This window comes from Mesoplodon bidens, assembly GCF_964165515.1.
Source record: "Mesoplodon bidens genome assembly, chromosome: X".
Taxonomy (NCBI): domain Eukaryota; kingdom Metazoa; phylum Chordata; class Mammalia; order Artiodactyla; family Ziphiidae; genus Mesoplodon; species Mesoplodon bidens.
In genome coordinates this window covers 24016696-24159166 of record NC_138163.1, presented here as the reverse complement: position 1 = coordinate 24159166, position 142471 = coordinate 24016696, and the positions used below count along the sequence as shown (strand labels likewise).

Sequence of the window (142471 nt, the reverse complement as noted above, 5' to 3'; positions counted from 1 at the left end):
CGCAGGCCCGCCCCACACTGCGCGCCCCTCCCTCCCCTCTGCCTGAGTGAGCCAGAGCCCACGAGTCAGTGGCTCCTTTAAACCCGTCCTGTCTGAGCGAAGAACGGACGCCCTCCGGCGACCTACGCGCGGAGGCGGGGCCAGGTCCAAGGCTGAGACCCGGGAGCTGTGAGAGCAGAGACAGGGAAATCTCTCTGTGCAGCCTCGGAGGCAGCGGATTAAAGCTCCACGGTCCATTTGATGTGCCCTGCGTCTGTGGAGTGCATGAATGGACAGCGAATCATCCCAAATTGAGGAAGTGAACTTTGAGGACAAGATTTAAGACTTTCCCCCCTTTTCCTCTTTTTACAATGAATTATCCCAAATTAAGGAGGTGGACATAGAGAGCAAGATTTCAGACTTCTCGCCCTTTTCCTCTTTTTACAACGAATTGTCCCAAATTCAGGAGGTGGACTTGGAGAGCAAGATTTTTTATTTTTCCCCCTGCTCTCTTTTTGTGAATGTGTATGTGTAACCTTCTGTGTAAGATTCCCTCTGTATAGCTTTGCCTCCACCATATGTCCCAGGGTTCTATCGGTCCGTTTTTTTTTCAATAATTACTTTTTAATTTTAATAACGCTACTATATTTCATACTTTATTCTATTTTACTTTACCTGCTCTTTCTTTTTTCCTACCTTCCCTTCCTCCCTCCCTCCCTCCGCTCCTCCTTTCCTCCTTTCTTTTTCTTTCCTCCCTCCCTCCCTCCCACACTTCTTTCCACTTTCTTTTTCTTTCCTTCCTCCCTCCCTCCCTCCCTTCTTCCATTCACTCTTCCTTTTGCTTTCATTCCTCCCTCCCTCCCTCCTTTCTTTCCTTCTTTCTTTCCATCCTTCCTCCCTCCCTCCCTCCTTTCTTTCTTTCTTCCGTCCTTCCTTTCTTCCCTTCTTCCTTTCTGTCCCTCTCTCTTTCTTTCTTCTACTAATTCTTTCTTTCTACTTTTTCTCCCTGTTATTCTGAGCCGGGTGGATGAAAGGCTCTTGGGGCTGCAGCCAGGAGTCAGTGCTGTGCCTCTGAAGTGGGAGAGCCAACTTCAGGACACGGGTCCACAAGAGACCTCCCAGCTCCACACAATATCAAGCAGCGAAAATCTCCCAGAGATCTCCATCTCAACACCAGCACCCAGCTTCAGTCAATGACCAGCAAGCTACAGTGCTGGTCACCCTATGCCAAGCAACTAGCAAGGCAGGAACACAACCCCACCCATTAGCAGAGAGGCTACCTAAAAACATAATAAGGCCATAGGCACCCCAAAACACACCACCAGACGTGGACCTGTCCACCAGAAAGACAAGATCGAGCCTCAACCACCAGAACACAGGCATTAGTCCCCCCCACCAGGAAGCCTACACAACCTACTGAAACAACCTTAGCCACTGGGGACAGACACCAAAAACAACGGGAACTACAAATCTGAAGCCTGCAAAAAGGAGACCCCAAACACAGTAACATAAGCAAAATGAGAAGACAGAAAAACACACAGCAGGTGAAGGAGCAAGATAAAAACCTACCAGACCTAACAAATGAAGAGGTAATAGGCAGTCTACCTGAAAAAGAATTCAGAATAATGATAGTAAAGCTGATCCAAGATTCTATTTCCAAGATCCATAATCTTGGAAATAGAATAGACAAAATGCAAGAAACAGTTAACAAGGACCTAGAAGAACTAAAGATGAATCAAGCATCGATTAAAAACACAATAAATGAAATGAAAAATACTCTAGATGGGATCAATAGCAGAATAACTGAGGCAGAAGAACGGATAAGTGAGGTGGAAGATAAAATAGTGGAAATAACAGATGCAGTGCAAAATAAAGAAAAAAGAATGAAAAGAACAGAGGACAGTCTCAGAGACCTCTGGGACAACATTAAACACACCAACATTCGAATTATAGGGGTTCCAGAAGAAGAAGAGAAAAAGAAAGGGACTGAGAAAATATTTGAAGAGATTATAGTTGAAAACTTCCCTAATATGGGAAAGGAAATAGTTAATCAAGTCCAGGAGGCACAGAGAGTCCCATACAGAATAAATCCAAGGAGAAATATGCCAAGACACATATTAATCCAATTGTCAAAAATTAAACACAAAGAAATCATATTAAAAGCAGCAAGGGAAAAACAACAAATAACACACAAGGGAATCCCCATCAGGTTAACAGCTGATCTCTCAGCAGAAACTCTACAAGCCAGAAGGGAGTGGCAGGACATAATTAAAGTGATGAAGGAGAGAAACCTGCAACCAAGATGACTCTACCCAGCAAGGATCTCATTCAGATTTGATGGAGAAATTGAAACCTTTACAGACAAGCAAAAGCTGAGAGAGTTCAGCACCACCAAACCAGCTTTACAACAAATGCTAAAGGAACTTCTCTAGGCAAGAAACACAACAGAAGGAATATACCTACAATAACGAACCCAAAGCAATTAAGGAAATGGGAATAGGAACATACATATCAATAATTACCTTAAATGTAAATGGACTAAATGCTCCCACCAAAAGACACAGAGTGGCTGAATGGATACAAAAGCAAGACCCATATATATGCTGTCTACAAGAGACCCACTTCAGACCTAGAGACACATACAGATTGAAAGTAAGGGGATGGAAAAAGATATTCCATGCAAATGGAAATCAAAAGAAAGCTGGAGTAGCAATTCTCATATCAGACAAAATAGACTAAAATAAAGACTATTAGAAGAGACAAAGAAGGACACTACATAACGATAAAGGGATCGATCCAAGAAGAAGATATAACAATTGTAAATATTTATGCACCCAACATAGGAGCACCTCAATACATAAGGCAAATACTAACAGCCATAAAAGGGGAAATCGACAGTAACACATTCATAGTAGGGGACTTTAACACCCCACCTTCACCAATGGACAGATCACCCAAAATGAAAATAAATAAGGAAACACAAGCTTTAAATGAAACATTAAACAAGATGGACTTAATTGATATCTATAGGACATTCCATCCAAAAACAACAGAATACACACTTTTCTCAAGTGCTCATGGAACATTCTCCAGGATAGATCATATCTTGGGTCACAAATCAAGCCTTGGTAAATTTAAGAAAATTGAAATTGTATCAAGTATCTTTTCCGACCACAACGTAATGAGACTAGATACCAATTACAGGAAAAGATCTGTAAAAAATACAAACACATGGAGGCTAAACAATACACTACTCAATAACGAAGTGATCACTGAAGAAATCAAAGAGGAAATTAAAAAATACCTAGAAACAAATGACAATGGAGACACGACGACCCAAAACCTATGGGATGCAGCAAAAGCAGTTCTAAGAGGGAAGTTTATACAATCCCTCCTTAAAAAACAGGAAACATCTCGAATAAACAACCTAACCTTACACCTAAAGCAATTATAGAAAGAAGAACAAAAACACCCCAAAGTTAGCAGAAGGAAAGAAATTGTAAAAATCAGATCAGAAATAAATGAAAAAGAAATGAAGGGAACGATAGCAAAGATCAATAAAACTAAAAGCTGGTTCTTTGAGAAGAAAACAAAATTGATAAACCATTAGCCAGACTCATCAAGAAAAAAAGGGAGAAGACTCAAATCAATAGAATTAGAAATGAAAAAGGAGAAGTAACAAATGACACTGCAGAAATACAAAAGATCATGAGAGATTACTACAAGCAACTCTATGCCAATAAGATGGACAACCTGGAAGAAATGGACAAATTCTTAGAAATGCACAACCTGCCGAGACTGAATCAGGAAGAAATAGAAAATATGAACAGACCAATCACAAGCACTGAAATTGAAACTGTGATAAAAAATCTTCCAACAAACAAAAGCCCAGGACCAGATGGCTTCACAGGCGAATTCTATCAAACATTTAGAGAAGAGCTAACACCTATCCTTCTCACTCTTCCAAAATATAGCAAGGGAGGAACACTCCCAAACTCATTCTACGAGGCTACCATCAGCTTGATACCAAACCCAGACAAGGATGTCACAAAGAAAGAAAACTACAGGCCAATATCACTGATGAACATAGATGCAAAAATCCTCAACAAAATACTAGCAAACAGAATCCAACAGCACATTAAAAGGATCATACACCATGATCAAGTGGGATTTATTCCAGGAATGCAAGGATTCTTCAATATACGCAAATCAATCAACGTGATACACCATATTAACAAATTGAAGGAGAAAAACCATATGATCATCTCAGTAGATGCAGAGAAAGCTTTCGACAAAATTCAACACCCAGGAGCCCGGAGGAAGATGGAGGAAGAGTAAGACGCGGAGATCACCTTCCTCCCCACAGATACATCAGAAATTCATCTACACGTGGAACAACTCCTACAGAACACCTACTGAACGCTGACAGAAGACCTCAGACCCCCCAAAAGGCAAGAAACTCCCCACATACCTGGGTAGGGCAAAAGAAAAAAAGAATAAACAGAGACAATAGGATAGGGACGGGACCTGCACCAGTGGGAGGGAGCCGTGAAGGAGGGAAGGTTTCTACACACTACAAGCACCTTCGCGGGCGGAGACTGCAGGTGGCGGAGGGGGAAAGCTTCGGAGTAGCGGAGGAGAGCACAGCAACAGGGGTGCGGAGGGCAAAGTGGAGAGATTCTGGCACAGAGGACCGGTGCCCTCAGGCACACCAGCCCGAGAGGCTTCTCTGCTCGGCCGCCGGGGCGGGCGGGGCTGGGAGCTGAGGCTCGGGTATCGGCTTTCAGTCGGAGCGCAGGGAGAGGACTGGGGCTGGCGGCAGGAAGAGAGCCTGAAGGGGTTAGTTCACCACGGCTAGCCCGGAGGGAGTCCGGGGAAAGGGTCTGGAGCTGCCGAAGAGGCAAGAGACTTTTTTCCCTTTTGTTTCCTGGTGGGCGAGGAGAGAGCATTAAGAGGGCTGCTTGGGGAAGCGCCGGAGACAGGCGCGAGCCGCGGGTAAGGCGCGGACCTCGGAGACGAGCGTGGGACGCTGGGGCCGCCGCCGCCGCCGCCGCCGCCGCCGCCGCCGCGGGGCCTGTGTGCGAGCACAGGTCACTGTCCGCCCCGCCTTCCGGGGGGCCTGTGCACCCCGCCACTGCCGGGGTCCCGGGGACGGCTTTCCCGGGAAAGCGCACGGAGCGCCATGGGCTGCTGCAACGTCACGCCGGCCTCTGCCGCCGCAGGCCCGCCCCACACTGCGCGCCCCTCCCTCCCCTCTGCCTGAGTGAGCCAGAGCCCACGAGTCAGTGGCTCCTTTAAACCCGTCCTGTCTGAGCGAAGAACGGACGCCCTCCGGCGACCTACGCGCGGAGGCGGGGCCAGGTCCAAGGCTGAGACCCGGGAGCTGTGAGAGCAGAGACAGGGAAATCTCTCTGTGCAGCCTCGGAGGCAGCGGATTAAAGCTCCACGGTCCATTTGATGTGCCCTGCGTCTGTGGAGTGCATGAATGGACAGCGAATCATCCCAAATTGAGGAAGTGAACTTTGAGGACAAGATTTAAGACTTTCCCCCCTTTTCCTCTTTTTACAATGAATTATCCCAAATTAAGGAGGTGGACTTAGAGAGCAAGATTTCAGACTTCTCGCCCTTTTCCTCTTTTTACAACGAATTGTCCCAAATTCAGGAGGTGGACTTGGAGAGCAAGATTTTTTATTTTTCCCCCTGCTCTCTTTTTGTGAATGTGTATGTGTAACCTTCTGTGTAAGATTCCCTCTGTATAGCTTTGCCTCCACCATATGTCCCAGGGTTCTATCGGTCCGTTTTTTTTTCAATAATTACTTTTTAATTTTAATAACGCTACTATATTTCATACTTTATTCTATTTTACTTTACCTGCTCTTTCTTTTTTCCTACCTTCCCTTCCTCCCTCCTTCCCTCCGCTCCTCCTTTCCTCCTTTCTTTTTCTTTCCTCCCTCCCTCCCTCCCACACTTCTTTCCACTTTCTTTTTCTTTCCTTCCTCCCTCCCTCCCTCCCTTCTTCCATTCACTCTTCCTTTTGCTTTCATTCCTCCCTCCCTCCCTCCTTTCTTTCCTTCTTTCTTTCCATCCTTCCTCCCTCCCTCCCTCCTTTCTTTCTTTCTTCCGTCCTTCCTTTCTTCCCTTCTTCCTTTCTGTCCCTCTCTCTTTCTTTCTTCTACTAATTCTTTCTTTCTACTTTTTCTCCCTGTTATTCTGAGCCGGGTGGATGAAAGGCTCTTGGGGCTGCAGCCAGGAGTCAGTGCTGTGCCTCTGAAGTGGGAGAGCCAACTTCAGGACACGGGTCCACAAGAGACCTCCCAGCTCCACACAATATCAAGCAGCGAAAATCTCCCAGAGATCTCCATCTCAACACCAGCACCCAGCTTCAGTCAATGACCAGCAAGCTACAGTGCTGGTCACCCTATGCCAAGCAACTAGCAAGGCAGGAACACAACCCCACCCATTAGCAGAGAGGCTACCTAAAAACATAATAAGGCCATAGGCACCCCAAAACACACCACCAGACGTGGACCTGTCCACCAGAAAGACAAGATCGAGCCTCAACCACCAGAACACAGGCATTAGTCCCCCCCACCAGGAAGCCTACACAACCTACTGAAACAACCTTAGCCACTGGGGACAGACACCAAAAACAACGGGAACTACAAATCTGAAGCCTGCAAAAAGGAGACCCCAAACACAGTAACATAAGCAAAATGAGAAGACAGAAAAACACACAGCAGGTGAAGGAGCAAGATAAAAACCTACCAGACCTAACAAATGAAGAGGTAATAGGCAGTCTACCTGAAAAAGAATTCAGAATAATGATAGTAAAGCTGATCCAAGATTCTATTTCCAAGATCCATAATCTTGGAAATAGAATAGACAAAATGCAAGAAACAGTTAACAAGGACCTAGAAGAACTAAAGATGAATCAAGCATCGATTAAAAACACAATAAATGAAATGAAAAATACTCTAGATGGGATCAATAGCAGAATAACTGAGGCAGAAGAACGGATAAGTGAGGTGGAAGATAAAATAGTGGAAATAACAGATGCAGTGCAAAATAAAGAAAAAAGAATGAAAAGAACAGAGGACAGTCTCAGAGACCTCTGGGACAACATTAAACACACCAACATTCGAAGTATAGGGGTTCCAGAAGAAGAAGAGAAAAAGAAAGGGACTGAGAAAATATTTGAAGAGATTATAGTTGAAAACTTCCCTAATATGGGAAAGGAAATAGTTAATCAAGTCCAGGAGGCACAGAGAGTCCCATACAGAATAAATCCAAGGAGAAATATGCCAAGACACATATTAATCCAATTGTCAAAAATTAAACACAAAGAAATCATATTAAAAGCAGCAAGGGAAAAACAACAAATAACACACAAGGGAATCCCCATCAGGTTAACAGCTGATCTCTCAGCAGAAACTCTACAAGCCAGAAGGGAGTGGCAGGACATAATTAAAGTGATGAAGGAGAGAAACCTGCAACCAAGATGACTCTACCCAGCAAGGATCTCATTCAGATTTGATGGAGAAATTGAAACCTTTACAGACAAGCAAAAGCTGAGAGAGTTCAGCACCACCAAACCAGCTTTACAACAAATGCTAAAGGAACTTCTCTAGGCAAGAAACACAACAGAAGGAATATACCTACAATAACGAACCCAAAGCAATTAAGGAAATGGGAATAGGAACATACATATCAATAATTACCTTAAATGTAAATGGACTAAATGCTCCCACCAAAAGACACAGAGTGGCTGAATGGATACAAAAGCAAGACCCATATATATGCTGTCTACAAGAGACCCACTTCAGACCTAGAGACACATACAGATTGAAAGTAAGGGGATGGAAAAAGATATTCCATGCAAATGGAAATCAAAAGAAAGCTGGAGTAGCAATTCTCATATCAGACAAAATAGACTAAAATAAAGACTATTAGAAGAGACAAAGAAGGACACTACATAACGATAAAGGGATCGATCCAAGAAGAAGATATAACAATTGTAAATATTTATGCACCCAACATAGGAGCACCTCAATACATAAGGCAAATACTAACAGCCATAAAAGGGGAAATCGACAGTAACACATTCATAGTAGGGGACTTTAACACCCCACCTTCACCAATGGACAGATCACCCAAAATGAAAATAAATAAGGAAACACAAGCTTTAAATGAAACATTAAACAAGATGGACTTAATTGATATCTATAGGACATTCCATCCAAAAACAACAGAATACACATTTTTCTCAAGTGCTCATGGAACATTCTCCAGGATAGATCATATCTTGGGTCACAAATCAAGCCTTGGTAAATTTAAGAAAATTGAAATTGTATCAAGTATCTTTTCCGACCACAACGTAATGAGACTAGATACCAATTACAGGAAAAGATCTGTAAAAAATACAAACACATGGAGGCTAAACAATACACTACTCAATAATGAAGTGATCACTGAAGAAATCAAAGAGGAAATTAAAAAATACCTAGAAACAAATGACAATGGAGACACGACGACCCAAAACCTATGGGAGGCAGCAAAAGCAGTTCTAAGGGGGACGTTTATCGCAATACAATCCCACCTTAAGAAACAGGAAACACCTCGAGTAAACAACCTGACCCTGCACCTAAAGCAATTAGAGAAAGAAGAACAAAAAACCCCCAAAGTTAGCAGAAGGAAAGAAATCATAAAGATCAGATCAGAAATAAATGAAAAAGAAATGAAGGGAACGATAGCAAAGATCAATAAAACTAAAAGCTGGTTCTTTGAGAAGATAAACAAAATTGATAAACCATTAGCCAGACTCATCAAGAAAAGGAGGGAGACGACTCAAATCAATAGAATTAGAAATGAAAAAGGAGAAGTAACAACTGACACTGCAGAAATACAAAAGATCATGAGAGATTACTATAAGCAACTCTATGCCAATAAGATGGACAACCTGGAAGAAATGGACAAATTCTTAGAAATGCACAACCTGCCAAGACTGAATCAGGAAGAAATAGAAAATATGAACAGACCAATCACAAGCACTGAAATTGAAACTGTGATAAAAAATCTACCATCAAACAAAGGCCCAGGACCAGATGGCTTCACAGGCGAATTCTATCAAACATTTAGAGAAGAGCTAACAGCCATCCTTCTCAAACTCTTCCAAACAATATCAGAGGAAGGAACACTCCCAAACTCATTCTACGAGGCCACCATCAGCTTGATACCCAAACCAGACAAGGATGTCACAAAGAAAGAAAACTACAGGCCAATATCACTGATGAACATAGATGCAAAAATCCTCAACAACATACTAGCAAACAGAATCCAACAGCACATTAAAAGGATCATACACCATGATCAAGTGGGATTTATTCCAGCAATGCAAGGATTCTTCAATATACGCAAATCAATCAATGTGATACACCATATAAACAAGTTGAAGGAGAAAACCCATATGATCATCTCAATAGATGCAGAGAAAGCTTTCGACAAAATTCAACACCCATTTATGATAAAAACCCTGCAGAAAGTAGGCATAGAGGGAACTTTCCTCAACATAATAAAGGCCATATATGACAAACCCACAGCCAACATTGTCCTCAATGGTGAAAAACTGAAACCATTTCCACTAAGATCAGGAACAAGACAAGGTTGTCCACTCTCACCACTCTTATTCAACATAGTTTTGGAAGTTTTAGCCACAGCAATCAGAGAAGAAAAGGAAATAAAAGGAATCCAAATTGGAAAAAAGAAGTAAAGCTGTCACTGTTTGCAGATGACATGATACTATACATAGAGAATCCTAAAGATGCTACCAGAAAACTACTAGAGCTAATCAATGAATTTGGTAAAATAGCAGGATACAAAATTAATGTACAGAAATCTCTGGCATTCCTGTACACTAATGATGAAAAATCTGAAAATGAAATCAAGAAAACACTCCCTTTTACCACTGCAACAAAAAGAATAAAATATCTAGGAATAAACCTACCTAAGGAGACAAAAGACCTGTATGCAGAAAATTATAAGACACTGATGAAAGAAATTAAAGATGATACAAAGAGAGAGAGAGATATACCATGCTCCTGGATTGGAAGAATCAATATTGTGAAAATGACTCTACTACCCAAAGCAATCTACAGATTCAATGCAATCCCTATCAAACTACCACTGGCATTTTTCACAGAACTAGAACCAAAAATTTCAAAATTTGTTTGGAAAAACAAAAGACCCTGAATAGCCAAAGCAATCTTGAGAATGAAAAATGGAGCTGGAGGAATCAGGCTCCCTGACTTCAGACTATACTACAAAGCTACAGTAATTAAGACAGTCTGGTACTGGCATAAAAACAGAAAGATAGATCAGTGGATCAGGATAGAAAGCCCAGAGATAAACCCACGCACATATGGCCAACTTATCTTTGATAAAGGAGGCAGGAATGTACAGTGGAGAAAGGCCAGCCTCTTCAATAAGTGGTGCTGGGAAAACTGGACAGGGATATGTAAAAGTTTGAGATTAGATCATTCCCTAACACCATACACAAAAATAAGCTCAAAATGGATTAAAGACTTAAATGTAAGGCCAGAAACTATCAAACTCTTAGAGGAAAACATAGGCAGAACACTCTATGACATAAATCACAGCAAGATCCTTTTGGACCCACCTCCTAGAGAAATGGAAATAAAAACAAAGATAAACAGATGGGACCTAATGAAACTTCAAAGCTTTTGCACAGCCAAGGAAACCATAAACAAGACCAAAAGACAACCCTCAGAATGGGAGAAAATATTTGCAAATGAAGCAACTGACAAAGGATTGATCTCCAAAATATATAAGCAGCTCATGCAGCTCAATAGCGAAAAAACAAAGAACCCAATCCAAAAATGGGCAGAAGACCTAAAGAGACATTTCTCCACAGAAGATATACAGACTGCCAACGAACACATGAAAGAATGCTCAACATCTTTAATCATTAGAGAAATGCAAATCAAAACTACAATGAGATATCATCTCACACCTGTCCGAATAGCCATCATCAAAAAATCTAGAAACAATAAATGCTGGAGAGGGTGTGGAAAAAAGGGAACACTCTTGCACTGTGGGTGGGAATGTGAATTGGTACAGCCACTATGGAGAACAGTATGGAGTTTCCTTAAAAAACGACAAATAAAACTACCATATGACCCAGCAATCCCACTACTGGGCATATACCCTGAGAAAACCATAATTCAAAAAGAGTCATGTACCAGAATGTTCATAGCAGCCCTATTTACAATAGCCCGGAGATGGAAACAATCTAAGTGTCCATCATCAGATGAATGGATAAAGCAGATGTGGCACATATATTCAATGGAATATTACTCAGGAATAAAAAGAAACGAAATTGAGCTATTTGTCATGAGGTGGATAGACCTAGAGTCTGTCATACAGAGTGAAGTAAGTCAGAAAGAGGAAGACAAATACCGTATGCTAACACATATATATGGAATTTAAGAAGATTAAAAAGTGTCATGAAGAACCTAGGGGTAAAACAGGAATAAAGACACAGACCTACTAGAGAATGGACTTGAGGATATGGGGAGGGGGAAGGGAAAGCTGTGACAAAGAGAAAGAGAGGCATGGACATATATACACTAGCAAACGTAAGATAGATAGCTAGTGGGAAGCAGCCGCATAGCACAGGGAGATCAGCTCGGTGCTTTGTGACCGCCTGGAGGGGTGGGATAGGGAGGGTGGGAGTGAGACACAAGAGGGAAGGGATATGGGAGCATATGTATATGTATAACTGATTCATTTTGTTATAAAGCAGAAACTAACACACCATTGTTAAGCAATTATACTCCAATAAAGATGTAAAAAAAATCAAATCAAATCAAATGAAAGCAAGACAGACCTACTAGAGAATGGACTTGAGGACACGGGGAGGGGGAAGGGTAAGCTGGGATGAAGTGAGAGAGTGGCATGGACTTATATATACTACCAAATGTAAAATAGATAGCTAGTGGGAAGCAGCTGCATAGCACAGGGAGGTCAGCTCGGGGCTTTATGGCCACCTAGAGGTATGGGATAAGGAGGGTCGGAGGGAGAGCAAGAGAGAGGAGATATGGGGATACATGTATACATATAGCTGATTCACTTTGTTATACAGCAGCAGCTAACACAGCATTGTAAAGCAATTATACTCCAATAAAGATGTTAAGAAAAACAACAACAGAATATCCAGTTCTCTTGGATTCCTTTTTGTCAAATTTACTTCCCCAGGGGCACTTCTTAGTGTCCTGAACTTGCTAAGAGACTCGAAGCCCATTTTATTTGATTACATCAGTTCTCTCCCAGAGAACTCTGAATGTTACCATTCTGTGGTTCAGTCCACCAATTTTCATCCACAAGCTTCAAGAAATACTACCAGCCAAGATCACAAAAAAGAAATCTAGCTTACCTGAGTCTTCTACTTTTTAAAAAATTCTTAGAAATTGACCCCCTAATATACTGCAGAAACTTATTTGACAGTCTGTGGCCTGCTGAAGTGTTTTTTCAGCAGATGGTTAAAGACTCTCATAACCATATTTTGTGTGTGTGTGTGTGATACGCAGACCTCTCATTGCTGTGGCCTCTCCCGTTGCGGAGCACAGGCTCCGGACGCGCACGCTCAGTGGCCATGGCTCACGGGCCCAGCCACTCTGCGGCATGTGGGATCTTCCCGGACTGGGGCACGAACCCGTGCCCCCTGCATCGGCAGGCGGACTCTCAACCACTGCACCCTCAGGGAAGCCCACCACATATTTTTAAGTAAACTGGGCAAAGACATGATTCAGTTTGATTCCACCCTCACAAAGTTCACCATTTTGTGTTACTGGTCTCTTTAAGATACCTAGGATGAGTTTTTTTTTTCTTTTTTTAGTGGATTAACAATCATAAGGAGTAGTCTAAAACATCTGCAAACTTCATTTATGACTTTTCAATTCTTACCCAAGGGAATTAAGATAAAATTATGAAGTAGCACACCTCTTAGAGTTCATGTGAAAGCATAAGATCAATAGAAAGCCAAGGTTGGGGGGGAGTGTCTTTCCCTTGAATGTTCTGTCTCAGCAATGGCTGGGGGATGGGGGTTAGGGGATGGATTTCCTTGGGTGCTATAACAAATTATCATAGACTGGGTTGTTTTTCAACAACAGAAATTTATTTTGTACAGTCTGAAAGCTGGAAGTTTGAGATCAGGGTGCCAGCATGGACAGGTTCTGGTGAGAGCTCTCTCCCAGGTATGACTTCTCCTTTTATCCTCCATCGTGGAAAGAGAGCCAGTTAGCTCTTTGGCCTCTTCTTATGATGGCACTAATCCCATTCCCATGAGGGTGGAGCCCTCATGACCTATTACCTCCTAAAGACCCCGCCTCCAAATACCATCACACTGATATTAGGGTTTCAGTATATGAATTCTGAGGGGTGGGCACATTCAGTCCACTGCAGGTGCTCTAGTTCAGCTTTGGAGATAGTGACAGCTCCTTATATCTGCTCTTTCTATATTTAGAGCTCTCTTGACTTCTTACTAGACAATCTCTTGATACTCTATTCCCCATATAGTCAATAATTCTTTATATTAAGGGTTCACTGTTCAAATTACTATCTGGCTTCTGTCTCTTGACTCAACACAGTCTGAAACAGAATTGGTGCCGTGCATGGTCCCTAAGGTAGACCCTTAGGATGAGATTTGGGAACTTATTTGATTGTGCCTTTGGGCTTGAGTACAGTGCTCTCTGCTTCTTGCTAATGGGAAACGGGATGAAAGTAATCCATGGCATGAAGTGACATCACAATTTGTAAAACTGTCATGATGGATGATTGCCATAAAGTGCCAACTGAAATAGTGGGGAGCCAGCGTATCAAAATGGTTCCAGCAATGCACAAGAGTTCACTTGCATCATATCCTCACAAATATATGGTGTAGTCTGTCTTTAATTGTAGCCATTCTGGTGGGTGTTTAATGGTATCTCATTATGGCTTTAATGAGTTGATGATTAATGAGTTGGAGCATCTATTTATGTTTAGTAGCCATTTGGATATGTCCTTATGAAGTACCTTTTAAGGAATTTTGCCCATATTTGGATTGTCTTTTTCTTACCAATTTGTAGGAGTTCTGAGTTCAACTCCTTTGCTGGATGTATATACTACGAATATCTTCTATGAGTCTCTGATTTACTTTTTAAAAAAACATCTTTATTGGAGTATAATTGCTTTACATTTTCAGTCTCTTAATAGTGTCTTTTGATGAAAAGAAGTTCTTAATTTAATTAAATCTGACTAATTAATCATTTTTTTTGTATCGTGTTCAAAAACCTATGCCCAGGGCTTCCCTGGTGGCACAGTGGTTGGGAGTCAGCCTGCCAATGAAGGGGACATGGGTTCAAGCCCTGGTCTGGGAAGATCCCTCATGCCGCAGAGAAGCTAGGCCTGTGCACCACAACTACTGAGCCTGCGCTTTAGAGCCTGTGAGCCACAACTACTTAGCCTGCATGCCACAACTTCTGAAGCCTGTGCACCTAGAGCCCGTGCCCCACCACAAGAGGAGCCACTGCAGTAAGAAACCCGCACCTCACAATGAAGAGTAGCTCCTGCTCACCACACCTACAGAAAGCCTGGACACAGCAACGAAGACCCAACCCAGCCATAAATAAATTAATTAATTAAAAAAATAATCTATGCCCAGAGTCATGTACCACAATGTTCATTGCAGCTCTATTTACAATAGCCAGGACACGGAAGCAACCTAAGTGTCCATTGACAGATGAATGCATAAAGAAGATGTGGCACATATATACAGTGGAATATTACTCAGCCATAAAAAGAAACAAAATTGAGTTATTTGTAGTGAGGTGGATGGACCTAGAGTCTGTCACGTTGAGTGAAGTATGTCAGAAAGAGAAAAACAAATACTGTATGCTAACACATATATATGGAATCTAAAAAAAATGGTTCTGAGGAACCTAGGAGCAGGACAGGAATAAAGACCCAGATGTATAGAATGGACTTGAGGACGCAGGGATTGGAGAGGGTAAGCTGGGACGAAGTGAGAAAGTGGCATGGACATATACACACTACCAAATGTAAAATAGATAGCTAGTGGGAAGCAGCCCCATAGCACAGGGAGGTCAGCTCGGTGCTTTGTGACCATCTAGAGGGGTGGGATAGGGAGGGAGGGAGGGAGATGCAAGAGGGAGGAGATATGGCAATATATGTATATGTATAGCTGATTCACTTTGTTATAAAACAGAAACTAACACACCGTTGTAAAGCAATTATACTCCAAGAGAGATGTTTAAAAAAATAAAATAAAATAAAAGCAAGACAAGATTGCCACTGTCACCCTTTCTATACAACACTGCACTACAGGATTCCTGCCTTGTACCTGTGGTGAATGGGGGTGTGCACACAGAGTGAGCTCTCAGACTGTTGAATTACAGACAAGCCCTGAGAATAGTGCTGATGGGAGTCACCAGGCGTGTTCAATACTGACAATTGTCTGGGAATAGAGATTGCTGGGGAGCTCCAATCAGTTTTGCCCCCTCCACTGGCTGATAGGTTGCTGGTGTTCTGAGCTACTCTAGATGTGAAGTCATTGGTGTCAAGGCTACAGCGGAGCTGAGGATGGAGGGGGTGGTATAGCACAGGTTACAACATCCCAAAGCTCACTGGTCCTATCGTGATCTAGCTTAATAGAATAAACACTGTTCTTGAATAAATGCTCTCCAAGTTGTTGCAAGCCTTTGGTTAACTTTCAAAGTTTGGGAAATATTTAACAATATGTGCCCATATCCTCATTGCTTTGATGCAGGAGTAGATTTTCACAGGCCCTTACTCTACCAATCCAGAAGTGACTCTTATATCGATAAGTCATATATATGGTACATCTTAAACTAAGAATAAATTCAATGAATCAGAGTGTAAATTATGTATACTGTTTCTCTTTTTCTTCTGGAAAAAACTAATATGGGCATTTCCTGCATACTATAAAGAACTACTTAAAATCCAGACCTCATATACTGCTTCTCTAGCCAAGTGGTTATAGTGAAATCCAGTGACAACATAGGTGCTTATTCAGAGGGTGTATCAGTTTTTTATTTTGTGTAACAGATTATCCCAAATTTAGTGGCTTAAAAATTACCTCAAATTTAGTGGCTTAAAACAACATGCATTTATTATTTCATATTTCACAATTCTATAGCTCAGAACTCTGGATAGTTTTGACTTGGTTCTATGTTTCAGGTATTAAAAGGCTGAAATCAAGATTTTAGCCAACCTGCATTCCTACACAAACAGATGGAAAGCTATACTGTGTTCTTGCATTGGAAGAATCAATATTGTTAAAATGACCGTACCACTCAAGGCAATCCACAGGTTCAATGCAACCCCTATCAAAATACCAATGGCATTTTCCACCAAACTAGAACAAATAATTTTAAAATGTGCATGGGATACAAAAGACCCAGAATAGCCAAAACAATCTTGAGAAAGAAGAACAGAGCTGGAGGAACCACATTCCCTGACTTCAGAATATACTACAAAGCTAGAGTCATCAAAACAGTATAGTATTGGCACAAAAACAGACATATAGATCAATGGAATAGGATAGAAAGCCCAGAAAAAAACCCACGCACCTTGGGCTTCCCTGGTGGCGCAGTGGTTGAGAGTCCGCCTGCCGATGCAGGGGACATGGGTTCGTGCCCTGGTCTGTGAAGATCCCACATGCCGCGGAGCGGCTGGGCCCATGAGCCATGGCCGCTGAGCATGCGCGTCCGGAGCCTGTGCTCCGCAACGGAAGAGGCCACAACAGTGAGAGGCCTGCGTACCGCAAAAAAAAAAAAAAAAAAAAAAAAAACCCACGCACCTATGGTCAATTAATCTATGACAAAGGAGGCAAGAATATACAATGGAGAAAAAACAGTCTCTTCAATAAGTGGTTCGGGGAAAACTGGACAGCTACATGTAAAAGAATGAAATTAGAACATTCTCTAACACCATATACAAAAATAAACTCAAAATGGATTAAAGACTTAAATATAAGACAAGAAACCATAAAACTCCTGGAGGAAAACATAAGCAGAACACTCTTTGACATAAATTGTAGCAATATTTTTTTGGATCTGTCTCCTAAAGCAAAAGAAATAAGAGCAAAAATAAACAAATGAGACCTAATTAAACTTAAAAGCTTTTGCACAGCAAAGGAAACTGTCAACAAAATGAAAAGACAAGATACGGAGTGGGATAAAATATTTGCAAATTATATGACCGATAAGGGGTTAATATCCAACATATATAAACAGCTCATAAAGCTCAACATCAAAAAACAAACAACTCAATTAAAAAATAGGAGGAAAACCTGAATAGACATTTTTTCCAAAGAGGAAATGAAATGTAGATGTCCAACAGGCACATGAAAAGATGCTCAACATCACTAATCATCAGAGAAATGCAAATCAAAACCACAATGAGATACCTAACCTCACACCTGTCAGAATAACTATCATCAAAAAGAACACAAATAACAAATGTTGGCAAGGATGTGGATAAAAGGGAACCCTTGTACATTGTTCGTGGGAATGTAAATTGGTGCAGCCATTGTGGGAAACAGTATGGAGGTTTCTCAAAAAAATTAAAAATAGAACTACCATATGACCCAGCAATGCCACTCCTGGGCATATGCCCAGAGAAAACCATAATTCAAAAAGACATGCACATCCCAATTTTCATAGCAGCACTGTTTACAATAGTCAGAACATGCAAGCAACCTAAATGTCCATCAATTGAGGAATGGATAAAGAAGATGTTGTACATATATACAATGAAATATTACTCACCAATAAAAAGGAACGAAATTGGGTCATTTGTAGAGATGTGGATGGACCTTGAGTCTGTCATGCAGAGTGAAGTAACTCAGAAAACTGTATATTAGCACATATATGTGGAATCTAGAAAGTGGTAGAGATGATTTGCAAAGGAGAAATAGAGACACAGACATAGAGAACAAACGTATGGATACCAAGGGGAAGGGGGTGGGTGGGAGGAATTAGGAGACTGGGATTGACATATATACACTATTGATACTATGTACAAAATAGATAACTAATGAGAACCTGCTGCTTTAATCTTAAAATTCTTCCAAGCAAGAGAGAGGAGTTAATGTAGCAGGAGGCAGAGCCATGAGTTTGGGGCCACTTGCTCATGCAAAGTACTTGTGGTTTCAGGACCTACTTGAATCCACTCTTGTACATACCTCTTCCATTTGATAGCATGCTGCTTCTGTGCATACCCTCCACTGTGACTTGGTAGGTAAGAAAACACCTGGGTTAGGAGGGGCAGCTCAGCTGGCATGGGAACTTCGTGTCCCATGGTCAAGCATTCAGTCTCTACTAAGGCCCAGGAGTAAGGCAAATGTTTCTCAAATGTACTAGAATGATGTTTGTCTCCAGGAAATTAGTGCAAGTTCAGAGCTGCAGTCCTATAATCCTAGAGAAATTGGAGTATTTCTCTTCCACTAATAAGCTAAGACTGCAGTGAAAATCACAATTACAAAAGCAAAAGAGACAGTCTTCTATTTTTCATATTTGTCCAGTCAGGATATACAATTGAATAAAAGGGTTTAGAAATTGGTTTCTGGTTTTTTTTTTTTTTTTTTTTTTTTTTTTTTTTTGCAGTACGCGGGCCTCTCACTGCTGTGGCCTCTCCCGTTGCGGAGCACAGGCTCCAGAAGCGCAGGCTCAGTGGCCATGGCTCACGGGCCCAGCCGCTCCGGGCATGTGGGATCTTCCCAGAATGGGGCACGAACCCGTGTCCCCTGCATCGGCAGGCAGACTCTCAACCACTGCGCCACCAGGGAAGCCCTGGTTTCTGTTTTAATACCAAAAAAAGAAAGAAAAAGAAAGAAACCATTCTTGTAAAAGGTGTCCGAATAGACTAAAGATTTCTAGTGATATCTGAATAAGATTCAAAACTTAACTTTTCGTTTGGGGGATTTTATTTAAAAGTTCAACCCCTGTCTGCTAAAGCTAATCATTATTGTTAATTGATAGATAGGGGAGAAGAAATCTTAATAAGTTGCATCTATTAATCTTTTGATCTGGAACTTTATACACCTTTTCACTTTCAAAGCTTATTTTTTACTTGATTAAGCCACAGCAAAAGTATAGAAAGCTGCAGCCCCCAGGGATATAAAGAATGCTCCAACAATGTGAAATCACAGATGCTTGGCCAGAAAGACACACATCTGAGGTTTCGTCAAAGAACTGGAAGCCATGGTAGTTATTCTCCTCAACACCAACGTCCTTCCAGAATTCAAAGCTTATTTTTTTGTGTGTATGGAAAACAGTTTTTCTTTTAATTGAAGTATAGTTGTTTTACAATGTTGTGTTAGTTTCAGGTATACAGCAAAGTGATTCAGATAGATAGATAGATAGATAGATAGATAGATATTCTTTTTCAGATTCTTTTCCCTTACGGGTTATTACAAGCTATTGAATATAGTTCCCTGTGCTACACAGTAGGTCCTTGTTGTTTATCTGTTTTATGTATAGTAGTGCATATCTGTTAATCCCAAATTCCCAATTTATCTCCCCCCCCCACTTTCCCTTTTGGTAACCATAAGTTTGTTTACTATGTCTGTGAGTCTATTTCTGTTTTGTAAATAAGTTCATTTGTATCATTTTTTTAGATTCCATGTATAAGTGATATATGATATTTGTCTTTCTCTGTATGACTTACATCACTTAGTATGATAATCTCTAGGTCCACCCATGTTGCCACAAATGGCAGAATTTCATTCTTTTTATGGCTGAGTACTATTCTATTGTATGTATATACCACATTTTTTTGAAGTATAGTTGATTTACAATATTGTATTAGTTTCAGGTGTACAGCAAAGTGATTCAGTTATACATACATCTATATCTATTTTTTTCAGATTCTTTTCCCTTATAGGTTATTACAAAATATTGAGTATAGTTCCCTGTGCTATACAGTAGATCCTTGTTGCTTATCTGTTTTATGTATAGTAGTGTGTATCTGGTAATCCTGAGTACCCAATTTATCTCCCCATCCTTTCCCCTTTGGTAACCATAAGTTTGTTTTCTGTGTCTGTGGGTCTATTTCAGTTTTGTATATAAGTTCATTTGTATCATTTTTTTAGATTCCACATATAAGCGATATCATATGATATTTGTCTTTCTCTGCCTGACTTACTTCTCTTAGTATGACAATCTCTAGGTCCGTCGATGTTGCTGCAAATGGCATTATTTCATTCTTTTTTTATGGCTGACTAATATTCCATCGTATAAATATACCACATCTTCTTTATCCATTCATCTGTTGGTGGACACTTAGGTTGCTTCCATGTCTTGACTACTGTAAATAGTGCTGCTATGAACATTGGGGTGTATGTATATTTCTGAGTTAGAGTTCTCATCTTTTCAGGATATATGCCCAGGAGTGGGATTGCTGGACACATGGTAACTATATTTTCAGTTTTTTAAAGAAGCTCCATAGATGTTGCACCAATTTACATTTGAACAATGTAGGAGGGTTCCCTTTTCTCCACACCCTCTCTAGCATTTATTATTTGTAGACTTTTTGATGATGGCCATTGACTGGTGTGAGTTGATAACTCATCATAGTTTTGATTTGCATTTCTCTAATAATTAGTGATGTTGAGCAGCTTTTCATGTGCTTCTTGGCCATCTGTATGTCTTCTTTGGAGAAATGTCTATTTAGGTCTTCTGCCCATTTTTTGATTGGGTTGGGTTTGGGGGTGGATTTTTTGGCATTGAGCTGTATGAGCTGTTTGTATATTTTGGAAATTGATTCCTGTTGGTCGCATCATTTGCAAATATTCTCTCTCATTCTGTAGGTTGTCTTTTCATTTTGTTTATGGTTTCCTTTGCTGTGCAAAAGCTTATAAGTGTAATTGCAAAGCTTACTTTCAGTACAGCAGAATTTATGTAAAATTGTCATAGCAGTAAAAAGTATTAAAAAGAAATTGTTAGAGTATTAATGTAAGAAGCCATTTCACTTTGACACAGTTATTTGGAAGGGATTGCTTTACTGGTTCTATAATTTTAAAAATATGTTTGTTAAACACCCTGTCAGAAGAGAGTCATTTTCAGTATTACAGATTCCTATACTGTTAAGATTCACCTGTGCTTTGGAATGTTCATGAAACATACTTTCTTTTGGAATATATTTCATTGCTAAGAAAGTTTAAACATTGCTTTCACCTCAATGTAGAAATACCGTTGTTTTGTTCTTCCTTCAATGCTACCAAAATAAAACTCATTTTCCATTTAAAAAATCCCACTACAGCAGTACTTATATTAGTGTTTGATTGAGTAACCAGAAGACTGGAATCTTGAAGGGACACATTTAGAACCCTGCCTACCACACAGGCCAAAAGTGGACAGCTGCAGCACTCCAGTATACTCTTGGACAGCCCGGAAGGATATGGTGAAGGGTAAGCCTCCCAGAGGGAAGAACTTTGAGCAGTGCACCTGGTTGTTCATTCCACCTGGAGGAGAGACGGCCACAAGTATGAGTGCATATCTATGCATAGGTCATGTCAGAATTATTGGCTAAAGGGTCAGGGACTTTGAGGATGCATGATTGAACATTTGCGACAAGGAGGTCCAGGGAAAAAGTATGTGGATACTCCTGTCCAAATGGATACATGATATGAAGTTACTTGTGTCTTACGAGAGTTCTCAGAAAATAAGCTTAGCAGAGCAGAATTTTAATAATCTGATGGATAGGATATTCATTATCTAGACATCAATCAGCCTCTTTCCCCAGCATTCAGGTCACAACCCAATGGGCTCAAGAACCAAGTGTCCAAGTGGCAAGGAGGGAGGTTCTTCTCAGCAACATGGGCTTCCACTCGCCAAGGCTGATGTCACTATAATCACTGCTGAGGGCCCGATCTGCAAGAAGCAGAGACCAACAATGAGCCCTTGATATGGCATCAGTCTCCAGAGTGATGGGCCAGTTACCAGGTGGCAGGTGATTACACTGGACCACTTCCATTAAGGAAGGGGCAGTGCTTTGTCCACACTCAAATAGACACTCTAGATATGGATTTTCCTTCCCACCTGAAGTACTTTGGAGAAACGAATATTTATAGACTTGAAAAATGCCTTATTCACCATCATGGTATTCCAATCAGCATCACTTCTAAAGAAGGAACCCATTTCACAGGAAACGAGTGCAGCAATGGAGCAGTGTTCATGGAAGTCACTGGTCTTATTGTGTTTCCCCTCATCCTGAAGTGAAATGACCTTTGGAAGACTCACATATGTTTTTACCTAGGTGGTAAAAATTTGAGGGGCTGGGGCAACAACCTCTAGGAGATGATAATGCTCTATCTAAGTATTTATATGCATAGATATGTGGTGCTATTTCTCCCATCAAATGGATTCACAGGTCCTGCAATCAAGGTATGTAAATGGGAGTGCCTCTCCTCACTATTAACCCTGGAGATACAATAGAAAAACTTTGTGTCTTGTCCCCACAACAAGAGCTCTAGCTCTTCTGAGGTAGAGATCTGAGTTCCAAAGAAAGAAGTGCTTTCACCATGGGATACAACAATGACTTCATTGAATGGGAAGTTGGAACTTCCAGCTGACCACTTTGGACTCCCCATCCCTCTCAATCAACAGGCAAAGAAGGGCTATACTGTCCTGGCCTGAGTGATTTAACCAGACTATCAAAGGCAAATTGATTACCTACTACTAAAGGGGCTATGGAGGACTATGATACATCTAGAGAACTGCTTGATACTCCCATGTTTTGTGATTAAAGTCAGCAGACAGTGTATGTATATCAAATCATCACAGTGTACACTTTAAATATCTTACAATTTTATTTGTCAATAAAGCTGGGGAGAAAAGTCAATGGATAATTATAATAACCTAACTGAGGCAGAACAACTGATGGCCAAAGCATTCAAGAATGAACGTTGAGTCACTTCCCCAGGGAAAGAACCATGAAGAATTGAGTGCTGGCTGAGGACAATAGTATTGAAAGAAGGTAGTTATAAATACCAGCAATGTGACCTGCTGCACAAACCAGGACTGTAATAGTATTTAGCCTGATGAGTTAATAACATACCACTCCTCAAAGGGAAAACAAATAAATAGGAAAGCAAACTATATTTTCAAAGAAAATTCTTAGGGCCAAAGCCAGATTTTACTGACATAGAATCATAGCAATAAAAAGCTCCACTGCTTTTTCTTTCTGGAAGGCAATTCCCTTGAATGCCATATTCTAGGAAACTTCAGCAATATCCAGCACCATCCTACAGCACAGCAAGCTTTTCTTTGTTTCTCACTGATGGTTGTAATAGGATTATGTCTTGATGTAATTAACTTTGTTGTGAAGATGGTGGGAATTTATTTTTCCAGTACCTTCTCAAGGTCCTGAATCTTCTTTTAAATCTGAAAACAAACAGGTATTTCACTAACCAAAAGATGCCTAAAACACCTCTGTTCTATAAGACATTGTGAGGGATACAAAAAGGAGCTTACAATCTACCTGGGATTATAAAATGAAACCCCATGGAAAGTTTCAGGTTACAAAATCAACTCACATAAAGCACTTGCATTTCTATACACTAACAGTGAACAATCTGAAATGTAAATTAAGAAAATAATTCCATCTATAACAGCATCAAAAAGAATAAAATACTTAGAAATAAACCTAACAAAGAAGGTGAAAGATTTGTACATTGAAAACTACAAAATATCGCTGAAAGAAATTTGAGAAGACACAAATAAATGGAAAGGCATCCCATGTTCATGGATTGGAAGATTTAGTATTGTTAAGATGCCCATACTAACCAAAGCAATCTACAATGTAATCCCTATCAAAATCCCAATGTCATTTTTCACATAAATAGAAAAATTGATCTTAAAATTCCTGTAGAATCTCAAGGGACATTGAATAGACAAAAAAATTTGAAAAAGAATAAAATTGGAAGACTTACACTCCTGATTTCAAAACACATTACAGGGCTTCCCTGGTGGTGCAGTGGTTGAGAGTCCACCTGCCGATGCAGGGGACATGGGTTCATGCCCCAGTCCGGGAAGATCCCACATGCCGTGGAGCGGCTGGGCCCGTGAGCCATGGCCACTGAGCCTGCACGTCCGGAGCCTGTGCTTCACAATGGGAGAGGCCACAACAGTGAGAGGCCTGCGTACCTCAAAAAACAAAAAACATATTACAAAGCTATAGTAATTAAAACAGTGTGTTACTGACGTAAAGACACACAAATAGACCAATGGAATAGAATAGAGATCCTAGAAATAAACCCTCACATATATGGTCAAATGCTCTTCTATATGGGTATCAAGACTACTCAATGGAGGGACCTCCCTGGCAGTCCAGTGGTTAAGACTTCGCCTTCCAATGCAGGGGGTATGGGTTTGATCCCTGGTCAGGGAGCTAAGATCCCACATGTCTCACAGCCAAAAAACCAAAACATAAAACAGAAGCAATATTATAACAAATTCAATAAAGACTTAATAAATGGTCCACATCAAAAAAATCTTTAAAAAGAAAAAGACTACTCAATGGAGAAATGAGTGTCTTCAAAAAAATGGGACTTACCTGGTGGTCCAGTGGTTAAGACTCCATGCTTCCACTGCAGGGGGTGAAGGTTTGACCCCCTGGTCGGGGAACTAAGATCCTGCATGCCGCGCAGCATGGCCAAAAAGTAAAAAAAAAAAAAAAAAAAATGGTGTTGGGAAAACTGCTTATCCACATAAAAAGAATGAAGGGACTTCCCTGGTGCTCCAGTGGCTAAGACTCTGTGCTCCCAATGCAGGGGACCTAGGTTTGATACCTGGTCAGGGAACTAGATCCCACATGCTGCAACTAGGAGTTCACATGCCGCAACTAAAGATCCCACATACTGTAACGAAGATCCCACATGCAGAAATTAAGACCTGGCGCCGCCAAATAAATAAATAAATATTTTTTAAAAAAGAATGAAGTTGGACTCTTATCTTACACCATAAACAAAAATTAACTCAGAGTGGATTAAAGACCTAAATGTAAGACCTAAACTATAAAACTCTTGGAAGAAAACATAGGGGAGAAGCTTCATGACATTGGACTTGGCAATAATTTCTTGGATATGACACTAAAAGCACAGACAACAAAAGCAAAAATTAACAAACGCTGTAATGCAGAAAAGGCTTTTGCAGGGGAATGAGTTCAGAAGTTCAGATTAAACACATGGAATGGATTGAGTTTTAAATGTCTCTTAGACATGCCAGTGGAGATAACATGTACGTATTTGAATTTAAGTCTGGAATTCAGGAGTAAGTTGTAGTCTAGAGGTATAAATTTAGGAATCGTTGAAATACACATCATATTTAAAGCTCTAAGACTATGTGGGATCATCTAGGGAGAGAGTATATTCAAGGAAAGAAGGCCCAGGATCCAGATTTGGGCCCTACAATATTTAGTGGTGGGAATGAAAAGAAACAACTAGAAAAGGAGAATGAAAAGAGTATCGGCAAATGGAAGAAATCAGGGAAATGTGGTTTCTGGAAACCCAAGAAGATTTCCAGGGAGGAGTGAGTGAAAAACTGTATCAAATACTGCTGAGAAGTTAAAAGCAACATGGAGCAGACACTGGGGACTTGACATGACAGTTTCAGTGGAGTAGAAGTTGCAGAAGCCAGACTCCTCTGGATTAGAATATGAACAGGAGGTGACAATGTGCAGACGCATCCTCTTGTTGAGCCCATCCTCTCCTACTGCTTCAGGAACCTGCTCCATCCTCCTAACACTTGCAGCAACTCCAAATTTTTGCACCTATTGGATCCTTTCTCTTCCACTTGCAAACATGTTCATATCTCTCTGTTCCTCAAAGACATAATTACCATTTTCCTTCCTATTTCATTAACAGCAAGGTCATACTCTACCTTCTCTTAGATGAGGAAAGACTACTGGGTTCTTTAGGACTTTTCATTTTGTTTTCAAGTCCTGCAGCAAAGTCATCAGCTTCATCAGTCATCATTCACTGAAAAAAAATCAATCAACATATTCCATTACTGACAAAAATACAACCATCACAAAATTCAAAGTCTTCAAATGTGTATACAACCATGCGTTTGCACCATTGATATGATTTTAATCATGGGGCAAAAATTTGCCATCCCCCAAGAAACACTCTGTTCTCAGAAATGTGACTTAATTTCAATCAATTTTAAGTGAAATAAGGAAGTTAAAATGCAAGGTATTGTCCAAAGCCAAACATGGTACAACCATGATTAATCAGAATGTTTGGGGAAACAGCAGCTCTCATCAACCAAAAGGGAACAAACGCATAATTACCCATTGAAGAAGTACAACTCATTCTGCATCAACCCTTTTAAGAGAAAGTCATTCTTTTGTGTGTGTGTCCTTTTATACTTTAAACTCATCATTAACAAATACTGACTACCACTTTACCCAGTGCTACACATAGATGGTGAAGGGTAGGGTGGTTTGAAGATGTAAGTCCCCTCACTCCCAAACACAAGGAGATTCAAATATGCCCACCTAGGTGCTGGGTCGGTGTGAGGTACTTTTCAATGTTGGGGGATAAGGATCAGAAGTATAGAAGGCCATCCTTAAGCTGTTATCATCCAAGGATAACAAAGACTATGTCCTCCCCATTATTTGAATAGAGTCATGATAAAGAATGTTTGCATTTCCCATAATAGAAGAGTCCAAAGAGGGTGAAGACATTTCATTGAGCACTTACTACCTGCCAGGTACAATTCTAAATGCTTTACATCTATTAACTCACTTAATCCTCTGCAGAACCCTATGAGTTAGGCGTGATTACCATCCTCATTGTTATAAATGAGGAAACCAAGGCACAGAAAGATTAAGGAAAAATCTAATTAATTGAGGATTGGGGTAGATGGAATACAATTATATCTAGTTTTTGTTAGACAAGCATTATTGCATGCTCTGTACCTTAATGTCAATGGTCTCTTCCACGAGTACAGATATCATGTGCCTCTCCCATCCCTGCCAGGACTGAGATAGAGCTCCAAAGAAGAGCCACGCTTCAGGGCTTAGAAAGAACACTCAAGGGTAAGTACCACTCCCAGGACAGTTAGAACACCCAAAGAAATGTCCCCACCGGGGCTGAGATAACAGCTCCCAAGGAAAGCCCTGCTTCTGCATAGCTGAGATAGGGTCCCCAAGGAAACTTCCTCCCCCAGTACTGACATAAACACCCAAGAAAGAGTGCCATAACTTGGCTGAAATAGAGTACCTAATGAAAAGTCCTCTCCAGGGCTTAGAGGGAATGTAAGGGGAAAATACTCCCCTCCAAAAGGGTTGAAATCCAGTTCTTGTTGGAGAGACCCAGCTGTGACTCAATGTGTGGCAGAGAATTTTTGTGGTGCCACAAACCCACCCTCTGGGATTAGAGATGTAGCACCCAAGGAAAAATCCCTTTGGCTAGGGCTGAGATCAAACACCCAAGGGCAAGCCCCTCCTTTAACACTACTGAGATAGAAGGCCCTAGGAAGAGCTCCTCCCTGCCATGGGGCTGAGACAGGGCACTCAAGCACCTCCCACCCATGGCAAAGATAGAGCATCTAGGGAAGAGCCCCTGTCCCAGGGCTAATATAAAGCACCCAAAGTAGAGTTCCTCCCAAAATCTAAGAAACAGCTCCAAACCCAGGGCTGAGATGGAGCAATAAAGGAAGAGACTCCCCACTACATGGCTGATAAGCAAGCAAGGAAAATCCTTTCCCCCAACATAGCTGAGACGGGGAGCACCCACAGGAAAGTCCTCCCCAAGCACTGAGATAATCACCCAAGGAAGAGATCCTCCTCAATGGACTGAAATAGAGCACTCAAGGAAAGCCCCCTCATCAACACAGCTGAGAGACAGTGCCTGAGGGAAAGTTCTCCTGCAGTGAGAGAGACAGTCACCCAAGGAAGAGTCCCCCCACCCCATGGCTGATCTATAGTATCCAAGGAACAGTTCCCCCTCCCAGGGTTGAGGTAGATCGCCCAAGGAATAGTACCACCCCCTAGACTGAGAACACACAAGAAAGAGCCCCCTTGCAGGGTAAAGCACCCAAGGAAAAGTATTACCCCTGCCCAAGGGTTGAAATCCTGACCTTACTGAAGGAAACTAGAAGCAACTCAGAGAATGGCAGTAAAGTTGTGGCACCACACCAGTGGAAATTTCTAGAAATCTGCCTCTGGGGTATCTGAGAATGTTGTATACAGAGATGTCTCACCAGAAGCAGTCTGATGTATATTACTGCCTGAGAGGGTTTCAAGGGAAGCTGCTGGCCATCGAGTGCTGCTGGCCACTATGCCCTGCACCAACCTGGCAGTGGAGAAGCTGTGCGCAGTGCAGGGCCTGGCATTGGAGAAGCCTGGTGCCCAGCAGGAACCCTCTGTGCCAGCAACCCAGGACCCAGAAGCAAAACTTTCCCCTTACAATGTCTCTGGCTCCCTCTACAGACAAACTTCTGTGACAACTGTTATAAGAAGAAGAAAAAACAAAAATTAAAGGAACCCACCATTTCCACAGATCAGAACAAACAGATTAATTTGGAGCTGAGAGGCAAGAAATGGATAACCAGCACACTGTATTAACAAATAAAGGAGGAAAGTCATACAATCATCTTAATCAATGCAGAAAACACAAGCAATAAAATGCAACAACTATTCATGAGGACAAAATTAAAAGCACTTGTTAAGAAGTGAATCTACCAGAAATTTATAGTATACATTATTCCTAGTTGTGAAAAATTAGAAGTATTCCTTGCAAGATCAAGACAGGGATGTCAACCACTTCTATTCAACACTGCACTCCAAGAATCCCTAGCTTGCACCCTAAGACAATAAAAGATAAATAAGTTATTTGGCTAAACTTAAAACTCAAAGTTGTCTACAGAAAAAGAATTTCACAAAGAGAATAGATATAAAATCAACACATAAAAATTAACAGTATTTCTATATAACAGCCACAAGAAATTCAGGAAATGTAAGTTTTTAAGCTATTACTAAAATTAGCAAGATTATATAATAAATAAATATTAAAGATATATATATATATAGGAATATATAGCATATATGAAATATATATATAGAGAGAATGTGTGTGTGTGTGTGTGTGTGTGTGTGGAATGAATATAACTAAACATGTGTAATAACAGCAGACAATTATAAAATTTTATTGAAAGATACCAGAGAAGACTTAAAGCAAGGTCTACACATAGGTAGGAAGACTCAGTGTCCACTTCCTCCACCCCTCAATTTAATGTATAAATCTAACACACTTACAATCAAAATTCCAATAGTTTTTCATGGAACTTGACAAGCTGATTCTAAAATCTATATGGAAAAGTAAATGCCCAAGAATAGCCAAGACAAACACAAAGAAGAACCAATTAGGGGGATCTGCCTTACTATCTCAAGACATTATTATTAACCTTTAGTAATAAAGACAGTGTGATATAGATGCAGAGGTACACGAGCTGAACAATGATATAGAATAGCAGAGTCCAGAAATAGTCTCATGAATATATGGGAATGTGATACATTTCAGAGGTGTCATTGAAGATCGCTGGGGAAAGACTAGACTTTCTTTTTGCAGCATATGGTGCTGAGACAATTGGCAATCTATGTGAAAAATAATACAATTGGGGCTTCCCTGGTGGCGCGGTGGTTGAGAGTCCGCCTGCCGATGCAGGGGAAATGGGTTCGTGCCCCGGTCTGGGAGGATCCCGCATGCCGCGGAGCGGCTGGGCCCATGATCCATGGCCGCTGGGCCTGTGCGTCCGGAGCCTGTGCTCCGCAACGGGAGAGGCCACAACAGTGAGAGGCCCACATACCGGAAAAAAAAAAAAAATAATAATAATACAATTGGATCTCTTCCTCACACCATATACAAAAAAAAATCAGATTGATTAAGTACTTAAATGTGAAAGAAAAATTAAGACTTTAGAAGAAGTTAGAGAAGAATATCTTTAAGACTTCAAAAATAGGAAAATATTTCTTAAAGAGGACACACAAAAAGGCCCACTAAACATAACAGAAAAGGTTGATGCAATAGTATTGGTAATACTCTTGTTCTTAAGTTTGATGTGAGTTTATGCAAGTCCCTTTTGTTAAGTTTCAGCTTACATATATGCTCCATACATTTTTGTATGGACCAAATACTACATTATAAAATGTTTGACTGCAAAAAAAAGGCATATAAATTACGGCAGAGAAAGAAGTCAGTACCCTTAATAACAAAGGAAGAAATAACCCAACTTTTAGCAGAAATCTAGTTTCACTAGTGAACATGTGGTTTAAAGAAAGTATTATAAAGGCAGGGTTAACATTAAAGAAAATCATAAAAACCAAAAATCCTAGCAAGCTGTTATCTTTAATGGATATTTGCTTCACCCCATGAATGCAAAACTGGGTCAACATTTGAAAGTCTATTCTTATAATTCACCATTGTAATAGGTAAAAGAAGAAAAAAACACATGACTATCTCAATAAATACCAAAATTACATTTGACAAAATTCAAGATCCATTCCTGAATTTTTAAAATAATGATAAAAAGGAGTAAGATACAAGGTTAATATACAAAAGTCAATTGCTTTCCTAAATGCCAACAATGACTACTGGAATTTGAAATTTAAGAAAGAATATCATTTACAATAGCACCAAAATAATGAAATACATATAAATCAAACAAAATATGTACAGGATCTCTATGTGGAAAACTACAAGATCTATATAAATGTAGAGATATTCCATGTTCACAAAATGGAAGATTCAATATTATTAAGATGTCAATTCTTTCCAATGTGATCTATAGATTCAAAGCAATCCCAATCAAAATCCCAGCAAATTATTTTGTGGATATCAACAAACTGACTCTAAAGATTATAGAGAAAGATGAAAGATCCTGAATAGCCAACGTAATACTGACAAATAAGGACAAAGATGGAGGGCTAACACTACCCAATTTTAAGACTTAGTGTAAAGCTATAGTAATCAAGACAGTGTGGTATTGGTAAAAGAGTAGACATGTAGATTAACGGAATAGAGTAGACAGCCCAGAAATAGACCCACACATATATAGTTGACCTATTTTTGACAAAGGAGCAAAGGCAATTCAATGGAGAAAGCAGTCTTTTCAACAAATGGTGTTGTAACAATTGGGTGTCCATATAAAAAAAAAAAAGAACCTAGACACATCTTATATCTTTCACAAAAATTAGCTAGAAAGGAATCATAGACCTAAATTTAAAATGAAAAACAATAAAACTTCTGTAAGAAAACATGAGAAAATCTAGATGGCTTTGGGTTTGGAAATGAGCTTTTAAATTTAATACCAAAAGCATGATACATGAAAGAGAAAATTGATAAGTTGGATTGTAGTAAAATAAAAATTTCTCTGTGATAGACATTGTTATGAGAATGAAAAGGCAAACCATGGACTGGGAGAAAATATTTGCGAAACAAGTATCTGTAAAGGACTTGTATTCAAAATATACAAGGAACTCTTAAAATGCAACAGTAAGAAAACAACCGGATTTCAAAATTAAGCAAAAGATCTAAACAGATACTTCACCAAAAGAGAAATACAGATGGCAAATACATATGAAAGATGCTCAACATCCTTTGTCATTAGGGAGCTGTAAATTAAAATGAGATATTACTACACATCTGTTATAATAGTTAAAATTTGAAACCTGACAGTACCAATTGCTGGCGAGGATTCAGAGTAATAGGAAGTCATTCATTGCTGATGGGAACGCAAAATGGTAAGGCCACTTTGGAAGACAGCTTGGCAATTTCTTATAAAGCTAAACATAATCTTACCATATGATCTAGCAATCATGCACCTTGGTATTTACCCAACTAATTTGAAAAAATAGGTCCACACAAAAATCTGCATGTGTTTATTCATAATCATCAAAAACTGGAGATGTCTTTCAATAGGTGATGGATAAACAAACTGTGGAAGATCTATACAAGAAACTATTATTCAGAGATTTAAAAAATGAATTATCAAGCCACAGAGAGACATGGAGGAAACTTGAATGCATATATTGCTAAGTGAAAGAAGCCAGTCTGAAAAGGCTACATACTGTATAATTCCAACTATATGACACTTTGGAAAAGGCAAAACCATGGAGACAATAAAAAGATCAGTGGTGAACAGGGGCTCAGGGGAAGGAGGGGGTTGAACGTGTGAAGCACAAGGGATTTTTAGGGCTGTGAATTTATTCTATATGATAATGCAATTGTGGATACATAACACATGGATTTGTCAAAACCCACTGAACTTTAGATCACAAAAAGTGAAACTTGATGTATATTTTAAAAAAGCATTTAGGTCAGGGGAAGCCCAGGATAGAATGCAGAACGTGACAAAACAATCTAACTATATTACAAATTTTTGAAACAAACGTACTGAAGAGAGTGAGTGGGAAATGTGCTGACCTAAGTAACTTTGGAAATGAGTGGAGTCTATAAAACGAATGGCAAAAAAAACCTTACACAATCACTGTGCTTTGGTTGAAAAAGTTGTTTCCCATGGGAATACGTGTTATCAATTCTGAAAACACTGCACTTGTATACTGGAATTAAACAATTCAAGTAAGTGGGTAGCAGATGGTGGGAACCAGGTCTCTCAACGTTGGAGTGGTTTACAGATAAGCAAGGGGAGGAGGTTAGAATGATACATGTGATGGTGGATCAAACATCAGTAAGAACTTGTGTTTCACTTAATAGAAATACAGATGTTACATATAGGAATATTTATACATATGTGTATAGGCACAGGATAGTACACACCCATATATGCCCTTGCTCTGTTAGCTGGAAGAGCCTTGAAGAGACAAAACCCCAGGAGCAACTGAGCACAACTAGGGCACAGATCTTGGTTTCTAATACCATTCTCCAATAAAAAGAACCAGGTTCCTTGGAGAAAAGGCTGACTCTAGGACTGGGGAAGGAAATATACAAGATGAGCCTGGAACATCTCGTAGTGCCAGAAAGTGAGAAATGCTGGGGGAAAAAATCCACAGTAATGGGAGTGATGTCAAAGGAACACAAGAGTCAAATGAAACGGCTACCAATGTTCAAAACTGGTACAACTGGGCTTCCCTGGTGGTGCAGTGGTTGAGAGTCTGCCTGCCAATGCAGGGGACACAGGTTTGTGCCCCGGTCCGGGAAGATCCCACATTCCACGGAACGGCTGGGCCCATGAGCCACGGCCGCTGAGCCTGCGTGTCTGGAGCCTGTGCTCCACAACGGGAGAGGCCACAGCAGTGAGAGGCCCGCCTACCACAAAAAAAAAAAAACTGGAACAATTTCAGCAACAAAATGAAGTAGTATTACATGATAACCCAGAGTACAAAATAAATTAATATCCATGAGCCACTCATATAAATAAAATATTGAATAAATTAACAAGTGGGGGAGAAGAGACATACCTCCCATGCAGAATTCCAAATAATTGATGTAGATACTCCATCCTCAAGGAGGTGGAGCATAACTCCCTACTCCCTAAGTGTGGGCTGTGCACAGTGACTTCTTTCCAAAGAGGACAGTATGGAAAGGGTAACTCTACAATGGAGAAACCTGACAAACACTGCTTTAGGTGATCAAAAATAACATCAACAGGGAATTCCCTGGCAGTCCATTGGTTAGAACTCCGTGCTTTCACTGCCATGGCCCAGGTTCAATCCCTGGTCGGGGAATTAAGATCCTGCAAGCTGCGTGGCGCAGCCAAAAAAAAAAATCAACAGTTATAATTCATGTTAATAAATGTATGCCCTGGGTATGATAACAATGGCACACATAATCCAAGTCTAATAATGGTAAAAAACACTAGACAAATCCCAGTAGAGGCACATTGTACAAAATACCTGACCAGTATTCCTCAAAACTGTCAAGGTCACCAGAAATAAGGAAAGTCTAAGAAACTGTCACAGTCAAGAGAAGCCTAGGAAGACATCACAGCTAAATGACCCAGCACAGCCAAATGAATAAATAAATAAATAAATAAATAAATAAATATTTTAAAATGAAATTTAAAAATGCAATGTGGTATCCTGGATGGAATCCTGGAACACAAAAAGGACATTTGGTAAAAACTAAGGAAATCCGAATATTAACTCCAGTTAAAAATAATGTAGCAATATCTGTTCAAGGATTGTTACCAAATGTACCACGCTAACATAAGATGTTAACCAGTGGTAAAACTGAGGCGGGCTATGTGGGAATTTTCTGCACCATCTTCCCAATTTTTCTGTAAATCTAAAAGAGTTCTAAAAAATAAGTTTATTTAGAAAATACCATTTTAAAAAGGAGGTAGAAAGACTATTTAAAAGGGACTAGAGAGACTAACTAACCAATGTAATTTGTGAACCTTGGTGGGGGCAGCTATAAAAGTCATTCTGGGGATGCACGGGTAAATTTGAATAGATTAGATGGTTCATCCTTTCCTTAAGTGTGAGAATGGTATTGTGGTTAAATGGGAAAACGTCTTCACTCTCATAGGAGAGGCATGCTGACATATTTAGGAACGTCATGATATGATGAAGTGTGATGATGAAGTCTGTAACTCACTACAAACAATTCAGGAGGGTTTTGAAAGAAGCACATTTGGAGAGAACAAAAGCAAAAGTAACAAAATGTTAGGAATGGTGAATCTAAATGAAAAGTATTTTGGCACTCAAACTATTCTTTCACACTTTCTGTAAGTTTGAAATTTTTCAAAATAAAATTTTAGGAAAAATATCATAAGATTTTAGAATTGGATAAAATGATACTAAAGTTCATCTAGAAATATAAACATGCAAGAATAACTAGGAAAAAAATCCTGAAATAATATTGTGGTATGGACTAGCAATGCCAAATATGAAAATGTGTAACAACTTAAAATAATTAAAAGACTGGTAATTTTTGCAAAAGACTGCAGAGTTCAGAAACAAATCTAAATATATATGGAAACAATGTATGAGGGATGGTTTTTCAAATTAATGTGGAAAAAAGTCAACAAATAGGGTTGGGATAACCAGATAGCTATTTGGAAGAGAAAAATCTTGAATTCTTACCTCACTCCTTCCACCTAAATAAATTCCAAATGAAGCAAAGATTTAAAGGTTAAAAAAAAACTTAAAAGTACTGGAAAAATACATTAAATTTATTCTTAAATGTAAAGAAGGCCTTTCTAAAGCAAGGCACAAATCCCAGAAGCCATAAAGACTGATAAGTTTAACTACATAAATAAATAAAACTCAGGAAAATATTAAACATATGACAATGGACCAATTTTCTTAGCTTACAAAGAGCTCATACAAACTAATAAAAAAACAAATCATCTAATAGAAAACAGAACATAACCACACAGTTCACAGGAAATGAAATATAAGTAACCAATAAACATGAAAATGTGTTCCATGTCCTTCATTAAAATGCATTATAACTTCATTAAGATGCAAAATACCATTTATTCACTTTCAGATGATCAAATTTTAAAAAGCTGAGGGCCCAGTATTAGCAAGAGCCTCATAAATAATTATTCTTATACATTATATGTGGAAGCATAATTGGGCAAAGATTTCTGGAGATCAGTTTGGCAACAACTACTGACCTGAAAATGAAAACTATCCTTTGACCCAGAAATTCTATTGCTAGGAAGTAACCTTGTTAGTTTAATCTCATTATATGTACAAGTAAGTTCATTGCAATATGGTTTAGCAATAGTAAAACATTGCCAACAACCTGAAAGCCCATCAATGTTTGAACATTTATTACACATCATATATTAGAATACCACACAGTCATTAAAAAGAATGAGGTATTTCTGTACATACTGATACAGAAAGATCTTATAAGACACAGGTAGCAAAAAAAGCAAGGTACAGAAGAGTGTATACAGTCTGATTCCATTAATGTAAAAACTTTTTAAGTATATATTTGCTGGCAAATAACGTTTTTCCTGAAAGAATATACAAGACACTTAAAGCTGGTGACCTTTGGAGAGAGGTGTTAGGAGGAGGGAAGGGAGCAGGTTTTAACCTCATGCCTTTCTGTACCATCTGGGGTTTTTGCCACGTGTATATATTTCTTTTTTCCTTTTAAAAGAATATTTGATTAGTAGGTTAGTTTGAGATATTCCTATGTAGATTTGAATACTAGTAGTGCTATCTTTCAAAATACTGCAGATAAACGCCAAGCTTTGCAAACCAGAACTTCCTCTTGGATTTCCATTAAACTCTAGAGTTGTCCCGTGATGCTTTAATCATAATGATTTCCTGTTAAGTATAAATTGCCATTTTGTAATGGCAGTTTGGCTATACAACACATTTGTGCTGGAATGATTAGACATTGCTACTCAAAGACCAATATTCTTATACTCCAAAGGACATTTGATAATTCATAAATATAAATATAAATGAGATTACACATTCTATTTCAACTCTAAAAAAACATAAAATTGCAATAAGACTTTACATGTACAATGAAAAGTAAAGTATCCACTGAATTTAGTAAAACAGCATCACATTGGAAAAAATACAGTCATTAAAATTAGATCTTACATTTTTCTGGGGACAGAGAAACGGAAGAAAATGAGATTAAAAGTAAAACGAACAAACAAACAAACAAAACAAAACAAAAAAAACCACTACCAAAAACAGGGTGAGACAATCATTTATTTATTGGACAGGGCAAGGTCATTTAAAGAGAGGAAACATATCCAAAAGAATGTGTTTAGCTTGGTGTTACAGGCATCGATGCTCACAACAAACAACACTACTCAATACATCATGGAAACAGGCCACATACAACCAGGGGGATGCTGTCATGCCACTCAAAAATAAGCCACAATGCTTAGAAAACAATCATTAGGGAGTTACAGAGCATCACAGTCTCTAATTCACCAATCTGCATTTTCTGCAGCTGGCCCACTAGGCCGTAGCATTTGGCTGGTTCCCTGGTCATTACGTCTTCCTATATTCTAGAGAGCCTTCAACAGTACACACTTCTGAATGTCACTGAAATCACAGTCAACTGCAGGCTTCACTAGCTCGCATGACTACATTTTTGGCTACCTTAGTACTGCCTCATAGTAGTATAAATAGAATTCTGAACTTAATCCATTTAGCACTGTTATGAAGCACCCAAATCACCCAAATCCTTTGGTACCTACTTTTAAAAGACAGCATAAATTCATTGGAGGAAATTAAAGAAAAAATTTGGGAAGCTCACCTGATCAGAGGTATACAAGCTCCTAGCAAAATTAGACACAACTGAAGACTGCTATGTCAATTATTTGCCACGTTATTTGGCATCATACTTAGCAGGACTTTCCTGACTGGGCAATCCATATCAATATCCATTCTAGAGACTAGACAAAAATACTATAAGTAGTAACATATCATGAATGCTTGGTTCTGAGAAAAAACTATTCAGCAGACTGAGAAACCTGTTAGGTATGTGACCCTCCCTCCTTACATCTACTGATTTTTACAAACCACTTCCTTTTACAGCAATCAGTTCTCAAGAGGAGTTCTCACTCTACATAGAACAAAACCGTATTTGGGAAGCCAGTCATGAAAGCCCAGATACTGCAGGAATCCATTCATATTAAATGACCAGAATAGACACATCTACAGAGACAGAAAGTAGATTAGTGGCTGGGAGGCACTGGGGGAAAAAGACAGGTAACTGCTAAAGGACACAGGGTTTCTTTCTGGGCTGATGGCAATGTTCTCAAATTCACTGTGATCATGGTTGCACAACATCATGAATATATTACACCACTGAATTGTACCCTTTAAATGGGTGAATGGTAAGGTATGTGAATTATATCTCAGTAAAGTTATTATTAAAACATATTAGGAAAGGAAGACAGGCCCCCAAAGAGAAGAAAATAAGACGCTCTTGCAAATCAAGTCATACCTGAGGAAACGGTACACAGGCCTGATGTAAGGAGCTTGTTTCTCATACACTGTTCTGATTTAAATACAACCACTTTAACCCCTGACTTCACATTTTAAACTCATTTCTAAATTATTTTAGGTTTTCAACAGATTTCTAACTTTGTTCTCCTTAGAGAGCAGAGTCAGTGTTCCACAGACAGATTGGGTTGGCAAAACAAAATTAAACAATGAATAAAGACCCAATGACAAAATAATCTTGTACTTCAGGCTGTGTTACCAGGCAGAAGAGAAGAGCTGAGGTTCATTACTAATGGAAAAAAATGTCTTCAAGGATAAGGACATCTCATGACTCTTGCCTAAAGCACATTTCCTTTTCAAATCTGCATAGTTATTCCCTTTATACCTACACAATTCAACAAAAGCAATGTTTCCATACCTGTATGATTCAACAAAAGCAATGTTTTCTACGAAGAAATGTAGAAATGTTAAGCTTCCTGAAGATCAAAGAGCTAGCCAAATTCCCCTAAAACTGAAATTACCGTTTCTAAAAAAATTCTTCTCTGTACCCTCATCCTCACCTTCAGCAACATACAATGAAGATGGAAAACAAATCAGAAGCTATGAAACAATTTCTTCAATGACCTTAATTTTTTTAAAGACATGAGTTCCAAATATTTAGAACACATTTGGCCCAATTCCATTGAAGCCTACCTTCAACAAGAAGGTTTCCTATATTTTTACTAATTCATTAGTTTAGTATGCAACAAAATAACAGAGATTTTGAATAAGTTAAACTGGCTAATGACAAATAATCAGTTTTCCTCAATGACTACTATTCTTCTACACAGGCAGGATAATTAATTCATGGATGTTCTTTTTGGTCTATCTTCAACTATTCTTACACTACATAATCAATTTGGGACATTTTTTACCAATAAATGAAGAGAACACAAGTAGCTTTACAGCAAGCTGAGTTTGTTAAGTATACTTGTTATGACAAAGGATTTCTGACACAAAAATTGCTCGCTGCACACAGAACCCCAGAGAAGTGATGAAATAAGACTGATGTTAGGAGGTATATGGGAGCGGGGTAGGGTGAGAAGTAATGGATAAATTAAAAACTGGCAAGTATCTGCTGAAGCAGAGCCACTTTTTAGGGGGCATAAGAAAAACTGATAAGTCACCATTTTAGTCTCTTTAGAGAAGTCCATTTGTTGTTAAGAACTTAAGACCATTTTACTATCATTCATGCTGCAAAATGCAGTAGTCACACTATCTCCAAAAGGATCCTAAAAACTGTAGTGCAAAAGAAAAGAAATCTAAGAAAATAAATAATTACAAAACCATCATTTTTCAAAGAAATGTGTTCAGAACAGTGACTTTTACAAAACAAGTGAATTTTAGATGAAAAAAGAATTCTCTCTATGAAAGATCAAAGACTCATTTCACAGATAACTTATATTGCATTCATGACTTGATTAACAGTGTATAAACAAGGGTCATAGACTTTTTTAATTAGGTCTGAAAGATCAATATAAATACTGACGGGGGGGGAGTGTTTTGTACCCCAAACTCCAATATTCCAGCTCTGTGTCCTGTCCTATTCTGTTATTATAATTTGTAAAAATCTTAACGACGCAGTGATTCAAGTTTTCGTAACTTCAATGATGTGTTAGAGGACAATGCATCTTGGTTTGAAGAATTTGTTGTATCCGAAGGCCGGAACAGTACTCGACCACGATGATTAAATACATAAAATGATGGGTGATTCCTTAATGTGTCAAATGTCCTTAAAAGAAAAAAAGCATCAATTTTAGATAAACCTTTATAAAAGCCTATTTGAAAATAAGCAGGCTTCTAATAAATTATGAATTTGCTATGGGTTATAGTCTTAACTAAGTTTAAATCCATAAAATCAGACTATAATTGGTAAACATACTGTATCTCACTTTCTTCCTGTACAAGGAAAATAAGAAACCCGGAAATGCAACATAAAACCCTGAAATTTTTTAATTCAGGCATTCCTTCCAAGATGCCTATGAAAACACAAATAATTGCTCAACTTTAATCACCTCTATAAATCTAACTCTAGCCCATGCCAAATAGTCCTTAAAAAATAGTACATAGATTATAACTTTGATTATTCTCACCTGGCCCTCACTATTCAAGCCATCTGATCATTGTACAGATCTGCCTTCCAAGAATCAAGTACAACGAAAAATTCCTTTTCGCCCTTCTGTACCTGCTGTTGTCCAAACTCGTATATTTTGCTACCACCTACTAAATTCATGTATTTTGCTACCACCTACTTAATGCCATTCTGTTTTACTTCTTTCTTTCTAGGCCCCTTGCCTGTGATTCTTGGTAGACTCTTTGTAAGAACTGTAGTGGGTAGTGATAGTGGAGTATCCTTTCATCTTTCCAGTGAGATATAGGCAGTCTAAGAAAAGTTCACAAACACCTAAGCGTATGGCTTTTGGTATTGGTTTGTTTTTAAATATTAATTTCCTGGAAGGAAAGAGAACTTTCCTTTTGATAAAAATTCAAATCTCGAAGTCAGCCCACCTAAAAATCCAAGCATACCCCAACATAAAATGGGAAGCCAGAGATATGACTATTTAAAATGTAAATTAAAAAGTAAAAGTAAAAAGGGGATGAATTTCCTCTAACACATAAATGTTTATTGCGAATTCTTCTAAGGAAATACTGTGTTAAAATTTCTAGGATCAAGAAGATGGGTAAAGTCCAGAGACGGAATTGAATAAAGCCAAGGGATGATTTTATGCAAGTCAGAAATACGGAAAAGAAAAGCAAGCAAAGCTCATGAAAATAGCTTAGAAGTAGTATAGGAGAAAAAAAGAAAGCAGAATAACAAATATACTTTAGTCCAAGGATAGAAAAGAGCCTAAGAGCAGAGTTTATGTCACAGGCTAGGTTCAAGTGATAGAGGAAACAGAAAACCTCGTAATCTTCCAAAGATTAAGCTGGGTCAGGAGGATAAGAAGAGGAAAAGGGAAGGAAGGGAAGGGAGGGAAGGGAGGGAAGGGAGGGAGGAAGGAGAGGGGGAAGCAAGGCGGGTGGGGAAGAAAGAAGGAAAAAATTCCTGAGGGAATATCTTCCTATATATCTATTTCCATCCACCTATCTATCCAACCAGCCAACAAGTAAGTTTAAACAACCATAACATAACATCTTATTCTAATGTCAATAATCTGTCATTCAACTTCCATTTTTCCTGTCATATCAAACACTGCCTCAATTTTTTACCTCATTACTCATACAAACTGAATAATCGAAATGTAAAAACAAAACCGACTTTTATGTACCATAAAAAACATAGATTTTAAATCATGTAAATGAAGCAAAACCCCCATGAAATTAAATGCCTATGAAAAGGAAAAGACTTACTTATTTTTTAGTTCTGAAGTGGCATCCATGTCTTTAAACTCCCCTGCAATATGAACTATACCATAACAGGTAACTGCAAAGGCCAGAAGTGTCTGAAGAACTATCTGTGAGTATAAAGATTGAAATTACTAAACAACATACAAATATTATTATAAAAATTTACAATTTTCTCTCCATCTCTTTCTAGCCTCTTAACAGGTATTTCTTCTAGGTCCTATCAAGGAGTCTCACTTTAAATGATTTGGACTCAGACAAAACAGTATCTTCTATAAGTTCTGTGAATCGGCTGCAAAAATACTTCTGGGTTTTGCGCAAATAGCAAAAACAGGTACCAAGCCATTCAGAACTCAGTTATCAACTATTACCAGCTTCTAAGAGCAACTATGAATGTCTTAATGTATTATTGTTAAATATCACAGAGTATAAAAAGAACACCCCTTAGCCACCACCTAGCTTAAGAAATAGAACATTACCAGTACCTTTCAAGGCCCAGGTATCCCCCTCCAATTATATCCTTCACCCTCCCTCCCAGTTAACTATTGTCCCCAATTGTTTATTAATCCGTTCCTTGCTTTTATTTATAATTTTACCAGCTCTGTATGTACCTCTAAAACATACACTGCTTACTTTTTCCCATTTGAGCTTTTTTTGGTGAGATTCCTCCCGGTTGAAATACATAGTTGTAGTCCATTCATTTTCATTGTATTTCATTACACGAAAATCCCACAATTTGTACATTCTACTGTTGATGGCTATGTGGGCTGTTTCCTGCCTGTGACTTTTACAACATCAGGATGGATATCTTTGTGTATGTCTCCTGGCACATGGGAGTGCAACCACTGGCGTAGAGTATACACAAATTCAACTTTATTAGGTAATACGAAACTGCTTTCCAAAGAGGTTCTGCAAGCAAAAACTTGCAATGTTTGATATTAACCAACATGGGATTACAGGCATATTTTATTTTCTTGATTGTGATTTTCCATATTTTTCAAATTTTCCCATTTGTAAACAGAAGAAAGTTATTTTAAACAGATATAAATGAGTGTGTATATGTGTGTGTGCATGTGTGTGTGCACGCATCTACCACAAAACAAAGGTGATGGGAGAATGAGTTAATAGCCACATCTACCATGTCTTTAATATGACAATTAAAGTCAAAATTAGCCACAAGCTATTACTCTTTCTAAACTAAAATCTAATGTCATCTGTTATACTGGTTTACATCCCCACCACCAGTGTACCAAGACCCATTTCATACAATGCAATCATAGGCATCATTAACAAGAATGTGATAAATCTATGAGTTGTCATGAAAATATGTCAAGATAAATTGTTAAGTAATAAAAAGCTAGTTATGAAAGTATACATATATGCACATAACTTTTTTAAAAGAAACACTCTGTGTTTTGATTACATAAAACTATACATACACAAACAAAGATAATGTTGTTTATGCATAGAAGAAAACTAAACTACTGATATACTACAAACTGTTCAGAGTAGAGGTAGAATTGTGAGCAATGGGGTCAGTTTTACTTTTGACACTTACTGGTTGATTCTATTACAAAGAACTTACTACTTTTGTTCTTTAAAATCTAATAAAGATTTAAAAAGGGGGGGAGGGGAAATTCCCTGGCAGTCCAGTGGCTAGGACTCCATGCTTCCACTGCAGGGGGCTCGGGTTCAATCCCTGGTCGGGGAACTAAGATCCCGCCAGCCACACGGCGCAGGCAAAAAAACAAAACAAAAATCCAATAAAGATAAAAAACTGTGAGTGAAGTTCACATATTATTTCAGCTTTAAAAAAAAGCACTTCCTATTTTTCTTTAGTTTTACCACCTATGTATCTGTCCCTAAACAATGTTTTGTTAGTTTTACTTGTTTTTAAACTTTATGTATAAAAGGAATTTTCTTAAAAAAAAATAAAGTCAAATAATCAACTTAAGTCCATCTCAGACTACAGACAGAGCAACTTCTAGAAAGACTACTATAAACTAAATTCTAGGGAATTCCCTGGCTGTCCAGTAGTTAGGACTCCACACTTCAACTGCAGGGGGGCCCGGGTTTCGACCCCTGGTCAGGGAACTGAGATCCTGCAAACTAAGATCCTGCAAGCTGCACGGCGTAGCCAAAAAAATAAACTAAGTTCTAGAAACCAAACAGAAGTCTTTTGTTTCCAAATCTTTGGGTTTTATAATGAGTGACAAAAAGTAGATAACAGATATGCTATTTCACGTCTGGAAAATTAAGAGAATAAAAAACCAAAACATTTTAAAAATATATTTTAAGCTATGTGGCTGATTTTTAAAATATATATACATATATATTTTTTACTGAAGTATAGTTGATTTACAATATTGTGTTAGTTTCAGGTACATGGCAAAGTGATTCGGTTATATATATTTTAATGGAATATAAATGACCAACTTACATCTATTGGCAGTGATTCATCTTCTTTTTCTGTTAATCGCATATAAGAACGATCTATAAACCAGAAGTATACCATTAAAGAAATTGTAGCCCATTTTTCTTAAAATGCAAGCAAATCTATATACCAAAGAAGCAACTGACATGTGCTACAAAAAGTAATGCTAATCCCGGATTCCTCAAAAACCTCTATCTTCTAAGGCAGTCAGTCTGATCTTGAACTATCTTATTCCCATCATGACCTGCTTTGTCACCTTATAAAACAGGATAAGAGTGAAAAGTGAGCAAATATGAGGAAGAAATACCTAAACATAATTTTTCTTTCATTACTACAGGAAAACTAGAATTCTCTGAAATTCTTTCACTAACTGGTCAAAGAAATCACAATTATTTAAAAATTAAGTCTACAGAAAATCTCAACTCTGAAATAGCACCACCATCACATAATATGGACAAAGTAATATTGTTATGGAAATGTTTTTCCTGAGACAATATGCTGGGGGGTGTTGGAATAGGAGAAATTCTTGGACATCAATTGCTGCTTCTGTGATTTAATTATAATTCTGCTACTGCCTTAGCCTCAGGAGGCAGCAAGGTATGAAGGAAAAGGATCAGGATTTGGAAGCTGAAAAGCCTAGATCATAATACCAGCTCTTCAATTTATCGTAATCTCATTCAATGTAAGACACCTTCGTGGATTGTAACATGTATCTCAATTTCAGTGTTAAAATGTAGGAGTGGGAGGTGGAATGTGCCTGAGAATCAAAAAAATACAGTATCTATCTTTTCACTGCCTAAATTTCTGCAACTGTAAATTGGGAATAATATGAGGATCAAATGAGACACAGGATAGGAGCTCTGTCATAACAAAGTTCGTCACGGCAAAGACCAGCATGTCACAGCACCCCAGGGTGCTACCTGCTGCCACAATCTGACAGGACACAATTAGCCTCAAAGGTAAATATTGGTCTCTTTCCAACATGAGGACTATAAAGAGGTCCCACTGCAGTGACAAATGCCACAAGGCATGTCCACCTCACATAAAAACACAAAATCCTAATTCTAGAGGAATCTTGCACAATCCCTACTTAATAACATGCTTAAAACCTCAAATTATTGTGAGTGAGCATGCATTGACTCTTAAAAGAGAATGTTTAGAGACATTTCTGAAGTTTTATCTCACAGGTTTCATCATAAGGACAGGTGTAAAAGAAAAATCAAACCAATACCCAAATAGGTTTTGGCTAACTTCCTACTTGAAGTTACCTGTGGAATTCCCAGCTACCTTTCTTCTTTGCATGAAGCCTAATCTGACTCTAACTCCAGCTTTAGCAGGGCATCTCCTCATCCGTAAAACGAAGGGGTTGGACTTCAGTCATCTATCTCCTTGCTCTAGGACAGTAAGATTTTACAGCTGAAGTCTATTGTAGAAAATGACGCAGTACCACTGTATCCTAATCTCCTCTAGGGCAGCTATTCTAAAATGAATGTACATACAAATCACCTGGGGATCTTATTAAAAAGCAGATTCGGATTCCATAGATCTGGGGTGGGGGGGTCTGAACTTCTGCATTTCTGACCAGCTCCCAGATGATTTCCAAGATGTTGGTCTAAAGACCACATTTGATCAGCCAGACTCTAGGTACCTTTCTTAACCCCTTCCCCCCACCTCCTGAAAAATGACTACTCCCATCTCCCTGTATTTTACATACTTTTAGCATAGCATCTATATCACTTTATGGTGATTGTTGCTTGACTCACTTGTTTCTCCACTTGACTTTGAACTCCCTCAGGACATCACTGCACCTTCTAGCACCTAAGCATAGCGCACTTTCACCCAATTACTCAAGACTGAATTTTACCAAGCAGTGTAGCACACAGGCTCTAGAATCAAACTGCTTGTCTTTGAAGCCCAGCCCCACCATTTATCATCTCTGTAATTTTGCACAGGTTTCCTAGCAGTATGTCTCAATTTCTTCATCTTTCAAAGACGATAATAACAATAATATCTACCTCCCAGGGTTATTGGTAGTATTGAATTACATAATACATGTAAAATGCTTAGTTCAGTGCCTGGCACATGGTAAGCACTTAATAAATGTTAGCTATTATTATTGTTTTCATTCAAGATTGGAGTTTTGGAGAAACTGTCACAGAAACAGGAGCCTGAGGAAACATGACAACTAAATGTAATATGATACCCTGGATTGATTCCTGGAATAGAAAGAAGACACTAATGGGAAAACTGGTGAAATCCAAATAAAAGCTAGACTTTACTTAATAGTAGTATACCAATGTCAGTTTCCTAGTTGTTACATTATAACATAGTAATGTAAGGTGTTACCAATGGAGGAAGCTGAGTGAGGGGTATACAGTAACTCTCCGTACTATCTTCGCAATGTTTCTGTAAATCTAAAATTTCAAAATAAATTAAAAAGATAAATAAAGCTGAATTTCTGCCAGACAAATGTTGTCATAATACCTGTATATAAAAAGTAATTTTAATAATTGGATCATTTTAATTATGTATAATAAATAGAACAAAAGGTTTTATCTTGAAAACAATTGGAGCTTTGAGGAATTCACATTTCATTTTCTACTTTATTCCTGAAGATGGAAAGTAATGTAGCAAATAAAGGAATAAAGTTCAATTCTGAATTTCTTTCCTTCATTCAACAAATTTATTGAGTAACTAGTTGGGAACATTGTGCTGGGCACTGACATTACAGCAATGAACAAAATATACATTGCCCCTGCCCTTATGGGCTCTATAGGTTAGGAAAGAGCTCAGCAAACTTTTCCTGTAAAGGGCCAGATAATAAATATTTTAGCCTTTGCAGGCCTTACTATCTCCACTGTAACTACTCAACTTTGCCCTTAGAAAGCAGCCAGACAATACCTAAACGAATGGGCGTGGCCGTGTGCCAATAAAACTTCACTGATGGACACTGAAACTTGGATTTTATATAATTGTCATGGATCATAAAATTATATTCTTTTGCTTTCTTCACCCAACAAATTAAAAATCTAAAAACATTCTTAGCTCACGGCAAAAACAGGAGGGAGGCTGCATTTGGCCCACATGCCAGACTTTGCTAACTCCTGGTCTCGGAGAGAAGGTAGACCTCAAAACAGATCAGCTGTCTCACTGCACTGCATCCTCTGCTAGACTCCAAGTTTCCTCTTGACAATACAATTGTATATGTGTGATAAAGCACTTTTGTTTTATTTCATTTAAACTTCCCAATCACTCTCTGACATAGAAAGTGCAAGAATTAAAATCCACCTCAATGAAGCCTCAGAGAAGGGACGTGATGTGCTCAAGGTCACAGATATAGCAGTAAACCAAGTTTTTAAGAACCAGCCCCCCAGTGCGGTGCTCTTTGCCCCGCATCACAGTGCCTCCCTGAGGCAAATGGTCACTTAACTTATCAGTCCGCCTGGACAGCCCAGGAGTGCCCAAGACATTGTCCACCTAGTTGTCATGGGACCATGAGCATCCGAGGTCCTCGATCTGACACTTTGCCAGCCCCACGCTGGATCTGACATCACTTGTCCCGGATTCCCGGATACATCCCCTCTCTGCCCACCCTGCAGCCCACCGGTCCCGTACTGAGCCCTCTCCCCAACACCCCCTTCCAACCCTGCTGCAACCCCAGGTGCCCCACTCTTTTCAAACTCAGACTCCAAGCCTTCCACTGGGGAGCCCCGCACTGCTTCCTACAGCCACCCCAAACTCTAAGGTCTCAAATGACCGTCCCCGGGACACGCGGTCCTACACTCCCTCAAGGGTGCACCCACACGCCGCCCCCGGAGTCCTGCACGGAAGCGGTGCCGTCCCTCAGGCACTTACGCTGCGCAGCGGAAAAGGCCGCGTGGGCTAAGGCAAAGAGGCCGATGCCCACCAGCCCCTTCCACAGCGACGGCGCCATGACTCCGAAGGAGTAGCAGCCCAACAAAAGAAGCGAAGGGCGGCGGAAATGTTCCTTCCTCCACCGGCGGGTGTCCGCGCAGCGCAGAGAGATGACGTCAGTGAACCCCTGGGCGCGAAGCGCCTGAGAGGTGGGAAAACCAAAGAGCCGTGAGAAAGCGGAAACGGGGATGCCGGGAAGAAGAGGAAGCGACACGGAAAAAAGTCCGCGAGTACCGAGGGGCCGGGCCTGCGCCGCGCTGCCGCTTTGCGAGGGGCGGAGCTGAGTGGACGGCGTAAAAGAAGAGGCGCAAGCGGATCAATGGGGAAGTGGAGTGGAAGGGCTCCAGCAAATGAGCGCGGGCCGCGGGGCAGGGGGCGGGGCCTGTGGAGAGTTCCGGGCGGGGCAGAGGGACACTGGGCACTGCAGGCGGTGGTTAAAGGCGGTCAGTGCTGGCTCCCTACCCCTGGTCTGGGAATTTTTGTTTGTTTTGCTTTTCCCTAAAGCTGTGCCCTTTGTTTTCTGTGGACCTTTCCTGTACTTCAGACTACTGGGAACCGCAGAAGGAGGCAAGGGTGTGAAAGCGAGGGGGCGGGTGGGGTGTAGAGGAAAACCACCTGGCATTTGGAGCCGCAAACACGTCGCACGCGGGGGACACTCAGTAAAAGTTAGTTCCCTTCTCCTTGCCTTCAAAAGGTCTATGAGAAAGATTCGCGCCCAAAAGGATGTAGCGCGGCGGGAGTGTTTCATCACAAAGAGAACCAGTTTACATTAGGGAGAAATGAAAGTAGAGGAATAGTGATGCTAACAACAAAGGCCCATCCATCTTCTCTCTCTGATCAGAATAAAATATACTCTCCTTTCTCGATTTTTTTCTTTGTCTTCATCCCTTACACTATAGACATTTTACATTGACCTCTTTCCACTCTATTCTCCTTTGGCCAACTCACCTATTCATTCCCACTGCTTTCAGCCATCGTCAATATTAGTGATTCCAAGTCGACATCTCTATCTCAAATGTCTTTCCTGCACTCCAGACCTGCATTTCCAACTCCCTGCTGATCATTTATTTCTATCCTGTGGCCCTTAACACTTACTATGGCCAAAACAGAATTCACCCCTTTTTCCAAACTCCACCAACTCCTCCAGTGCCTCCTGACTGTTTGTCACAATGTTGTAAACTGCATATCACAAGGTAAATGCAAAGTGTGACCACCATCCCATCCTTTGCCCTTAGCCCTGTCAGAATTCTACGTTTTAGCTGCATCAATTTGCTCACTCTTACTGGCTACTAGACGCCTATCCTGTCCACCCTTTTAAATTTGCATTCTTTCCATTCCTGATCCCCCTCACCTGCTCTATTTTTATATCACCTTCTAACATACTCTATAATTTACCTATTTATTATGTTTGTTGTGTTATTATTGTTTACCAGCTCTCTTCCTCCAGGAATGTAAGTTCCAAGAGGACAGAGATTTCTGTCTATACTTAGAACGTTGCCTGTCACATGGTAGGCATTCAATGTTTGCTGAATGAATGAATGAATTATGGGAAAGAAGTGGAGAGGGATGTATCCTCCTTTGAAAGAATCTCTATAGAGAGTCCGTCCATTATTTTTGAAGTGGATTCAAAAATCCCTGTGGACTTGTACACACCCTTAGATTTTGGTAGCACTTTGATTGATGATAAGCATTTTCCGATATACTTGAGCCTCCTCAAAGCTGAAAAAGTTGAGAAAATAAAGAAGGCATCCAAGAGTCATCAGATTTCCTCAACTTTACCTATATAGTTTTTGTCCTGGATCCCATTTTCCAAACCTTTAATTATAGTCATTATTTTTCTCTAGGCCCTCTCCAATTTCTTCACCTCTAAGCCGAGAGTTGACACGGTAATTGATCAATGTCAAGTACAGTATATTGTATTCCTTACAAATGTAGCCCTATTTATAGACCTCACAATCAGGAAGAACCAGGAAATAATCTCACTGCACTTAACAGGAAAGTGCTTCCTTCTCCACCGCTGGGAGGTGGCAAGGTTGAAAACATAGGTGATCAAAAAAAAAATCTTAAAACTTTGTTTTGGCTTTGATAATAGTCAAATTGAAATTAGTTTTTTCAGGTACCCTATTAAATTACTTCTGTTAATTTATCTGAAGCAGAAAATGATTAGGAGGTTTCTTAAAGGAGCTGAGATCTGGTGACTTTCTTTTAAAAAGATGAGGTTATAGAAAAAAGAGAGAGCCAGTAAGGAATCTGGTATTTGTATAAACCACCAATACATTATCCTAGTCTTCAGGGAAGTGACCTATGTCCAGGCCTTGAATTTTGTTTTCTCCATTACACTCTTAAAATGCATTCCCCACTCTCTTCTTTTGAATCTGTTACCTACATACTGAGTGCAAGCTACCTAGTTTTACATTTTCTAGAAATAAATGGTTAACTCATATTCATGAGGTGGGATTTTGTCTCATATATAGATTCCACCCTGAAAGGAAGCCAAGATATTCATAGTCACAATTACTAAGGAATTTACTAAGTCACAGTTACTAAGTACCTTGGGTCCACTCATGCAGTGTTCTCTACGTTAGGGTTAATCCCAAAGATGCAAATTACAGCTAATGGCAGCAGTGTTTTCACGAGCTCTTAGAACAAAAGTCAAACCTCATGAGAAAGAGCATTTAAATTCCTGGGTGACCCAAGAAGTGCCTTTAGTTTTCCCAAAGAAACAGCCGTCGTCCACATGCACAGTGGATAAATGATGTGGATGTTATTAAAGGTGGGGATAACCATCTCTAAAGCGTTTCCTATGGAGATGGAGAGGTTGTTTATGAAGGCTCATCACTGTTTCCCCAGGATAGTTGGTTGCATAGAGAAAGCACTGCAATCCCAGAATTGTCTTCAAGTTAATTAACTTTGTTACATGCCACCCAACTGGAGGAGTAACTTCATACACCACATCCATGTACCCATTTCCCACGCAGATTCTCCCTCTACCTAGCACACTCTGTCCTTTCCTACTTAGTTCAAAAACCCACCTTCCCTAGAAATACATTCCTGACTACTATAGGTATCTATAGGAGCCATATATATATTGTAAATGCTAAACCTTTCTTCAAGCTATTTATTACAACCCCCCTGGATCACAAATTCTAGAGGTTTACTACTATATAAACTAGTGTTTTATATATATATATATATATTATATATATATATATTATATATATATTATATATATATATTATTCTTTACAAAAGTAATGTCTGCTCAGTCTAAGAAATTCAAACAACAAAGCAATGTGTCTTCCTCTTAAAACATTAAGTGGTGTGTTGGTATTTTGAGTTTTGAATCTTAGTAAAAAGACTGGTTACTTGATTCATATATTTAAGATTATTTTGCTGGAAGGTTTATACTACTGTGGTTAAGAGCATATGCTCAAGAATCAGATTGGGTTTATTTTTTTATTTTATTATTTATTTTTTTCTTCCAGTTTTATTGAGATTTAACTGACATACGGCACTGTATAAGTTTAAGGTGTACAGCATAATGATTTGACTTCCATACATCATGAAATGATGACCACAATAAGTTTAGTGAACATCCATCATCTCATATAGACTCAAAATTAAAGAAATAGAAAAAAATTTTTTTCTTATGATTAGAACTCTTAGGATACTCTCAACAGCTTTCATATATAGCACACAGCAGTGTTAATTATATTTATCATGTTGTACATTACATCCCTAGTATGTATTTATCTTTTATAACTGAAAGTTTGTACCTTTTGACTGCCTCCATCCAATTCCCCCTCCCCCTAGCCCCCATCTCTGGTAACCACAAATCTGATCTCTTTTTCTATGACTTTGTTTGTTTGTTTTGAAGTATAAATGACCTACAACACTATGGTAGTTCCTGTTACACAACATAGTGATTTGGCATTTCTATAAATTTCAAAATGATCACCATAAGTCTAGTTATGATGTCACCATTCAAAGATTTTACATAGTTGCTGACTAGATTCCCCACACTGTACATTTCATATACGTGACTCATTTATTTTTGCAACTGGAAGTTTGTACCTCTTAATCTATATATGTGATTATTTTAGGCTTCTGATCTCTTAAGTTCAAACACATTTTAACAACCCTGCATTTTTACTTCCCTCCCCCCATATTTACTGTTTTGATATCATATTTTACATCTTTTGGTTTTCTGTATCCCTTAACTAATTATTGCGAATATAGATAATTTTATAACTTTTGTCTTTCAACCTTCCTAGCTTTGGTTGATTTACTACTTTAATGCGTTTTTGCCTTTACCAATGAGATTTTTCCTTTCATAATTTTCATGTTTCTAGTTGTGGCCTTTTCTTTTCCACCTCAAGAAGTTCCTTTAGCATTTGTTGTAAAGCTGGTTTAGTGGTGCTGAACACTTTTTTTTTTTAAGAGGTTTGAGAGATGACAATTATGTATTTATTTTTTTTGGTTGCCTTGGGTCTTCGTTGCTGCACGTGGGCTTTCTCTAGTTGCGGCGAGCGGGGGCTACTCTTCGTTGTAGTGCACTGGCTTCTTATTGTGATGGCTTCTCTTGTTGCGGAGCACGGGCTCTAGGCGTGAGGGCTTCAGTAGTTGTGGCACGCAGGCTCAGTAGTTGTGGCTCACGGGCTCTAGAGTGCAGGCTCAGTAGTTACGGCGCATGGGCTTAGTTGCTGCTCAGCATGTGGGATCTTCCCAGACCAGGGATTGAATCCGTGTCCCCTGCATTGGCAGGCGGATTCTTAACCACTGTACCACCAGGGAAGTCCGGTGCTGAACTTTTTTAGCTTTTGTTTGTGTGTAAAACTTTTGATCTCTCCATCAAATCTGAATGAAAGCCTTGCTGGGTAGAGTATTCTTGGTTGTAGGTTCTTCCCTTTCATCACTTTAAATATATCATGCCACTCCCTTCTGGCCCGTAGAGTTTCTGCTGAAAAGTGAGATGATAACCTTATGGGAGTTCCTTTGTACGTAACGCTGCTTTTCCCTTGTTGCTTCTAATATTCTCCCTTTATGTACAATTTTTGCCATTTTAATTACAGTATACCTTGGTGTCGTCCTCTTTGGGTTCCTTCTTGGGATTCTCTGTGCTTTCTGGACTTGGGTGTCTGTTTCCTTTCCCAGGTCAGGGGAGTTATCAGCTATCATATCTTCAAATATGTTCTCAGTCCCTTTCGCTCTCTCTTCTCCTTCTGGGACCCCTTTAATGTGAATATTAGTAGCTTGATGTTGTTCCAGATGTCTCTTAAGCTGTTCTCATTGCTTTTTTTAAGATTTTTTTTTTTTTTTTGGCTGTGTTGGGTCTTAGTTGCGGCACGAGGGATCTTCGTTGAGGCATACAGGATCTTTCGCTGAGGTGCGCGGGCTCTTTGTTGCAGCGCACGGGCTTCTCTCTAGTTGTGGTGTGCAGGCTCCAGGGAGTGTGGGCTCTGTAGTTGTGGTGCACAGGGTCCAGAGTGTGTGGGCTCTGTAGTTTGTGGCATGTGGGCTCTTTAGTTGAGGCACGCAAGCTCAGTAGTTGTGGCATGGGGGTTAGTTGCCCCGCAGCATGTGGGATCTTAGTTCCCTGACCAGGGATCAAACCCACGACCCCTGCATTGTAAGGCAGATTCTTTACCACTGGCCCACCAGGGACGTCCCTGTCCTCATTGCTTTTTATTCTTTTTTATTTTATATGCTGAGCTTCAGTGATTTCCACTACTCTGTCTTCCAGCTTGCTGATCTGTTCCTCAGTATCATCTAATTTACTGTTGATTCCTTCTAGTGTATTTTTTTTTCCTTCTAGTGTATTTTTAATGTCAATTATCGTATTCTTCATCTCTGTTTAGGTCTTTATATTTTCTAACTCTGTTAAAAACGTCTAACTTCTCACTCTGTTCATCCAATCTTCTCGCAAATTCTTTGAATATATTTACAATCATTACCTTGAACTCTTTATTGGGTAGATGTCCTATCTCCACTTCACTTAGTTCTTCTGAGGTTTTATCTTGTTCCTTTGTTTGGAACATGTTTCTTTGTCACCTCATTTTACCTAATTTGCTGTATTTATTTTTATGTATCTGGTAGGTTGGTTACATTTCCTGACCTTGCATAAGTGGCCATTTGTAGGAGATATCCTATGCATCCCAGCAGCACACTCCCCTCTGGTCACCAGAGCTATATGCTCTAGGGGTGCCCACTATGTGAGATGTGTGGGTCCATCTATTGTGGTGGGTAGTCTGCTAGGCACGGCTGGCCCCCAGTCTGATTGGTTTCTAGGTCCTGACTTGTGCAGAGGCTGCAGGCTACTGGTGGGTGTGGTCAGGTCACAGGGTTGCTGGCTTGAGAGCCCCAGTGGGTCCCAGGGCTAGTGCTGGCCCACTGGTGGGCTGAACCAGGTTCTGGGGTGGGTGGTTGGAGAGCCGAGGTTCCCAGATCTGCTGTTGGCCTGCTGGTGGGCTGAACCAGGTTCTGGGGTGGGTGATTGGAGAGCCGAGGTTCCCAGATCTGCTGTTGGCCTGCTGGTGGGCTGAACCAGGTTCTGGGGTGGGTGGTTGGAGAGCCGAGGTTCCCAGATCTGCTGTTGGCCTGCTGGTGGGTGGGGCTGGTTCCTGGCAAGGTTGGCTGTGGTTTCCGAGGTGTCCCAAAGCTGGCACTGGCCCACTGATGAGTTGGGCCAAAACCCAGGGTGGCTAGCTGAGCAGTCCAAGGTGTCTCACAGCTTGTGTTGGCCTGTTGCTGGGAAGGGCTAGGGCCCAGAGGATCCCAGGGCTAGTGCCAGCTTGCTGGTTGGGCAGAGCCAATTCCTTGGATATCTGGCTGCAGGGCCTTGGAAGTCCCAAAGCTGGTGTCAGCCCACGCATGGGTGGGGCCAGATCCCAGGCCACTGGCTAAGGGGCCCAAAGTGTCCCAGAGCTGGTGTCGGCCTGCTGGTGTACAGGGCCAGGTCCTGAGGACTGTTTCAGCCCACTGGTGGGTGGGGCCAGGGCCCTGGGGATCCCAGGATTGGTGCCCACCCACTGGTGGGTGATGGTGATCCCAGGGCTACTTCCAGTCCACTGGTGGGTGGAGCCAGGTCCCAGGGTCTCTGGCTGCAGGGCCCTGAGTGTGCCAGGGATGGTGCCAGTGTACTGGTGTGCAAGGCCAGCTCCTGAGCCCTCTGGTGAACAGGGCTGGGTCCCAGGGCAGCTGTGGGCTCAGGGGTTCTTAAGGCAGCAGGCCTGCTGGTGAGTGGGTCTATATCTCCTCTCAGCCAGTTGCTTGGCCTGAGGTGTCCCAGTACTGGTGCCAACAAGCTGGTGAGCAGGGGCAGGGCCAGGTCCCTGCACTAATAAGCTAGAGGGAGAACTCCAAAATGGCACTTGATAGCACCAGTGTCCACGTGGTAGAACAAGCTCCCAAAAATGGCTGTCGCCAGTGTCTATGTCCCCAGGGTGAGCTGCAGTTGCCTCCCGCCTCTCCGGGAAACTCTCCAAAATCAGCAGGCGGGTCTGACCCAGGCACTTTTCACATTACTGCTTCTGCCTTGGGTGCCAGAGTGTGTGAGATTTTGTGTGTGCTGTTTAAGAGTGGAGTCTCCGTTTCGCATAGCCCTCTGGCTCTCCCAAAAGTAAGCCTGCTGGCCTTCAAAGCCAAACATTCTGAGAGCTTCTCTTCCTGGTGCAGGACCCCTGGGCTGGGGAGCCTGATGTGGGGCTCAGACCCATTGCTCCTTGGGGACAACCTCTGCAATTGTAATTATCCTTCTGTTTGTGGGTTGCCCACCCAGGAGTACAGGTCTTGAGTATACTGTGTCTCTGTTCCTCCTACCTGTCTCATGGGGGTTCCTTCTTTATATCTTTAGTTGTAGAAAATCTTTTCTGCTAGTCTTCTGGTCTTTCTCATCAATAGTTGCTCCACAAATAGCTGTAATTTTGGTGTGCCCATGGGAGGAGGTGAGCTCAGGGTCTTCCTACTCTGCCATCTTGGCCACTCCCCCTAGAATCAGATTGGGTTGAAATCCTGGCTTCTCCTTTACTACCTTTGGTAGATTGGACAAGTTACTTAACTTCACTGTGCCTCAGTTTCCTCATCTGTAAAGTGGGAATAATAATAGTACTTACCTGATAAGACTGTTGTCAGAATCGAGTGAGATGATGCCTACAAGTTGTTTGCAATAATCTGACACACAGGGAGCACTCAATAAATGTTAGCCATTGTTATTATTGTTGTTGATGCTCCTGTTGATCCTTCTAGCTATTTTTCCAGACTGAATAGGTTCTTTATCCCTTTAGTCTTTCCTAAAACATCAGTTGTTCCACCCCTTTGATTATTTTAATTGCTATTCTCTGGACTGTTTCCAGATCCACTAATATTTCTCATGGGGTTTCATTAGTACATCTGCACAAAGTATCCTAGGTTACTTGTCTGAGGTTAATACGAGTATTCATTTCAAATAGCCTTGACACTGAAAATGACACCAAAAATCTTAGTTGCTTTTTTTAGCACATTGGACTGGTATGTTCAGGAAATAAACTGAAAACTCCAGCATAATTATGTTGAGTTCTAACTGATATGTGTTACCTTCTATTCTTCCTTCTACTCTTTGAATATAGGCTTTCCCTATACTACTGTCCTAGTACTGGCTCTCTTTCTACTCCCTCTTCTTTGGAGAACACATGACTCCAACGCTTCAGTATTGTGCACATAGCTCCAACTTCTATCACTGGTCCTGACTTCACTCCTGAACTCCAGACCCCAGCTTCTAACCACCCATTTCGATACCTCCATTTGGATATCACACCAGTCCCTTAAATCCAACCTGTCCAGAGCTGAGCTCTACCTTCTGACTCCCATTTTAATGCTATTAGTAGTCTTATGCTTTCCAGTTGTCCAGGTTCAAAACCTTGGAGTCATCTTTCAATCCTTCTTCCTCAAGCGCTCCCCATCCACCCACCAAATCAGCTGCTAAAACAGGTTATCCTACCACCCTCCACGTTGGCTTTCTCACCCAGCCTCCCGTTTCCATCCCTACTGCATCCCCAAAATTAAGGCCTCACTGCTTTTCAGCAAGACTACCTTTCCAACCTCTTAACTGGCCTCCCCCATCGCCCATCACTCTGCATTTCATTTATCCCCCTTTCTGTTGCCAAATTAATACTGGAGAGTTTTGAGCAGGGAAATTAATGAGTTAAAATTTTTTGCGGCATTAAGACCTTCCACAATACGGCCTCAACTTAGCTTTTTCAGCCTTTCCCCCAACATATGAATTAATTAATTCAATGTTTATCACACACCTCCAAATAACCAAGGACTGAAGCAAACGCTGGCCTAAACTTCTGTACACTTTTCAATTATTAAGTCCTTCCTGAGCACTTACTATGTACCCAGTACTGTAAAGTCCTCTTTCTTTTATCCTTGAACTGAATCTAGGTACCTAGGGGAATATAATGTCATCTACAAACATGGAGATTTCCTTGGTACTCAGTGAAATTGAAGAGACACTCACTGATGCTCAGATATGTTGTATTGAGTCCCTGTTTTGGTTAGGCCTTTGGCTAGAGGCTGTCAGTAAAGAAATAAGTAACACCTGGTTCCTGCCCTCAAGATACTCAAGACCTGTGGCATCAGAAACATTTCAATCAAACATAATATTTCAGGAGGGCTAAGAGAGAGACTTGCCTGGGGAGGGGGCGGGGCTCTGGAAGCCCATAAAAGGAGCCCCTAACTCAGCCTGAGGGCATCCTGGAAAGCTTGGTGACCTTTAAACTGAGTTTTGTCACATGAGAAGCTAGTTAGGTGAGGAATGTGTTGAAGGACTCTTCAAGCAGAGGGAGAACATGGCAAGGTACATAGACACATGAGAGCACATGAAGCTTTCAGGAAACGACAAGGAGTTCAGAAAGGCTGAAGCACAATATATTTGGGGGAGAAAGACAGGATATATGGTGAAGAAACAGTCTGGAGTCTGGATGTGTGGAGCTCCATGTGCCAAGCTAAGGAGCTAGAACTGAAGGCCATGGGGTCAGTGGAGGGTTGGAGCAGGGCTGTGATATATGTAATCAGATTTGTGCTTCAGAAAGATCCCTCCGGTAAAAGTGTAGAGTAATGATTGGCAGAGGCCGAGGCAAAGGTCAGCAAACCTTTCCTGTAAAGGACCAGGCAGGAAATACTGGAGGCTTTGCAGGCTATACAGTCTCTCTCTTTCTTTCCCCCCCACCTCATATTTTCTTTTTTTTTTTAACATCTTTATTGGAGTATAATTGCTTTACAACGGTGTGTTAGTTTTTGCTTTATAGTGAATCAGCTATACATATACATATACATATATCCCCATATCTCCTCTCTCTTGCGTCTCCCTCCCACCCTACCTCTCCCACCCCTCTAGGTGGTCACAAAGCACCGAGCTGATCTCCCTGTGCTATGTGGCTGCTTCCCACTAGCTATCTATTTTACATTTGGTAGTGTAGATATGTCCATGCCACTCACTCACTTCATCCCAGCTTACCCTTCCCCCGCCCCGTGTCCTCAAGTCCATTCTCTACATCTGCATCTTTATTCCTGTCCTGACCCTGGGTTCTTCAGAACCATTTTTTTTTAGATTCCATACATATGTGTTAGCATACGGTATTTGCTTTTCTCTTTCTGACTTACTTCACTCTGTATGACAGGCTCTAGGTCCACCCACCTCACTACAAATAACTCAATTTCCTGTCTTTTTATGGCTGAGTAATATTCCACTGTATATATATGTACCACATCTTCTTTATCCATTCATCTGTCGATGGACACTTAGGTTGCTTCCATGTCCTGTATTGTAAATAGAGCTGCAATGAACATTGTGGTCCATGAGTCTTTTTGAATTATGGTTTTCTCAGGGTATATGCCCAGTAGTGGGATTGCTGGGTCGAATGGTAACTCTATTTTTAGTTTTTTAAGGAACCTCCATACTGTTCTCCATAGTGGCTGTATCAACTTACATTCCCACCAACAGTGCAAGAGGGTTCCCCTTTCTCCACACCCTCTCCAGCATTTATTGTTTGCAGATTTCTTGATGATGGCCATTCTGACTGGTGTGAGGTGATACCTCATTGTAGTTTTGATTTGCCTTTCTCTAATGATTAGTGATGTTGAGCATCCTTTCATGTGTTTGTTGGCAATCTGTATATCTTCTTTGGAGAAATGTCTATTTAGGTCTTCTGCCCATTTTTGGATTGGGTTGTTTGTTTTTTGATATTGAGCTGCATGAGCTGCTTGTAAATTTTGGAGATTAATATACAGTCTCTTTTGCAACCACTCACTCTGCCTTGTAGTCCCAAAGCTACCACAGACAATCAGTGAACAAATGGGCACAGCTGTGTCCAGTCAACTTTTACTGGTGGACACTGCGATATGAATTGCCCGGCATTTTCACGTGTCAGAAAACAGTCTTCTTTCGATTTTACTTTTCAACCACTAAAAAATGTCAAAAGCATGCCATACCAAAACAGGCGGCGGTATAGACGACTCTTTTGAGAAGCTCGGTCTGAACGGGAGGAGAGAAATGGGAGGAGAGAAATGGTGCGGTAGAAGAGGGGTGTGTGGACTGGAGGGGCGCGGGCGGGGTGCTGTTTCTTAAAAGAGACCTGAAGGCGGTTTTAGAGAACAGGAAGGGGGTGGAGAAGGAGCCGCTGAAGATGGTGGAGGGAGATGACAGTTGGAGTAGGTCCTAGAAGAGGCAGGAAGGAGGTGGCGGGATGCGGAGCGTAGACTGGGGCTGACGTTTCATAAGGGAGGAGGGAACAGCTCTAGCACTGAGGCTGGAGGGGAGGAGGAACGCGTGGGCACTGATGGTATATTGAAGGGAGACCGCAGGCTGAGGACGGTGAGGACGGTGAGGACTGTTTTCCTGAGGATCTTGATTTTCCCAGTAAAAAAGGAGGCAAGTCTCGAATTCCGTGTGACTTACCTGTTGGAGCATCGAAGGCGGGGCTGAGGTGGGTAGGCGCGGGGCGGTGCGGGGGGGAGGTGAGAGGAAGCTGTGAAGCAGATACCCAAGTGCTTGGTGAAAGTGCGAGAGAGACCAGGAAGTCGTTAGAACACCGGGAAAGGGGAGGGTGTTAGCGCTTCGAGGCAGGGTGGAGCAGTAAGGAGCCTGGAACAACAATCAATGGGGAGTGAGCAGAGTGCCCGCTCCTCCTTCAGGCCACCTGATACAGGGCGTGAGCGTGAGCATGAGCATGAGTGTGTGTGTGTGGGGGGGCAGTGCAGTGGTGAGGAACTAAGCAGCCTCCATTTGAAACAGTGGCAGAGCTTGTGATGTCCTGAGCAAGATTCAGGTACCGGGAAAAGGAGGAGATGGAGAGGGCATCAGTGCAGCAACTGAGAGGGCTGGGCAGTTTGTTCCTAGTGGAGGGTACTCCAGAAAGCACATGACAAGGCTTGGCAGGGGGCAGCAGTAGTGAGAGGAGAAACTGGAGGGCGAGAGGCACACAGGGCACTGTTGGGTTGAGAAAGAAGTACATTCTGAGGGGAGCCAAGGGCTCATGGAGTTGGCCTGCCTGATAAAATTATCAGCCTCTCAAGATTCCTCCTGGAACTCTGTTCTAACGAGGTTGCTGGGGAAAGGGTGAGAGTGGGGATACTAAATCGCTGGGGCCAGTAAACAGAGGTAGAGTCTGGAGCTTGGAGACGTTTGTTAACTCCTGCCAGGCAAGAAATCTGTGACTTTCATTTTGTTTTGGTTTTTTCTTGAGCTCCAAACACTAGGAGAATGAAAAATGGTTTTGTGCCGGGGCAAAACAGTCTTGGGTTGGGTGGTTAGGCCTGAAGAAGTGGGGATACTCCTTCGCTAGGTCTTCTGGGGTGTTAGAGATAGGTCTGGGGAGGGAGGGCAGTGGGGAGACTGGGAAGGATCCTCACTTGGATTTCTTGTCTCTACACAGCCCAGCCCTGTTCACACAAGGCCGTGAGGTTAGGCTGGAGGCAGGGTATAGGGGACCGGCAGCCATGAGGTTGGGAAGGGACAGGCAGACCCAGGACTAAGATGAGAGACTGGGCTCAGTCACTGGCACAGCTCCTGACCCGACAGGGATAGAACTCGGACTTAAGCACCATTCCAGCACTTTTTTTTTTTTTTTTTAGCTCACCATCCTCACAGAACTTAATGAGCTGGTTAATGGGAGTGAATCCACACTGGGACAGCTGGGAGTTGCCTGGTTGTCGTTTGCCTTAGCAAAGAGGTTATATGGCCCTAACGTGGCCAAAACTTTTGAGAATCATGACTTCTAGGCAGAATGATAGGAATTGGATTGATAGCTAGTGTCATCAATGGTATGAAAGAATTGAGAAAGACTATATGTCGGTAGGGGTAAAATGAGCTCATTTAAAAACATTTTTAGTTTTGGAGATTGGTAGGAGCCTCAGCAGGATATGCTCAACATCCAACAGGTAGAGGCCTGAAGGGAGGGTGGCAGGTCAGGACTTGGGATCTGGAGTTCATTCCTGCAGAGGTAGAAATGAAACATTCTAGAGAAAGTCTAGAGGGAACAAAAAGCCCACAAAGACTAATGAGTGATCTGAGGAGAATGGAGAAAATAGAAACCCGCTGTTCTCAAAGAGGTGAGAACTGTGAGAATTCTGGTGTGCAAGGTTGAGAGGCTGAGAACAGGGAAAATACCCTTTGAGGAAGAGAGATGAGATATGGTGTCAAAGGTGGCTTCTGAGCTGGGGAAATCTGCTTTAAGATAGAAGGGAAAAGGAGCAAGAGGGGGAGGAGAAACTGATCACAGCAGAAAAGATTTCTTCCTGGGGAGGGAGGGGAATGTTTGGAGCACGGGTAAATCTGAGCACAAACCGACTGAATCTTTGTGAGATTGAGGAGTTTATCTGCAAGAGATGACTCACACCAGGTAATTTACATGTAAAGAAAACCGAGCACACAGACACACACATAATCCTTGCCTTTGAGTCAATTATTTGTGAACTACTACAGTGCTGTTGTTTTTTTTCCCTACGAGGACAGACCAAGCAGATTCCGATTTAAATTACAGATGGAGATTTAGGCCCTTCCCAAGAGGACAACTTCTTATCCTGTTAAGAGACACTGGGGGACAATATTGAGATGGGTTATGAAAGATCGATTCCCCTGAGAGCTCTAAGAATAGGATCGAACTAGACACAGCGCAATCTGCCACGCTTTGATTACGCTGAGCCCAGGTTTCTTTTCCAGAAGGCAGTGGGCTAGATTCGACGGTCTTTCATTGCCTGGCAGCGGAGCCTGAGCCGGGAGCTGGTGCAGTGGGGGACAGAAGGCCAAAGGCTTGGGGCCCTGCGAGCTGGGAGTGTCGCGTCCCCTTTAAGAGCGGCGGCGGCGGCGGCGGCGCGCGCTCCGGAGGTTTCCCTGGGGCCCCGCCCCTTTCCCGTGAGGCCTCGGGGAGTGGTCCGACAGCGGGCGACTGCGGGTGAGGAGCGGGCTGGGGGGCGGGGGGAGTCATGGCTCGGCGCGGCTGGCTGCGGGCGCCCCTCCGCCGCGGCGTCGGCGGTGGTGGCCCCCGGGCCCGCCGGCTCACGCGGCCGCTCTGGTTGCTCCTCGCAGTGGGAGTCTTTGGCTGGGCCGGGGCTTCGGACGGCGCTGGCGGAGAAGCGAGAGCCATGGACGAGGAGATCGTGTCAGAGAAGCAAGCTGAGGAGAGCCACCGGCAGGACAGCGCCAATCTGCTCATCTTCATCCTGCTGCTCACGCTCACCATTCTCACGATCTGGCTCTTCAAACACCGCCGGGCCCGCTTCCTGCACGAAACCGGCCTGGCTATGATTTATGGCAAGTGCCTCAAGACCGTGTGCGCCCCTGGCGCTCTCCCCCTTCTCTGGTCCCCGGCTGCCTCGCCTCCTCTCCTGGCCCTGCACGGCCTACGTTCGGCTCCCCTTCCAGTTCCTTCCATTTTCCGTCTCGTCTTTCTCCCCCACCTCCGTTTCTCTCCCTCGCCCCCCCTTTTTCTGCTACGCCCCTCGTTTCTCTGCCTTACCCCGTTTCCTCCTCAGCCTCGCCCCCCGTTTTCTCCGCCTCGCGCCCCCCCTTTCCTCTGCCGGTCCACACCTTTTTTTCCTCCGACCCCACCCCCTTTTTCTTCCGCACCCGCCACCCCCTCCGCCTCTGCCTACCGAGCTCGGGACCCGGGACTGAGGATGGGAAGGGAGTGGGTGCGGTGTCTCAGATTGGGCTGAGGACTGGGGGAGGGGAAGCCAGCATAGCTATCCATTTCTCTGGGTGTCAGTTCGTTTAAGGTCCTTTGAAGCTGCAGTAGTATCTCTGCTGCTCAGCATCTGGCGTTCTTTTGGAGCCAGAGTCCACCTGTCCCCATCACCCAGATCTTGCTACGCCCTGTCCTTTGGAGGTTGAGAATGAAAAGCTGACTCCCGTGTACCCCAAGTAAAAACCTGAACAGTAAAGAAGCCGAAGAAGGCTTAGGGCATTTTTGATGACGTCCTGATGTATTGTACTATGCCTGTAATATCTGATATGGATACGTATGGTTGCCTCTTCTAATTCAGGCCGTGCCGCGGTGAGGACAAGAGGTAAAGATCTTCCAGCAGCATGTTGTACTGTAGGATGATCAGGACAGTTCAGCCAAACAGTAATTAGGAGCACCACGCATATGCAGTATTATGGGTGACTTCCTGGTAGCATGAGATTATTGACAGATCGTTGAGTAAATGGCTTCAGTTCTTGTGTCTTAGTGTGCTTTCTTTGCCAGGTTTCTTATTTATCTTTATTTTTTGGTCATGAGGAGAGAAGGGCAAATCAAACCATGGACTCAGAGGCATTTTGGCCTCATGAGAGGAAAAGATGCATATTGCTGACTGTCTTAATCTGAGATGACCACGGAGGCATATATGGCTGGAGAGATGAGGGCAGACAAACAATCCTTTCTGTGCAGTACATGAGTGAAGATTATCTTCATTTGGAACAGGCTTAAACTGATGAGCTTGTTGAGCTTTGTGTCTCAGACTTGCAGATAGGTGGGAGAAGCCTTGGCACAAAAGGACCTTTCTCCACACACGCGCCCCCCCGCCCCTTTCCAGTAAATACAGACTTCTGGAATGTGCAGCTCAAGGGTAGCATAGCAAGGAAGGGTAGTTGTGTCCATCAGGGAAATGCAGGAACTCAGGCTTATTTTTTCATTTGTAAGGTAATAAAATTCTAAGCCTGTGTGCAAAATATCTTTGCTCCCTAGGATTCTTAGTTTTTAGACATATTGGGTGGTTTGCATATTTCATGGGTTTTTTTTTGCATTCTATTTGCAGTGCTCCTTAAGCTAAATTAGCCAGATAAGCTATATATCTCTATATAATTTCTCTGTATACCTGTGTGTGATTTATTTACTATCCTCAACAAACCTTTGCTACTCAGCCTACTATGTTATGCACAGAAAATACAAAGAAGTATATGATCCCCACCTTCAAGGAACTTATCCTTCTTGGGTAGACAGGTCATATAAAGAAAATAAAGGCATCTTAAATTCCATTAAATGCCAAGTGAGTATTACGGTGTTAAAAGAAGGAACTGATCACAGAAACCTCTTTCCTGTAGAGAGATATAGTGTGATGAAGTGGTTAAAGATGTAAGGCTTTAGACCAGAGGTCTGCAGATTTTTTCTGTAAAGGACCAGAGAGTAAATATTGTCAGCTTTGTGGATCACATCAATCTCTGTTGTGAAAATGTGTTGCGTTTTCTTCTTTGTTTTGTTTTTTTCCTTTCTGTAAACGTTTAAAAATTTAAAAGCCATTCTTAGCTCTTGGACCATACAAAAACAGACCATCACTGTGATTTCCAACCCCTGCTTTAGAGTCAGACCTGGGTTCCTGTCTTACTATGCCAATAACTCTGTGTGATCTTAGGCAAGTCCCTTACCTTCTTACGCTGTCGTCTGTAAATTAGGAACAATGATAGTAGCATTATTGTGAGGAAGAAATGTTTTTAGCTTCGTACCTGACCCCTAAGTAAATGCTCATTAAATGAGAGCTGCAATACTATTATTATTATTGCTGTTATAACTGCATTTTCTCAGGTTAGGCTCAGAATAGTTCTTTTAATTATTCAGTCTTGTAAGTTAAGAGGCAGGTATAGTATTTTTTTTATAAAAATCAAATAGGGACTTAGAATTTCCCTGAAAATATTTGCTCCTTGGTAGTTGATAATCATTAACCTCCTCTAACTCTTGGGCTAAAGGAGAAAAGTGGGATTACTGATTGCTTTCCCTGATGTTTCTAAGTTAATGAAAAGTGATGGAGTACCTTAGTGTTGGTATTTTGTGAAGGAAAAGCAAGGGTATCTCTTGTGGAATATAAAGTGAAAGAGTGTTATCTGTGAGTCAAATTGGGTTGATTTGCCACGACTTGGCATTCTTTAGCTTGTCCCATTTTCTCAATATGGGTGATGGGGGCTGTGGATGAACAGCCTCCTGACCAACTCCCAAGTCCAGTTTGAGAAAAGATGGGGCTGGGTCAGAGTATTTTCAGTGCCATGGAAATGGACATTTTCTAATCCTAATTACCATCTGCCATTTACCTATTTTTATGACTCTTGTACCATTATAGCTGTTACGTTAATATATTATTTGAAGACCTTTATGTTTCAGCTTGACTTCCAGATGAAAGGGCTTCTTACTCTGGGAATGTCCAGACCTCCAAGTTTCAGCCCACTGATGATTTAGCTATCTAAATCCCAGAAAAATACTACTTAAAATAAGCTTCTCCTTTATTTTTTTGAGAAGCCAGGGTAAAAAGAGAGAGAGAGATTAAGTTGCCAATGTGGTCAGGTTCTAGATTGTAATATAGCCTAATTGCCCCAGTTACAATGTTGAAGCACCCAAGTGTTCTGTTCATTGGGCAAGCTTGCTTAAGAAGCTTAAAAGTGAGTCTCCGTTAGTAAGTCTGAAAAGTGATCACTCACTGCAGTATGCTTACAGATGGTATAAAAAGCAGAAGACAGGGAAGCAATATTTATTATGCCTTAAACTACAGCATCCAGAGTCCTAGGTTTAACTAATGCGATTTATCAATAAATATATATTAAGTGTCTTTGATGTATGCGATATGATAAGAAATACAGATATGAGTCATCATCCCTGTCCACAAAGCACTTACAATCTAGTGACTGAATAGGTAGTGTTTATTGAGCATTATAATGTGTTAGACACTGCTTAGATGCTCAACAAATATCATCTCATTTAAACCTCATAACGACCCTGTGAGATGGATACTATTATCTTTCCCATTTTACAGATGAGGAAATTGGGGCACAGGGAGGTTAAATGACCTGCCTGAAGTCATATAACTTGTAAGTATTAAGGCAGGATTCAAACACAGTCAATCGGCCTCAGGAGCCCCATTCTCTTAGCCCCTTGAACCATATTGCCTCATGTTGAAGAGGTAAAACTTATGTATAAAGACAAAACAGGTTAGTATTATCATCACTACATATGAGGAAACTGAGGTTCAGTGAGAAGTTATGTACCCTGGGATCACAGACTAGAACTTGATGGAACCAGAATTCATACTTCTATCTGCCTTCCAAACTTGTGCTTTTTCTCCTACACTCTACTGTACTAAATTTAATAAGGTTGGATATGAAGGGAGTTAACACTTAAAGTTACAGGGGTTTTGGAGGTGAGTTGTGAGGGAAGCTTATGAGAGAATGGAGACATGACCACCGGAGAGCAAGTTAGTAGTGATGAGAGAGCAAGGAGGTGATTAGAAAATTATAGAGACTTTGGAAATAGAAAACCCAGATTTCAGTTCTGGTTTTGCCACTTAATGCCAAATAATGTTGGGCAAGTCATTTATCCCCATTTTATAGATGAGAAAATAATGACTGAGAGATTTGTAGTAGTTCAATTAGCTTTTCAGACAGAATCTAACAGCATTCTTCAAGAAGTAGATAAGTGTTACATATGTACATACACACAATATACACACACACATAAATACACACACACACACACACATACATACACTTGTTAATCTATAGAAATCTTATCAATTTTGGCCACACTCAACACCCCAGTGATGTTCCTTCCATATTTTTGACTATTAGAGGCTTCTAGTGTGATAATCTGGAAGAATGTGCTGAAATCCATTAGAAAACCAATTTCCACTGTGAGACTCATACAGTGTTGCGGCCTTGGGTGATACTGAGTTCTGTATCCCTGGGAGGGTCTCTAGCACAAGAGGGTCAGGAATGTGTAGGAGGAATGGGACTTCTCTGTTTTGTGAAAGATATCTCTTTGTGGTTGTACTCTTTGTTGCCTGTTAGTGGTAATTTTAAATTTCATGATATCAGTAGTTTTTGTGCCTCTGTCTATGTAGGAGGCTAGAATTTTCTGCCTTATCCCCTTAACAAAGCACTCCTTTTGTGTACTTTCTGTTTAGTGAGAATTGCTTTAACTCCGTGATTAGGATTTGACCTTTCACAGAACCCAAGTTAACTTGATCTGTCAACTATATTCAAAGAAATTCCAATTTTTCAGCTGTCTGATGCTGTAATAAAAGGATCTTGATTTTTTCCAACCTAAGTAATTATTCTCCTTGCTGGTGTTCTAACTGCCAAGGTGTGTGTTTCAGATTTGTCCAAGTGCTGAGCCCTCCTCAGGGCACCCAGTGACATTTCAGCATTGGGTCAGGGCATGGTAGAACCAGTGGGTACTCTTCCTTACACAGTCAAGCTTGGGGATATGGAAAGAATTTATGCTGATATTTTTACTGTTTGTAGTAGCTTAACTGTGATCTTTACACATAAATGTAATGGGACAACTTAGTACTACTGAACATCTTAATTAGAAGGTCTTGTGAGATAGTAGAGAAAAGAGCTGTTCCTGTATCATATGGGCAGGATGACTATAGAGTGATAGCCTTTTCTCTCCCAGGTTATGTTTATCAAACACGGTTGATATCCAGCCATCACTTTTTAATTTTGTTTTTTTTTTGGAGGTGAGATATTTTCAAAGTGTATCTTTCATTTATTATTTTTAAATTTTAAATAAATTTATACCCCCTTCACCCATTTCTACCACCTCCCATCCCCGTCCCCATGTCTCTGGCAACCGCCAATCTGTTCTCTGTATCTATGGAGCTTTGTTGTTGATTTTTTTTTTTAGATTCCACATATAAGAGAGAGAATATGGTATTTGTGTTTCTTTGTCTAACTAATTTCATGTAGCATAATGCCCTTGAGCTCCATCCATGTTGTTTCAAATGGCAAGATTCCATTCTTTTTCATGGCTAAATAATATTCCATGGTGTATATGTACCACATCTTATCCATTCATCCATCAGCAGACACTTAGGTTGTTTCCATATCCTGGCTATCGTAAATAATGCTGCAATGAACATAAGGGTGCATATATCTTTCTGAGTTAATGTTTTCATTTTCCTTGGGTAAATACCCAAAAGTGGAATTGCTGGATCATATAGTAGCTCTTTTTTTATTTGTTGTGGAACCTCCATACTGTTTTCCATACTGGCTGCACCAGTTTACATTCCCACCAACAGCACATAGGGTTCTATTTTTTCCACATCCTTGCCAACACTTGCCGTTTTTTGTCTTTTTTATAATTGCCATTCTAACAGGTGTGAAGTGATATCTCATTGTGCTTTTGATTTGCATTACCCTGATGATTAGTGATATTGAGCATCTTTTTATGTACCATTGGCCATCTGTGTGTCTTTTTTGGAAAAATGTCTATTTAGATCCTCTGCCCATTTTTTAATCAGATTGTTATTTTGCTTTTGAGTTGTATGAGTTCTTTATATATTTTGGATATTAGCCCCTTATCAGGATGTGACTTGCAAATATTTTATCTTTCATTTATTTTAAACCTGAACCTTTGTTAAAACGTTTTTTAGAGTTGATGTCATTGTACTGTATACCAGTTACTCGTTGCTCCTCACTTAAAAAAAAATACACGTGACTGTAAGTTGACGAGAAGGATCTTTCATCTCTGCTTCCTCCTCCCTTCTCAGCCAACTACTGCTTTCACACTCCCCGTTTCTGCTTTATCACTTCCCACTCTGGTCTGGCTTCTGCTCCCACCTCTTCACTCAAACTGCTCTTAGCAAGGTCACCTATGACCTCCTTGTTACCAAACTCAATGGACACTTAATGCCTGTCTTCCTCGACTTTGCTGCAGCATTTGCTAGTTTTCACCACTTCCTCCTCTGTTCTTCCTACTCCTTGGCTTTTCTTTCTTAGACTCCTTCATCATCTCCTCCTCCTCTACCAACCCCTTAATTTTGGCATAAAACTCCGAGCATGTATCCATAGTCCTCTTCCCGCTTTGTTTGCTCCCTGAGTAATCCCATCTGTGCTTCACTTCAACCATCTTATGACTGCTAAGTGTGTATCTCCAGTCCAGATCCACCCGCTTCCTTGAGGTCCGGATCCCACATACTCAGCTGTGCATGTGTCACAGGTACATCAAACTCAACATGTCCGAAACTGAGCTGCGCATTTCCCCCTGTAAATCTGTTCCCTGTCCCACTGACTGGCCCTCCTGCCCCCCTGATTGCCTAGGCCAGCTTACCCACCTAGTTGCCAAGTCAGTTTAGGTTCCTCTGAGTTTTTCATCTCCCTTGCTCCCAGTCCAGTCAGTCACCACATCCTTCTACAAGATAAAACTTTCTAAAAAAAATCCCCCTCTCTCCCTATCTCTGCTCTCTTAGATTAGGCCCTGCACTCTTAGTGCGTGGATCACCTCAGTGGCCTTCTATCTGGCCTTTCTGAACCTCTGTAGTCTAGACCAGTCTTGGTAAAATAAAAATCTGATGTCAAGCCCTTTGACATCTGTGGTTCTGTGGCTTCCTTTTGCTTTCAGGACAAAGTCTACACTCCCTTCCCCAACATGCGAGGTCTCTTGTGGTTCAGCCCTTGCCAGTCTTTCACACCTCAACTCTTGCCACTTTATATCCCAGCCATAGTGAACTATTTATGATTCCCTAAACGGGCTGTGTTTTCTCACTCTTCCTTGACTGGGTCTGTACTACTATTCCTCCTACCTGGAAAACCATTTTCTCTTACTTTGTTACTTGCTTAGGTGACACCTCTGGAAGGACTTTACTAATGTCCCACTCCCTCAGGCTTGCTTAGGTACATCTTTTCTGTTTTTATAATACCTTGTATATATGTGTATGTGTGTGTGTGTGTATGTGTGTTTATACACACACACACACACACACATACACATATATCGTGTTATAATTGTTTATTCAGTCTGTTTTCGCCAACTGGACTGAGAGCTCCCTGAAGGCGGGACCTTGTTTTCATCTGTGAACCCCGGGGGCCTACTTAGCATAGTAGTCCATTCACATATATTAAAAGAAAGGCTGACTGGTTAGGGTGAAAGAGAAAGGAGACAGGAAGGTAAAATGCCACTAATAGTGGAGTTAAGGAAAGTTCCAGACGTTTGAGTTCAGTTTGCAATTGAGGTATATCTATACACTGGAACATTATTTGACCGTAAAAAGGAATGAAGCACTGATACATGCTGCAATATGGATAAACCCTGAAAACATTACGCTAAGTAAAAGAAGCCAGACATAAAAGGTCACATATTGTAGGATTCTACTTATATGAAATGTCCAGAATAGGCAAATCTATATAGAGAAAAAGTAGATTTGTGGTTGCCAGGGGATGGGAGTCGGGGTAGGGGAAATGGAGAGTGACTGCTAATAGGTCTAGGGTTTCTTTGTGGAGCAATGAAAATGTTTTGGAATTGGATAGTAATGATCAATATCCAACTTTGCAAATATACTAAAAGCCACTGAATTGTACAGTTTAAAAGGTTAAACTTTGTGGTATAGAATTATATCTCAATAAAATCATTATTAAACATTTTGATCAGTATAGGTTTATAGTACCTAGATCATTGTGCATATTTGAATGTCAATATGATGATCTAAGTAAAATTCCAGCAATACATTGACATCATAATGTCAAAGTCAGGACTTCTGTTCCATGTTTTGATTTTGAAACATATTTTAAAATTAAAATCTGACCTTTTAGTATTAGAAGAACTCAATCAATCTAGAAAAATTATTGACTTTCCAATTTGTAAAATTTGTGTTATTTGGCCAGCCATGTGATTTAGGAATAACTTGAGAAATGCATGTGTTTAAGTCTTGTGAATTGATGGATGGAGGTGGTAAACACATTTCTAACATGATTACACAGTTAGGTTGGGACACCTTGGAGCATATTCTGTGTACAGATGACTTGAAGGTATTTCCTCATTTTGTTACCTTCCGAATCACTTATTTATATCTTGATCTAGGGATGCAATGATACACGTTGTTACCCTAGGGAATGTTTTCCCTTCCTGTCCCACTGGCTTATATGAATATCGAACTCTTAGATTTGAGAATTTAGTAATACTTTAAAATGTAACTTCATTTGGTCTAAAAGTGAGTTTAGAATCACAAGGGACTATCATAAGAGATTTTCTGTTATCAATTCAAAGGTATGTGTGGGGTACAAAAGAAGTAGTCTCTGTCTGAAAGAAGAGATTATATTATTCTTTTATTATTTCCAGGTCTTTTGGTGGGCCTTGTGCTTCGATATGGCATTCATGTTCCAAGTGATGTGAATAATGTGACCCTGAGCTGTGAAGTGCAGTCAAGCCCAACTACCTTATTGGTAAATGTTAGTGGAAAATTTTATGAGTATACGCTGAAAGGAGAGATCAGTTCACATGAGCTCAATAACGTTCAAGATAATGAAATGCTTAGAAAGGTAAGTTGTTCGTTAAAGGGAATCTTTGGATTTTCTTTTAAGGTATATAATAGCAGCAAAGTGATTCAGGAGAAAAGTAATGCATATTTAATGATATTTAGAATAATCAGTCTTTTCAAATGGAGTAAAACCTCAATTAACGAATGTAATGCAAGGCTCAGGAAATTGACATGTCTATAGTTTGCTTTTCTGATTGAGGCTAAGTACTACAACCCTTTTGATTTCACTCTGTAATGTTTACAGTTGTAATAAATGGTGACCAGTATTGAGTGAAGCAGAATTTATAAGTGTTTCTTTCAATTTGCTTATGGCCCTTAGAGTTTTATAGTACTTTAGCACATTGAGTTTATTTGATAATACCTAAAATATTCCATTAATATTGTTTTGAATTCTTTCTTGCCTTGACTGTGTTCTGTGCTGAGCACAAGTTAATCTTTCTTTGACTCATAATCTGGCACAACTTCAGGGGCCTCAGCCTGAGTATCAGGTACTGTACCACGGTGTGCGTGAAGCTTGATGTAGGTTGGGTTGCAGTCTTACTGGCTTCCAGACCTTCCTGCAGCTGCTTTCTCCTGTCCTCCCCATAGTTGCCATCCTGAAGCTTCTCAGGGCCTCTTGGCTCATGTCTTTGTTTTCGCCCACCCTTGGCCATTTGCCTGCACTTCTGCCTTCTACATTGGCAGGACGTGGCTTTTATAGCTACTTGGTTGTATTCCTGACCATCTTTAATGCTTTTAAAAATTTCATATGAACTTACAGTTTACTTTGAAGCAAGAGTTTTTTTTTTCCACCTGTGGAAAATTCCAGTTCCTTAAAAGTTCTAGGAAATGAAATTTTAGCATGAGTATGTGTAGCTGCTCTGTGTTCATGTCAAATACTACAGCCTTATGAACAGAAGGGGGCATCTGTATTATTATAGGGAATAGGTATTAAAAGGAATGGGCTGGGGCTTCCCTGGTGGCGCAGTGGTTGAGAGTCCACCTGCTGCCGATGCAGAGGACGCGGGTTCGTGCCCTGGTCTGGGAAGATCCCACATGCCGCAGAGCGGTGGCTGGGCCCGTGAGCCATGGCCACTGAGCCTGCATGTCTGGAGCCTGTGCTCCACAACGGGAGGGGCCACAACAGTGAGAGGCCCGCGTACCGCAAAAAAAAAAAAAAAAAAAAGGAATGGGCTGTCAAGACTAGAAATCTGACTTGCACAGAAACTTTTTACCACAATATTATGTTATATACCTTTAGAGATGTTACCTATGCAAGAAGTCTGTTTCCTCTTGCCAACAACAATGTTGTACCCTCAAATTTTATGTTACCAGTTTTGGGTCTCTTATTTAAAGCAGACATGTTCATACTTTCTCTTATTTAAAAAATTTTTGCTATCATAATATTTTAAGATACTTTGCACAGATAGGACTTAACTGATTGTTCCAACGCTATCATCTCCTTGTCATTTGGTTGAGAAGTGGAATAACAGCTATCCTATATGAAATATTTTTCACTTACCACAGTGGTAATATTCTTGCCTTTTGCCAGTTTAACATTTAATCTTTTTTTCTTTTTGCTCATTTGATAATGTAATAAGAAATCTTCTGAGGGAATTCATCTAAAAGAACTCTTTATTTTAACAGGTTACTTTTGATCCAGAAGTATTTTTCAACATATTACTTCCTCCTATCATATTTTATGCGGGATATAGTCTGAAAAGAGTAAGTGCTTTTGTATTTCATATACTTTGAACAGTCTTAAACTCCATGGGCTTTATCATCTTTGACACCTTCAGAAACAGGCAGTTCCTTCCAGGTTCCCCTCCGTCCTCCCTCCTCTCCTATCCTTTTGACATGCTGAAGTTTATGCCCATACAAAAATTCTTTCTCTTACTTATTTCCTTGAATGAATAATGCATTTAATATGAGCATAGCACACTAGAATAGAAAACCTTTTCTTTTTTAAGTAATTGGTGAGTATTCTAACACAGTGTAACTTTTTTTTTCTGTCAGAGACATTTCTTTCGAAACCTTGGGTCTATCTTAGCGTATGCTTTTCTTGGAACCGCAATTTCTTGTTTCGTAATTGGGTAAGTACTTGAAGCTTAAAACACTTTTAGCCTTCAAATTATCATTTTAAAATAATACATATTTGACTTCTGCAGTATTGTATTCTCGAATGAGTCCAAGAACTTTTGCAGTAAAATGTATTCACACAGATAAGTTGTTTGAATTTTCCTTAAGGCTAAGGCATTACCATATTTAAATCACATGCAGTAAATTTGGGATTAGTCACAAAGTACTACAGTAGACCCATCTTTCTGTTCTTACTGTACTGTAACTTCTTTAACAGTTGATTTTTTTTCTAAAGTAGACATATGTTTATTGAACAGATCAATAATGTATGGCTGTGTAACACTGATGAAAGTAACTGGACAACTTGCGGGAGATTTTTACTTTACAGATTGCCTGCTGTTTGGTGCCATCGTATCAGCAACTGATCCAGGTATGTTTTACATGAGTGTGGAGCTTAAGTACTTAAGTTGTACAGTGGTTTTCCATCAACACACATGTACGTATTTCTTTGAGGTGTAGAATTCAGGATTAGGTACTCCCCATCTTACTATACTTTCCAACTGTGGAGGAAAAAAACAAAATTAATGGCTCCTTTTGGCTTAAGCACACATTTTTTTCTTTTTACTGTATTTCCTATTACTAGTCCACAATTTGATGATGTTTAAATGAGGACCGTAAGGTATTTTCTTCAGAATTTCAGGTTGGTCTCTATCCCTAGTGACTGGGTATAGAAGATGAACTGTATTAGTTAAGATGGGTAATAATTATACATTTCCTTTCAAGCTTCTAGAAAACAGATCCCTAAAAATCTGTTTACATTCAGCTATCTGCATTTAAGAGTAAGAAAAAAAGTTTAAAAATGATTGTTAGAAGGCTGTTGTGCTAGAACAAGTGTGATTTGGGGTCATTGGTGGGCAGTAATATACATTAAAGAATTGTTTTTATAAAATTGGCTTTCAGATTATAAAATAGTTTTGATATTAGCATAACTAGAGAATGAATTTAATTGTATTGAGTTAGATGAGTTAGATTGTAGTTTTTCTAATATAGTATTGGTGAGCTTCACAGCTACATTCAGATTAAGAACTTAGAGAATATATGGGCTGAAGAGCAGAGACTGCATTTTTTGAACTAAGGATGCAAGTTTTCTTTTACTGATGCTAGATTTTAGATCCTTGGTAGAGGTTTGTTCTCTTTTACCCTTTGACCTTGTAAGTTAATAATCTTCTTTAATTATCATCCAGCATAGTCAAAGGTTATCTCTGAATTCCTATGTTAACTCTGATAACACAGGGTGTTATAGAAAATAGGAAAATATGCTCTGTACTCTACAGGAGATGATTTTAGAAGCTCAGAGGACATTTTAGAGAGGTATTTGTATAGTTTGGCATTTTTAGAACTGAAAAGCAAATCGCTTCCTTAAAGATAGTCAGGGCTGCCACCTTACTGTTTGTAGCTGTTCCCATTATCAGTATGAAGGTGGGATGGTTTTTGCAGGAAGCCAGTGGTCTCTGTTTTCCATGTTCTCTTACTAGAAGCAAGGTCCTCGACTTTTCAAAATCTATGAGAAACCTGAGTCAGTTCGACTGGCTACATTAATTAAAACTGGTTTTGTTTTGGTAGGAGTATTGCCTGGATGGCTCAAGCAAAATTGTTCTGCTTATATACAGCTGGATAGTTATATTTCTTCTGAATTATATAGGTATTTGCCCATATAATAATTCTATTATTTTGCAATTGTTCACTTGATAGAAGGATGAGCCATAGGTTCTCTTTTTAAAATTCTACAGCATTGCTCCTGCCCTCCTTTTCTCCTTCTCTTGGTTAGCTTTTTTTTTTTTTAATGTATTTATTTATTTATGGCTGTGTTGGGTCTTCGTTTCTGTGCATGGGCTTTCTCTAGTTGCGGCAAGCGGGAGCCACTCTTCATCGTGGTGCACAAGCCTCTCAGTACCGTGGCCTCTGTTGTTGCAGAGCACAGGCTCCAGACGTGCAGGCTCAGTAATTGTGGCTCACGGGCCCAGTTGCTCCGCAGCATGTGGGATCTTCCCAGACCAGGGCTCGAACCCGTGTCCCCTGCACTGGCAGGCAGATTCTCAACCACTGCGCCACCAGGGAAGCCCTCTTGGTTAGCTTTGATATCAGGATATTCCAGATGAAATGCTTTGCAGTAGAAACTATATCTTTTAAAATACAGGCTTCCTGTTTTTTCGTTGGCATTTGAAGAGGCTCTCCCAACTCTGGTTATAATAATCTTTCATGTCTGCTTGGGTTTATTTAGCAAGCGAGCTGTACGTGACTCAGCAATTAAAGTTATAATGCAACTTCAGTCTCTTCTGATTTTCTAAGAATTCTCATGTAATTGTTTCCTAAGAGAAGGTTTTTTTTTTCTTCTCAAGCTGTAATAGCCTGATGATTGGATTCTTATTAAGTTAAATATAGCAGCTGTAATTCTGGTCATAAATTTTATCCCAACCGAAAACCAAACTTGTGTTTTCATTTCCTACTGTCTTTGCTAAACTGGTGTGCTTGAAATTTGCAAGTCAAATAGAAGTGAGTTGTAAGGCTCCGAGGAAAAAATGAAGTTTGCAGCAGGAAATGCTTTTCATAATAGTTTTCTTCATCAAAGATTAATGATCACCTGGTCTGTAAGAAATTCTGCATGTATTTTTTATGGAAAAGAAATGTACAAGACAAGATTATTAGCATTTGCATGAAGAATGTAGGCCAACTCAGTCCTCCAAGGTTATTTTTAGCTGTTTGTAAGAGAGAGAAGGGAGATATTACACTTACACAGTTATGGAAAAGAAAAATATTGACATAAAATTACTAAATCTTTGATATGGTAAGAGAATGTTTATTAGGATTGAATTCTGAGATGAAGAAATGAATTTATAAATAGCTATTACGATCATCTGTGGAGGGAAAAATGTTATATTTGTAATGTCTTAATATTCCTCTGACTCTTTCTACTTGCTAGTGACTGTTCTTGCCATATTCCACGAGCTTCAAGTTGACGTTGAACTCTATGCACTTCTTTTTGGTGAAAGTGTCCTCAATGATGCTGTTGCCATAGTGCTATCTTCGTAAGTGTTTGTTTTCTTATTATATTCTGTATATTGAATGTTAGGGTTCTAAGAACCAAAAGTCACTTATTGAGTGAAGTGCATTATGAATGGAAACATTTGAAAAACTGAAGCATTTTTTTCCTCTTGAAGAAATATATACTTATAGATAACATGGAAAATGCACGGAAGAAAAGGAAGGGAAAAAATGATATGTACTCCTGACATCTAAAGACAATTACTGTAAACATTCTAGGACATTTTTAAAAATTCTTTTTTTTTTCTATGCATAGTATTTTTACATAGTTGTGATTGTAGTGTATGTATAATTTTGTATTCTGTTTTAACATTATAACATAGACATTTTAGTTTTTCATCAAATTAAATTTTTGGCGTAGATATATATTCACATGGTTCAAAAATCACAACGATATAGAAAGGTATACATTGAAAAGTCACATTCTTACTCCTGTCCTCATCCACCTGTCCCTGTAGCCCCTTATATAGGTAACTATTTTATTAGTTTCTTATGTATCCTAGTATTTCTTTATTCAAATGTAAGCACACATATGAATAAATATTCTTATTTGCCTCTTATTTCTTATTTTAAAAGTAGCCTGCTGTATGTGTTCTATACCTACCTGACTTTCTGTCACATAACTATATTCTGGAGATCTTTCTGTATCAAAACAAGGAATTTTCTCATTCTTTGTTTGCAGGAGCATATTATTCTATGAACTGTACTATAGTTTATTTAATCAGTCTCCTATTGGTGGAATCATAAAGGGTTTTCAATTCTTTGCTATCCCAAATAATGCTGCAGTGATTAACCTTGAACTTAACCTGTTTTATACATGCACTGGTATATTGGTAGGATAAATTCCCAGAAGTGAGATGAGTGGCTTAAAGGGTAAATACATTTGTAATTTTGTTACATTGCTAAATTGCCTGTCAAACGTATTATGCTATTTTGCATTTTAACCACCAAATTGTGGGAGTGCCTGTTTCCTCACAGCTTCACCAACAGAGTATTTGTCAGGCTTTGGTATCTTTGCCAATTTGATGATTGAGAAATACCTCATAGTTTAATTCATATTTCTCTTATTTAACATAATCATTTCAGAAACTTTTTAATTTTTATAAGTGTTAAATAATATACTTGTTAAAGACAATGAAAATGAGCAATATTTTAATCTAATTGTAGAAATTACTATACATGCTACCAGAAGGTGTTTGCAGGTGAAAGAATGGGTCTGAACCTCTGAGGAACTCAGTCCTGCCAACTCACTCCTACTAAGCAAATATCTAACCCTATAGACAGTTGCCTTTACTCCACACCAGAACTTTCTACAAGAGAGAAGTAAAACCCCTTCACCTTTCCTCCTTACTTTTATTTCTCTCCTTAATTTCCACTTCATTAACTATAAAAGAGTAATCAGTCACTGACTCTGGTTTGCACAGCTTGATTGCCCCCATTGTCTAACTTCAAAGTGGAAAATTATCCTTTCTGAGATGTAACACTAATCCCTTAAATGTTGTTTATGAAGATGTGCGAAAGATCAAATCTTCTTTTGTGAATGTAATGTATATAAATTCTACCCCCTCCACCATATTTATTGCCAGATTTTTTTGCAGCTGTCTACAACTAATGTAAATTTAATTTAAGAAATAAAGCTCAAAGCCTAGAACTAATATTGATACTAAATGTATGTACCTTCAAGGATGATAGGTGTAAAGTAAAAGTTTTCTGTTGTTTGAAGGGAGGAAGAAATGGATAGTGTGGTTATAACTTACGTGTTATAAAAAAAATGAAGCTACAAAGATTGTTGAAGTTTTCAGCACATAAGAACATGTAAGATCATCAGTGCTACCAGACGAAGAGAATAGGGTACAGGCAGTTACTTTTAGCATCAATTCGCCATCCTAGATAATTATTCTGCTACTTAATCATCTTTACTAATATGTATTCCTTCCTCATTGCCCTAATGGATAAGAGTCAGAAAAATCTCTTTCCTGGTCCTATCTTAAGCTGATGTGCCCTGTGCCTTAGTTTTTCCATTAATAGAGTAACTTATTTCCTGCAACTTTAAGAACAGTTGAATAGTGTTAAAAGAAGAAAACTCACTGGAAAATTTTGAGCTTGGGGATGTACGTATCAGTGTTGGTGAAGAATAAATGTGTTAGAAAGAGAATGCCCTTTCCGTTACACTTCTCACAAAGGGGAAAGGGCTTCTTGTCCTTCTGTTGCAACCTTTCTCAAACAGGGTCGTGTGAGAGAATTTAAGCCTTGTAGAGAACGATTCAAGTGATTCTTTCCTCGATTTTCCTAAGGATGGTACATAGCTAGTACTATTCTAGATTCACAGGTGGTGAGTTAACTCATTCCATAGTCTGGTGGAACTGTGGTGGAGAAGGACTGTATTTAGAGTATCATACCCGGGGAATCGTTAGCTGTGTGAGTATCTTAATAGAAGTGAGCAAATGAGTTCCTGCCCAAAAGATGAAGGGAAACCAGTGATGTTGCTGGCTATGGGAGGTCACTAGCTGTAGTGCTTGGCGTTATGTTTTTCATCATCTTTCATTTGCCTCTAAAAGTACGTTAGATAGAAATAGTCTACCTTGTGTTGACTTCCGTTTGATGATTTTCTAATGTGTATATTCTATAGAAACAGCCTTTTACAAAGAGGGGGGCCCCTTTCTGAAGGACTTCTGCTTGGCAATTAACAGGTTAAGACATCTGTTCTTGAAATTTATGTTGGAAGTTGTTTTTGTTTGCTTTTTGACCTGTTAGGTTAGCAGTGACTTTTTTTTTGTTAACGTTAATGCTTTTAATCGGGTGAGGGTGGAGAAAAACTGGTTCCCTCATATATTGCTGTATGAGGTAGAGCTGTGTGTACTGATATAGTGTCATACATATCTAGTTAGAGATGAAGTCTAAGTTGCATAGTATACCTCTGAATGGATATACCATGATTACCCTTGAGACCTAAATTCATACTACTTTAAAATATGTTTTTAGGGTCATTTACATTTTATAAAATATAAGTGTGAGTAAACAAACATGGCTGACAAACTGTTTAACTTTACTGATTATCAGAGATATACATATTAAATTAGTGGCCATTTTTACCTATTCAGTTAACAAGAAAAAAAATTGTTAGTGAAAATAGTTACTGCTGGTAATGGTCTAGTACAGTCGTTCTTAACCGGGGACAGTTTTGCAGCCCCCACCCCCCCAACCAGGGGATATTTGGCCATGTCTGGGGACATTTTGGTTATCATGAATGGGAGGAGGTTGCTACTGGCATCTAGTGGGTAGAAGCCAGGGGTGCTGCTAAATATCCTTCAATACACAGGACAGCACCCACCACCCAACAACTGATTATTTGGCCCCAAATATCAATAATGCCAGGATTGAGAAACCCTGGAGTTGTAAAACTATATCACTTGTACATTGTTGTTGACATTGAAATTGGTATTACCTACTCTTTTATATTTTATCTTTTATCATTATGATAATAAAATTAATATTCAAAGTAGTTGATTTAGAAAGTAGAAAATTCCTGAAATTTCAGCTCTCAGAAATAACCACTATTAAGGTTTTCATCCAGATTGTTTCCATTAGGATATTAGCATACATATAAATATATTAACTTTTAAACAAAAAGAGGCATAGCACTATACATACTTTTCTGTAACTTGCTTTTTTCACATAGACATTGTACTGTATTAATACCTCCATTATCCCATTGTATGAATGCACTACAAATTTACCTCTCCAACCCCCTGTTGATTAATATTTGGTGTTTTCTAATATTGTACTATTGTGAATAGCACTGCAGTGAACATATTTATGTGTAAATCTGTGTGAATCCTTGAGAGTATTTCTGTAGGATATTTTTTAGAAGTAGAATTTCTAGGCCAATGGATATGATCACTAAAACATTGAGAGATGTAGTCATATTTCCCTCCTGAAATGTAATACAGATCTATTTGAAAGCCATTGTTCAACATGTAAAAGGAGCCATAAGTATAGTAATACCCTATTTCTAGGAATGTAGCACAGGAAAATCGTCCAAAATTTGTAGAAAGCACAAATAAGTTCTTTCACACTGTTATATATAGTAGCAAAAATAATAGAAGCAAAACTTTTAAATGTCCGACAGAGAGGAAATGGTTAAATAAATTATGCTATGTCCATTTGGATCATTTTTGAAGTCTTAAAAAACCACGGTTAGACTGTAATAATTCTTATGTCATTGTCAGTTGAAGAAGCAGAATTCAAAACCATATGTTCACTATGATTACAACTAAACATGAAATAGCATGCATGTAACAAAAAGAGGGGAAAGAAATACAGAAGGAAAATAATAGATCTGTCAGGGTAGTGGAATGATGGGGTGATTTTCCCCCCTAAATTGTACATTGTATTACTCTCAGGATTTTTTTAAGTATTCATAAAAATGCTACTGCCTCAAGATAAAATGTTGACTGATGTAGAAAAGATGAATTAAGATTTCAATCCAGAGGCCAACATGTGACTGGAAAAGGAAGGAAACAAACCTGTCATCTCTTCTCAGCCCACCATGCTTTTCCTGTGTTCTTATACATTTTAGTGATTAAAGAATAAAATAATGATTAGTGTGAATCTTGAATTTCCATGAACCAATCCAAGGAAAGCAGTCTCAGGAGGCATGGCATCGATATTTTGTTCTTGCCAGCATTTTGAAAACTATCGCCGGGGAGGAAGGTTATTGTAGCAATATCCTTTCTTTTCTCCAGCCAGCTGCTATATTTTCATGCTATAATGTAGTAAAATCTCATTTACAGTGGTGGAGCCCTTTATGTGTAGGTAAGATAGCATGACATTAAAGGCCATTTCCTATTCACTGAAATAATATGAAATCTACCAGTCCCAAAATGATCTGGTCACTTTGAAGATTTAAATGCAAATGTTTAAATTTTTCAATTCAGATTGAGTCTCAGAAATTTCTAGATGCCATGACCAGAAATTCATGTTAGAGTCATACTTCAATAAAGTAGGTAAAATTAGGAAATTTTAGCTTGGTCTTAGATTTTGTTTTGTTTTGTTCTGTTTTTTAGCTTAACCAGGGAGGTATGAAGAGAACTTGGTAAACATGGTATAGCAAGGCCATTTTTTAGCCTTGAACCATAAAAAACATTGCAGTAACCACAGGGAGAATTCATTATATTCTTCGGAATGTGTTTTTTCTGCTTCTTTTCTTTGACATGACTTGCATGATGTCTTTGAGTCTGGATTTATTATAAAAACACTGGCACCTCAATTAACTGAGATGAGAACTGATTTAGTAATGGTAGGCGCTCTTGCCAGAGACCCACTAGCAACAGTGATTTTCTCTGCTGTATTTACTTCCTGGGGCGACTGTTTTATAAGAAGTATTTTTAGACTAGGTTTGAACTGTGAGTTCAAGATGGAGAGTGTCCCTTCTAATTGCTTGTCTTGGCCTCTTACAGAGGACTTTCTTTCAGAAGTTTGAGGTGGAGGATCCAGCTGGGTATGCTAAAAGTACTGTCAAGTGGATTCTAATTCCTTGGCAGGCCTTTCAAGCCCTTTTATCTATAAAAGTCCATTTCAGTGAATGAATAGATAGGAGGCATTGGGCCCATTCTGGTATTCTAAAAGTTGAAAGGGTACTTTAGTCATCTTTTTTTTTTCCCCACAGGAAAAACAAAATGTGACTGGGTTGAGTATTGAATAATATCCTTTATATTCTTATGCCTCTGTTGGAAATACGGGGAATTTTTCATTAGTTTGTTCACATTAGTACATTAGGGCTTTGAGGCACTCAGTACCAGTAAGTCATAAACAGAGTCACAAAAGAATAGTACTGCACAGTATCTTGAGGCTGGAGGAAAAGGCTTGGTCCAACCTTATTTTGGCAATTCAAATCCAAAGTTTTTGGTTTTTACGCCCTCTGATTTCATCTTCAAGCTCTATACTAGGTAATCTTTTAAAATTTATTTTACTCTTTTTTTAGATAATGTTTTAAAAGTAAAAGTTGCCTCTAGAAGTAAGAACCACCTCTCTTTTGTAGCTCAATAGTAGCATACCAGCCAGCCGGAGACAACAGCCACACCTTTGATGTCACAGCCATGTTCAAGTCTATCGGGATTTTCCTTGGAATCTTCAGTGGCTCTTTCGCGATGGGTGCTGCTACTGGAGTGGTGACAGCTTTAATATCCTTTTATTCTATTTATCTTTTCTTGTTAACCTCACAGAGTCATTGAATACTGTGTTCCATGGTCTCCACTAGTTCCATAATTGACATCGTGTTATAATTATGAACCTTATAAACAAGTACTTGGTTTGAAAACATTAGGCAATTATCTTTAACAATAAATAAATAAAAGAATTTCATTGTTTTGTGTAGGACTTCATGCCCTCAAACACTCACTACAGAATTCTAATTGGACACAGTGACCCTTTGGGGGTGAACTTTTTTTTTTTAAGATCCATCCACTTTATTTATTTTTTTTATTTTTTAACATCTTTATTGGAGTATAATTGCTTTACAATGGTGTGTTAGTTTCTGCTTTATATGGGGGTGAACTTTAAGGTTGTAGACTAAATTGATATAAAGGTAGATATATTCCAAAGAGCCTCTGCTTGTTCTGTATGGCTGTTCATCCTGGCAGTCTTTTGCTCTTCGTTTAATAGGACAAATAGGAATGTATGACCTCGATGCCAGTTGAACAAAATAAGGTTCCCAGGTTAGGATATCTGGGAGTTTATCTCAGCTGTCACCGATTTTAACCTTCTGCTCTCGAGTCCTATGCACTGCCACTAATTTGCTGTTAGAAATACTGAGCAAGTCATTCTTGTATTCATTCAAAAACAAACCCTCTTTTTTTCTTACTCATTGTTGTTTTACTTTCATACGTTAAAATATAATAGAAAATGATAGTTTAATAAATGGATCTAAATTTTCTGTTATTGGATTCTTTAAGTGCAAATATCCCTAAAATTCTGGAACTTCAGTTTTCCTCTTTATATCAATGTTCCATTCTTCAAAAAAAAATCTTGATTGCCTGCTACTTGCCACATGCTATGCCCTGTGTATCAAAGATAAACAAGACAGACGTGGCCTCTGCCTTTTGGAGCTTCTTATATAGAAGTGTTGACACTTCACCTCATGGGACCTTAGTGTAGGAAGGTAGAGGGCTGGGACAGCAGGGAAGATGAGTGGGGCTTGATCTCTAAAGAGCTTCCAGCTGTAAAACTTCTAAGGTACTTTCATATAAAACAAGTACTTTTTCTGAGAATATATTCATTTTCTATACTTCAGCTTTGTGGTGGAAGAAACTTGTCTTCGGGCTTTTTACAGACGAACTGAGGCATAAAAGGACAGTAAAAAGAGTTCTGAAGAAGGACCAGGATTTCTTCCCTAGCATAAGTTCCTTGAGGAACTTAATCTTTCTGTTGTAGTACACACTTGTTGAAGTGAATGTAGACTCCAGCCTGAGATTCGCCACAGCTTGACATGGGCCCTTCCACTGGCAAGTAACATATACTTGTTAGACTAGTATGAGTGAGGGACGTGCCTCAGTTTCTTCATCATGGAATTCTCCACATCATAAGGAGGTGTTAGATGATTAAATAAACATGAAATCTCATGGAAATGACATATTTCTTAATAGATGTAAATTGCTATCATTATGGAAGCTGTCTTGCTTTGGGTCACAAATTAATAGAGTTGGCATGTTGCGTATCTGATCTGTCACTCCTGTCATTTACTGTCATATCTATTCTTTACTGTGTGGTTTCTAGCAAGGCATGTGATACCCGTAAAACAATTGGATGGACTAAGCTGTAGGACTTTCTCATGGAAGGGAAGGCTGCTGACTCCTTAGTACAATGCTTGTATTCAGAGTTTCTTTGCTTTGGTACCTCCTTATTCTGTGACTTTTGTGTTAGAGACTGGAGAACGCTTCTTTTGCTTTTATGCTTGCCTTGCTTCGACTACTATTTTTTCTAGTCACACTTCTGTATTATGAGATCTTGTTATCAACCTTGACAGTCTTACGTGACAAAGTTCACCAAATTACGAGAGTTCCAGTTGTTGGAGACAGGCCTGTTCTTCTTGATGTCCTGGAGTACCTTCCTCTTGGCTGAAGCATGGGGTTTCACAGGTAGGTTACTTTTTCCTTTTAATTGTAAACCCTTACAAGGAGGGACTTAGCCAGTGATTTTTTTTCTGGGTGTGGACCAACTCCTCTAGTGTTTGAACACACTTGTTAGGGTTGGGATTTATGCTGTCACTTTAGAATGTAAAAGAGTTTCAATGGAAGCGGTTCCTCTCAACAAAGTAAGTCACAACTGAAAATTTTAACACTAAGCATCTAATTTACTTCTATAAAATAAGAGCCTCCATATAAAAGTTGGGAACTCTCCTTTTATGTGAACTTGGAACTTGTTGTATTTATAGGTGTGGTTGCAGTGTTGTTTTGTGGCATCACACAGGCCCATTATACATACAATAATTTGTCCACGGAGTCTCAGCATATAACTAAACAGGTAAGAGAAACTTTATAGTTTGTGAATAAACTTTTCCTCCTTGCAGCAAAACAAATTTTTTCTTTACTGAAAAATAATCTTTGTTCTGTTCAAAGTGATGTCTGCTCATTTCAACCCCTCTTCTGTTGACTCCAGAGACAGATGGGATTGTCAGATTAAAGGGTGACAGCTTTTAGGGTATACATAGGTCAGCAGAATAGCCAGGGGCTCTTATTATTGTGGCTCCAGTGGTCAGTCAGTTAGCTTCCTTTCCTTGTTTCCCTTGTCTAATGGCTTTTTATCCTTCCAGTTTTATTGAGATATAATTGGCATACAGCACTGTCTAAGTTTAAGGTGTGCAGCATAATGATTTGACTTACATACATCATGAAATGATGATCACATCATCTCATATAGATACAAAATTAAAGAAACAGAAAAAAAATTTTTCTTGTGATGAGAACTCTTAGGATTTACTGTCTTAACTATTTTCATATATAACATAAAGCAGTGTTGATTCTATTTATCATGTTGTACATTACATCCCTAGGACTTATTTATCTTATAACTGAAAGCTTGTACCTTTTGACCACCTTCATCCAATTTCCCCTCTCCCCACAACTTGCCTTTGGTAACCACAAGTCTGATTTCTTTTCTATGAGTTTGTTTGTTTTGAAGTATAATTGACCCACAACACTATGTTAGTTCCTGTTATACAACATAGCAGTTTGATTTTTCTATACATTTCAAAATGATCACCATAAGTCTAATTACCATCTGTTACTGTACAAAGATATTACATAGTTATTGACTATATTCCTCACACTGTACATTTCATCCCCATGATTCATTTATTTTGTAACTTGAAATTTGTACCTCTTAATCTCCATCACCTATTTCTTTCCTTCCCCCACCCCCAACTCCTCTGGCCACCACCTGTTTGTTCTCTGTATCTGTAACTCTTTTTCTGTTTTGTTATATTTCTTCTTTTTTTGGTTTTTAGATTCCACATATAAGTGAAATCATATAGTATTTGTCTTTCTCTGACTTATTATACTTAGCATAATACCCTCTAGGTCCGTCCATGTAGTTGCAAATGGGAAGAATTCATTCCTTTTCATGGTTGAGTGATATTCCATTGGGTACACACACACACACACACACACACACACACACACACACACACACACATCTTCTTTATCCATTCATCTATTGATAGGCAGTTAGGTTGCTTCTGTATCTTGGCTATCATAAATAATGCTGCAGTGAACAGTGGGGTGCATATATTTGCTGAGCTCTTAAGTTCAAATGCATTTTACCCCCACCATGTTTACTATTTCTTTTTTTTCCGATTTTTTTTTTTTTTTTTTTTTTTTGCGGTACGCGGGCCTCTCACTGTTGTGGCCTCTCCCGTTGCGGAGCACAGGCTCCGGATGCGCAGGCTCAGCGGCCACGGCTCACGGGCCCAGCTGCTCCATGGCATGTGGGATCTTCCTGGACCGAGGCACAAACCCGTGTCCCCTGCATCGGCAGGCGGACTCTCAACCACTGCGCCACCAGGGAAGCCCCACGTTTACTATTTTTTTTTTTTTTTTTTCTTTTTGCGGTATGCGGGCCTCTCACTGTTGTGGCCTCTCCCGTTGCGGAGCACAGGCTCCGGACGCGCAGGCCCAGCGGCCATGGCTCACGGGCCCAGCCGCTCCGCGGCATATGGGATCCTCCCAGACCGGGGCACGAACCCGTATCCCCTGCATCGGCAGGCGGACTCTCAACCACTGCGCCACCAGGGAGGCCCTACTATTTTTGACATCATATTTTACATCCTTTTGTTTTATGTATCCCTTAACTACTTATTGCAGATACAGATTATTTTACTACTTTTGTCTTTTAACCTTCCTACTAGCTTTTTTTGTGAGTGTGTGGTACGCGGGCCTCTCACTGCTGTGGCCTCTCCCATTGCGGAGCACAGCCTCCAGACACACAGGCTCAGCGGCCATGGCTCACGGGCCTAGCCGCTCTGCAGCGTGTGGGATCTTCCTGGACCGGGGCATGAACCCCTGTCCCCTCCATTGGCAGGCGGACTCTCAACCACTGCGCCACCAGGGAAGCCCCCTACTAGCTTTATATATGGTTGATTTATTACCTTTATTGTATATTTGCCTTTACCAATGAGATTTCTTCTTTCGTAATTTTTGTGCTTCTAGTTGTGGCCTTTTCATCACAGTGATGTGAACAGGTGGAGGTGGGCAGGCAGCAGGGGAGGGTACAGAGCACCGGACTATAATGTGTAAGCCCCTACTCCCTCAGTGAGGGCTGAGACCCATGTAAAAAGTGAAATCACATGGCAAGGTGCTGTTGTGAGAGTCGTCATGAAGCATTCTGTGCCAGGATAAAAGGATTTGAACTGGATCTTACATCCCGTAAAGAGGGACATGTCTTGGAACTGCCATATTTTTAGGGATTGCAGGGTTACCAGTTAGGGCCCTTTCACAGCATTATGGGTGGGAAGTGATGAAAGTTAGACTAAGGCAGTGGCAGGGACAGCAAAGAACATTGCAAAAGAAAACATTGGCAGGGTTTGCAGGATGAGGATAAGAATGACTGAATATGGGGATTGAAGAAGGGAAGCTGATTGGGGAAGTGAAGGGGTAACATTTCTGGCTTTTTCTGTGGGACCAGAAAAATGCCATCTCTACATTTGCTCCCCTCTGAATCATGAGTCTTGGGGGATATACATGAACGTTCCATATTTGAAGTATCTGTTTCAATATCTTAGTAATACTCATGTTTTCAAATTATGTAACTTTATTTACTGGACTAACCTTTTAAAATTTCGTTTCAGTTGTTTGAGCTTCTCAATTTCTTGGCAGAGAATTTCATCTTCTCCTACATGGGACTGACACTGTTCACATTCCAGAATCATGTCTTTAACCCAACATTTGTAGTAGGAGCATTTGTATCCTTCATTATGTGTTCCATTTTGGAAACTTCTGTTTAAATTGAGATTTGCATGGGTTTTCTGGAGGGGTGATTGATAAGAATACAGTTAAATATATAAAATTTTCCTCTGAGTAAAGCAAATAAGGATTTCAACTTTATATATATTCTATTTCCATTTTTTGTTTATCACACAAATAATACTAACAGATTGAAATGACAGAAAAAAGTCTCCTGCCATTCTGCCAACCCCAAAAGATAAAACTGTTTGTCCTTTATTACTGAAGGGAAGAAAGAGAGATTGGATGGTGGGGAGCAGTTTGCAGTCTGTGCCACAGGGCAGTAGTTGAAAGATGATGAAAGATGGAAGGAGGCTCACCCACCCCTCCCTCCCCCCCATCTCTCTCTCTCTCTCTCTCTCTCTCTCTCTCTCTCTCTCTCTCTCTCTCATTGAGTTTTTAAAACCCAGCTGAAAAGGAGAAGCTGATTACATGAAAGACAGCAATCAATAGTGCCAGCCTCATGAGAAGGCAGGAGGAGATGGAATCCAAAGCTCGTGGGGAGGAACGGGCCTTCAGTGGGAGGGAGCACAGCTCCGCCATTGTTCCAGGAAAGGGTAGGGTATGTAGAGATGAGGGTACATTTGCAAGATGGAGTCCCTGTCTGATTACTTCTATTTTTATCTGTAAAGTAGGAGGTGAGATCATCTGCTGAAAGTGAGATAGGAGCAGGTGGCCTATCAGTTATCTATTATATAATAAATTACCCTAAAATTTAGCAGCTTAAAACAACAAACATGTATTATTTCACGTGGTTTCTGAGAGTCAGGAATCCAGGAGCAGCTTCACTGGCTGGTTCTGGCTCCAGAATCCCTCCTGAGGTTGTAGTCATGCTCTGGGCTGGGGCTTCACTCTCTCGAGACTTGACTGGGGATGGAGGAGCCACCCCAACCTCACTGACACGGCTGTTAACTGGAGGCTTCAGTTCTTCTCCGCATGGACCTCTCCACGGGGCAGCGCACAACATAACTTTCCCCAGAGGGGGTGAGCTGAGAGAGCACCAAGATGGAGGCCAAAGAGCCTTTTATGACCTAATCTTGGAGGCGATGTACCATCACCCCTTCTGCCATTTTCTATTGGTCACACAGACAAAACCTGGTACGGTGTTAGCGGAGGCTACACAAGGATGTGAATACTAGGGAACCCTCTAGGAGGCTGGTTCCCATAGGTGATAGGAGTTTTGAGGAGAAGGTTTGGAAATAGTTATTGCAAGAGTGGGAAAGTGAGTTGACCAAAGGAATGCAGTAGAATCGCTGAGCAGTGTTAGGGACCCATTTGAGTTTGAGGAATAAGTATTAACAGTAGAATCAATCTGCCCCATTGTATGACTTTGTGCAGGAGAATTTAGCTGTAAGCGTGGAGAAAATAGATAGCCGAGTCTGTCTGAGTTTGGTGTTTTGTCAAGTCGGTGCAATGAAAACAGAGGGGTAAGTGAATGCAGGGTATTGGAATGAGTTTTATTAAGATGTGGCTAAAAAAGGAAATGAAGAAAGGAGAGGACTGACTGATGGAAAAGTAGCAGGATCTTTGGACTGGAGGTCCCATTGAGGTGGAAGAATTATCCGGGATAGATGAACATGAAACACTGTGGTCGGAGAGAGGGATGTTTGAATTAGTGATTTTCAAAAGAAGTACTGTTTTAAAAAAAACACCTCAGAATGAAGATTCTGCCAAAAGATATTGGCAGAAATATTTCTTTAATTAAACCTCTAAGTAGGATCTGTGTTACAAAGTGAAGTATTACTGAAATGCCATTCTGCAGTCTTAGTCTTCTGAGAATTAACTTCAGGCAAAAAAAGATAAAGCCTTATTCATAAGAGAAGAACCTTAGCTGGAAGACTCCCATGAGATCAGTAACTTCATATCCTGCTAGTCTATGAGAAATTTTTTGAGCAGTCAAGTGGCTTGATCCACTATACTTATCCAGAAACAAGGCTAGATATTCTCTAGGTTTCTGAGTCTGTTAGGAATTGAAGTTCCTCAATACAGAATCCTACCATGGAAATTGACTCTTACCAGGAGAGAGTTGCTCTCTTGCTTGCTATGTCTGTTAGGATATAGGTTTGGTTTCATGTGGCAATGACCCAAGTTAACCAAGGTTTAAAGAGGATAGAAGTGTGTTTCTTTCTCATGGGAAAGTCTGGACTGATGTGGCAAGCTCTGCTCCACAAAGTCAGCAGGGACCCAAGCAGCCTTACGAGCATCCTTAGGGAGTTGCCCTTGTTCTTAGGGTGCCAGGTGGCTCACCCCCACCAGAATATGCACACATCACTTCCACCTAACACCCATGGGCTACACCTCTCAGCAGAGGAGGCTGGGTGTCTATATACTCAGATGAAAATTGGAGGTGACGGGGAGGAGTATCTACTACTATTGAAGGAAGAAATAATAGATATTGGGGATATAACTAGCGGTCACTGCCACATTGACCCACATGTTTTGTTGTTACTGTTTTTTCTTGTTTATTGTTTTTTTTCAGGGAATCACTACTTTTAATAACCTTTGGATTCTAAACTAGTTTTAGATTTACAGAAAAATTGTGAATACAGAGAGTTCTCATATACCCCACACCCAGTTACCCCTATTGTTCACATCTTAACATTAGCATGGCATGCTTGTCAAAATTAATAAACCAATATTGATACATTATTATTAACTGAAGTTCATACTTTATTCAGATCCCCAGAGTTTTTCTCTAATGTCCTTGTTCTCATCCAAAGTCCCATCCAGGCTGCCACATTTTGTCGAGTCATCATGCCTCTGGAGGTTCCAGTTGACTGTGACAGTTTGTCAGACATTCCTTGTTTTTGATGACCTTTGACAATTTTGAGGGGGTACCGGTCAGGTATTTTTCAGGGTGTCCCACGACTGGAATTTGCCTGATGTTTTCCCCGTGTTTAGACCGGGCTTGTGCGTTCTTTGGGAGGAAGACCACAGAAGTAAAGTGCCATTCTCATCACATCATGGCAAGGGCACATACTTAACAGCATGTTAATAATGTTGGATTTGCACGTCTTTCTTAATTCATGATATTGAGCATTTTCCATGCCCTTTATTGTTTAAAAAAAAAAAGAAAAAGAAAAAATGTGAGTAAAATATGCCTCTTGAAATTGTCTTCTTGAAAGGTTGCCTTCTTTGGAAATTTTTGGTCGATTTTCGATCCCCCAGTTTTTTTTGAGGGGAGGTGTCATTTATGGGTCTGCAATTATTGTGAATAATAAGTGACCATTAGCACTGTGTTTAAAGCTGCTGTTGCAGGAAACGGCCAAAAGGCTGCAGCGTTTCTCCATTCCCAAGTCTGGTTACTAGGACAGCAGAGCCTTCCTGGAAGTCGTGTTCCTAGGTTGTAAGTTAGCCTGGAATGTGCCAGGAAACACCCCCCCACACCTAAGTTTATGCCTCACTACTTCTTGTTCATTTTTTTTAAAATTAATTTATTTATTTATTTATTTTTGGCTGTGTTGGTCTTAATCACTTAGCCTAGATAGTGTTTGTCAGGTTGCTCCATTGTAAAGTTCCTCAATTTCCCCCCTTTCTATGATGTACTGCTTAGAAGGGAGTCACTACAGGGAGCTGCACTTAGGGACTGAGGAGTTCAGTTCCACCGCCTCAAAGGCAGAGTATCTAGAGAATTATTTGAAATTCTTTCCACGGGAGATTTTTCTATTCTCCCCCATTTATTGTTTTAAGCTATCACTTATTTATATCAGTACAGACTCATTGATGTTTATTTTATACTTCAGGTTATAATACAGTACTTCTTTTAAAATTGTGTTGCTTGACCTGTTCCAGCTTTGGCCACTATAAGGTCTTTCAGTGGGCTCCTGTGTCCCTTGTGTTTTTTTGTTTTGTTTTGTTTTTGTTTTTGTTTAAATTTTTGTGAGTGCTTCCTCACTTTCTGGAACTATAAGGTGCTTCAGGCTCATCTTATATATTTTCTGCCCCAGCCCTAGAATCAGCCATTTCTCCAAGGAGCCCTGGTTCATTTTATTGGGGAATGGTATTAGAAACCAAGATCTGGGCTCTAGGTATGCTCAGTGCTACTGGGTGTCCTGGCTTCTAAGCCCTTCCAGCTGACAGAGGAGGAATATATATGTATATATTAGCTCCTGAATATATGTGTATCTATAAATATTTACATAGGTAGCCATCTGTATTTCTATTAAGCCAGATACCAATGTCTCCAACTCTAATCCGTTACCATATGGGTCATTCTAGCTCCTCCCCTGCTGATCTGTAAATCCCCATTCCAATAGTGGGAAACCTGGCTCCAACCTTCTACCATCCATTACTTAACTGTTCCATTCCAGCATGCATAGTAATATCAGGATTGTTATCCAGTGCTCCCATGGGAAGCAACTTTATCAATGAGCATGTAATGCTTATGTGCAGTTCCTTTTGCCTTTAGTCCTACAAACTCCACCCATTTCCAAAGTTACTTAGGTCAGCACTGTTTTCCCCCACCTTCTTTTTTTTCCCCATCTTCTTTTGTTTTTAATCTTAGATTTTCCTTTATATTCCTTTCAGAAAATGAGGTGGAGACTGTATTGTAACCCCTGAAACCAAAATTGTATTTTAAAGCAAGAGTCTCTATAGAGAGCAAACTGCAGAAAAAGACACTAAAATTGGTTTCTAGTTAAAACCATTCGTAATTCCAATTAAGCCTTCCCTTTGAAGCAGGGCGAAAGTGTAAACTCAGAGGAGTACATCAAGGTTAGCAGGAATTTCAGTGGTATGAGGTGGTTGAGCTGCCCCTTTGTTCTGAGGAAGCAAGGGCAAGTTTAGCCAGTATTACTCTTCCCCCTACCAACATTGTCAGTTAAGATGAACTAGACTGTTATATTAGTAATCTTAAGGTTATGCCAAAGAAGCTCTGTTTTTAACCATGTTCCTATTCGTCTAATGAATGTCCTATATCTTAGACCTGCACTGTCCAATTTGGTAGCAATTAACCACTTGTAATTATTTAAATTTAAGTTAATTAAAGTGAAATTAAATGAAAATTTCAGTCACACTAGCCACACTTCAGGCACTCACCATGTGCAGCTATAGTACTATCATGGCAGAAAGTTCCATTGGACGGTGCTGGGTCAGAGAGTGGAATCTAAAGACTGTTACAGGGAGGGGGAAGGGTAAGCTGCGATGAAGTGAGAGAGTGGCATGGACATATAAACACTACGTAACGTCAGATACATAGCTAGTGGGAAGCAGCTGCATAGCACGGGGGGATAAAAGCTTGGTGCTTTGTGACCACCTAGAGGGGTGGGAGGGAGATGCAAGAGGGAGGGAATATGGGAACAGCTGATTCACTTTGTTATAAAGCAGAAACTAACACACCATTGTAAAGCAATTATACTCCTGTAAGGATATTAAAAAATTTTTAATTAAAAAAATAAATAAAGACTGTGTATTAGAAACTGAGCTCCCTAAGATAGTGTTTCACCATCTTGAAGGGTTAGTGTAAAGAATGTTAATAATAAAAAGAATTATCCTTAACCTATTAATAATTTTAGATTGCTATTTTCTTGGGAAGAGCTGCAAATATTTATCCCTTGTCCCTCCTACTTAATTTGGGTAGAAGAAGTAAGATTGGATCAAATTTTCAACACATGATGATGTTTGCTGGTAAGTTATAATTCCCTCTCTCGCTTACTCCAAGAAACAATTCACAGTGCGTACACCAACTTGATTTTAGACGGAAATGATATGCTGGTAATGTGAGACTCCCTTAAATATTAAAGTTGCAACCTCCAGTAGAAAATCCTTTTTAAAAGTGTGCCATTCCCTTCTATGGGGATTTTTTCATGTTCTGGTTCCAAATTCCCAGTTCGGAACTATGTCACATGTAGTGGAGGAGGTAAAGATGATGCATTTTCACACAAAAACCTGTATGTGAACGTTTATGGCAATTTGTAATTGCCAAAACCTGGAAACAGCCCAACTGTCTGTCTTCCAGTGGGTGAGGGAATAAGCAAACTGTGGTACATCCATGCCATGGAATGCTCCTCAGCACTAAAAAGAACAAACTAGTGATACACACAACAACATGCATGGACGTCAGAGGCATCATGCTGAGTGAAAGAAGCCAGGCTCAAATGGTTACATACCATATGTTCCATTTACGCGACATTCTCAAAAAGACAAAAGCCCAGTGATGCGGAGCAGATCAGTGGTTGCTAGGGTTTGGTAGGGTGACGAGAGTTTAGACTAAAATGAGGGTAGCACAAACGAATTTGGGAGAGGGGCGATGAAACCGCTCTGTGTCTCACTTGTAGTAGTGGTCACACACCTCTATACATTTGTCAAATTCATAGAACTGTGCACCCAAAAGAGTGAACTTTAGTGTAAGTAAATTTTAAAACAGATTTCAAAAAATTGTTTAACGATCAATGCCTGTATCATCTACTAATTCTTTTTGTATTTGTTTGTATATACTTTTGTATGTTAAAATATGCTACGTATTTGTTCATGCTCTTCTAAGGTCTCAGAATGTGCCCTATTTCTCTGAATTTATGAAGCTCACATAGTCCTTCTTCCATTCCCTTGTAGGCCTTCGTGGTGCAATGGCATTTGCCTTGGCCATTCGAGATACCGCCACTTACGCCCGCCAAATGATGTTCAGCACCACGCTTCTGATCGTGTTTTTTACTGTGTGGGTGTTTGGTGGTGGCACCACCGCCATGCTGTCATGCTTGCATATAAGGTAAGTAGCGAGGGGCCCTCATTTTAATATTAAAATATAATATGGGTTGTTTTAATCATGAGACAATTTTGAGCTTTGACAGGTCCCTAATATTTCATTTCTTCCTTTTAAAAAGTATATAACATGTAGTACAGACAAAAATGGAAAATATGCAAAAGAAGAATAAAAACTGTTGTTAACACTTCTGAGGGATGTCTTGCCCAGACCTCTTGCTGTGCTTTTACATATTCTTTAAACAAAAAGGGGCAACACTTCAGGTACTCTTGTAAACTGATTTTTAAATGTAATATAGCATAGACATTTATGTTAGTAAATATCACTATTTTAGTGGCTGCATATATTATAACTTATTAACCAAATCCCTACCATTGGATTTTTGTATTGTTTCTAGGATTTTGCTGTTAAGGCTAACAATTGAGGATTTTGCTCTTACTGAGTGTGAACGTTTGTAAATGCATACACCGTTGTGCACTTATCTATTTCCTTAGGATGCATTCCTAAAAAGTGGAATTGCTTGGTCAAGGGATATGCCTCTTTTTTTTTTTGCAGTACACGGGCCTCTCACTGTTGTGGCCTCTCCCATTGCGGAGCACAGGCTCCGGACGCGCAGGCTCAGCGGCCACGGCTCACGGGCCCAGCTGCTCCACGGCATGTGGGATCTTCCTGGACCGGGGCACGAACCCGTGTCCCCTGCATCGGCAGGCGGACTCTCAACCACTGCACCACCAGGGAAGCCCATATGCCTCTATTTAAGGTTTATGATCCGTATTACCAGACCAGATCAAAAATTTTCTTATATTTGCAGTATATGAGGCAGTCCGGTTTATCCCAACCCCAATCACAACTGGATATTGTCATTCTTTCTCATCTTCATGATCAGCATGGTTCCTGACCTGACAATCCAAGGCCAAGGTTGTGACGTCTTAGTCTTGAATGCACACTAGTTAATGTATTCAATTGGAAAGCTCCCTTGTATCTCAAGAGTTCTGCCTTTGTTTCCATGGGTATAGCAGTGTATGTTGCTAAAGCCTTTGTAGATTTTACTTCTGTGTTTGGCTGTAACTTCATAGACCTTAAGAGCTACTGAGCTTCCAGCATGTGTAAGGTTCATTAGAGAAAACAGTATTTCACATCTTACAGAATCTGTTCTCCATTTTTTTTCATTCTATTATGCCTTTCTCTTAACACTCTAAATTGCAACCGGTGCTCAATCAGACTTTGAATGTTGTTACTGCCTTTCTCTCCCTTTACTGTTCAAATCCCTTTCTTACAATGCCTGTGCTATTATTGTAGATAATTGAAAATACACCAAAATAATGTTCTTGTAACCCTGATTATTACTTCAGGGAGGACCTGGCATTTGTTGAGCACCTACTATGTGCTAGGCATTGTGCTAGGTACATTTTACGTATTTGTCTAATGACAATCGCTCCATTTACAAGTGAGGAAATAGAGGCTTAGAAAGTTTCTAAGTTATTCAAGGTCATACATATCATTAAATGGTGGACAGAGGAGCCTCCAGTCTCACTTAATTTCTCTTAGAATGCTGCATCAAGAAATGAGGGTGGTCCATTTTCGAAGGATTAAACTCCTTTTTTTCCTCAAGAGCTTGTAAATGAAGGCTCTTCCTTATTCTACTAAGAACAACAAAATTAAATGTAAGACAATTTAGGAAAAATAACAGTCTTAAGTGGAGTCTCAGTGTTTAAGTAGAATCAGTTCTCTTCCCTAACTGCCTTCCACATAAACCAAACCAAATACCCACGCTTACCACCCCCCAAAAAACCCCCACAAAAACCTACCTATTCACATAAAGTCGAATCTACCTCACCAGCTTTGCAAGCTTTTTGGCTCCATCTTGCCTGTCCTGTAGCATAGTTTGGCATTCAGTTGTATCCATTACCTTACAGTCTTAGGTTAACTCTTGTTACCGTTGTTGTTGTTTGGGGGGATTTTTTTGGGCCTCTTTTCAAACAGAGACCGGAATTTAAGTTTTTCTTACCTCCCCCCAAATTTGTCTAGTACAACTGTGAGGATACTAAAAAGTCCTCCAGATTTAAGATTCACGCAGCATCAGACTTGACTTTGAGTTCTTGCCCCTTCGTTTAGTAATTCTGTGATCTTGAGCAAGTTCTTTAACCTTTCTCAGCCTCAGGTTCCCCATTTGTGATGTGTGTAACAGTACCTCCCTCCCAGGGTTGTTGTAAGGATTCAGTGAGCTAATGTCTGTAAAGCCTTTTATTCATTCATTCGATAAATACTGATTGAGAACCAACTATGTGCCATGGTTCTCTAATTTAGTGGTTCTCAACTGGGGGTGATCCCCCCTGCCAGGGACATTTGGCAGTGCCTGGAGACATTTTTGATTGTCACAATCTAAGAGGGGAGGCCAAGGATGCTGCTGAACGTCCTCCAGTGCACAGAGCAGCCCTCACAACAAAGAATGATCTGGACCAAGATGTTGGTGATATGAAGGTTAAGAGACCCTGGTCTGGAGAGGTGCAGTGATAGTAATAAGATAGAAAAGGTCCCTGGTCTCATAAAGTCTATACTGTGGTGGAAGAAGACAGATAGTAAGCTAGCAAGTAAATAAATGAAGATGACAATTTTAGACGATGTTAAATGCTATGATGGCAAACAAGGTACTATGATAGTAGATGGGGATAGATGTATTTTATAGGTGGAGGTCAAGAAAGGTCTCTCTGAGGTTAGATTTGAGCTCAGTCTACCTGAATGACAAGTTGATGCCAGTTAAATGGTGAGCAGGAGGAAGAGCAGTCCAGGCAGAGGGGAGAGCATGTGCAAAGGCCCTGAGGTAGGCACAAATGTAGCCTATTGAATGAAAAGAAACAAAGCCCACCTAGCTGGACTACAGTGACTGAAAGGTAGGTAGGAAACGAGGTGGGCAAGATCCTTTAGGGGCAGGGGTTGGCAAACGTGTCCTGTAAAGGGCCAGAGAGTAATATTTTAGGCTTTGAAGGCTGTATGGTCTCTGTCTCAGCTACTCAACTCCAGCGTGAAAGTCCCATAGACAATATGTGAATCTGTTGCCGTGGCTGTGTTCCCACAAGACTTTATTCACAAAAGCGGGAGGTGCACCGAATTGGCCTGTGGGCTATAGTTTGTGGACCCCTGCTATTGGGTCTTGTAGGACACGGTAAGGAGTTTGGATTTTAAAATCCAAATTGGCAATCTTGTAGGATTTGAAAGCAAGAAAGTGACATGATCTGTCCTGTTGCGTGGACAACGGCTCCTCAGTGAGTGAGAGCCAGCCAGCTCTTCATAGGTCCTTTCGCATAGTCTGTGACAGTCACCTTTGACTCCTTGTCATTTACCACACATACTTTGCATTTCTCCATCTCTGAACCTTTGCTCACTATTGCCTCTGCCTGGAATTCTCTTTCACTCCCAGGAGATGGCACAGCTCAAATGCCTCCTCCTTTTGCCCTCTGCTTTTCTCTCGGCACCACTCTTCCGTCTGCTTAACATGGAGTACCTCTGTTACAGCACGTGTTTCAGTCAGCCTTGTAATAATGATATTGTTATAAGAGCTACCATTTAGAGATGTTAGTGTTGTATGGGATACTGTTTTAAAATCTTTAGACACATTTTCTTGTTTAATCCTTGCAGCGACTCTGTATGGGGTCTGTCATCCCCATTTTCCAGGTGATCGAACTGCGGTTCATAGGGCCGCATAACTTGACTGAGTTCAAACAGCTAGAAAGGAGATGAGGTCAGATTGGAACCCAGCTCTCTTGGATTGCAAAGCCCTTAGAGATTACGCTCTAGTTGTGTCTGTCTCCCCCACTAGTCTGTGAGCTCCTTGAGGGCAGGGCCGTGTCTAACTCATGTCTATGCCCTGTGCTTAGCACAGTGCCTGGCAGATAATAACTGCTCTGAGAAATTTTATTACCTTGACTTGGCCTCCAGTACTGTTCCATCTGAGAATTACAAATATGCTGTCTTCAGGGGGCTTTCCTGGTGGCGCAGTGGTTAAGAATCTGACTGCCAGGCTTCCCTGGTGGCACAGTGGTTGAGAGTCCACCTGCCGATGCAGGGGACACGGGTTCGTGCCCCGGTCCGGGAAGATCCCACATGCCACGGAGTGGCTGGGCCCGTGAGCCATGGCCGCTGAGCCTGCGCGTCCGGAGCCTGTGCTCCGCAACGGGAGAGGCAACAGGAGAGGCCACACAGTGAGAGGCCCGCGTACCGGAAAAAGAAAAAAAAAAAAAAGAATCTGTCTAACAATGCAAGGGACACAGGTTGGAGCCCTGGCCCGGGAAGATCCCACATGCCGTGGAGCAACTAAGCCTGTGCGCCACAACTACTGAGCCTGAGCTCTAGAGCCTGCAAACCACAACTACTGAGCACACATACGACAACTACTGAAGCCTACACACCTAGAGCCCGTGCTCCACAGCAAGAGAAGCCATGACAATGAGAAGCCCGTGCACCGCAACAAAGAGTAACCCCCGCTCACCCCAGCTAGAGAAAGCCCGCACACAGCAACGAAGACCCAATGCAGCCAATAAATAAATAAATAAATAAAATTTATTTTAAAAAAACAAAAAAAACACAAATGTGCTGTCTTCAAGACCACTAGATGTCACTTGAGATACACAAATGTGATTAGAGTTTAATCTGGCTAAGAAGATATTAAACAGCTTCTGGCCATCTCAACAAGGAAGAAATGAGCGTTTCTTTCAATTCTGAATCTGGTCGTGGCCATCTGTTTTCAAGTCTTTGGCCCTGATTCACTTGCCTTCCAGATAAGGTCGTGCATCATTTTCCTCCCTTCGGTGTTACTGGGCTGCTCCTGCTACAGCTTCTCACACTGCTATTTTTTCTGTATTGTCTGTAGTAGTGACCTTAATCGATAAACATTTGAGCACCTATTGTGTGTCAGGTACTGTGCTAGACTCTGGGGATACGGAGATGAATTGAGACATGGCCTTTACCCTCAAGGAGCTCACAGTCTTTTGGGGGAGACTGACAGCTAAATAACTGTACTGTGCTAAGTATTATAATAAAGGAATCTAGAAAGTGCTGTAAAAGCACAGAGGAAAAATCCTGCCTGAAGGAACCATAGAATGGTTCCTTTGGAAATTGAAAAAGGAGGACAAAAAGAAAAATAAGGGGCAGGACATTTCCGATAGAGGGAACACCATGAGCAGAGGCATGGAGGCTCGGGAGAGGACAGGATTTGGGGAGAGGAGCAGTCGGGTCTGGCTAACAGTGGGTATGTGGGCGAGGATGAGGGGAAAGCTAGGCTGGAGTTGGGGGGGAGGCTAGTTTGTAGAGTCTTGCATGCCACACAAAGGACTTTCAACTTGACCCTCTGGGTTGCAAGCTGCTCTCAGAGTCTTTTGTCCAGGGAACAAGCCAGTGAGTTAGTTGTCTGCTTTAGACGGCTAACTCTAGGGGAGAGCCTGGCAGCTGGGCAACCTTACAGCCAGTTGCTCCAGACCCCATGAGTCGGAATGAGGCCCGAGCTTGAGCAGTTGGAAAGGAGAGAAGACCTGAGAAGCAGTTTAGAGGAAGAATGAGCGGGGTTGGTGAGTGCTTGTGCTGATGGGGTAGAGGAGTCAAAGAGAGCTTCTTCATAATGAAGCTGTTCCCTGGGATACGGAAAGCAGATAAGAAAGAATTCTGAAGAACCAAGGCTAATGTCTATCCATTAGCCTATGGGAAAACCCCTGTAATTGGACCCTCTCTGCAGTCATCATAAGAGGATGTTGCCATGAGAGCCGAGAGGTCCGAAAACATGCAGCTCCCTCCTGGAACTGCAATGGGCCAGCCTTGTTTCTGGAACTACATTGTAGTTCTTATTCAACCACTGGGGCAATGCTGCTTTCCCTGACTCCTGCTTATAGTAGACTTAGAGAAGAAAAAGTTCCTTTTCTGAAACTGGTAAGTGGGATTGGGTTGCAGGAAGAGAATATTAGTAGACCCTGCTTGCCTTAGGGTCCAAGCTGCTGCTAAGGAGAGTGGCGGGAGCCAAAAGTCTACGTCACCAGCCATCGAGAAACACGAAAATATTAAGCATTCCATAGCTTCTGCGTTGAGAAAAGTAGTTGCCTGACAGTGCCCATATGTGAATAGACAATTTTTCTTTTGACTTCAAGATCTCATTTTCCTTTTGTGTTTCTCCTTTAGGGTTGGTGTTGATTCAGACCAAGAACATTTGGTAAATATGCATTTGTGTTGTCTCTGGCATTTCTGTCAAATGTGTAGTCGCTTGGAAAGAAAACAAATCTACTGTAGACTTCATGTCACTATTATTTAGATCCTGTCCTATTTGCATCAGCTTTTAACTGACATCATTCCTGGCTTTTCTCACTGCTCGATAGAGACAAAACTGAATTTTAGGCAGCGTGTGGTTATCAAGGGTGACAGCTCTCCTATCTTTGGGCCAACCTGGGCTTTGGCCACAGACGAGAGCAGTCCCTTAAGTGCTCCTGGGTTTTCAAGTGACTGCTCTGGCACAGGGAGGCTTTTTCCACTTTGGTTTGCGCATGAAGGCTTGTCTCTGATGTAAGCCCCACTCCAGCTGCTCTTCCTGTGTAACTTTCAAATTGGATGACCAGCAGCTGCCCTTGAGAACTGCCCAGAAGTGTTTGACTCTTCAGCCAGTCTTCCCTGCCTGTTCAGGAGAATGTGCTTTCTTACCCCGTGCCTCAGCCTTGCCCATGTTTCCTTGCTTACTTCCATGTGTCACTTTCTCAGTTGTTCCTCTGAACCTGAACCTGGTAGACTGAGTGCAGTGTGACGCAGTGCCTTCCCTAGACTGACCACCCTTTTCTGGTATTTTCCCGCCACTTGTTTGCTTTCTGAGCACCACTGACTATGTGCCTCTGCCCTAGACATGAGATGGGGAATCACAGAAATGAGGTTTTTGAAGATGGAAAGCATCTCTTTAAAAACACAGTTCTTTTTCTTGTCTGAAACAAGCCCTGGTTTATTTGTCTTCAGAGTGTAGTTTAAAAAATTTTTTTATCAGATTCATTTCCTGAATGCTAATTTTGCTAGCTATTGAGTGCTGAGTGTGTACGTGACATAGTAAGTACTTGCCCCTTTTGTGGTCAGAACCTTAAAGTATAATTTCATGGGCTTGAACTATTTGTACAAGACTGGATAAATTCCCATGATGGCGAGCTGCTGGGGTGCTTTCCAAGGGGCAATAGCTCCTCAGTGCCTCCACCCCCACGGCCAAACAAGAAGAGTTACCAAACAGGTCCCTGGACAAATGCTTGATCACCATCTGCATAAGTCTCCACCTGCTATGTCCCCTCTGTCGCCACAGAGGACAAATGGAAATGGACTGGCAGGGAGAGAGCCAGGTAGGTGAGTAGCAGCTGTGACATCCAGGAAAAAAATATCATTTTTACCTTGCCCTCAAAACCGTATGGATGCCTTGGCTCAGTATATTGTTTGCTCAGTATTTTGAGTGTCTGCTGGGAAGCCCAGAGAAAGATTTTAGTAACTACGGAGCGTGTGGGAGTTGGGTGTACAGGTGCTCATGTGGTGAGAGGATCGTGTGAGATTTACAGATTCGTCGCTCTTCAAAAAGCGGAGACATGCAAACCAATGCCTTCTGATGTGAAAGGAAATATGGGTGATTCTCCGCTCTTGTAAACCCATACAGTGTTCTCAAACATTTTTATATTGTCTATGTTTTGATACATGTTGAGAGGAAGATTCATTTATTTCGAAAATCAGGAAGAACAGGAACCAAAACCCAGAATCTAAACTCCATACTCTTCGAAAATCCCGGAAACATAGAACATTCATGCTGGAAAGAGCCTTCGAGTAACATTGTATACATGAAAAAACTCCCCTGGAGAGAGGGAAAGGGAGTTGCCCAACTAGTTCATGTCAGAGCCGAGACGAACCAGGTGGCCTAACAGCGCCACTGCTGACTGACCACATCATATCACACATAAGGACCCAGTTTATGTTTTGGGGGAGCTGTTTTTGAAGAGGCCTGCTTGCTGTGTTACTTTTCCCTCCTACCCAGTCAGGCTTAACATGGAATTTCCCTACTTACTTACATTTTGCTAGTGTTCTAAGAACATAATAACAACTTTGAAAATGCCAGTTAACTTTGGGACCCATGACAACTCCCAAAGATCGGGATGTTGATGGGATGTTTTCTACTTAAGGTGCAGTTCACGTGGGTGTAAGCCTTTCAGATTTAGGGGGTGGATTATCCCACACTGATTTTTTTAAATGCCAGTAGACTCATAAATCAGTAAGCAGCCTGAGTAATAGAAGTGTTCAGAAAAACACTTCAATTTTTTATTCCCAAGCCTCAGTGTACAAGCTATTAAATTTCTCATGTTACCCATGTTGGAGAATATCTCGTATGTGGTAGACTATGTTCCTGATTCTACAAAGAAATGACTCTTAAATAAATGTGTTTTTATCTTTGTGTATGTATTGATTTATTATCTGTTTGCAGGGTATTCCTGAAAGTGAAAGAAGAACTACCAAAGCAGAGAGTGCCTGGCTTTTCCGGATATGGTATAACTTTGATCATAAGTATCCTTAACTGAGAAAAAAAATGGTAGTATGGACATGGACAACTAGAGTTTAATGGAACAACGGTTTTGACCACTCTCTTCCTGAACTGGAATATAAAACCTGCCTTTGGTCTTCCCTTTCCTCTTCAGTGTAGTAGAGAAGGTTACCAGAGGAAACCCACACAGATGAATCCTCTGAAAACCCATGGAACCAGTAAGGACTGGTTACTGCAGAAGCCTGCTGTGTGCAGGGACTCAGGAGCCCTTATGATAGACTTGTTTTGATATATAGGTTTATTTATTGAGAAAACTTTAATATTTATTGTCCTTTAGCTAACCGAGTGAATGCCGCAAAAGGGATTTGTTGGTGCTTGTCAGTGTGCTTGTTACAGTAAAAGAGGAAAGACTGCCTTAGGAAAAAACATGAGAATGAGAAATTCAGTGATGCTAGGTACCGCCGTAGTCAGCGATGTCTTTTTTTCTCTGACCTTTCCACAGACTGGGAGATTCTCCTCTCCATTCAGAATGCCAGTGCTTCATTGTTTACCAGATTTCTTTCTTGTCCTATCGTAACAGTCTTCTTCATAGCTATACTTTGGGTCGGGTTATATATAATAACCTGTTTAAATCATGCCTTTTAAAAAACATTTTATCACTCACTATTTATTAAAATTAATTTCTTATTTGAAAGTTGAACTAGAAAAGGGGACCATGGAGTTCTTTCTGGCTGAGACTTATCAGTAAGGGATTCAAAACCTGGTTTATGTTCCATTGAAGCAAATTTGGGACAACCATGTAAAATGTTTTCCCCTTGCTTTTGACTTTCTGATCAAAACCTTCTGTGTTTAAGAAAAATGCGCTTGACAATTATCATTAGAAGCTACTATTTACTATATTCTGTTTGCTAGGTTTTTACATTCACTTTTTGCGAGTACTCAAAATTAATGTATGGAAACATGAATGCTCGCTTATCTATGGTATTAAGACTCCTATTAGAGGGAGAGAGATCCTGGCTCCTTAAAATTGTTTAATGAGGGCTTCCCTGGTGGCGCAGTGGTTGAGAGTCCGCCTGCTGATGCAGGGGACACGGGTTCATGCCCCGGTCCGGGAAGATCCCACATGCCGCAGAGCGGCTGGGCCCGTGAGCCATGGCCACTGAGCCTGAGCATCCGGAGCCTGTGCTCCGCAACAGGAGAGGCCACAACAGTGAGAGGCCTGCGTACCGCAAAAAAAAAAAAAAAAAAAAAATTGTTTAATGATTATGTCATTACTTTTGGCTCCATTATCAGCATTTTGGGTATAAGCCACTCCCATATCTCTTGGGATTTTTTTCATCCCTCTGATTTAACAAAAATTGTTTAGTTTTTCCTTCATAAATGTTTTGTATATTTTCTGCATAATATACAAAATAATTAAATGATCCTAATGTAGAGAAAGAGTAGAATAATATTTTTTTATATTATAGAAGTGACCACCAAGAATTGTTTGACTCAGTACTACTAGACTAAGACTTGGTAATTTTAATACCTAGTGCCCTAGTAGAATTAATCATTCATCATTCTAGATTTCAGTTCCTTTGTGCAGTCAGTTTGTTCATTTGTTATAATTGAGATATAACTTAAATATATCTTAATATATAACTTAAATATATATTTGTAATATATACAAATCTTAAGGGTACAGCTTAATGAATTTTGACTTATGTATACACCTGTGTGCCTGCCACCCATATAAAGATATGAAGAACATTTCAAGCACCCCAGAAGGCTCCCTGTGTTCCTGCAGTCAGTAATGCCTTCCCTGAAGGGCTACCCTATCCCAGCCAAAAGGGCGGCCACTGTTCTGATTTCTTGCAACATGGATTAGTTTTACCTATTTTTGATCTTCATATAAATGGAATTATATACTATGTATTACTTTATGTTTTGCTTCTTTCAGTCAACATTGTGTAACTTATCTATATTGTTGCCTGTACCAGTAATTCATTCTTTATCATTGCTGTGTAGTGTTCCATAAATAGTATGAATATACTACAGGGTTTTGGTTTTTAGGGGTTTTCTTTTTCTTTTTTTTTTTTTTTTTTTTGGTCAAGGATATCTCAGAAACTATTGTTGATAAACATTTAGGTTGTTTCCTGCTTTTGATGATTATAAATAAAGCTAAACATTTGTTTGTACATCTTTTTTAAAAAATAATCTTTTAATTAATTTATTTATTTATGGCTGTGTTGGGTCTTTGTTGCTGCGGGTGGGCTTTCTCTAGTTGCGGTGAGCGGGGGCTGCTCTTCGTTGTGGTGCGCGGACTTCTCACTGCGGTGGCTTCTCTTGTTGCAGAACATGGGCTCTAGGCACACCGGCTCAGTAGTTGCAGCATGTGGGCTCAGTAGTTGTGGCTTGCAGGCTCTAGAGCATAGACTTAGTAGTTGTGGCGCATGGGCTTAGTTGCTCCGCGGCATGTGGGATATTCCCTGGCCAGGGCTCGAACCCGTGTCCCCTGCACTGGCAGGCAGATTCTTAACCACCACCAGGAAATTCCCTGTTTGTACATCTTTTGATGAACATAGGCACTCATTTCTCTTCCACCTAAGAGTGGAATTTGGAGCAAGTGTATGTTTAGCTTTAATAGATATTGCCAACCCATTTTCCAGAGTGGTTGTAACCAATTTACACTCCCACAAGCAAGTTAAGTTGTTCCACATCTCCTCCAAAACTTGGTATTGGTCAGCATTTGAAATTTTAGCCATTTCAGTGGGTGTGTGGTGATATCTCATGTGGTTTAATTTGCATTCCTCTGATAACCAGTGAGGTTTCCTTTCATATGTTTATTGGCTATTTGGATATCCTCTTTTATGAAGTGTGTCTGTTCGGTTCTTTTGCTCACTATTTATTTGAACTGTCTTATCTTTTTTTATTTACTTGTAGTTCTTTCTACATTCCTGAATTGAGTTCTTTGTTAGTTATATGTATTGTGACTATCTTCTCCCAATCTATAGCTTATCTTTTCATTTTTGTAATCCTGTCTTTTGAGGAACAGAAATTCTTCATTTTAATGAAGCTTATTTCATTAATCTTTTCTTTTATGGTTAGTGCTTTTTGTGTCTTAAGAGATCTTTTATATCCCAAGGTCATGAAGATATTTTCCTATGTTTTCTTCTAAACATATGATTGTCTTAACTATCACATTTAAGTCTTCGATCCATTACAAATTAATTTTTGTGTATAGTGTGAGGTGTGGGTCAAGACCTATTTTTTCCCGTATGAGTATTCAGTTGACCCAGCACCGTTTATTGGAAATGCCATCCTTAACCCACTGTATTGCAGTGGAACTTTTGTTGTAAATCACTTGGCCATATAAGTCAGGGGGTTCTTGTTTCCGGACCGTCTTTTCTGTTTGTCTATTTTTACATCAATACCACACTCTCTTAATTATTGTACTTTTTAATAAGTCTTGCTATCCAATAGGAGAAATTCTACAGGTTTGTCATTCTTTAGTATTGCCTTAGCTATTTTAGGTCCATGGCATTTTCATCTAAATTTTAGAAACAACTTGTCATTTTCCATACATACATGAACACTCATGCTCACACACACACAGAAAATAACCTGCTGGCAAATCATTGAATTTGTATTAAATCTGTGGATGAATTTGGAGAGAACTGACATTTTAACAATATTGAGTCTTCCAATCCATGAACACGGTATATCCCTCCATTTATTTAGATCTTCTTTAACTTCTCTCATTAATGTTTTATAGTTTTTAGTGACAGGTCTTGCACATCTTTCATTATATTTATCTCTCTATATTTGGTATTTTGGGTGCTATTTTAAATGGTATGTATTTCATTTTATTTTATTTTCTACATTTTTGCCCTTAATATATAGGTATACAATTGGATTTTTATATATCGGCCTTGTATCCAGCAATCTTGTTAAGTTCACTTACATTTCTAATAGTTTTTAGTCTCTATTTTCTATGCATATAACCAAGTGAATAATAATGTTTGATTTTTTCTTGTCCAATACCTTGTAATTTTTTTATGTCTTATTATATTGGCTGGACATTCCCAGTACAATGTTAAATATAAGTGATGATAGTGGGCATTCTTGTCTTATTCCTGACCTAAGGGGGAAATTTTTCAGTATTTCACCATTGAGTATGATGTTAGTTGTCAGTTTTTGAGATATCCTTGATCAATGTAAGAAAATTCCTTTCTATTTCTAGTCTGCTAAGAGTTCTTACCATAAATAGGTATTGAATATAATTAGACGCTTTTTCTACATCAACTGAGATGGTCATGTATTTATTTTTTTCTCCTTTAGTGTGTTATCTTGCTGATTTTCATCAATTGTTTGAATGTTAAGCCAATCTTACATTGCTGGAACAAATCCCACTTGATTATGATATTATTCATTGTGTATGTCACTAGATTTAATTTGCTAATATTTTGTGTCTGATTTTTGTGTCTTTTCATGAGAGGTATTGGCTCATGATTTTTTTTTCTTGTAATGTCCTTGTCAAGTTTCTATAGGAAGATTGTGCTAGTTTTATAAAACGGGTAGGGAAGAATTTTCTCTTTTTCTGTTTTTCTGGAGGAGTTTGTGTAAGATTGGTGTTATTTTAAAGTCTGGGAAGATTTTAACCAGTGAAGCCTTCTGGGCCTGGAACTTTTTGTATGAAAAGGTTTTTAGTTTCTTTAATAAATACAGGACTATTCAGATTTCCTTTTGTCAATATTTGGTAAGTTTTAGTTTTTAGGGAATTTGTTCTTATAGAGTTAAATACCAAGACTTATTAGCCTCAGTACTAGCCTGTTAAGTACCACTAAACTACGATCTGGTACTTTCTATACTTAATGCACTAGTAGAATTCATCATTCCAGATTTTCAGTGGTTTTGTGTGGCAAGATGTTTTATGAACTATGTAAGTGTGTTTATATGAAGTACTTTAATCTTAGAGTTTATAAATATGTGAATTTATGTAAATTTCTTTGGCCTCCTCATTTTTAATTGAGAACAACCTTAAGTTGTAATTTTAGAAAGTAGCGAATATGTATGTGTCTTTCTCCCTTTTTCTGCTTTTTCTCATGATTCCCTCTTTTTTTCTTCTGAGTATCAAATATATTGTTGCATCTGTTTTTATTTTTATTTTTGGAGAATAGATGAATACTGAAATAAGAGTCTATGACAGAGGACCTCATGATGCATAATTTTTTTAATGTTTTTAGAATTGAGTTTCCTTTGATACTAAAGTTTCAACTCATTGAAGAGGCCAGCTGAATCTACAATAAATAATTAAAACCATTTTTATTACTCTATTCTACTACTGGAATATTTAATCTCTTTTTAGGCTCTTACCATTCTTTACTTTCTTCTGTGTCTCCTTCAGTGCTAAATTGAGAGCGATTTTGTCTTCATTTTGGCTTTAGTAAAATCAGAAAGGCAATATGATATAGTGGAAAGGGCATAGGATTTGGAATCAAACCAATCTGGGTTCGAGTATTGGTCCTCCGTTTACTTAATTGTGTGACTTTAGGCAGATCATTGACTTCTATGAGCCTGAGTTTCCATATTTGTAAAACAGAGATAATAATAAAATCTCCCTCCCGTTGCATAATAGGGTCATGAAATGGGACAACATTTGCTATCTGAATTGGTAGGTACACTGTGACAGTGATTGTTATCAAACAGATTGTTCTTTTAAATTGGTAAAGAAAGGAACACAGCTCTTCCTTAACTGGCACAGCTACCTGAAGCCTCTGCTGACGCACAGTGGACCTCCTCTTACGACAACCCTCCCTGCCTGCTGTGGACCCATTGCGAGATGCCTAACCAGCCCCCAGGCTTATGAGGTAAGTTGGTTTTATCCAGAACCTAAGTTCTTCATTAAGTTAAATTTAAAATTATCTGCTCTATGGATGGGTTACTTGTTTTTTGTTTTGTTTTGCTTTGCTTGTGTTTAAGGTATAAAATCCACAAGCAGGAATATAAACATATTTTGCTCAGCCAGAAAATGCACTGAAATCTATAAATATAATTCACAGCCTTTGAGCCATCATTTGAAAAAAGATATAGAATAGCATCTCATCTTACTGTCAGTGATTTTAGTAAATAATTCTATTTCCATGCTGGTTTTCATTTATTTGCAGCATGTGGCCTGAGCTTGGTACTAACTGCGTATATTGTAATCTATAAATCAGGGTCGTCACAGTCATGTGAAGAGGATTACTAAAACATTTTTTGATGCCCCTAAAGTGCAACAGATGCTCTTTTATTTCAGGTATTAGGGAAAGTTTATCTACCTGTGTACCGTATCGCTGGGAGGCATGGATATATCTAGATATAATCTAGATTCCATATTTTTTCCTTAGCTGCAGACATAAGATTAGTGATTCATGCATATGATGAAGAAAATCAGTATGAATAAAGTCATGATACTGTAAACGCTTTCTGATGAAAAAAAAAGATTAGTGATTCAGCAGGTATTGCCACAAAGAAAGAAATGACAAATGCTAACGGGTTTTTATTTTAAAATATGAACATTTAATTTTTCAAGTTCTTTTTAAAAAACCTTTACTTCTAACCCAACCCTTCAAAAATAATCTGGTGCATCAAATAAAGTGCCCATGTTAACAAAACCCACCAATTTTGACTACTCTGATGCAACACCTTGAGTTGAGAGATGAGCCTGTGGTAAAGCAGTGTAGACGTGCACCCTCCAGTTCCCTGTGACCACCTCCGTGGTGTTTTCGAGCAGATCCCGCAGAGAATGGATGGGGAAGAGGAGTCTTAGCAGGGGTGGCACCTGGGTCAGGGAGGAGCACTCTGCAGCGTTGTGTTATGTTGAGTCAGTGCACAGTTCCGACAGACTACTGGTAGGCTGGGGGGAACACCCCGTGTTGTCTTGTCCCTCCCTCCCACTTTGCCCAGGCTCCCGTATCAAGCACGGCCCCCATTCCCTCTTTACCCTGTTAGCCCATGTGGCTCTGTGCTGAGGGGTCAGCCAGCTTTGTCAGTTAAAGCAGTGAGGTCTGGCTCTGGGATTCCAAAGACCCACTCGCCATCACCAAAAGCCAGAAGAGTTCCACAATGCCTGTGTGTCCTGTGGATAGCAAAATACGGCATTGTTCTATTCGTTTCCTTGGGCTGCCATAACAGAGTACCCCAAACTGAATGGCTTGACAACAGAAATTTACTGTTTCAAGTTCTGGAGGCTAGAAGTCTGAGGTCAAGGTGCCAGCTGGGTTAGGGCCTTCCGAGGGCTCTCTCCAGCTTCTCGTGGTTTGCTGGCCGTCTTTGGCATCCTTTGGCTTGAAGATGCATCACACAGATCTCTGTCTTCATCTGTACCTGGCGTTCTCCCTGTGTGTGCGTGTGTGTCTGTGCCTCCAAATTTCCCCTTTTTATAAGGGCACCCACCAGTCATACTTGATCAGGGCCCACACCAAGGACCTCATCTTAATGTGATCACCTGCAAAGACTCTATTTCCAGATAAGGTCACATTCACAGGTACTGGGAGTTAGGATTTCACATCTCTTGGTGGGGTGTGCGGTGGGGGGGAGATACCATGTAACCCATAACAACCATAAAACTTATTTTTTTAATTTTATGTTTTGCTATGTTAACTACTTATTAAATTATAAAAGTAGCATGCTTGCAGCCAGATATTCAAACAGTATGGAATGTACAAAGTGAAAAATAAAAGTTGCTCTCTTTCTCCTACCTCCATCCCCCAGAGGCAGTCTTTATTAAGGGTTTATTTTGGATACTCCCTGCTATAGTTTATCTACACAAACTTATATGTGTATATATAGCCCTCTTTGTTATTGTTTTACACAAATGGGATCATAATAAGAGTATTGTCCTGCTACTTGCTTTTTCCACTTAATGATACAGCATGGATATGTTTCTAAGAGTCCATGAGATCCCTTACCTTCTCTCTAGTGGTGGCTGCACAGTGTGGTTTTGCCAAGATTGATTTAATTAGTCTCCTGTGGCTAGACCTTTACATTGTTCCTCCTTTTGTGTTTTTGTTATTACAAACAATGTTTACAGTGAATATCCTTGTGTATATAAATTTACCCAAGAATATAAAGTTATAAAGAATAGATTTTAAAGGTTAAGTTGCTGGGTCAAAAGTCATATGCATTTTAAAATTTGGTAGATATTGCCCCAAACCTGAAACCTAATAAATGCATTAGAAGGTGCTGAAGAGCCCCTGCTGACGAGTGAAGGTACCACAGAGCTTTGAGTATTGCTGAATTAAGCGATAGACACGCTTGTTAGACTTAACTGTTATAACTGGATTGGGCAGGAAGGGATTATGGCTGGTTGGTGGAATGAGTTTGTTTGTTTTTTAATTCACATGTCTTTGTCTTTGAGTATTTAGGCAAATTTTTAGCAACAGCAAATTTTTTTTTTAAGTTTTAAAATTTTTGTCCAATCGTGCCCTCAGTCTATTTGACCCTCTTAGACAAATTTAAAGATTTTAAACATGCACAGGATAGGAGAGCTGAGTGTAGGATGTTTCTGTCAGCTCTACTTCCCTCAAGGAGTATTAGTCACAGACTTTTTTTTTTGCTAGATCAATATGAGTATTTAGAATGATTCTTACTCTACATTTTAAAAAAATGACTTTCTGATTTTTAAAAGTAATATATACTCATTATAATAAAATTTCAGATAGTACAAAAACATAAGAAAATAAAAACCACTAGCAATTCTGTCATGCAGAGCTGTCATTTTGTTGAATACCTTCTAGACTTTCCTGTGCACATGTACACTTTTTAATTTGCCACAATGGCACTATATATGCTAGACATTTTTTCCCTTTTCTCGAACTTTATTTATTTATATTCTTTTGGGCCCCAAAGTTTCCATTAGAACCAAAGCCCATTGAGCTGGGTGACAAGTGTGTAGTGAGGGTTCAGTATTTCTAGGTATTGTTGATACGGCAGTAAAAGCTTCATTTGTATAACTCTGTTCAACAATCAATTGAACTTACATTTAGCGAATACTTTCTCTGTGCCCCCAAACCGTTAGGTGATTGAAGTACAGTGTACAAGGGACTTAGGGTCTAGTGTGTGGGGGTGTGTGTGGCGCAAACCACTGCCTGAGTAGTTATGCAAAGGGAGAAGACTAAGTACAGGACGCTAGGGGAGAACACAGGAGGACACCTGAGCTAGCCTTGGTTGATCAAGGAAGACTTCTGGGAGAAAGTGACCTTTCAGCCAAGACTTCAGTGATAAGTAGGTGCTAGTCACGTGAAGGAGGGGAGAGGAGACAGGACGTAAGAGAAAGCACGAGAGATTTGGGGCAGCTGTCAGCACTCCAGTCTTCGGGCACACAGTGGGGCGGGTGAGGTCAGAGAAACAGATGGTGGTGGGAGATGAAGCTGAGGGGCCCAAGTCGCACAGTGTCTTTTAAGCCAAGGTGAGGACTTTCGACTTTATCCTGAGGGCAGGGAGCAGCCCCTGAAGCGTTTTAAATAGGGCATCCTTGAAAATTCTGCTATTGGAAATGTTTCTTGAATTTCATAACAATTTGCAAAACTTATTTTATTTGAATTTAGAACCAGGAGCAGTTGAAAGATGATGACTCTGATCTTATTCTCAATGATGGTGATATTAGTTTGACGTATGGAGATTCTACCGTGAACACTGAATCAGCATCATCCGGTGCCCCTAGGAGATTTATGGGAAACAGTTCTGAAGATGCCCTGGATCGGGAGCTTGCATTCGGGGACCACGAACTGGTCATTCGGGGAACACGCCTGGTTCTTCCTATGGATGACTCTGAACCCCCGTTAAATTTGTTAGATAATACAAGACACGGTCCAGCCTAAGCTTACTCCTTACTCACTTAGTGATCTGTAAAATTTGCACATGTGATTGTGAAGAAATTCGTACTACCTAAAAAGTCCCAGTGCATGTCTCTGAATGTTTAAGCTGTATAAATGCTATTTATATGGCATTGAAAGACTATAAATACCCTGTACAAGGCAGATTGTGAACAAACTCTTACGTTTTATTGGCTGCACTATGTAGACCGGATCTGTTTTAGGAAGTTAATTTCAGTGATGTTGTGTGTCCAAGCTTTATGTCCCAGTTCAAGTATACACGGTGACAGATGTACTCTTTCTAATATTTACCTGACACTTAACCGGAGTACCGAGTTCTCGTGATATGAGTTAATTTTAAGGCAATGAGTTTGTGGGAGGGGAGGGAGAGGAAGGGGGGAGTGCTAGCAGGAGAAGTTCCTTTGTCGGGAAACTTGTGTTGATTTGCTGCTGCCTCTGTCGTGACCTTTTCCTTTCCTTTTTGTCCGGTGGCCTGTTGTGGTGCAAGAGGCCAATGGCTTTGGATCTTGCCCCATTCACAATGGGGAGTGAAGTGCGGGGGCCCTTTGCCCCCCTTGCCATGAAAAGAACAGATTTGTTGGCTACAGTACACTGCTACTCGGAAAAGAAGGCTGCACATGACTTCCAAGACTTTGTTTCTTTTCTTCCACTCCAAGACCTGGGAAGGAGTCGCGCCATCCAGCCCACTTAGCCAAAGTACAGTTGTATATAGTTCAGAGCACTTGATTTCGATTTGGAGGGGCTGGGGCAGGCGGAGAGGGGGCAGAGGCCAGGAAGGGGAGTGAGGAGCATGGTGGTTTCAGAGAGCTCTCCCCCCAAATATGTAAATACTATATACCAGATAAGTTTAAATAAATTCAGTTGCTGCTTACTTTTTGATTATGTACTTTATGTGTACAGCAAGCTTTGTGGTCAGACGTTTTTATATCGATTTAAATCGCTGCTCTTTAGCAGCCAAACAGGAGCAAAATGTAAAACTTTTGAACTTACTTGTGTCTAATTGTCATTCATTAGTCTATAGTTGATGTTAAAAGTTAATTTATGAATCCCTGACCGTTCCACACTACACCACAGCCAGTCATGAGAGAAATACAGCTGCGGAGAGCTTGCCGTGAGGGCGGCTGCTCCTTTGCGTGCGCCAGGTGTAGTTGTCTTCATGCTCATGTGACATTTTAATATGAAACACCTAAGCTGCCATGTTTGTTTTGTTTTTTTACAGTTTTCAAGGAAGAGTACATAACATTGCCCATTTCATATTCAGAGTATGAAAGTGGATTCTATCTTGTAAGCTGCAGATACCTAATGGTGCATTGAATGCTTAGTGGGGGGATCCTTTCCGACACTGATTCTGACCCGTCAAAGTTTCAGAAGAAAACTAGAAACTTCTGTGGGTTTTTTCCCCCTCAGGTCTGAGTAGCATTGCCTTAAATCATACCCAATTCAAAAACGGATTTGTTTATGTGATGTTCAAATTGTCCAACACAAAATATCTTTGCAAACAAAATATGTACTTGTCTTCCCAAAGGTTTCCTTGCTGTGATGCAAACACTCCTTGCGATTTTGAGGGAATTCTACTGTTGGACCCTTGAGTGGCAGCTCTAACTGTTGGCATAGCCATTTGTTATGTAGTGGTAGCGACTTTCCTGCTATGCAGGAACCCCGTGAAGTGTGCATTTTCTACGATGTGTGCCTCTTCATGCAGTCAATAATTTCTTGTTAATGTGTGTTTGAGGGGCTTTGAACTTCAGCGTCATTTACCCACGAAGTCATTCACGTTGTAAAAGGTTATATAAGAAATTCACAACTACCTTTTTTATCCTGTCAAGTTATTGAGCTCACTTTATGAAAATGGCTGTAAATACTTAGCATGACAAATTCAGTAACTCGTCTGTTTCAGCATGCATAAGACTTTTTCTTAGGGAAACTGGTAAAGCTTGAGTCAACTAAATCTGCCTTCGTACTTTATCAGAGGGGAACCAAGCCTGCTGCGCTTACATCAGCATCTGGTAGATTCTCCTCTCCTCTAATCTGCGTGCACATCTCCAAGCAAAGAAGAAAAAAACAAACTCTGCTCATACATCTATTGGTTTGAGACATCTGAATGAACTTGGATGAGGTACAGTCTGAGTTCCCATCATGCACAAGTAGAACTGTTCTCGGACTTGTTTTTCTGTTCTTTGTGGACCCTACACGTTTGAATGACTTGAACGTTGCATCTTTTCAAGTTATTTTTTAAGGTTCCTTGGCATTTTATCCTAGTTGTTCGTGTTTGGCAATGTGCTGTTAAAGTAATAGACTTTTAATCTTTTATGTATTTTTTGTTTTCCCTTGGAGTTCTTGGACAGATGTTATAGTGGTTTCTTTTAGGAAAATCTGTCATTAAAAAAATTATAGCCTTGCAAATAACCACTCAGAGTGTTTGAGTCACAGTTTATTCTAGTGAGAAGTAAAGAGTGCTGACTTCATTTATTTTTCTACCTATATACCTACTGGGAAAGGGGGAAGACTGATGTTTTAAAAAGCAACAAACAAAAACCTTACGGAACGTAACTTACGGGGTGGCAAATTGTTGGTGCTTATGTGTGAGGCTGGATGTATTTGCTTATGGGACCATTTAAGAAATACGACTCAAAGCAGTCGAATTCTATTACATTGATTTGTAGCCTGTTAGCTCAGTGGTGGATAATGTCATGAAAATGTTAGTTCCATTATATGGGGGGAGTAAATTCTGTATCCAGTTAGGTAGAAAGGCAGTTGCAAGTTGGGTTGAGAGCACGAACACACAAATAGTCCTTTTTCCAAGTTAAAGACAGGTCTTTCTCTTTGTACGTAAGAAGTTTTGTAGGTGGGGTTTGGTGACAGCAGCTTTGCTGCTCGTTTCTTGAACAAACTCATGTTTCCTAATTCACAAATAAAACCCTGCATTAGATTTGAGCAAGTCTATTTGTTTACCTGACTCCGTGCATAGGTGTAAGGATATGAAAATGTAGATGTCTTGACTTAATCAGAAAGTCCTTGCCAGGAAGTACTGCACACAGATAATGCAGCATTGAGGTATGAGGCTTGAAATAAACTGGGAATGATAAAAATAGTAGTTCTCATTTTTTGAGCCCCCTTAGATCCAGGCAGTGTATATAGGAGGTGTTCTTTTCATCCACATTTTAATCTAATCTTAATCATGCTTTGTGGTATTCTCCTTTCACAGATGAGGGAACTCAGGTGGAGGGAAGTTGTCACACTGCTAGTAAGTGACAGATCCAGGATTCAAATCCAAAGTCTAGATTTGTTACCTACTACTCTCCCAGCTCCAATAGCACACGATGGGCTAGTCCATCTTGAGTATAACTAGAAGGATGATGAAAGGAGATGCAGACGTCCATCCTGCTGCCCATCCACCACCTGCTTGCCATCAGGCCAGGGTAGGGCATGAAGTCTCAGCTCTGTCCTTCCGTCTACTGCACTGCTGGCTGCCAGACACAAGTTCCCCTAGTTGGGAAGTTTCTCAAATTCTTAGTGAAGTGCTCTCCTGTATCTCTTTGAGCCCATGGGTGAGGCAACCTGGCTAGTGCCATGGCTTCACACTCTGCCTCTAACATTTTCACCAAGGGGCCCACCTTTTATGGAAGACCGCGAGGTCCTGAACAATGGCTCTGCACCCACAGAGTTTGGTGTAGTAGAAAAAACCCAGGGTTTGGAGTTACTCAGACCTGGGTTCAAATCTAGACTCTACTGCGGGCTTATTGTGTAACATCGACCACTTACATGTTGCTGAGCCTTCAGCAATTTCTTAGTTGTAAAGTTGTCATTCAAGAAATATTTGCGTACTTGCTTTGTGCCCCACGTGATGGCTATAGCAGCAAATAACAGCAGTTCCTGCTCTTACAGAGCATATTCTACAGGGGATGCCAACAGCCATCTCACAGCATTGTTGGGGATCATTCAGGCAAGAGAGACTGAGTGCCTTAGGGTAGGAGAATATCTACCTCAAATAACCAGCAAATAACATCAAATACAATCATCACACGATGGAAAAATACAGGAGGCTCTGAGAGGGGACTGTAATTTGGTGATAGGGGGATAGGGAAGCTTTTCCTGACAACGGGATATTTAAGGTTAGACCACAGAGTAACCGGAGGGTCAAGCAGATGACAGGCGGGGTGGTGAGGATGAGGAACATTCCAGGCAGAGTGAACAGTGACAGCCTCCACCTGTAAGTGATCTTCGACACAACATTCATTCAATCAAATAGTTACGGAGTGACAAACATGCCAGGTACTGCGCTATTTACATATAGAGAGGAATAAATTGGATGCCGGCCACCCTCTTAGTACTCACACGTTAGTGTGCAAGACAGGAAGTACCCAACAATCCTAACGAGGAGCACCTTGAACCCAAGCCTGCCCCTGCAACTTCGTCCCTCCAGCCCTCTCCCACCGCCCCTCTGAGGCAAGTCCATGGCCCTCTTCTGGGTCGCAGCCTTCAGACATTGGAGAAGAAGAGCTGGTGTGTCTTCCTTGAGTCTTTCCGCCCCCATGCTGACAACCCCATCGCCTCCCTGTGTTTCAGACATGCACCGGAAGTCCACTGTTCTGGATATCTTTATGAATGCACCTGAGAGCACATTGGCTGTTTGTTTCAGTGGCCTCATCTCCCTCATCTTATGGCGTCACCAGAAAGCCTGAGCCGGCACCCTGCCATCACGGAGCTTCCAGTCGGGGAAGGCCAACCATAAATAGACAAATACGCACATCAAGTAATTAGAGACAGGGATAAGTACCAAACAGGAAACGGCATAGAGGGTACTGGGTGCGAGGCGGTGGTGGCCCAATGGCTGTGGAAGGGCTCATCGAGGAGGCCTTGCTCAGGAGGTGACATTAAAACCAAGGCTTGAAGGGACTGCCCAGGCAGAGGACAGCGAGGAGTGGCGGGAAGGTCTGCTTTAGGGTAGACGCTCAATGAATGTTTGTCGAAAAGGAGCAAAACATCCTCCTGCCCTTTACTGAGTTGGATTTGGGAGGCCAGCATGGTGGAGTGGGAAGACAGAGGCCGGAGGCCAGTCCTGCCTGCCGCTGGGCATGCTGAGGAAGCTGCTTAAGCCTCTCTGAGGCTGTTTCTTCCTTTATAAAATGATGACAGGTCACAGATCCCACAAACATTTATTGAGCTACTGTCATGTGCCAGCCCTGTGGTAGGTACTGGAGTATGATTCCAGCCCCAAGTAGCTGCCAGGCCTGTTTGGGGGATCAGATGAAGTGATGTACCTTGAAACGTTTTGACCGGGGTTCAGAAGGCTCTTGACATTGAGCTTGAGTATTCTGTCAGGTTTTGCTGATGAGGTGCTATATGAATAAAATATGGAAAACTCTCTGCAGACCGTGCTGCTACTGTGGGTGACTTTCCTTCAGAATCTCCAGTTCAGCAAGTTGGAGGTTTCCCAAGTGGTTGCCACGGTGAAGGCTGAACTCTGAGAACCGGCTTAGCTGGGGCTGTTGTTGCTGGAGCCTGAACTCCATGAGACCTGATAGTTTCTGGACAATTCTGTCTGCTGAGTGAAAGAGCCCCTCTCCTTTACCAGGCACCCGTACCGCCATTGCAGCCTGGGAGCCCTGCCCCCTGGTGTCCTGCTCGTTTTAAACTTGCTGCTGTCCAATGGCCGTGGGATCCCACTCAAGAGATGCAGCTTAGCTGTGCACGTTCTTTCTTTCGCCGTGATGGAAAAACGCATTGAAAGCTCTGTGAGCGCTTCTTGGAAACAGGGTTTAATTTCTCCAGATTTGTTGGAACTGAGGTTGTTCACTGTGTGTTTAAATACTAATCCTACCAAAATTGCTTGAGAAGTATTCAGTTCTTGGTTGCCTGGGGAGTCACAAGGCTTTATTGCATGATTTTTTTTCTTTTGTTCGCTTGAATTTCCTATACAGCTGTGTTCCCATGTGGACTAGGCAGAAAGCATGTGAGCTGTTTTTTCATCTGAAAAATCTGGAAGACTTCTGTCAGATAATGGAAGCTGACTGTTTTTCCAATCTGAGAGCTGGTTTAGTGTGAGAAAGCAAGATAATGGCGATAGGACCCCCTGATTGTGCTACAAAATTGTTTTTTTAACACTTTCTTGAGACCAACAATCAAAGCTCCCTTTTCTAAGGGGAACCAAGAAGTTGCTATTTAAACATTCCAGCCAACCAATATTTTACTTCCTAACTTCCAGTCAGCAAACACTGAGCACCTCACAGGGTCTGAGCCCTGGACCAGGCACTAGGAACACAGTGGTGACTTAAATCATGGTTTTGATATAAAGGCAGCTGCAGCCAATTAGGTAAAAGCATTGCAATCATGTGAAAAGCATTAGAAAGGGACCGCTATATGGGATTCAGGGCCCTTACCCATTACTGCTTATGGTGGGCAGGATAATGAACCCTAAAGATGTCCACACCCTAATGCCTGGAACCCTGTGAATAGTGACATGGCAAAGAGAATTACAGTTGTAGATGGAATTACGGTTGCTAGTCAGCTGACCTGGAGATGGGGAGAGTATCCTGGATTATCCAGGTGGGTCCAGTCCAATCACACGGGCCCACAACACTGGAGAACATTTCCTGGCTGTGGTCAGAAAAAGAGATGGCCAACAGAAGCAGGGGCAGACAGATGCTACATTCCTGGCTTTGAAGAGAGAGGAAGGCGGTGTCTAGAAGCTGGAAACGGCAAGGAAGCAGAGTCTTCCTCCAGAGCCCCTGGAAGGAAGGCAGCCCTGCCGACACCTTGATTTTAGCCCAGTGAAGTTGTGTCAGACTTCTGACCTACAGAACCATAAGATGACAAGTGCAGGTTGTTTTAAGGCACTATGTTGTGGTAATTTGCTATAGCAGCAGTAGGTAACTAACACATTGCCTTGGAGGGAGAGGGTATTTTGTCTCTTACTTAGTTTTGAATGTCTGCTATGTGTCAGGCACTGTGCATGGTGCTGCGGGTACAGAACTGAACAAGATCCAGAGTCCACCGTCCAGTGAGGGAGACTAGCAAGTACGCAGACAGCATGGCACCGGGATGGAGGAAAGTCTGGATGATAAACGCCCAGCTGGGAGAGGGGTCAGGAGGCTGGGGAATGCCCTGCCATTTCTGTGACTTTAGCCTAGCTTTAACGGACACTTCCACATTACTCACTGGCGTAAGGGATTTTCCCAGGCCTCCACGCCCACTATCTGACCAGGGAGTGGCAGTGTGTGGAAGACATGACCATATTTGGGTTCTAGAAGGATCACTCTCATTGTGACTGCAGTGGGAAGGATGGCTTTTCCAGACAGAGGAGAAGTGAACACAGGGATGGTGGTTCAGGTGAAAGAGGGCGTGGCCTGGACTATAGAAACGTCAGGAGGAATGGAGTGGAGGGAACAAACGCAGGAGACATGTTGTCAATAGACTCAACAGGACTTGGAGACTAAATGCTGTGAATGAGTGAGGGGTGAGGTGGATTACGATGATTCCCAGCGATCTGGGTTGGGCAAATGGGTGTGTGGAATGGTAGTACTGCAGTTTTAGAGAATACCTTTTTTGACAAAGACATTCAGAAATGTAGGCAGGAAAGGTGCAAATCTAAATTTGCCTCTGGAAGGTGAGGGGAGATGGAACCCAAGCAGGAAAAGAGGGGTGAGAGAAAGGAACTCAGGGCTCCAAACGAGAAAGTTGGGAGAGGATGAGAGGATGCAAGCTTGGAAAACACCAGGACTTGCAATCCATTCTCCCATTATGACCAAAGAACATCTGGAGCTTTCTGCTTGGGGTGGTGTCTGGGGAAAATAATTGCCTTAACCAAAGTACAATAGATGGAGGAAAAAATAAATGATTTTCCCTCACAAAAAACAGAATGCTTCCGAAGTTCTCAGGGAATGATGGGTGGTATTACTAGGAAACTTTAGAGAGTGCGTCACTCTGGATCTCGGTGTATCCTCCACTGGTCTGGCCAGGAGAATGAAAATATATGTTGTGGGCACTCCAAAATGCAGTTCTTAGCATTTTCCGGGAGGGTCAAGGGCCAAAGAATAAATCCTGGATCTGGAAAGGAAGCCTCGGCTAGTTGGCCAGACCATTTCTGTTTCTGGGGAGGTTTACGTGTGAGCAAGGAGACTGCTTCACTTTGTGCTTTTCCCCAAAGACTGTTGCAGGAGTTCTCTAGCAAATCCAGTGTAGCGTCCAAAGCCCTCTGGTATGCTGTCCTCAAGCACTGTGTGCCATTCGCTTGCTGAAACCGTCGGTGCCGGAGCTGCAGTCTTTGTGGACATTTGAGCCAAATAGCAACTGTGGGGACAGAGTTCACCAAAAAATGCAGAGAGATTCAAACTTTTTAAAAATTGATTTTTGCCCCAAGAGAAGGAAACCAGCAATTGACAGTATAACTGACAAAAGAAAGCATAGAGGCCTATATTAAGATGAAGGAAACATCTGGTTTTTGTTTTCTTAACTTTTATTAATTCATCTGAGGTGTGAGTCATCAGCTCACCCAGCCAATGTTTCCAAAATGAAGTCTTCGTTGCCTCCGGAGTTGTTGGGAAAAGTCAGTTCAGAACTACCTTGAGAGAAAGATGATCCACAGAGAGCTGTCATTAAAAAACAAACAAAAAAAAGGTAACGTTGATCCCGATAGGTAGTTCCTAAAATTGCTTTTATGTTAACTCATGATTAGATTCCTTCCTCAGCAGGATTTTATTCCCCCATCCAGAGATTGTAGGACTGATGTGCTGATCTAAAAATGTATATTAAACTCAGAACCTCACAAAGTATGCCCTTAACCTATACAGAAAACTTCATTGGCTTACCTGAGTCTTTCACTGTAGAAGGCGGGGTTAGATATATAGCCACTGGGGACACTAGGAAGAAAAAGTCTCCTCTCCCTCTCCCCAGGGTTTTCTTCAGCCAACACTAATCCCACCCCAAAAGGGGGCTCAGATGGAGACACCAATGAGAGGAGAAGATTACTTACTGGGGTGAGACCCTACCACCATCGGGGTTAGTGATGCTGCATTCTCACCCACTCCTCTCAATGACTAACATTACGTTTACAAGACAGCCGGTCAGAGTTCACAGTTGGCCTAGAGTTACTGCCCAGGACAAATTTGGCTGGTCTGGGTAATAACGTAGCCAGCAACTTTGCTCTCATTACAGTATACTCTATCCAGCTGATCTCTACTCTTTTTGACCCAATGGTAGGGATGTCAGTAGGGTGATTCAAACCTCTACCTTTCATAGGAGACCAATGACTTGATTCTACTAATCATTCATTCATTCAACAAACTTTATCTGAGTGCCTACGCAAGGTATTGGGAATTCAGAGGTGAATAAGGCATGGTTCCTGCCCTCAGGGAGCTCACAGTCTAGCAGTAGAGACAGACTTGTAATTAGATGAATTACTATTCTATGATTCCTGAGGAAGTTCATGTTGAATTGAGCCTTAAAGGATAATTTAGATATATAAGCCTGGAGCACAGGAGAAAAATCTGGACTTTGGGAGCAGATGAGATCCCCAAGAGCAAGTATACAATAGGAAGAGTCCTAGAAAAAAATACAAAACAACAACAAACAAACAAGCAAAACCAGTGATGTTTAAAGAGACTAGAGAGGTTGCTAGAAAATGAGAGCAATGTTACAGATATTAAAGGAGAAAGAGTTTTCATTAGGAAAGGATGACCAATAATGTCAAATTCTGTAAAGAGATCAAGTCATACAAAGACAGGAGAGCATCCATTGGATCCAGGAATATGGAGACCAGTGGTAACAGTAAGGGAATGGCAAAGCAGGTTTAGGGGAGACCTTTTGACTGTGTGCATATGGGAGGTGAGGAAGAGTGGGATGTTAGGGATGACTGTCAGGTTTCTGGACTGAGTGACTGGTGGTTCCATTCACCAAGATGTGGAACCCAGGAGGAGCAGAGCAGGGAGAGAGGGAAAGGGAAGGAATTCAGGTTTGGACACACTGAGCATGATGTACCTATGGGATACCCAAGTGGAGATGTCCAGTGGGCCATTGGCTTTATGGGTCTAGAGCTCGAATTTCCTAGTTTGTAAATAAAATAGACTAACATGGCCAATTTTTTTTCTGTAGAAAACTCCATGCCATCTTTTCATTTTGCCCTTAATCAGGACCCATTGCTTAGATATTTTCTAATTTTCGGTATTTCTCTGTGATTTCTCAACTGATTTTATCTGAACCAGGAGCATCTGTACATGCAGTTTCTGTACCACGCATTTGAAGCCACTTCTGAGGAGAAACAGAAGAATTTACAGGTTAATAAAAAGTAAGTGGAACAGCTCTTCTGTCTGTATTGAGCCTGTTGCCCATCTCCTTTCCATAACACTGATTTATTCTAGAATCTCCTCTTGTTACTGTTTACCTAAGGAAGAAATGAAAGTAGCTTCGATGCTACCTCAATTATAACAGCATCTAATGTCAGTGTTTATGGACAATGATCTGATTCAATATTAAATAAAGGGCAAAGCAGCCTGAAATATTTAAATGATATGACTGAATTTGAACAGCAGTGTCTACTCTGGTCACTCAGGACAGGAACTGTAGCACCCATCCCTATGCCATACACACAGGGGGTCCTCAAGTCCTTTTGTGTGAAGGAGGGTCTGTGTCTAGACATCTCTCTCTCCTTCTACAGATAATCTTAAGTTCTTGCCAGTTTCTGGTCATGTAGTTTCCTACTCAAAGATAGCCTTTATGTTGTGTCCCTTGTAGTAAATGAAAACCCCAGTCTTCCTAAAGAAAATTGTGTCAGTGGCTTGCCCTTTTCTCGATTCTCCATCAGACTGAATTTACTTACTTATTTATTTATTTAATTTTAAGATTTTTTTTTGATGTGGACCATTTTTAAAGTCTTTATTGAATTTGTTACAATACTGCTTCTGTTTTATGTTTTGGTTTTTTGGCCGCGAGGTATGTGGGGTCTTAGCTCCCCGACCAGGGATCGAACCCGCACCCCCTGCGTTGGAAGGCGAAGTCTTAACCACTGGACTGCCAGGGAAGTCCCCTGAATTTAGATGTGATACTGGCAAGAGCAACAAGGTAAATGATCAATTTGTGATGTGTCTGGTCCAAGGGGGATTATTTTGACAGTCTGTTCTAACCATACAAGCAATGTTTCTAATAATAATAAAAAGTTTTATTAGATGTTGTCACAGATGTAAATGTTTCATAAAGTTATCACTCCAGTTGCAAATCATATACTTGAATTCATACTCAAGTCACCTCATTAAATACCAAGAAAAACTGTCTTTCATATATCCTGGTCTCAAGTCACTTTAAAAAAGGAGTAAAACCAAAATACCAAACTCAAGCCCCAGCCATTTGTGGCTGAACCTGAAGAGACTGAGAGGAATATGAAAAATTTTTAAATCTCTTTCTTTAATCTTCCTTTTGAGATCATATCCTCCAAATTTGTCACTATCTTCCTAGGTCCATTCGATTCTTCAAAAAATAATAGAACCGGAGAAATGATCCAGACTCTAACAAAAAAAAATCTGATTTATTGAGGAAAAATTTATATATGATAAAGTTTATCCTTTAAGTGTGCAGTTCTGTGAGCTTTGAAAAACACATACGATCATGTAACTATCACCACAATCAAGATACGGAACATTTTAATCACTCCAAAAAATCCTCCTGTGTCCCTCTTTTTTTTTTTTTTTTTTTTTTTGCGGTATGCAGGCCTCTCACTGTTGTGGCCTCTCCCGTTGTGGAGCCCAGGCTCTGGACGCACAGGCTCAGCGGCCATGGCTCACGGGCCTAGCCGCTCCGTGGCACGTGGGATCCTCCCGGACCGGGACACAAACCCGTGTTCCCTGCATCGGCAGGCAGGCGGACTCTCAACCACTGCGCCACCAGGGAAGCCCTATGTGTCCCTTTGTAGGTAGTCCCTTCCCCACCTCAGGCTCCTGGCAACCACAAACCTGTTTTCTGTTTATATAGTTTTGCCTTTTCCAGAATGTCATATAAACAGAATCACATAGTAATGCAGCCTTTTGCAGACTGACTCTTCGCTTTTAAAATTAACATTGTTGACAACAAAATAATAGGTCAACAGACTACTGGAAAGGTCACTAAAAATTAACTCTAAAAAGTATTTAGCCCAAGTGAGAGAGTGGCATGGACTTATATACACTACCAAATGTAAAGTAGATAGCTAGTGGGAAGCAGCCGCAAAGCACAGGGAGATGAGCTCGGTGCTTTGTGATCACCTAGAGGGGTGGGATGGGGAGTGTTGGAGGGAGATGCAAGAGGGAGGAGATATGGGGATATATGTATATGTATAGCCGATTCACTTTGTTATAAAGCAGAAATTAACACACCATTGTAAAGCAATTGTACTCCAATAAAGATGTTAAAAAAAAAGATGTGGTATGTATGTATGTATACACACACACACACACACACACACACACAGAGTGGAATACTACTCAGCCATAAAAAAGAATGAAATAATGCCATTTGCAGCAACATGGATGGACCTAGAGATTATCATCCTAAGTGAAGTAAATCAGAGAAGGACAAATATCATATGGTATCACTTATATGTAGAATTTTTAAAAGTGATACAAATAAACTTATTTACAAAACAGAAATAGACTCACAGACATAGAAAACAAACTTATGGTTACCAAAGGGGAAAGGGTGTGGGGGAGGGATAAACTAAGAATTGGGGATTAACAGATACACACCACTATATATAAAATAGATAAACAGGGTCCTACTGTATAGCACAGGGAACTATATTCAATATCCTGTAATAACCTATAATGGAAAGGAATCTGAAAAAGAATATACATATATGTATAACTGAATCACTTTGCTGTATACCTAAAACATCATACATCAACTATACTTCAATTAAAACAATATTGTGAGCATTTTCCTAAGGACTAACTCTTTCTTGAGGGTTGGAGGCGAGAGCCCAATCAGCAGGCTCAGGAATGGACGAGAAATAGCAGCAGAATCACCATGACCCAGAGGAACAAGATCCAGAGCTGCCTTTGCAGGCCCTGTGCCCTCTGTATTTGGTTTCCTGGGCTGCTGAGTTCCATTTGTTTTCATCAAAGCCTATTTTTTGTTGCTGTCGCTGGCTTGTTCTCAGACTAAAACAAACATACTCCCAGGATGAGTTCAGTGCCCGTTCCTCTGGGGCCCAACAGCAGAGAACTTTCCGCACCATATGACAATTGCTCATTTATTTTGTCCATCTCCCCCAGTAGATGGTGCACCCCTCGGGCCCAGGCACCATTGTCTTATTCATCTCATTTTCCCCATACCTGTGGCATATTACTCAGTCAAGAGGAGGTACTAAGAATGCCATGAATGAACAAATGCATGAACCAAGATGAAACATTCTCTTCACAGGACTGGTTGCTGCCACTCATTTTCCCCCCTTCTCTTCTGCTTTACACTCAGAAGAAGAAGGGAAAAAATACCTTTGGGGGCATTATTTTTGGTGGCCATCACAGAAGGTGTGGCTTTTGCTTTCAAATGCCTTGGTATTTCTGATTTACAGCTACACAGTCTGGCAAGAGAGCCAACTGACGCCTTTTCACATTGCCAGGGTGTGCCTCGTGCGTTGCCCTGTGGAACCAGGCCAAAGTGGCATTGTCAAGGAGATGTAAACTGCAGAAATGGACCTGGCCAGGAGGAAGAAAGAGGCAGTCTGCTCAGAGTGGCGGTTGATGGGCACCCAGACCTGTGAGTGATTAGCTCATGCTTTTCGACGGTCAGGTCAGTCCTCGTCCAGGCTGCCCTTCTGGGGATTAGGAGAAAATGGATAGGGCCTGTGTTAAAGAGGCGGGGTAAGGTGAGAAGAGTGAGGGTGAGGGGAGACAGAAGGCAGAGTTAAGACCATTCTCGTTTCCCTCTTTGATCCTAATCATTTGATACTTTTCACATGGAATAGTAATAATAACAGTTGCTGCTTATTGAGTACCTCGTATGGGCCAGGGGCAGGGTTAAGCCCTTCCCACGCATTGCTTTGCTGAATCTTCACAAGCATCCTCTGGTGTGAGCACTATTATTGTGTCTCTTTTACAGGTAAGCAAGAAATTGAGGCTAGGAGAGGTTCCGTGAATGTCCGAGGCCACAGGGCTGCTTAGTTCCAGTGCCTGGGTGACAGTGACCACTCTATCCGTGGTGGCTGTTACAGATATTATCCCTATTCTTAATCGGAAGAGATGGCTGGTGCCATGGGCTCAGAGGTCCAAAGGAGGCTCTGAGATGCCGACTCTTGTGGGCCTTCCGGAGCTCGCCAGCTCAACGGGCATGAGGCCTCCGACTCCCCTTTCTGCCTCTTTGAGGTTCGGGAAGGTGGCTCCTTGGGTGGTGGGAAAAGTGATGCCGTGCTTGTGTTTGGCTCCTTCTTGGTTCCCACAAATGCCCTTCACATTTTCCATTTTCTGAGTGCTTTTGTGAAACATCTATGATGTGGTTGACAGTATTTGTAGCCGGAGCCAAGTCAAGCCTCCCTCTGGAGGAAAGCTGGAAGCCTTTAAAGGTCTCGTCAGTGCTCACGTAGCCCACAGGCCTCTTCTCGGTGGTGCCCGAGGCTGAGCACAGTGCACTCATTGATGCCCGCGCCGCTTCTCTGGCCGGAAAACCAGCACCGTATCAGCCTGGCTGGGCCTCACCAGGGCCTTCCTGTCTCCAGTGAGGCCTGTGCTGGAGCCTCCAATCCGCCCGTGATGCTCTTCATGGTTTAGGGACTGCTCAAGATAATTTCCTTTTCCGTCTTTTCTGCAGTTTTTTTTTTAACCAGGACCCAGGAGAATCTTCGAAACTTAAAATCACCCACGTGCCAGGAATCCCCACAGCCTCCTTGGGAGGGGTAGATGAGCACCATATGCTGTTTATAGAAAAATAAGTGGCTTCCCCCCTTGAAGCACATGGGCCTGAATCACTGGCTAACCCCTCTTTTACCTTAGCAGCTGGAACAAGGCCCCTCTCGATGAGGATGCAGATGCAGAGAGCAATTTGCCTTGAAAAAGCCCCAAACAGTTTGTGTGAGAGCCACGTCTCCTAGAGAGGCAGGTGGTAGGCAGGCCAGTAGCCCCCGTCGGGGGCCAGCCGAGGGGGGCAAGGGAAGAAGGCAAACAGGTAGCATCCTACAGTGACGTACCGCCTCCCCAAGCAGACTTTCAGAAGGGTCCCCCGCATCCTCATGACCCCTCGCAACATCGGGAGCCCCAGGGATGGTGGGGGAGGGGAGAAGGGAATCTCTTTTCTTGGACTTCAAACACCGCAGGGCTTGGCTTAGGCAGTAGCTGTTCATTCATTCGTTCATTCATTTGTCAAGTGATTATTGAGCAGCTACCAACCGTTTGTCCCCAGTGATGACCCAACCAGTACACTGGGCCAAAACTAAACGTCTGGAAGTGAGACAGCCTGAAACTCGACAGCCTGGGCAGCTAGTTAGCGACTAGCTAACTAGCTAGTTAGTTAGTTAATGTCAGCTGCTACATTTCAGTGGAGTTCCATTCATTCAGCAAACAATTCCTGAGCCTCTACCACATTCCAGACACTGTGCTAGGCACTTGGGTTATCCGAAGGGACAACCCCGGCACCAAGCAAAGGGCAGTTCAGATAACAGTAGCTAACAGTTACTGAGTGCCTACTATGTGCCAAGAGCTATGCTGAGTGCTCCCCATTCCTTATCTCTTCAAATCCTCATTCCACAGCTGACAGGGAAGTCTACACAGATGCGGAAAACTGAGGCTCAGATTCCACCGACTTGCTCCAGGTCACCTAGCCAGAAAGTGGCAGATGTAAGCTTGAAACATCCAAGTGAGGCCAGATACCTGAGGCTGTGTTCCTTGTGCATGGCTGCCTGCTGCTGGGGGCAGTCCGCTGCAGCCCTCAGTCCAAATCGGACCCACCGCCTGCCTGTTTTCATATTGCCTTAGAGCTAAGAATGGCTTTTACATTTTTAAATGGTTGAGAAAAATAAAAAGCAGACTATTTCATGACATGCAAAAATTATATGAGGTTCAAATCTCAGTGTCCATCCATACAGTTTTCTTGAGACACTGCCACACACATTCATTTGTCTATGGCCTAAGACTTTTCCACTCCCAAAGGCAGAGCTCAGGAGTTATGACGGAGGCCTTAACAAAGTCAAAAACGCCATCTAGCTCTTTACAGGAAGGGTTTGCCAATCCCCTGGCCTTATAGGTCACTGGCAGAAAAGGAAGCAGCTCTTAACCCTTGTCTGAACTCAGGTGGCTTCCAGAGCCCTGGCCTCCCACCCCAGCCTCCTAGCAGCTCAGGGAGCCTCAAGCGAGCATGTCTACCATGGCCGCACTTGAGTTATTTTCAGCACTTATTTCAAAGTCTGTGAGGCCTGAAATGTTTAGGGTAGTATTAGAATTTTCGTCAAATATTTAGATGAAAATGGAGACGGCAGATCTGGGGTTCTTGGTGAGCAAAGCCCTGAGAGCAGTCCTGCTGGTCTTTGCTGAGAGGCGCCAAATTATCTCAGGCTCCCCTGGGAGCGGCCTGCAGGGCCTTATATGGGCATAATCTCCGGGCTTGTCTCCCTCTGCAGTATGGTCAGACCCACTTTTAAGGTGATGTGTGAACATTTCTGGTTTTCCCAGTTGCTTAAGCTGTGGGGAATTTAACTTCTGCTGCCCCTGCAGGAAACATGAATGCTGTCAACTTCTGCACACGTCTTATTTGTCCAGGAAAGATGACAACTGCCTTCTTTCTGGCTTTCATCTCCCTTCTCATTTGTCTGTAGATGGAGGGAAGCATTTTTGCAAGCCGTGTAATGGGGGAAATGCCTCTTCGTTATCCTAGCTGTTTCCTGGGATTAGTGTGTTTGAAGAGATGTCGATAAGAAACATTTACGGCATGCCTCTAGGGGATGGTGACCGTGTGGGACATTTGAGGTGTATTATGTTACTCAGACCTCACCACATTCATTCATTCACCAGGTATTTATTAAATGCCAACTAAATGCCAAGCCCTGTTCTAGGCCAGGGCTACAACACTGAATAACATTGCCCCTCATGGAGCTAACCCTCTAGTGGGAGAGGCAGACAATAAACAAAGAAATGTCACAAATCGTTACAGATTGTGATGAGTGACATAAAGCAAAAGAACGGTGAGCCAAGACAGACTAATGGGGAGACCTACCCGAGACTGTGGGTCCAGGGAAAGCCTCTCAGAAGAGGAGACATTGAAGGTGAGACCCGAAGGATAAGAAGAAGATGGCTGGGAGACTCTCAGTAATTGGACTGGAAGAGTTGGGTTAAAGTTCATGAAAGAACTATGCCAATGACTCAGTTGACTGGAGCTTCACACTGAGGAACCCAGGACTACAGATGGTTGTGTTCTAGAGACCTTAACCTGGAGCCCTAACTTAAGCAAGCCCTGGAAAATATAGCTCTGGTTCAAAGGAGAACACCTGGGAAATATGGAGCTCTTTCCCATGAACCCAGCGCTGTCTAGGCTCTGGAGATCCAGAGGTGTATCAGACAGCAAGGATTTCATGATCTGGTGGAAGAAATCAGTCATTTAATCGAACAAATGACTCAACAGTGTGATAAATACCATGTGAGAAATATGTACAAAAGAGCCTTAGGTAGCACAGAAGACGGGGTGCTGAACATATTTGGGAGGGTCAGGGAACAGACAAAGGAGGCTGAATTTTGACTTTTTCATTGAAGTGTAGTTGATTTACAATATTATGTTAGCTTCAGGTGTACAAAACAGTGCTTCAATATTTTTGTAGATTCTACTCCATTTAAAATTACTATAACACATGGGCTGTATTCCCTGCGCCATACAATATATCCTTGTAGCTTATTTATTTTATACATATAAGGAGGCTGAATTTTGAAGGGCAGGAAGGGCCTTCTAGAACAAGGAACCCCATGAGCAAAGGCCCAGAGGCATGAAATCACATGGCCCTGGGCCTTTGGGGAATTAGAAGTCACTGTGTCATGTATTTTTGAGTCTGGAGTACAAGATAGAGAGTGGTGGGCCTTGAGGTTGGAGATTCCAGCGGGAGCAGGTCACGGGAGGGCTTTGCGAATAAGTGTTGGGGATTTGAGCTGCACTAAAGGTATGTAAACACAAGAAAGAGATCTCCCCATCAATTTGCCTTGATAATGCCCCTCTTGTTACCTAATCCACTGCTTTAGACTCGATTTTCTAGGAAGCTATGGTATTTCAAAGAAACTGCCTGATCCTTTTCTAGACAAATTTCATGCTTTTGGAAGTAGCTTTTCCCCCCTAAGTAATTTCTACTTTTCTTACAACTTTTCAAAGCATCTACCATATGGTATTTCTCCCAAGTGAGAGATTATTACCCCCTTTGTTTGGGGTGGGGGAAAGCTGAAATGAAGTCATCTGGCCACTGGAGTGACAGCTGCAAGGGGCTATGTGCTCTGCGGTGGGGGGCAGCGGCAGCCGCCTGTGGCTCCCTTCCCTTTTCCCTTGCTTCCCATTATATAAGAGCATTTTTGCAGCGATGAGCTCGGGGCTTGTTCTGAATATTTTAGGTGTCGAGCATCCTGTTTTTCTCTGAGTAATGTGACCCTGTCAATGACCCACTGCATTTCAGAATGACATCATGGGATTAAACTGAGAATGGTTGAAGAGAAGTGATTATAGGCGTCTAGGGATCTCAGCTTGTCCCTTTACCTTTCAGCAAGTTTGGAGATGCTGAACAAGAAGAAATCTGCAAATTTAGCAGAGGGCAGGGGTCACCAGGTATGGACTGCGGGCCAAATCCAGCCCACAGAGCCAATCGGGCCCAGGCTGCTTTTGCAAATAAAGTTTTATTGGCACTTAGCCATGCTCATTGGTTTGCATATGGTCTGTGGCTGCTTTCGCACCACAAAGGCAGGATTGAGCCTGTGTGACAGAGCCCACAAGGCCCATGAAGCCGAAAATATCCACTATCTGGCCCTTATGGAGAAAGTCTGCCCAGCCTTGCACTGAAGCCCTCAGTGCTCCCCTCCCCCTCAGGACAAAAGCATGTGACTTTAGTGGCCTCCCCCATCCCCTGCCCGTCCTCCCCAGACACCTGGCACCACAAAAAAGTAGAGATTGATTTTAACAAGCATATCAGAGCTTTCATATTTCTTCAATGACATCAGAACTTTTACGTTCATTAACTGAGTGTTGCCCTTCCAAGAGGCTCCCTCGGAACGTTGCACACTTCTGCCGATGCTGCTGCCAGCGTGCGTGACATCGCGGGGGCGCTCCTCAGAGGAAAGTTATATGACACCTGAGAAAACCCCTTTCACCTTCTTTATTGGGACCCAAAGCTAGCACAGCCTTGTTGGAATATGTGCCTCGTGGCCATGGATCAAATGTTGACCGGGTGTTTAAAAAATTCCATCTAGCGCTCAGATTATCCCAAGAAATTGGCTGCAGGGTCTGAAGGTCATTTCCTAAAAGGTGCTCCACACACGAATTCTTCACAGGCAAGTTTGCCTCACCCAAGGAATTGAGAGTCAAGGTTATATTTTACAAACACTTTGGGGGATTTTGCTGCATGTTTTCTGCACTTGGCCCATTTGGTTTCTCAGAAAATGACCCCTCAGCGTGTGGCTTTCTCCTCCCTATTTAGGGACTGCTTCTCTACTTCAGAGGCCCTTCCCATCTGCCCCGCATTTCCCCATCTCTTTACGGCTGCTGGCAGTGGATTTTACTGTGGCTTGGTGCATTGGACCCATTCGGCTAAAAACAGCCTGGGCTAAGGGCTGAGGGAATCCTTTGCCCAGTTCCATGTCTCACAGCCAAGTCTGGATGGGAAAGAGTCCCCTGGGGGCCAGGATGTGGGATGCTGGGAGAGAGTGGAGACAGTGGGCATGGCAGCCTTTGGTGGTCCCTCTTGTCTCCCAGAGTGCTGTGTGCTCTGGGCTGCTGTGCCGGGGGAGGGCTAGAGTTGGTGGTTTCTGCAGACCATGAAATGCTTTCTCATTTTCCTTTAAACTCATTCTGCGACAGGGATATTGTGTGGCCAACCCTGAAGCAAAAAGATAACCAGTTCAGCAAGTTGCTCTTTCTGTGGTTGTCCTTTCTTTCTTTTTTTGTTTTTCCAAGAGCCACCACCTCCCACACAAAATGTCTACATTTCCTGAGCTCACAGTGGCTTTGTTGATTTCTGCGCTGCCAGAGTCTCAGGCGCCAGCCTTTCAGGGGAGTTCCTCAGCTCCGTGTTTGTACTTCTACCTCCCATTAAAGTAAATGCGCTTGCGTGATGGAGTGTGATCGAGTGGATTACTGAGAAGCGAAGAGGAGCACTGTTGCTGGGAATGGAAGCTGGTGCAGCCACTATGGAGAACAGTATGGAGGTTCCTCAGAAAACTAAAAATAGAGTTAACCATATGACCCAGCAATCCCACTACTGGGCATATCTCCTGACAAAACTCTAATTCAAAAACATACCTGCACCCCTATGTTCATAGCAGCACTATTCACAATAGCCAAGATATGGAAGCAGCCTAAGTGTCCATCAAAAGAGGAATGGATAAAGGACATGTGGCACATATATACAATGGGTTACTACTCAGCCATAAAAAAGGAATGAAATAATGCCATTTGTGGCAACATGGATGGACCTGGAGATTATCATACTAAGTGAAATAAGTCAGACAGAGAAAGACGAATACCATATGATATCACTTATATGTGGAATCTAAAATATGACACAAATGAACTTATCTACAAAGCAGAAACAAACTCACAGTCATAGAGAACAGACTTGTGGTTGCCAAGGGGGAGGGAGGGTTGGGTGAGGGATGGACTGGGAGTTTGGGATTAGCAGATACAAACTATTGTATATAGAATGGATTAACAACAAGGTCCTACTGTACAGCACAGGGAACTATATTCAATATCCTGTGATAAACCATAATGGAAAAGAATAGGAAAAAATATATATGTATAACTGAATCACTTTGCTGTACAGCAGACATTAACACAACACTGTAAATCAACTCTACTTCAATAAAATAAATTAAGAAAAAAAAAGAAGCAAGGAGGATGAGGCTGGAGCCACAAGTGTAAATTCCTCCCTGTGCTCCTAGATTCACATCCCACCCCGGCCTCCGGGGGAAGGCTGGTCATTTCCAGTTGACTCAGTTAACAAACACTCCACTGGGGGGTAGTTTGGGTTGGGAGGCTCTTTGGATCTTCTGAGATTTTCTTGTTCTGGGGACCAGAATTTAAACTTGAGCTGTTATCATTAGCCCTGGATGAGGGCTGCGGCCTGATCCTGATGTTCTGGAGTCACCTCTTTTGTGTCATGGGGCCCAAAGGACAGCTGAGAGCTCAGCCCACTCACCAGAGATGGCGCAAAGAGGGAATGCTGGTCACGCCATATGTGTCTGTACTACAAGTGTCTTCATTAACATGTATGTCCTAGGCATGTATGATTATCTGGCCCCGCTGGACCCTTTTAAGGGTAGGAATTATGTCTTCTATTATTTGAGCAGCACCACCCAGGGTCCCCTTGGACCAGAGGGCACATAAGGTGTGGAATTGCCTACAGCAATATGTGAAACAGCAAGCAAATGGGACTTCAGGGAGTTTGGTCTTATATTGGGGGGCTTAGTGTCTATTCTGGAGGTACTTAATAATCAAGCAGCCTTTGAGTGTGAATCCTCTAAGGGTTGAATCCCACAGGACTTCCAGCAATCAGGCAGCATTTGGGGGAACTTGCGCTTTGTTCATAAAAAGTCTGGCATAAAAAGTCTGGTCCTTGGGAGGTGTCCAAACTGGCATGGCTGGCCACCAAAGGGGGAGTGGGGAGGAGGGCTCTTTGCGAGAGAGCTGTGTAGTTTTCAGTTTTTTAAAAAGAAAGAGGGTGGCTTCAGAAATGTTTGTTGGAAAGCTCAGAACCTCGATTTTGATGCTGAGCAAGGGAGAAGTTCTGTTGGAAAGTGCTCATTTAGGTTCGCTTCTTAGTATTCACAGAAGCGAAGAGCTCGATTTAGTAAGTTGGACGAGTTCCTGTGACCGGAGCTTCTGGAGGTGGAGTGATGACTTTCTGTTCTTGCTGTTGGAGGACTGGGGGCGGAGGATGCGAGGGTAGGGGGTGGGGAGAGGCAGGGCAGCAATGGAATGCAGGGACTGTTGGCCAATATGTCTCTTCACAGCCCTCCGGCAAAGCTGAGACTGTTCAAAAGCTCAGTCCTGCCCTGGGTCTAGCCAATGGTAAACTGGTTTTCATGAGTGTTCGTGTGACATCTGTGTCCCAGGCCTTACTTGTTACCAATTAACCAGCCTCCATCACCCATCAGAAGTTCTGAGAAGCCACCCTCTGCCAGCCCCTTCCTTTAGGAAGCCATGGCAGGGAGAGACATTGGGGGCTATTTTTTCTTCTTGCCATACCAAAGGTCTGCCCCATTTGGAAATTTAAAAAAAGAACCTTCCCAATTGTCCTTCTCTCATGAGTTCCAGAAGCCATTCATGCTGGGCGAATGTTGGCCACGGTCCTTAGGCATCCACCGATGACCCATCTTAGGCCCCAGCTTGTGGAGGAGGCTTCACAAGCTCCTCACTTAGTTTACAGCTTCCACTTGAGAACTGTCAGCTCTCCTCTGAGAGTTACATTTGATTAATTGATTCATTCATTCATTCATTCATTGGTTCACTCATTCAATTTATTCCAACACATATTCATCCCACATTCATCTTACCACATGCCAAGCTTTAACCTAGGTGCTATGTTATAATGTGGGGCAAAACTGGACAAGGTCCCCGATCCCATGGAGTGTACATTCCTGCTGGGGAAGATAGGCCATGAACAGATAAAAAATAAACACACAGGCAAGGAAAATATCCAGGAGTGGCAAGTGCAGTGCAGAGAATGGAAGTAGGGTGGTGTGATAGTGAGTGGGTAGCTAGCTCTGATCGGTGGTCAGGGCTAGCATCCGTGAGGAGACGACCTTTAACCTGAGATCTGAAAGATGAGCAGCCAGACTTTTAAAGATGCTGATGAGGAATATTCCAGTATAAGGATAAGCTGGTGCAAAGAGCCTACTATGAGCTCGACACATGGCATCCAGAAGGAAACAAAAGACAAGAGGTCCCTGCCCTCCAGAGCTTCTAGTCTAGATGGAGAGACAGAAAGTCGGCAGTTACAACGCAGTCAGATCAACGCTATGACAGGAAGAGTATGTAGAGAGCTCTGGAAACACCGAGCAAGGACCCCGAGGGCTGAGCGTGAGGGTCAGAGTGGGCTTCCTGGAGGAAGTGGCATTTGAGCTGTGACCTGAAAGATGAGGAGAAGTTAGCCAGGTCAACAGGGTGAAGGTGAATAGCGGAGAAGAGGGGAAACACATGTGAAGGGCCCGTGCTCACCATGCACATCTGAGGGACCAAGAGAAGTTCAGAGTTTAAGGAAGGGGAAGGAGTCATGCAGGGGAGACCAGAGAGGGCAACACCGGCATGTCATGGATTGGGGATTTGTATTCTGATGACAATGGAAGAACCATTACACAGGACTGAGTGGGGGAGAGACATAATCCAATTTATGTTTTGAAAAGACTATTGATCTGGCTGCAGTGGGGGAGCAAGAGCAGAGGCAGGAAGATCAGTCAGGACATGAGTCCTGCCATCCAGAGGGGAGGGGAAGCTGGCTTGGATGGGGTGATGGATGGAGACAAAGACATGGCATGAGCTATTTAGAAGGTAAGACCGACAGGCCTTGATGAGGGATTTGTAAAAGAGGAATCGGTGATGTCGCCCAGGTTTTTGGCCAGAACCACTGGATCTGTGCTGATGCCATTTAAAGGGATGAGTGACACAGAGGAGGAGATTTGGTGAGGGCGCTCTGTTCTGGACGTTTGGGTTTGAGGCGATGTCTAGTAGGCGGACAGAAATACTGAAGTCCAGAGCCCAGAGAAGAGTCCTGGCCAGGAAGAGCTGTCAGGAGATGGATGGGAGTCTTGGCAGCGGAGGCCATGGGAGCGGAGAGGCAAAGCCAAGGGAAATAGCCAGAAGCAGGATGAAGGCAGAGAAAAGAAGAAGACCACAGACTGAGTCCTGAGACCCTCACGGCCACGTTGGGAGTTCAAGCAGCAGAGAAGGAGTAGCTGGTGAGATAGGGGGAAATCCCAGGTTATCTTCACGGCAGCTGAGAGAAGAAAATGTTTCAGGGAGGGGAGAGCTGTCGATGTGTCTCCCCCTGCTGCCGAGCATTGAGGCAGAAACGATGGAATGACTCAGTACAGGAGGTCACTGGTGTTCTTGACCAGACCTATTTCAGTAGAGGCGAGGGGAGGTGGAGCCTGACTGGCGCCAGTGGAGATAAAAAAGAATGGGATGCGAAAAGGTGGAGATAGAGCCCGGGAGGAAAGGCAACATTTTGCAGTTGGAGGGCAGTCCAAGATCGAGTTACTCCTCCGCTGGCTGGCTTGAACCCACAGTGGGCTGTGCACGGCAAGTCGCTCACATGAATTCTGTATTTACTCAGTATGTAACAGCCAACACTCTCCTGAAGGGAAAAAATACTGGCCACACTATAGAAATTGAGGACTCCTCACTGGTCCTCCATGCTTCACAAGAACCCCCTTCACAGAAACCCTCATCACCCGCTGACACAGGGTCCCCCTCCCCTGAATGCATCCTGTTCACCCCACTCTCCAAAGGCTTCGTAAAGGGCCCTCCTGTACGCTGAGAAGGCAGCACACTCATGATCAAACTCATTCATTCTTCTCTTTCATTATTTTCTAACTGCCAGTTATTAAGTGCATTGTATGGGCCCTGAGGATAAAGCACTGGAAAAGACAAATTCATGGAGCCTGGGTTCTAGTGGAAAAGGCAGACAATAAGGGGGAAGAAGATAACTAAAGAAGCATGATCTTTTCAAACAGCGATGAGTGCATTAAAGAAAACAAAATAGAGTAATGGGATGCATGGGTGACAGGAAGGGGAGGAGAGAGGTGTGAGAGGCTCATTTAACCGCGAGAGTCAAAGAAGAAGAGTTCCCGGAAGGGGAGACATTGGAACTCCCTACAGAGCTGCCCTTGTCCCCTTCCTCCCAATAACAATGACGTCTGCTTGGGCTGCCATCACAGCCACGACCTCTTCCACTAATAACACCACCGCCACTTCAGTATCCACTCCAGCCTCTCAGTCCCTTGACATCCTTTCCGCCAATGATCTTGTTCGCCCTCAGCCTCACCTTAGCCACTCAATTCCATGATCATACCCTAGAACTGGCCATTACCAATTTTTCTACCAAAACTTTCAGTCTCATTGCAAGGCTAGATGGGGGACTAGCAACTCCTATCTGTCCAGCTCACTCCCAACTATCTTTTGACCCCATGAGACTTCCCACCTATTGATCCTACTACCTTTTCACCATACCTTACCCCCTCGATGTCTTCTGTCCCCTCCTTACTGAGCCTGCACTCCATGCTCAGTCATTGTAATCACTCCCTTGTGTATGCCCCAACTTAATGCCCTTCTCACATCTGCATACTGACTTGGCAAAACCCCAAACCTGATTAAGTTCACCTCTCTCCCTGCTCTGCACCTGCAGCTGAACTGTGGCTGAAGGAAAATACAAAACCACACTATCTGGTCTCACTTTAAATTCATGACTAATAGCCACAAGTGGATCCTTGGAGTTGCCTGGCAACCAAACTATTTTCCTAGACGTTCACTGTCCAACTCGTGTGGAAGACCACGTCACACCTACTCCTCTCTCCTAAAGCCTCCGACACCTCTTCCCCCATTTTCACTCTCAGTAAGTGATCTAGTTTCCTATTTTATTGAGAAAATAAGTGTGCAGAAGATAAAAAGAACTTCCTAAAGCTCCCACAACCAAATCTGTTACATTGGAAAAGGTGTGTTTTCTACCTAAGGGCAACTCTTCCAATTCCTCACTAGATCCCCACCCCCCTATTGCCTATTCAAGGATGTAGCTATAACAATTCCCCCCATCTCTCTTCTAAGTCAGCCATTTTTTCTGCTCTACCACATCATTCCCTTCAGTGAACAAACATGTCTCTTGACTCACTTCCTTCTCTAGCAACTGCCCCATTTTTCATTTTTTCTCTTTCCTTTCACGCTAAAGCTCCTTAAAAGAGTTGTCTATACTTACTGCCTCCAAATTCCCTCCTCCCATTCATATCCCTGTGTGTGTGTGTGTGTGTGTGTGTGTGTCTGTCTGTCTGTCTCTTCCTCATTAATTTATCATACGCATATGGAAAAGAGGCAGAAAGATGGTTAGCAAGGAAGGCACAGAGTTGTAGAGGGCAGTGGAAATGGAAACCATACAAAGTTAAGACCAAAGGAGTCCTCCATTGAACAGTGGATCAGTTCTAGTGTCCAAGAGGAATAGAAAAACATTGTAATAAAAATCTAATCTTGAGAATTCCTTAGAAATGTAATTCCATGAAAGCTATGAGACTTCCTGGATATACAATAAGAATTCCAGTTGTATCAGCAAAAATTTCTAGACGTCATAGATCCAGAAAAGTATTAAGCAATATATTGAGATTCTTCTATTAGATTTTTTTAAAGACTATGTTTTTACAGCAGCTCTGGGTTCACAGCCAAATTAGGAGGAACATACAGAGATCTCCCATATACCTTCTGCACCCACACATACATAGCCTCCCTTATTAACATCCCCACCAGAGTGGGACATTTATTACAACTGATAAATGTATACTGACACATCGTTATCAACCACAGTCTATAGTTTACATTAGGGTTCATTCTTCGTGTGGCACATTCTATGGATTTGGGCAAATGTATGACATGTATCCATCATTATAGTATCATACAGAGTATTTTCACTGCCCTAAAAATTTTCTGTGTTCTGCCTATTCATCACTCCCTGCCCCAACCCCTGGCAACCACTGATCTTTTCACTGTCTCCATAGTTTTGCTTTTTCTAGAATGTCATAGAGTTGGAATCAGACAGTATGTAGCTTTTTAAAGAATGGCTTCTTTCACTTAGCAATATGCATTTAAGGTTCTTTCATGTCTTTTCATGGCTTGATAGCTCATTTCTTTTTAAGTGCTGAATAATATTCCATTTTCTGGATGTACCACAGTTTATTTATCCACTCACCTATTGAAAGACATCTTGGTTGCTTCCAAGTTTTGCCAATTATGAATAATGCTGCTATAAATATCCATGTGCAGATTTTTATGTGACATAAGTTTTTAGCTCCCTCGGGTAAATACCAAGGAGTGTGATTGTTGGATCATATGGTAAGAGTGTGTTTAGTTTTGTAAGAAACTACCAAACTGTCTTCCAAAGTGGCTGTACAATTTTACACTCCCACCAGCAATGAATGAGAGTCCCTGCTTCTCCAAATCCTTGCCAGAATTTTGTGTTGTCAATGTTCCACTTCCATCTCTTTTTTTGCCCTTAGAATTTATTTGTTGGGAAGAACTGGTTGTTTATCCTGTAGAATTCCCCACATTTTCTAATTCACTGACTGCATCCCTGTAGTTTCATTTAACATGCTCCTTTGTCTCCTGTGTTTTCTGTACATTGGTAGTCGAATCTAGAGGTTTAACCAGATTTAGTTTGTGTTTTTTTTTTAAAGCAAGACCATTTCATTGGTGGTGGCATGTGCTTCCATTAGGAGGTACGGAAGTATGATAATGCCTCCTGGTGTGATTTTAGCAGCTATTGCTAGTATTGCTAATCTAATGCACAGGTTTACACTGAGGATTGCAACGTGGTGATATTAGAATTCTATCATCCCATCTTCACTTATTAGCTAGAAATACTTCTATAAAGAGAAATGCCCCCTCACATGGTTTTATAGTGGTACAATTTTCCTAGAAAGGCAGGAAGGATGCTTGATTCTTTCTATTTTCCAGTTTTCAAAATAATGAGTTGGATCCCTGGTATCGTCCAACAGTGACCAATGGGTTTGTTTGCCCATCTCACTCCAGTCAAGGCTTCACCCCCAAGATTCCACCTAAATGGCTCTTCTCAAGATCATCAGTGACCTTCATGATGCTAAATCCAGTGATGTAACTGCAACCTAGGTTAAGTCTGAGCAGCATTTGGTAACACTTCTGTTGAAACAATTTTTCTCTTTCTTTGCAGGACAGTCCACTCTCCTGGTTTTCTTTCTACCTCACTGACCACTCCTCAGTCTCCCTTGTTGAGTCCTCCTCTTCTTTCCAACTTCTTTTTTTAAAAGTGAGATATAATTCACATACCATAAAATTTACCCTTTTATAGTGTACAGTTAAGTGGTTTATAGGAGAGTCACAGAGTTGGCAATCATCACAATGATCTAATTCCAGAACATTTTCATCACCCCAAAAAGTAACCCCTTATCCATTAACAGTCACTCTCCATCCCTACCTCCAGCCCCTGACAACCATAAACCTACCTTCTATCTCCATGGATTTGTCTATTCGTCTCTCTGACTTCTTAACGTTGGAGTGCTCCAGGGCTCAGTTCCTCTTTCTCTCTCTCTCTCTCTTTTTTTTTTTTTTGTTGAACAGTTTTTTTTAAAACATCTTTATTGGAATATAATTGCTTAACAATGGTGTGTTAGTTTCTGCTTTATAACAAAGTGAATCAGTTATACATATACATATGTTCCCATATCCCTTCCCTCTTGCGTCTCCCTCCCACCCTCCCTATCCCACCCCTCCAGGTGGTCATGAAGCACTGAGCTGATCTCCCTGTGCTATGCGGCTGCTTCCCACTAGCTCTCTACCTTACGTTTGGTAGTGTATATATGTCCATGCCTCTCTTTCGCTTTGTCACAGCTTACCCTTCCCCCTCCCCATCCCTCTTTCTCTTTATCTATCCTTACTCCTTGGTGATCTCCTCCAGTTCCATGGCTTTTAACACAATTCATACACTGCTAACACCAGCATGGACCTCCCCCATGAATTCTAGACTTGGATATCCAACTTCCTACTTAGCTGCCCGCATGGGTGTCTAATAGACATCTCAACCTTAACATGGTGAAAACAAGCTGCCGATCTCCTGGAATGTGCCCCACTTCTATAGTCTTCAGCTCGGATTAAGACAAGCCCCTCCTTCCAGTTGCTCAGGCACCAAAACCTTGCAGTCATCTTTGAATCCTCTCTTTCACTCACACCCCACATTTACTAAATCAGGAAATCCTGCTGGCTCTAACTTAAAATATATCTAGAATCTGACCGTGTCTCACAACCTCCACTGCAGTTACTCTTGTCTCAACTGCCATCATCTCTCATCTAGCTATTTCAAAAATCTCTCTGCTACCACCCTTGTGCCTTCTATAGCTTTTAACCCAGAAAAGGGTGACTTTAAATA

At 41.3% G+C, this 142471-nt stretch overlaps 2 protein-coding genes across 3 annotated transcripts; one reads left to right on the top strand and one right to left on the bottom strand.

Moving 5' to 3' along the window:
* Positions 1-36705: 36705 nt before the first annotated feature.
* Positions 36706-47887, bottom strand: MMGT1 (membrane magnesium transporter 1). Its single transcript, XM_081222046.1, has 4 exons — positions 47645-47887; positions 43796-43848; positions 41362-41465; positions 36706-39742 (listed from the first exon to the last, which is right to left on the bottom strand). The coding sequence occupies exons 1-4, from the start codon at positions 47721-47723 to the stop codon at positions 39583-39585; spliced, it is 396 nt and encodes a 131-aa protein (XP_081078172.1). The 5' UTR covers positions 47724-47887; the 3' UTR covers positions 36706-39582.
* Positions 47888-62160: 14273 nt separating this feature from the next.
* Positions 62161-115596, top strand: SLC9A6 (solute carrier family 9 member A6). 2 transcript variants are annotated; one of them, XM_081222578.1, is made up of 17 exons: positions 62161-62491; positions 71256-71455; positions 73081-73158; positions 73450-73526; positions 73830-73942; positions 76493-76598; positions 82655-82796; positions 84644-84749; positions 85046-85134; positions 87956-88069; positions 93623-93734; positions 94659-94812; positions 99719-99808; positions 100969-100999; positions 103274-103353; positions 109077-109182; positions 112903-115596. In XM_081222578.1, the coding sequence occupies exons 1-17, from the start codon at positions 62164-62166 to the stop codon at positions 113173-113175; spliced, it is 2199 nt and encodes a 732-aa protein (XP_081078704.1). In that variant the 5' UTR covers positions 62161-62163; the 3' UTR covers positions 113176-115596. The 2 variants fall into 2 exon arrangements, with proteins under 2 accessions (XP_081078704.1, XP_081078705.1); XM_081222579.1 differs by lacking the exon at positions 99719-99808.
* The last annotated feature ends 26875 nt before the right edge of the window (positions 115597-142471 follow it).

Coding starts and splice junctions, on each gene's coding strand:
- MMGT1 (XM_081222046.1), bottom strand. CDS start 47,723: ATGGCGCCGTCGCTGTGGAAGGGGCTGGTGGGCATCGGCCTCTTTGCC. Junction 41,466..43,795: donor ATGAATCACTGCCAATAGAT/GTAAGTTGGTCA, acceptor TTATACTCACAG/ATAGTTCTTCAGACACTTCT. Junction 39,743..41,361: donor ACTTCAGAACTAAAAAATAA/GTAAGTCTTTTC, acceptor TTTTCTTTTAAG/GACATTTGACACATTAAGGA.
- SLC9A6 (XM_081222578.1), top strand. CDS start 62,164: ATGGCTCGGCGCGGCTGGCTGCGGGCGCCCCTCCGCCGCGGCGTCGGC. Junction 99,809..100,968: donor CTTTTGGGGGAGACTGACAG/CTAAATAACTGT, acceptor TTTCTCCTTTAG/GGTTGGTGTTGATTCAGACC. Junction 101,000..103,273: donor ATTCAGACCAAGAACATTTG/GTAAATATGCAT, acceptor ATCTGTTTGCAG/GGTATTCCTGAAAGTGAAAG.